General features: G+C 39.1%; 2 protein-coding genes across 8 annotated transcripts; both read left to right on the plus strand.

Moving 5' to 3' along the window:
* The first annotated feature begins 15,084 nt into the window (after positions 1-15,084).
* park7 (parkinson protein 7) lies at positions 15,085-27,259 on the plus strand. 2 transcript variants are annotated; one of them, NM_001104721.1, is made up of 6 exons: positions 15,085-15,241; positions 15,676-15,777; positions 20,734-20,793; positions 22,259-22,328; positions 26,594-26,680; positions 26,995-27,259. In NM_001104721.1, exons 1-6 carry the CDS (start codon positions 15,152-15,154, stop codon positions 27,153-27,155), a joined length of 570 nt encoding a protein of 189 aa, NP_001098191.1. In that variant the 5' UTR covers positions 15,085-15,151; the 3' UTR covers positions 27,156-27,259. The 2 variants fall into 2 exon arrangements, with proteins under 2 accessions (NP_001098191.1, XP_011473046.1); XM_011474744.4 differs by having other exon boundaries at positions 15,125-15,303.
* Positions 27,260-27,602: 343 nt separating this feature from the next.
* Positions 27,603-119,373, plus strand: kcnab2a (potassium voltage-gated channel subfamily A regulatory beta subunit 2a). 6 transcript variants are annotated; one of them, XM_011474830.4, is made up of 16 exons: positions 27,603-27,740; positions 65,532-65,699; positions 72,341-72,382; positions 103,358-103,401; positions 103,661-103,698; positions 104,002-104,081; positions 107,679-107,723; positions 108,182-108,226; positions 108,481-108,524; positions 108,786-108,872; positions 110,490-110,575; positions 110,736-110,856; positions 113,212-113,306; positions 114,282-114,402; positions 116,230-116,318; positions 118,897-119,373. In XM_011474830.4, exons 2-16 carry the CDS (start codon positions 65,623-65,625, stop codon positions 118,984-118,986), a joined length of 1,104 nt encoding a protein of 367 aa, XP_011473132.1. In that variant the 5' UTR covers positions 27,603-27,740; positions 65,532-65,622; the 3' UTR covers positions 118,987-119,373. The 6 variants fall into 6 exon arrangements, with proteins under 6 accessions (XP_011473132.1, XP_011473134.1, XP_011473133.1 ...); XM_011474831.4 differs by lacking the exon at positions 27,603-27,740 and adding an exon at positions 37,451-37,761; XM_011474832.4 differs by lacking the exon at positions 72,341-72,382.
* Positions 119,374-121,896: the final 2,523 nt, after the last annotated feature.

Consider the following 121,896-nt stretch of genomic DNA (forward strand, 5'->3'; position numbering starts at 1 on the left):
AGCGAGCGCACACAATGGCAGGCAGTTAATGACAGTGCAGGGCCTAACCCCTTGTCCCCTGCCTTTCCCTGAGCCTCATTTCCGCGCGGCGGCTGCCATTTCACAGCTGTTAGCCACAGACTCTCTTTGTCATGATTAAGGGCAAATTAATAGATGCCTCCTGGTAATCAGCTTTCATTAGGGCTGTCAAACCGTCAGTGGCATTCGCTCAGTGCTCAGGACTTGGGATGATCACCTCCCATTTGAGAGACAGTGCCGCTGACAGCTGAGAGGCTGCTGTATTTGGTGCAGCTGGTGTGGCTAAAGTGTGGGTAACCAGTGCATTAGCACGCTCCTTCATGGCACAAGTGCTTGTAGTTGGTGCTTTAACAGTTCTTCTCCGTGTGGAGCTGCAAGATGGAGGTCATCGCGGGAATGACATAAAGAGTGGTCTTTCTGCTGGGTGTAATTGGCCCCAGCATGCTGAAAATGGGCTGTGAAATGTAAGGGGGGGTCAAATAATTGATTTTCCTCCAAATGCAGAATCCAGGGCAGGCGTGTTTAGTGAGGAACATACAAGAGCAGTTCAGCCCGGGCTGACTGGCATATCTGTTGAAAGTTCCCAGGGGCAGGGGAAGAGATAACACACACCTGAGACCCCGGAGCAGAGGGACGGCCATGGCGGTGCTACTCAGAGGGCAGCAGCGAGGATTCACATCAAACTTCCTCCCTCACAAGCCTGTATGTGGGGGTGGGGCTCATGCACACACACACATTCGCGCTGAGAATGATGGACAGAGACTATTGTATGTAGAAATACACTCTCCTCTCTCCCTCTGTCCGTCTCCGGTTCTCTTTCTGTCAGCCTCCCACCCTCCGTCTCTCTGCAGCATTTCTGGAATTGATGAAATAAACTCATCAGACTTCCACCAAGTTTGGTATTGTGAGGGAGAGCTGAAGTCATTTCAGTATGTAGATTTCAGACTTAAACCCATAACCGTGTTGCGTGGTGCATGACCACCCCCACCTGCTGGAGAGAGAAGGCTCGGGTGTGCATGATGGGATAGGGATGGCTGTAACAGAGGATACAGCCTGGTCCTGTGAATGTTTACTGATTTCTCAACACTACAGCCTAGGGGAATTAAGACAATAGCCTTAATGCAAATGGTATAATCTAGTGACAAAATGACACTTTATTTGCTGTGCCAAAATGGAGCTGGAATACATGTGTAAGCTAATTGAGAAGAACCAGCCACTTAACCGTCTGCTGTGCTAAAATAGCCTTCATCTTTCATTTGAAGGATTTCTTCATAGGAAAAAAAAAAAAAAGATGAATGAAGATTGTCAAGTTCCGTGATCTCTGTAATTTGATTTTGCCCAAAACACAATGATTACAAAACTTTTGCATTTCTCCCAAAGAGTCACTGCTGTCAAAAATGTAGATGAGCCACCCAAAGCTGGCACGTTGAGCTCATCATAACAGGGCATTTGCGCGATGCGTCGTCACTTCTCTTCAATTTCCTTAAGCATCTTGGTAAATTGCACCAAACAAATTCAAGATCAACTCCAGCGTCAAAAACAATGCACATAAATCCCATTTATTCAACCCATATTGTGCCGCAGAGGGCCCCTGTGTTTGCATGAAGGTAATTACAGTGGGATTTGATGTTGTGGTGTGCCCAGAATTCTCTAGCTTTAGATCAGGCTCAGGGTGCTCCACCCCATTAATACTCCATATGGGGAACCCAGCTGTGATCAGAATTGGACGAGCGGGAGGGGAAATCGATTTCATTTGCAGGATTATTGATGTAACCAAGATGCTGTTTGTATGAAACATAAAGTCTCATTTCAGAGGTTATGGACAAAACTGGATTGAGGGGCTGGCTATTTGTTTTGTTCAGTGAAACATTACAGAAACAAAGAAGTCGGTGCGCATGCTGCTGTACCGTCTGCACCCGCATTGCACCACATTAATACTCTGGAACAATTTTTTTTTCTTCTCTTTTTCATCTTTTCCCAGCCACCTCTCCGCGCTGACACAAACAGCTGCATGCAACAAATACACAACAAGGTGGGGGAAAGAAAGGAAGACTGTGGGAAAATTAATGATTTAGTGCTGCGCAGGAGACAAACACGAGGGTTCAAAGTATCACATATTGTTGGAGTAAGTAGTGACCTGGCATCCAGCCTTTTTTCAGCCTTTGCCAAACTTCCCCCTCCACCTGTTCCCTGCATATTTCGGGGGGGTGGGGGTTTATAAGTCAGGCTGACGTGTTGGCGAGGTGATCAAACATACATTAAAAAAGTATCAGACTTTCCCAGGGTTCAGATGGCCTAACAGCTGGTTCTTTCAACTGGATCTGTCTCTCCTCTAATATTCCTCCTTGTTTCTCCGTCCTCTGTGCCTGGTGGGGACCATTGTGGTTCCTATTCATTCAGCAGCAATGGCTGGAATGATGGCAATCAAGACGGGAACATTTTTGTTGTTTTTTTTTCTGTTGTGTTGCGCTTCACTTCTCAGCTCAGATGAGATTGTCCCATAAAATTGAATATTGCCAAATTAAATTATAGAATAGCACGTATGATAAAAATTAAAAATTAAAAACTGTCAATTTAGCTTAAAGTTATACCATCAAAGGCATTTGTAACAACTGGCTCTGGTCGTCAGTTATCGCGTGGGGGCCTGTGAGGGCGGTCTCCTTCTCCCGCTTCCTCGGCTTGTTCAGAGCAGATGTTCGGGGCGCTCTTGTGTCAGTGATGGGCGATGTAAAGGCAGACTTACACATGTTCATGTCGCCATATCTTTACAACTGAAGAAGGAAGTTATGTCATCGAGCCAGCTGGCTCTAATGTGCACAGCGGCACTGTGTGAAAAATATGGATCAGAGGGGGAGCCAAACTTGAACTTGGCCGACTCACTTAGAAATATTTTTGCTTTGGGTTGGAGGTGTTGAAAGATTGAAGGCACCTGGGGTGGAACTTGTGCAAGTTTGAGCATTCATGCTCATTTTACAGCACTTTACTTTTGTCATTTACACTTGTTGTTGTCTTAAGAAAAAAAAAGAATTAGGATTCAGCTTGCTACTCCTGGAAGTTGTGGTGAATGTGTATTTTGTCAGAGAGAAATCTGAGCCAAGCCGTTTTCACAGGCCGTGTGTGCTGTTTTGATATGGGCCTGTTTGGAGTGAGAGGGGCAAGAGGGCCCCTCTGGGAGAGAGGGCTGAAGCTCTGTTCTGGGGTTTAGGTCTCCATCTAGCCTAATAAAAAACACTTAAGCCAAACAACCCCCTCTTGCTCTCCCAGTGTCTGATCCTGGGAGCTACCTGTAGGCCTTCCACAGAACACATTTAATAACCACCCCCATATGGCCTAGCCTTGCTGGGCAGTGCACAAGCACTAGAGTAGCAGCACACCATTCTGGGAAAGGTTTTCTGCTAACAGACTGTTGCAAAGGGTGCATACGAAGATCCGCTCAAATTAAAAAAATTGTTGTTGGTGTTTTCAACATGTTGTTGCACTTTTCTCATGACGGAACATATGTAAAGAAAATGTAGCTTAAAGAGTGTGTATTCATTCAAATCTACAGACGGTGGGCCACAAGCCTCCTGCCCCGCTCCATTCTGATGCATCCACTTGCAGACGACTAGATCATGTATGTCTTTGTTTTCCTTGTCCGAGCTGGCATCGGACTAAAAACTGTTCAGCTGGATAACTCTGACATTGCTCGCAATTTTTGTTGCATCAGTAATGTTAGGTTGGGCGTGTGAGAGGTTATAAAGCAGGAGAGAGTTTAAACAGATGGATGATGGGATGGGTGTGCCAAAAACTTCTACCCACAACTCAGAGGTGAAAGAACTCCTGCCACTCTGCAGAGAGTCCCAGAAAAGGACCTAAGTGTTTTATTTTATTTTTTTATAACAATAATTAAAAGACCACCGGAAATGCTTTGAAAATAGATCAAAAGATCATCGGAGTGGGGCTATAACCACCACAAGACTCTTCTTCAAACTTTGATTCATTTAACCACACTCAAAACAAAACATGTTCATGTTTGCTTTTCTCTAATTTAAGACATTCTCCCTTCAAGGTGCTTGTTGAGGTGGCTTTTCCTTTCGCCACCATAATCCCTGGTTTCGTTTCCACACAGACTGTGATGTGCATGAGCAGGAACATAATAAAAGAGACTTTTGTTTTTCATAGTGTTAAACCTGGATAAAAAGTGGCATTTTTTTATTTGTTTTGCCTCATGTTTGATTCTTGGTAATGCAGACAATCAACAGGGTAGAGGAGTTAAGTGCATTATAAATTACTGAGAGGGAGCCACCTCGCTCTTGGAGCTCATCCTGATGCTACTGCTGCCACTTTGGGTTATGTGAGGAGGAAAGTACTTTAGCGAAGACCGTGGAGCTGCGCCACAGCGCTCCTTTGCATATCAAATAAACAGCAGAGCACCACGGCTGTGCCAACCCAGACGGCTATGTTGTATGTACTCTCTGTTGCACATGCATGCATATGTTTGTGAAAGAGCCATTGAAGTCTATTGAATATCTCCTGTAATGCAGGTCATGGTGAAACAGTGTCTATGATGAAGTGTTTGCGTGCAGACTTCTGAGGAAGCGTCTCGGATACCGAGCTTCACCTACGACATGTGACATTTTGCATTTGGAGCATCACAGGTGAATCTGGTAATTAAGACAAAGCTACACACAGTGAAGATAATTAGGAATTTTACACAAGTGAGGTTGCATAGTAGCTCTAACTGGTTTTGTGCATTTGAATTCAGGTGTATTTAAATGCTGCATGCCATGTCTGACTGTAAAAAAAGAAATTTTTCCATATTTTCATGCCGAAATCCCTTGTTTATACTTCATTTCTCTGTGTCCCCAATCCACAAAGTAAAGATCCATGACTCTTATTTTCATAACAAAGCTTTCCAGGGTCCAGCGAACAAACTGTTGTATGGGTGTACTATTGATTTCACATTCACACGTCCAGACTTAAAGGGACTATAGGATTGCCCGTGAATCCCAAAATCTCTGTGCTACTCACAGTCTGTCAAGTTGACATCCACTCTCCTCTGTAAACTGGCAAGATTATTCACTCAACAGGATCTCTCTGCCTTTCATCCTGCAAACTACAGGCCAATTCCACCGCTGACAGCCAAGTGATAGCATACAGATGGAAATGAGGGCGAGTGGGGGGAAATGGTGCTGTTTGTCAAACACTGGAAAGAGCTTCTGGGTTCACACACTAGACTCGCACCAGGCTGGGTCTTCTGAACTGACTCAGAGTGAGGTCTGAGTAAAGCAAATCGTCCACTTAACACAACGCATGATGGCTGTGGGCTTCCCTTTATTGCCAATCTTAACTTATAACAAATATGCAGCAATGGAGACAAAATACAATTTTCCCGCTGTTACTGATGTCACTTGTCTGTGAATGTAAATTCTTGGTAAAAATCTGAGAGGAACTAAACTGGTCTTAAAACTTTATAAAAGCAATATCTGCTGTGAAATGTATTTTTCCTTTCCTTGAGCGACAGACTCCTCTCTGCAGTACGCTGAGCTACACAAAGACTGTCATCTCCCTTTTCAATGAAAGCAATGGTATCCGCTTGGAGATGGTCATTGTGCTCTCTGGATCACAATTCACAGTCACTGGAAAGAAACCAATTTGAGCTCCTTTCAAGATAATGCAAATAAATATCAGCCCCGATTTGCCTGTTTTTTTTTCTCTCCCAACTTTTCCTCTTTTCACCACTTATCAGCGAGAAGAGCTTTTCGCTCTTTCTTGAGGGTCGAATGAAAGGTCTCTCTTTTTTTTTCAGAATCAAGGCAGTGGAGAAGCCTGGTCCAGGACTGATTCATGTCGCACACACTGGCGGGATGTTATGCATGGATAATTGATTGTTAAAGCAGCATGGCCACTGTTGGATCTTGATGGTGCTGCCGAAATGTCACCTTACTGATGTTACAGCGGCGCCGATATTAAAAAGACTGCTCTCAAAGACTTCCATCTGAGCGCACTGCTCTCCCACTGTGTCTGGGAGAGACAGCACTGTTTGTCAGGCTTCTATTTCAGTGAGACAGATCTCGCATTTGCAACCTTATCTGCACAGGACAGTGCACCCACTTCCAGAGATGCATTGAAGACTCCCAATCACAGGGATATATCGCTTTCCTTTTAAAGTGAAAATCAAACGTGTGGGAATACTGAGAGAAAAAAAACATAATTGAGAACTCAAATGATTTATTTAAAGGTGGTTTGTCTCCTTCCAGACCCAGAAAAATGACACGCCTCGCGGCAAATACCCCTTTTAATAATAATAAAGAATCCGTCATTTTAATGAGAATCTTTGCATTTAGATTCTAGGAAGTTTCAGTCAAAAACTACTTGAAAACACCTCACATATAATGACCAATAATGTCTGCATTTGTGAGAATTGTAAAAATAATTTTAAAAACTAGTTATTTTTAAAGTTATAGAGTTTACCAGCAGCCCAGATTGGATTTGAAGACTTACAAGACTACACTTGCAGGTTTTATCCTGCTGTGCACAAATGAACTTCTTCAGAGCCTTTCGGCTGCTCCCTTTAGGAGTTGCCACATCCACCTCCATCTCCTCTGCATTCTCCTCACTCACACCAACCACCCTCATGTCCTCCTTCACTTCATCCATGAACCTCCTCTTTGGTTTTCCTCTAGGCCTCTTCCCTCGTATATTCATCATCAGCTTCCTTTCACCAACATAATTACTGTCCCTCCTCTCAACACATTATCTCTTGAACGACTGACATCTGTCTCCCCAATCCTACCCACCCTGGTCACTCCCAAAAAGAACCTCAACATCTTCATCTCTGCTACCTCCAGATCTGCCTCCTGTCTCAGAGTCTCTAAACCAACAATATGGCTGCTCTCTCCACACTCTTACACACCTCTCTTTTCATTTTTGATCTTTGGTCACACATCACACCTGAAACCTTCCTTCACCCCGTCCACCTGCTTGGACACGCCCCTTCACTTATTTCCCACTCTTACCATTCCTCTGAACTTTTGAACCTGAGTAAATAAACTCCTCTTCCTTGTTCACCTCTGCTCCCTGTAACTTCTCCATTTGTGTCCAGACTCTCATTTACACACAGTTACTCCGTCTTGCTGCGGCTGACCTTCATTCCTCCCCTTTTTCCAGAGCAAACCTCCATCTCTCAAGATGTTCTTCTACCTACTCCCTCCTCTCATTACAGATCAAAAAGTCATTTGGAAACATCATTGTGGACAGAGATTTCTGTAACTCCACCTTGAAGTCCTTTTTCACACCGATAGCACACCTCATCTCTGTCTTACAGCTTTCATACATGTTCTAAACAACTCCAATGAACTTCACTGCTACTCCAGGCTTCTTTAAGCTACGTTCACACAAGGAATGTTCAAGAACGTATTAAAAGCAGGTTCTTGAACATGCCTTTAGCCTGTGATGCTCACACTGGACAAGCAGAGAGGGGCTTCTTTTCCTTTTTTTGCTGTTTACTAGCACATCTCCGCCACCTACAGTTGGAAGAGGCTCCTGGCTCCAGGCTTTATCTTTCACAGCTCTTTCCGATATTATAAAAGACTTCAGGTCATTTAGTTTTGGTCGGACAAAAACCACAATTATTAATTTCTGCTCCATAATCAATTTTCATACAGTTGACACTTCTGTGAACCCCTATGTCATTACCAAATCAGTCCACGATTGGTCGAAGTTTGACCTGGTTTAACTTTCAACATGCATTTTATATGAGGAACCCAAAAATGGTCGTAGAAACTTGAGTGGCGATGTGTGAACACGCAAGTTTTGAACCTGGAACCCCAAAATGCACATTTTTGCACATTTACGAAGACTTTTCATTAAGTTGAAGCTTGAAGACGCGTTTCTGAGAGCGTCACACAAACCATTTCTCCTCTCTCTCTATCCTGTCATAGGTTTGTCTTTAGCTCCTTTGGTGCTCCCTTCTCTGTTCTTCTCCAGATAAATCCTCAAAGTAAATATTGCATCTGTGGTTTTCTTAAGTTACATTAAGCTAATGCTAAATAAAACGCAAATAAGGTGGAATTCTCACGACAAGGTTATGTCATGAATTTATGTTTAATTAAATGTTTTTAATTCAGCTGTGAAAAATTGTGGTTACCTGTATTGTATTGTAAATGAATCTAAATACAAGCCATAGAATCTGGGGACTTTCATTAAAAGACTATTTAAGGGGAGGAGAAGACACAGGAAGGAGTCAGCTGGCTTGAGGAGATATTATTTTCACCTGGAAGTTGACTTCTCCACATTAAGAAATTATTTTGTGCTCAATCCATTTTGCATACATATTCTTTAGTAACTTGACTGGTTCTAAGTATTTGCTGTAACATGAAAACATACTGTTGCTCACAAATCTTCACATTTGACCTCAGCTCAACTTCTACTTCTCTTTCCCAGATTAAAAAAGTTTTAAAAATCGAAAAAGATCACTGAACATATGTCCCAAATTAAAAAAGAGAATAAAGAAAATGTTTAACCTTCACTTTTAGGGTTGAATCTCTACCTGTTACTTAAAAAAATCCAGCAGAAATTATAGTTAATGAGCTAAAAATCCAAATTCAACAGCCAAACAATTGCTAATTATGTTGCCATGATGCGTAAATAAATATAAGTTACACCAAAAAAAAAATGTTTATTTAGATTTGCTATAAACAAACAAAGCATGAAAAAAATATATATTTCTCTGTCTTTTTCCTGCAAAAAATATAAAAGCTCATCTATGCGTTTGGCAAAAATAAGAGCAGACATAGGTTAGTTTCTGTATTGAACTCTTGGGGTTTTTTGTTACCTCATCCATCCTGGTCATACTGAAGCAATTTAGAGATCAGAGCTTTTATTATGATTAAGTGTGAATGAGCATGTAAACTTAGCCATGCACTGACAGAAACTGGCCTGTCCTCCATGCTGCCATGTAATTCCTGTTTGGCGTGAAAAAGGTAAAAAGCCCCCAGCCTGAGCTGCAGGAAGACCCAAACTAGACAGGCACAAACTTACTAAACCATTGGGCTGCAGTGGAAAAACTGAAAAATGGAGTATTAATAGACACCATATGTCTGCATACTCTGGAGTCCTCTGCGTGAATTTTATTAGCCAACATACAGAATGGAGCATCTAAAAGACGGGTGTAACGTTGCCTGAGACAGTTACCGTGCGAGGAGCAGGCCTGTAATGTGTGAGAGTCATGGCCCGATCTGTCATGCTGGGGTTTTTAAGAGGAAAAACAGGGCTAGCAGCTGTTTGGTTCACCTGTCCTGTCCTCTACACGGCTCTCCATCAAAGCAGAGGCTACTGTCCGCCTTAGCTCCTCAGCATTGACACATGTAACACTCCTATCTAATGTGACAACATTTACAAGAGCCTCTCTATTTACCACACTTGTACAATTATATGGTGCTCCATTTGTGTAAGCACACTGGATACAGTGGGAAAGATGTCCGTGGAACTTTTACCTGGGCTGGGTTCTGTGGGACGGGGATGAAATGTGCAAAGAAAAATGACAAACCACGATGTGTTAGGCTTTTCTAAGACCATACAAATATGTTAAATGTGTTACAGGGTGTGACTATTCATTTTAACAACGATTCAATTCATATCTATCTTGGTTCATTCTGAACGATTCGATTTTCTGATCTAAAATCAATCCAGGACATCTTCAACCAGTGTGACTCAGAGATAAATACCTGGGTACTGAACAGGTGAAGTTTTTCAGATTCCTTTTGTTTCTAGCAAGATAATCAAAATGTGTAAATTAAAAATGTGTACAAACAAACACACAAGTAAACATGAATTACTGCATTCACATTTTAATTTCATAAAGTTCATCCCATTGTTGTTTTTACACATCAAAATAATCCAAACTGAACATTATTAGAACATTTTACCACACTGTATGGTCACATGTCTTTGCTAAATTCAAATTGTTTCCACACATTGGACTGAAATGATGGACTGATCATTGTTTGCTGCCATCACATATGTGTTGTCTGCTGTCATGCACTTGGTCGTTTTTACGTGATATTAAAATAAACCTGTGCATCAATCCAAATGGTATTTTTCAATATCAATGTAATTGATTTAGTTTGTTTTGAACTGATTGATCAATCAGACAAATCCATCTGGTTGAATTGTAGGAGTTTAAAGCGATTCACTTAATAAGCTGATTAAAATAGTTGTTACACCCCTAGATACTTAAAAGAGGACCTTTTGTCTTGTGCATGTGTATTGGGAAAAAAAAGAAAGTACGACACTGTGCATATGAGATTGAGTTTTATTTAACTGTTCACACATATGTTCCCTTGTTTAAGGGGGAAAAGTTACTACAGCGCTATTTAAGCCTTGGATTATCTGTCTGCGTCCTCTACCGCTTTAGCATCAACATGAATTCACCCACTCAGAGTCTATCACACATTCACAGAGCTCCCTGAGAGAGAGCAGACCTTAGGGAAGCCCTGGCAGGGGAGGGGGCCTCGACAGAGCCGAGCGAGTTGTGGATGCACCCATGGGCATGGCCCTCTCACTCTCTGGCAACCACTTCGTTAGGCAAACAACACTAATCCTCCTTGTGTCTTTATTGCCCTCTGTGCAGAGGAGCAGGCCGGTGCTGAGGATGGGGAGAAGCATCGCTGCAGGGCCAATAACACCAGTGCTCCTGTTTGAAGATAGGCCACACTGTACAGCATTATGACATCTAATAGAGGCAGGCTGAGAGCAAAACAGACTGAAGACAGAGAAGAAAGAGAAAAAGGAGAGTCCTCAAATAAACGCCCCCTCTTTCTCCTGCTCCTCCTCTACCACTTGGGTGGGGGGCACAATTTGAGGATAGGCAGATTATTGCAACCAGAAATGACTGTGAGGCTTTTCTGCTCCATGTTGTTACACATACTCAATAAGCTAAACAACACATTAATGTGCTGCCTTAATTTATAATACAGCCTCTGTGGTTGAAAACGATTTGTCATGGATTGGATTTACAGGAATCTCATTTTGGATATTCCAAAGCATTTAGCACAATTTCTTTAATGAATGCTGGGACGTACTGCACACCCAAAGATGTATTTTTGTTTAGTTTACGTTTTCCTAACTATTTATCATCGCCCACAGAAGTTGATAACTCAAAATTTCACTTGTACCTATCCCCACAAACAGAACTTTTGGATCAAATTCTGAGGACTGATTGCATTGGCTGCTGGTGAAAAGGATTTCCAGTTCATCTGCCGCCATCTTGTGTTGGTGCGCAGCAGCTGCCTGGAGACGCAGGTGCACAGAGTTCAATGTCACCTTTTTTCCCAGATCTCCTCACTGTCTCCCAGCTGTCACCTGAGCGCTTGGCAGCATAAGGTAATGGCATCAAGATGCAATCAAGATTATATGCTTGTCACTCATTTCATGCTCTCGGCAGCTCACAGTATGTGAAACAGACACAAGATAAAGCCTGCAAACAGATGGAAAGATAAACTTCCTCTAAATATTCATCGCTTTTTTAAATGCAGAAATGGGATCCCTGAATGCTGCCTTTAGCTTACTAAAACTGAGAACTGGTAAGACAAAGGTTGCTCCAAAATAGGATAAAATTAAGTAATGCAAAGAGTTAATTTCAAAGAAAAATCTGAAATTTTCATTTCTATGTAGACTCAAACGTTATTTAATGCTTTAGTCAAAATGTTTTGGTGCTCTGGGGATATAAAAAGGGTTTTCCACTGGATATCTCAACTGAACAGAGTCTCAGCTATACGCTACATCCCTATTAGCAGTTTATTTCCATGTTTACACCATTTCAAATTCTTTGCAATAGTAACAGGATTACTTTGTGATAAATGGCAATTTGTGAAATTCCCTTATTTCAGTTTGAGGATTTTATTTTTTCCCCTTCTCCCATCTTATATCCAAAAAAAAAAAAAAAAGGTTTCTACATTCTTGTCTCCCCTGAGGTTTGATTCCAGAAGCCCTTCAGGTTTTTGAGCAGACCTCTGTAAGCAGCCAGATAAAGCCGAGCAGAAAAAGGCCCAATGACTCTGACATCAGGGAGCGGAGGAAAAATAATAATAATAAGACAGAAATCCAATGACAAGCATGAGTTTGGCATATTCCAAAACAAAACATGCAATACTAAAAGATGTGCCATCATTTTTGGATAATTAAACTGATATTGGTTCTTAAACAGAAAGTCTTCAAATCCATAGAGCACATAAAAAAAAAAACTATTCATTTTTTCAGAAAGATTAGTCATTAAATTCATTTTTTAACAGTTAAAAATTTGAAAAACCTTGGGACACAGTGTTCTTATGGAAACAAAACAAAATTCTAATTACACGGAGGCCAGGTTGCTTAAAGAAATGATGTCTGCATGTTGGGTGGACAATGTGTGAGTCAATGCAGTGCAAGGAATAATTTAAAAATTTATTTTGAAACCGCAAGGTTCAGTTCTGGGCCCAAAATTGTTTATCATATAAATGACTTATGTGAAATTTCTTTATTTGATGACACAAACATTTCTGCTTACAAGTGACAATTTACAACAATTGTTACACATACACAACTGGGTCAAACAAAAAACTGGTTTGATATAAATAAACTATCTCTAAATAACTTCTTTGTATTCAGTAGCAATATAATATTTCCCAACTCAAGCACTGATTGATGGTATAAACATAGACATAGAACATGAAACCATGTTTAGGAGTAATGATTGATGATAAAATATGTTGGAAACCTCATATCAAACAGACCAGTTTTAAAATTTCTTGAAGTATTTCCGTCATAAATAAAGCCAAATACATCCTGGCCATAAAATCACTGCATATTTTGTCCTACTTCTTAGTAACAATAAAAAGATTCTGCATTACAGTAACCCAAATAAAACTGTGGACACATCCAGATTCTGAACTAAAAATGTCCAAACATTTGTCAGTTTAAACATTAATACAAAGAAATTATTTTCAATCTTTACACCAAAACTCAAGAAATAATGGTTTAATGGTCATTGGGTATTGTTGATGTCAGAGCCCCATGATGATTTTGATGAATGCCTGGTGATTGAAAATAATGTGATTGATGGCGATTAATAAAGAGCCAGCAATATACTTCTTCATTTTTTATTTTTTTGTGTCAAAAATGAATGAGTATCAAGGAGTAGGCTTCAAAAAATACAGCTTCTGCCTATCTCCTTTTCAAACATGTGGTTTTTATACGTTGTGTCAAATGAAGACTTTTTTATTTTCCCCTCTTGCCTCAAAAGATTTGCATGACTGAACGAGTGATTATTGTTATCAATTAGCCTGGTAATTTATCTGTTATTTTGGAAATAAACTGAACAATAAATAAATAAATAAACAAATAAAAAATACTATGGGCAAAAGTAATAGATCTTAAGAATGTTTAAAAAACAACAAAGCACCAAGTGCCATTAGAGGAACTCATCAACAATGTTAATACTTCAATTACTTAAGATTTAAACCTTAAGATGAAATGAAAAGCTTGTAAACATGAAATTCTGTTTGGCAGTGGCCAGACTGTTTTATTTTCATGATTTATTTATCTGCATCAAAAGTCACAAGTTAATATATTTCCGCGCTTCATGTCCTCGATGGAAACATACTGAGGGGAATTTGTAAATGCACATTAGTGAATTAATGTATGAAAATGAGCTTGAGTGTCTTTGCGGGTCTGGTTGAGTTGATCCCCAAGCTGCATGTTGGTAATCACTGCTGCTTCTTGAATTCACTCACAGGCACGCAATAAACAACTTGCTGCCAGCACCCCCTACGCTTTTGTCTAATCCGCTGTTTTACTGGGCTTTGGTTCTCCTTGCAAATATGACAAACTTCAAAAGTAGGAAACGTAAAGACACAAACTGAAAGATGTGCCGACTTACACTCAAGCAACCAGACATCAAATCTAGCACCTAAACTGGAGTAGGAGTCTGCATGGATGTAACACCTACGACAGGTGTGCAACTAACCAGACCAATGAAATAGAACATGTTCTTGAAGAAAATATTTGTTGGTATGTGTTTGAAGTTAGAATAAAACTTTTGTTTGTAAGATTCAAAGTGGTGATGACTAGAACTTAAGTACGATATTGATCTTCCATTTATTTCACTAACTTCTTTGCTGAATCTGTGGCCAACACTACCATCTGGTGGAAGTACGGTCACATTGCATGCTGTTGAGAAAGGTTTGTTTGCAAGTAGCTTTATTCCCTTTGGCAAAATTCATTTTTTTTTGATACAATGCTTTGATAATGTTTCTTTTTTTAAATAGAAGATTTATTGGTTATGTAAAATGAAATTAATTTAAACCACTGTTTACTATAATTTTGTTGTTTTATCAAGATAAGTGGACATTAACAAAGTTGCAGTCTGCTGCTGTAAAGTTTAAAATGAAGAGTTAAGAGACAGCATAAAATGTGAAAAAAGAACTCTGTTTACTATTACTGTTAATCCAACCAGATGGATCTGTCTGAGACAAGTTGTTAACCCTTGTGCTATCCTATGACCCCACCCTTACATTGGCGCATTCTCCCTACCATGACAAAGGTGGATAAAGGTGGAAAGATTTCATGTAATCCGTGGACACCAGTGAAGATCACAAATCATTGAAGAAAAAAGCTTCAGCACACTGTCTAGTGGGTCTAGATGACCCAACTCCAAATGTTAAAGTGCCTTGGATAGCACAAGGGTTACTCAAATCGGCCTATCCCAATGTTATTATCTTTTTTTCCAAATGAAATGAATCAAGTATAATTGATGCTGAAAAATACTATTTGGATTGGAACATGGTAGGTTTATTTTACTAAAATGTAAAAACGACCAATGCATCTTATCTCTGAGTCACACTGGGTGCATTTTTGGCTAAAGATTCCCTGGATCGATTTTAAATCAGTGAATTAGATCGTTCAAAATAAACCAAAATCGATACGAATCATGTCGTCAAATTATTATGAGATTGATCTGTTAAAATCGCCACAAAACATGGGATCTAGTGAAGGGGGATAAAAGAACGATATCTGGCAACCCAAGTGCAGTCAAGCTCCATGCTTCTCGCTGCGTGAAACAGCACAGGCGTTGCAGCGCATTTTCAGCTGTAAAAGCAAAACTGTTCGAACAGAAATGGCCGGAAAAAGAGCTTTAGTAATTCTGTCTAAAGGCGCAGAGGAGATGGAAACTGTTATTCCTGTGGACGTCATGCGCAGAGCGGGGGTTTGTACTCGTTAGCAGGACTGACGCAGATGCTAGGAGTTGTTGTTAGCAACTTTAATCAAGTTAGTTACAATTTTTACAACGAACTCTGCGAGTTGATTTGTATTATTCGAACATCAACGGCCGTTAATATAAATATGAATTGTCCTAATAATTATAGCTAGGTATGTGGAGGTTATTAAAGCTAAAGTTATATTAATGAATGCTAACATCGTACAGCTGCAGATTGAAAATAAAAAAATAAAAATAAAACTTCTATAAGAATTTCTAGTGAGTCCAAAAAAGGTTGCTTTTCTTTTTGTCTCTTGGTGGTGCTAACTTTAGACGGAATGTCAGGCTAAATGTCAAAGTCCACGGTCACTTTAAGTTTAAGTCGACGCAATTTCATTCCCTTTCAAAATAAGAGTGTCAGTGCATTTCTCTGTTGTTGGTAGATCGCTGTGACTGTAGCGGGTCTGACCGGAAAAGAGCCCGTCCAGTGCAGCAGAAACGTGGTCATCTGTCCCGATACTAGCTTGGAAGAGGCCAGCAAACAGGTGAGTCTCTGCATCTCACATCATCAGGCAAAGTGATGGCAATTGCGACGGATTAAGCAAATAATGGTTCCTAATAGCATTTATAGGTCATATATTCACAGTATTACAGAATAACTAAGATAACTTTTTGTTTTAAAACAAATGTTTTTAGCCAACCCATATCTGTGGAAATGCAGCGTTGTTCACACAACTGATGTAGTGATATTTTAAAAATAAGAAAAATGCAATTCAATAAGGGATATAATCAAAAGTTACATTACAGTGCCATTCATCTTTTTACTATTTGGAAATGAAAAAAGTTTAAAAAATATAATAGTTTTTTTTTTTATTGTGAAAAGATGCATCTGCACCATTTACTGTCAACATTCTGCACATAAAAATATTTATAATCGTGATATAACCCTTGAATTATCCTCAAATATTACTCACGCATATTCACCCTTGGGGTCAATTGGACCCCAGGGATATTTGCCTTCAGAAAATCCTTTACATAAAATTGTTAACCAAGTTTTTGGTGTGTCAGGCACATTGTTTATTTGTTGAATACATAAATAACCCCTTGATAATGAAACAGATCAGTGGGTTGACCTGTTCTCTAGCGCCACCATCAGGCCAAACTTTTAAATGATAATGAATGTATCTTGAAAGGTTTTCAGACAAATCTTCTCCAAATTAACGACAACAGTAATGACCACAAAGTTTGAACCCTATTGGTTTTGGTGATTACATGACCTTTGCTGTAACGCCACCATCAGGTTGAACTTTAGTTAGTCTATCTTGAAAAATGTTCATCCAAATCTTTTCTAATTTGGGTGCACATTCATGACTCTTACAGAATAAAGCATATTGGTTGATGTTGGTGACCCCCTCTACCTTTATGAACATATTTATTTACTTATTTTTGTCTCCTTTTTTGTGGCATATTTGTGGTTAATCACTATAAAGTCTCACTTACCCCTCCTCTCTTGTTATCCGGGCTTGGGACCGGCAGAGTTAAGAGTTTTTATTTTCTTTTTTTAATGTTTTTGTGTGAAACAGAAAATCATAATGAGAACACAAGTGAGATAGTCAGAACATGGAACAGTTCTTTATGTCCAGAGTCGAGCTTTTAGTCTGCACTACTGTACACAGGATGTGCAGAGAGTTTGTGCATGCTCCTTGCAGACATATTTCTTGCTAAGAGTGCGTCCCACCAAACACACAGTCAGCCATGTTGAAGACAAAGTCATTATTCGAGCTCTATGAAAGTGACCTTCAAGTGCTACAGTTCAACATTATATTTATGTAACAGAAAGTATATAACCATCACTTGAAAATATTTTACATGAGATAATAATTTTAGAGGAGAGGCATGTGTAGTTGGAAAGACTTTGATGTGATCGACTCACATTGGCTTCCTCATTTTGGCAGGAGTTCACACCAAACCACGAGAAATATCAAAGTTCTCGTGGGAATAGTTGTTTTCTCCACCCCCCTGTTATGTACCAACTCAAAAGTATCAACTCTGCACCTGAAGGTGTGGGGATGTTAGGTCACACACTAGGGTTGGGCGATGTCCCGTAAATTGGCCGTTGACGATGTTTGCTGTCAACCATCGGGATGGACGATGACATCGCCTGGGGGGGGGTATTTTTACATTTTTCGTTCTTATATAACTGCTATTCGTTATTTTGCTTTTTTCATTTTATTTCCCAACTAATGACTAATCCGCGATGATCCAGTATAAACTGAGGGAAGTGACTTTAACAAAAAAAGTAACAAACAAAGTAGAAAAGAAGTGTAGTCTGCTCCCGCACTTAACTAGCGAAGTGGACCGGCGGAGTGCGGATTTACAGCTTTGTGTTTGATGGGAAGGGGGGGGGGGGGGGGGGGGGGGGGAGGTACATGAGCGGTATATGTGGGAGATTTAAGACTGCGATCCGTCCCGCAGCTCTAGGGGTACAAGCAACCGAAATCAGAACCGGGTCTAAAAGTGTGTGTCTGAGCACAGCTCGGATCGTCAGCACACACACAGCGCTGTGGGGCTGTGTGAGCTCCAAAGCAGAAATGTCGCTCAGTCCTTAGAAAACATTCAAACAATCACGTGGATTTGTGTTTCCAGTCGTGTCCCGACTAAATAAAGGCTGATGTTATTCACAGCATGCAGCGCCACCCAAAGCTAATGTTGTTAGCCCGTGTTAGCATACTGCTAATCCTGGCTCCGTTCAGAAAAAGCACTGACCACACGGATTAAAATTCAAATGATGAGCGAACAGGTGTTTGATAATAACCGTAACATTATTAAAAGCACGTTTAGAAGATCATCTCGTATTTTACCGAGCTGACATGTCAATGTATATAGCCGCTCGGCGCTGTTTAACATTGTTTTGTATTGAATTGTTACATTCAATAAAGTTTGAAAAAAAAAGCCGCTCAGCGGAATTTATATTCTTCCGGTTTCCAAACCCTACTGCGCATGTGCGAATGATTTATTCCGAGCGAAAGTGTGACCTTAGTGAACGTTTTTATATTCTGAAAACATTTTTCTGGGCCCATCTACACGGTTGGATTCTAATCCGACCATTGATCCCCTCAAGATATTTTGTACATGTAACCGCGGTTTATGGTGTTGACTCGCAACGTGGCGGGGGCGTGGCATCACGATGGTGGTCTCTCCATCGGGATGTCAGTCAGCCATCACGATGGACGATGATATCGTCCATCGGCACAACCCTATCACACACAGACAAGTTTTACACAGGTAAAACAGCCTGGGGTCAAATTGACCCCAGAGGAACACCAATGTATGCAATATTTGTTTAGCACATTGAAAAAAAATATCATGATCATTTTATGTTTGATCAGTTGTCCCCATCAAATTAGGAAAAGTCATGAAATATGAAGTAAAAAGAAAAAGGTTAACTATTATTTTTTTAATGACAAACATTGAATTGGGGTCAAATCAACCCCAAGGATAATAGGAGGGTTAAGTATTTAATGAAAGCAAAGCAAAACATGGGATGTTATGAGGGAAACTCTGCGATTAAAAACTGAATAGTCTACTTAATATTCCATTTATGTCATGACATTGTGTGAGGTAATGGTGTGTATAGTAACACTTTTTAAGAAGAGGATTTAGAAATCTAAAGTACACTCTAAATATCACCTTGTTACTTGCAACCTTTTTGGAGAACCACCGGTCTATGAATTGCATTTTCAGTAGATGTTCTTTATTTACATTTATTTGAAGAGCACCAATTTCCATGTAAAACTATCCAAATCGCATTTTTTAAAATGCTAATCCTTCCAGCAATGGCACAAAACTGTATATACAAATGCATGGAAATGCTGAAGGATGCAAGGATGTCTCCTCTGTCATGTGTGCCTTTGCAGGCTCGAACTGCTGCTGTTGCACCTCTCAGTCATTTACTGCTGCGATAAACTGAAGGATGCAATTAGAAGTGCAGTGTCATACCTGCAAGCTTTATTTCTGTTTCTATTTTCAACACACATTGTGTTCTGTCTTTCACAACAGACAGCTTTAGGCTGGTTTGTCTTTTCGGCATAATTATTCCTACAAAGGTGAAGGAAAGAACACATGGACTGGTCTAGAGTGAAATGCGAGGAAGAACACAAAGAAGTCTATCTCGTGGTCAGGACTCGAGTTTTTTTTTCTTACAACTCATGTTCATGAGCAAGTATAGTCAAATCTCAGTTTAATACATTAAAACCCACAAAATTATAATGTGCAATAAAATTAATTTGTTCAGTGGTTAAAATATACACAACCAATGCAATCTTAACAAATGACTAAATGCATTTTAATTACCTAAATAATTGATGCCATCGCTGCTTCATTATGAAAAAATAATTCTGATTTGCAGAAAGAAAAGAGGTTTAAATGTTAGAAATGAACATTGTAATTTATAGGGGTGCAGAGGAATGTGGCACATATTGACATTAAACTGTTAAGACTTATAGGAGTGGCTTGTGTTTAAATATTTAAATCCAAAGATTGATGATTGCATCAATTCTACGGCTGGGCTACTTAATATTAACTTAATAATATAGTTATTTTCACGTCAGGTGATAAAGATATGTCACAATATAATCCAAAAAACTGTTTTTTGTCAAAGTTGAACTCTGTTCATAAGAAAAATGTGTAATCATCAGCAGGTTGTTTAGATTTAATTCCTATCAACAGATGCACTGAAGGAACATGAACAAAGATAAAGTTTTCAAGTTTCAAAAGAGAACATAAATAAAACAGAATGCTGAACTGATTGATCTGTTCCATTTATAAAGAAAACATTCATTCTACAAATAAATTCTAAGGTTTTCAAGTTTTACATAAGAAGCATAAAATTGACAATGGACATCCTGTGAATAAGCTAGGAGCCGGGCCCGAATTTAGGCATGGGCAAGGAATCCCCCCCCAAATGCCAGGAGTCTAGGAAAATGTGCCCCCTATGAGATCGCCACTGACTGTCTTTTTAGAAGAACTTTCCATCCCATAACAGCCTCTGGTCGGCGTTCACAGCTTAGGACACGCCCCCTCCGCGTGCTCACGCTGCTCTCTTCCTCCTATCCGCTCGCTCTACCTGACGGTGTTAAAGGCACCACGACAATCTTAGAACATGATGGTTATTTTAGAAAACCACAGAGAGCCGCTTTTGCCGACCCCTTGCCCCAACCACTAACCCTAAAGCTCTTTTCTGTTTGCTCAGCTGCTGGAAGGAATAAGTTCCAAAAAATGAAAAATTCAGCAACAGTAAAAGCATTAATATTATAAATATGTAAATGAAAAAAAGGGTCACAAGACTACTTGAAATAGGTTCAATTTTGTTGAAATATATGGTTTCCCTTTTATTGTTGAACACTAAGTTATAGTTAAAGTTTAATGTCATATCTGTAATTTGAACTTGTGTAATATTTGACATTCTGGTTGTAATGATGAATATTGTGGATTGTCTTTAGGGTCCCTATGATGTGGTGCTGTTGCCAGGAGGAATGCCGGGGGCCCAAAACTTAGCAGAGGTGATTCATGATTCATGATAACAGTTGGGTTTTTTACATAGTGAAGGTTTGTAGACTATCTTCTATACCAGCATCTTTCAGGTCTAAAAGACCCAAAATGTCTATTGTTAAAATAAAAAGACGGTAAGAAAAAATTGAGTTTCTCTGTTAAGAGGCAATTTCCTTTTATTGTTTTAAATGAATAGATTGTATCCATTTAGGTAAAATATTTGGACATCATTGTATCACCACAGAGTTGGTTGAATCTTTTAGGTATCGATTCGTGTATCGAGATGCATATCGACTCATTTGAGAGGGAAAGCTACACACCCCTATTAAACATGGAGGAAACCAAACTGTACAGTGCTCCTTACATTCACTTCTTATTTTACTACAACAAAGTTTGCGTATCAAAGTACAGCGTTCCCTTGTTTATCACGGGGGTTACATTGTAAAAATAACCTGCGATTGGTAAAATCCACAAAGTACATTTATAGATATTTTAAGGCTGTAGAATCCCTCACTGCACACTTTAACACTTTTCTCAGACAGACATGAACATTTTCAAACCTTTCTCTCTTGTTAAAACTTTCAAAGTTCAAACCTTCACCGAAAATTAGCCATTATTATGGATTGAAAACTCAGATCTGTTGGCAATTGAATATGTATGCAAATGGAATACATGCAATAAAGGAGACGCAGCAGACAAATCAGTGAAATAGTGAGACTGCGACAGGTGAACCACAATATCGTGAAGGGCCACTGTATAACGAACAGTTCTGAAACATGTTATCATTGTTTTAGAGTTCTGTCGTGCAGATCTTTTAAACTTTTATCCAAACTCCCTAGCCACTCCTTGTCTTTTTCTTAGTCTGAATACATTTGTGCCATTGAAGTTGGAAGTTAAATCACGTCATGTTTTGAAACATTTTCTTGAATTTGAATTGACTCAATCCTTGTAATTTCATATTACAAACATCTTTTTAGGAAATTTTAGACATTGTTATGTACTATGTCTTTGGTCATTCAGATTTATTTGCCAGTCTCTGAAATTCCTAAACAGCTGCGTCTTGCCCAGAGCATGATGGGTAAAGGCCTCTATGTGACTATGGAAAGCATTATTGGTAATGTAGATTGGTGGGACTGCAAGAAAATAAACATGGTCAATACAAAAATGCATCAGTATGTTAATAATATATTGCCTGTTCATTATTAATGTATCTAGTCCATCATAGAGCCCATTAGTCTCTCTGTGTTCCAGCGCTGCCGTAGAAATTGTCTTTTAGGATTATAAATTACAAGTAAAAGTAAGCAATAATCTTACATAACTACTGTAGTCAGAAACGGCTCTGAATGCAATGAAACCTGTTATTATTTTAATAGATGTGTTTAAAACACTCCCTGCTTGTTGTTGTGGTGTAGTAAACATAAACCTAGTAGAGTGCGAATGACTCACTGTGCATCTGCTTTCCACCTTCTCCTGCAGTCCCCTGCTGTGAAGGAGGTGTTAAAGGATCAAGATGGTAGAAAAGGCCTGATTGCAGCCATCTGTGCAGGTACTGCTTCAGAAAACAAACCAGTGGTAATTATGTGGGGCTCACCTCTTCATTATTTTTATTATTATAACAATTGCTGTTCCTTTAGGCATACAAGGGATTCAGGTTTAAAAGAAATGTGCAAAATTTAAAAAATAATCAAAGTTTTTATAGTTGCGTTGACAACGGAAGTTGTGTGGCATAAACTAACTTAACAGATTCCAATAGAAAACCTCCAAAATCACAAGTTAAAGTAGAAATTTTGGATAAATGAAGGTGCTTATTTCAACGATTTAAAGACCCACTACAATAAAAATTGTGGTTTTTACGTTTTTAAAATGTCCTTGTGGCATTTTTTGATTATGGAGTAAATAAATAAAGAAAATTAAGCTTAAAATACAAAAAAATGCAGTTTGAAAAAGAGCGTATTTGTTTTTTTCATTCATCTTCTTGACCGTTTATTCCCTTTCGGGGTCACGGGGTTGCCGGAGCCTATCCCGGCCACTTGGGCGTAGGCAAGGGATGCCCTGGACTGGTCGCCAGTCTGTCGCAGGGTGGAATGTCCTCAATCACACATCCATTCGCTCTCACACTCACACCTATGGACAATTTAGAGTTGCCAATCAACCTATGAAGCATGTTTTTGGACACTGGGAGGAAGCCGGAGACCCCGGAGAAAACCCACGCATGCACGGGGAGAACATGCAAACTCCACACAGAAAGGTCCCCCATTGATGTTGTGTTTTTCATGTCCCCCAGCTGGGACTTGAACCGGGGGCCTTCTTGCTGTGATGCAAGAGCGCTAACCACTGCGCCACCGTGCAGCCCTATTAGCGTATTTGTGACACATAAAATACACTGGGCGGGCCACAAACTTCCTGCTCCGCTCCATTCTGATGCATCCACTTTCAGACAAATAGATCCATGCACGTCTTTGTTTTCATCGTCTGAGCTGGAATCTGGCTCAAAACTGTACTGCTGGATAGCTCCAATATCGCCTGTGATTTTCTGTTGCATTGGTGATGTTAGTTTGGGAGTGTGAGATAACAGGAAAGTGTGTAAATGGAGAGCTCTCACTTATGGGAAAAGGAGCAGGGTTTGCTCCATGCCAACGGTCTCACCCGTAAACTCGAAGGTGAATTTCTGATGAACTCCTGTCGCTCTGAAGACGCAATGTTCTAGAAAACGACCCAGGTTTTTTGATTTTGGCTAAAAACTGCATATTTATAAGGGAAAGACCACTGGAAAATGCTTTCACAATAGATCAACAGATGATCAGAGTGAGACTTTAAACATATTCAGAAGGATGTTTGTATGATACTGTGTAAGAAGTCATCACAAGAGCAAATGTAGAGATTTTGGCATTAATCTGCGTAACCACACAAGAGCTAAAGGTATGAAGAGTTTGATGACAAAAGAAAAAAACAGACATTTGATAAATGGCCCTCTGTTACAATTGATGCCAAATAATACAGGAACTGTAAAATAAAGAGGAGATGTTTGTTCAGGAAAATGCATTGAGGCAGTGTGATTCATAGGCTTGGATGGTTGCAAATGGCAGTGGAGCTCTGTGGTGAAGGGGGTATTTTGGAGAGGCAGCCAGTGAACTGTGAAAAGTGCAGCTTTTACAGGGCCTGTTGGGATTGGAAAGTTGACTTGACAATGTTTCAGCACAAGTTTAAAACTCCCCCATGCACCTTTTATTAGGTTTCATGTATGAATGGATAACTGATGATTGTATTGTTGTTGTGTATTATTCTTATTTGATTGCTTGAAATAAACCATTTCAAATCAAATTAAATCAAAATGTCATATTTTAATATGGGTTTGGGTATTTTTTTTTGGTTCATTGGGAACTATTATTAGTCCAAAGAGTTTAAGGAATGCCTCTTACTTGATTGAAATAAATCATACGCCGTCAGATTTCAAAGTTGATTAAAATGTGGTCATTTTCAAATATTTTACATAAAAAACCCTTGTTCCAAAACTACTGAGAAAACTCACAAGTAGTTTGATTTACTTGTTTGCTTGTAGGTTAGGGGTAAAAAAAAAAGATTGAATGATTTAAAAAAAACATCGATCTTTAGCTTTAATTAATTAAATCAATTGAACAATTTTACTTTAAAGTCATTCTTACTTTTTGTGGGGGGTAAAAAAAATCCTTAGTTCATTTTCTATGATAAAAATTATGATTTTTGTTGATGAAACTTCCACTTTTATGAAGTCCACATCCGTGGTTTTTTGAAAGTTGGTTTTCATCATCAAATAAAAATGGGTTTATATAGAGATTTAGGGGAAGAAAATGTATTGAATCAAAATTTGAATCAATTTAGTGTTTTGGCAGCCGTTGATCGTAACAACGTTTAAGTATTATTACATAAGTAACAGCGTTATAAGTTAAGTAACTGAGTAATTTAAATAATTACTTTTATCCCGGCTGCCACGCTGTTTTAGTCACTTCGTATAGATTGTAGTGCGTTACCTTTTAGTTAATTGATTTGGTTTAAACTTTTTTTCTTTCCCTGAGCGTCTTCTGTGTCACGCGACGGGGGTTGTCCTACTCGAGATCACGATTGGAAAGGGATTCAGGTGGGCGGGGGCACACTGAAGCGCTCCAAGATGTGATTGAGCAGCGCAGCCAGCAGGATCAAATCAACAGGACGTGTCAGCATTTTGAGGCTGGAAATATTACGTTTACTTTCTTTAATTAAAACAAGAGGAACAGATGTTTGTCAAATTCATGCTGTGTATCGGAACAAAGACATTTACCGACGTCCATCTGAAGCCATTTAAATTTAATGAACCACTGAGCCTCAAACTTGTATTTTTTCATCTCACAACCCACCGAGTGTGTGCTCCGGTGACAAAGCAGAACCGTTAACCTTATTGCAAAGTACCCTATGTGGTGGAAATCATGCTTCCACTGATCACTGTTGACTCAGACATTCGGAGATCTGAGCAAAGCCGAAGATGTAAAACGTCCATAAAGTAGATTAATGATGAAAGTGCAGCTAAAGACATCATTTCAGGGGATACTTGAAATATGTTAGAAACATTCTCTTTTATTATCATGCAACATTTGGTTTTGCCTTTATGTAAAATTAATATTTAGATTTATAGTTTTCTTGCTGCAGTTTTGAAGTGTGATATTTCTGACTGACAATGTTAACGTTTAGGTTAAGATTTAGATATTGTTATTTTATTGTTATTAATTATTCCTGTTGCTTTCCATTGTTCCCCTCTATTTCTAAAAAGGAAATTATTTTGTTTATTTAAAAAAAATTGGATACCAGTAACTAAAAGAAGTTGATACTTCAAACCTTTATGTTCAGTTTTTGAAGTTAATATCATTGATTTTTCTATATAGCTTTTTGAGTGTTTTTGTGTGATACTTCAAAATTTTCTTTAGAGTTCTATACTTCAATTCCCTCGCTCTCTGATAATTTAACAGAATTTCATTGGTAGAAGTATACCAGGATACAAGAAGTGTCAATTTCACTAAATTATTGAACTTAAGTTATTAGTTGTTTGTTAGCAGCTGAGGAAAAATATATATTTTTTTAGCCATTTTAAATTATTTTTAAAATGTAGTAACTGAGTTACTAACTCAAATACTTTTTGGGTTGATGTAACTAGTAACTATAACTAATTACTTTTTCAAAGTAAGATTCCCAAAGCTGGCCCTAATGAGCAAAGACGGGACAGAGAAAGAATTTTTAGAAGATACGGAAGGGGATAAATCCAGCAAAGCGGATTGAAAAGTCTCCTAAAAATGTCTGAAAACTGCAAAACACTATGCCAAATTATAAACAGTGTTAACTTCTCCATTTTAATAAAAGTTCTATTTTATTCATTTCTCCTTCATTGTACTTGAGCTGTATCTGAATGTCTTCTATGAGACATGGCGTCTTTTGAGTTGGGACTCGTCTCAGGAGTAGTTTGGACTTTCGGTCTGCTGCCCTGAGTGTGAACAGGAAAGCAGCCAAAGCAGCACGATCAATAGTTTTCTATTAACTGTTTTTGTTTGGATGAGCTCACTGCACTGCTTAGACATGGACAAAGTTAATGCGGCAACCCCACCCTTTTTTGTTGCTTTTTTCTTTCAATAAGCTCTTCAATAATAAAATTCTTGCCTTTTCCTGCTTGAAAATTTGAAGGTTTTTAATCCCAGGTTGCTGCATTTTGCTTTTTTTGGGAGGAAACGGAACTCTCTCAATGCTTTTTTAAATATTACTTTTCAGCAGGAAGCTGTCACATGAGACTTGAACAGTTTTGCACTTTTGCAGGCCCTACCGCTCTTTTAGCCCATGGCATTGGCTTCGGCAGCACAGTCACAACGCATCCTGCCATGAAGGAGAAAATGATGGCTGGAGGTAAGAAGTTGGTGATTTCTAATCTGCTGCTGTCATTTCAGCTAAGAAACGTGTAATTGTTTTTAAACAGCAGCAGATGGTGCTGTACTGGCTGCTCCTTTATCTATAGTCTTCCTGCAATGAGAGCACACCACTCAGAGGTTAAAGCAGTTGCAGGAATTTAATAGAACACGCTAGAACTGGGTCAATTGAAATGACAACAGATAATCCGTTCCTGAAGCACGTTGATGGGCAGCATGTGCGATTTCTTAGCTGCTGTTTGAAACTCCTGTATGGTCATTAACCAAATCTTTCTTTTTTTTTTTTTTTTTTAGATCACTATAAATATTCAGAAGCTCGAGTACAGAAGGATGGACATTACATCACCAGCCGTGGACCAGGAACCAGTTTTGAATTTGCCCTGACAATCGTAGAAGAACTTATGGGGGCCGATGTTGCAACTCAAGTCAAGGCTCCTCTTATTTTGAAGGACTAAATGTTTCCACTGTCACCTAAAAAAAGAGGCCTTGCCTCAGTAATAACTATTAAATTCCTTAAACTGTGTTTCACATAAAACAGTAAATATATTTTTCAGCCCAACTAAGATTCTGAGTGTTCTTCCTGTGTCATAGATGCTTACAAATGCTTTCAAAACGGAAATAACACTAAAATGCATTCAAGAGCTTTTCAAGCAGTCAACATGCTCAGCGTATTTCGACAGTTTAATGTTTTTCAAACTAGAAATAAAAGTTGAAAGTGATGGATCTTTGTAGTGTTACTTGTACTGTAGGTCACTGACGTGTTTTCGCATGCCTGCGGCGGTTGTTGAGACCTAAATATAGACGGCATATTGTGTTTTAACGGGGTTACAATTCAGAAGGCGGGAAGCAGAAACCGAATGGATTGACGGTTCAGCTGACCAATCAAATCCCCCAGCTTGGCTGCAGTTGTGGCTCAACCGACGAATGGCACGCGGCCGGTGGGCGGGGCTTTGGAGTCAGCGCATGGTAGCTGTTTCAGAGCAACACAATCCGGAGGGTCTTCATCTCAGTCAAGAAGGAAGAGAAGCGTTTTGACGAAGGTAAGAGCAGTAGGTTTCGGAAATACTTTGGTTATTTGGGGTTTTGTCAACGAGTAATACTCACCCGAGGGGCTTTAAACGGCAAGGATGGTCCCTTAAAAATTTCATTCATTCATTGTGCGCAACGAAATCACATAAATAGCCACTAAAGGTGTGTAGAGTTTAAAATTAGGTAAGATTGTTAAGCTACAGCCGAAACAAGCAGCTGTCTGTTACAACAGTAAGTGTGTGTTTGCCACTAGGACTCATTGTACTCGCCGTGATTAGCCTGCTAAGTGTTCAAATAGGTGAACATCAAGTTCGCTGCAGTTCTTGTATAATGGGTTGAATTCAGCTTTTTTTTTTTTTTTTTTTAAACTGGCCCGGTGGGGGAGCGGTGGCGGCATTACGCGCTCTGATGTGCTGAGACTAAACGCACAAGATTGAGTCCTCACGCCGGGAGATGGCTCTGCAGAGATGGGAGCCGACATGAGACGTCGGTCTGAGGAGCCGTCCGTCCTCAGCAGCCACCGTAGTCAGCCTGAGCCGCAGAAGCTGCGTTGTGGAGCTGATGGGAGTGCGGCAGAGGCCAGCTTCAGTCCATCAGACCGAGCGAGGCATCCCCGCCGCCGCCGCCGCGAGGAAACCAGCTAGAAAAAACCTTCCGCTCTAATATAGGACCATGTTCAAAACGCAAAACTGCTGCCTTTTAAAGAATAAAAAAAAGACTTTTGCCTGCTAAAAAGGACAAGTCAAGATGCTATCTTAGTTGTCTCGTTTTACAATGGGAGGAAATGCAACCCTAGTTTTTACCTAACAGCATTTTCAGAGTGAGAAAGTGCCTGACAGTACTGCCGGACTGCAGGCATTGTTTGCAAAGCATGCAAAAGTCAGAGGTCATGATTAGAGAGCAAGTCAAATGGCTTTTTAACACATCATTATGCAGTCTGACGTTCCCTGTTACACACTTTATTTGCATTTTTTTTAATTGATCAAACTCAAGAAGGCGAACTCGGTGTATTGATTATATGTCTATATATGAATACAAAAAAAAATCAATACCCTTGCCATAAAACGGTCTTCAATATTTCATTTAATGCTGTTGCTGGTATGTAAAAGCAACATCAGCCCATTAAGTGCCTCAGCTAAAGAACCAATATTTGCCTCTCCCTGGAGGACAAATGCTCTTCTGCCTGGACAGTTTCTTGACAGTACTACACAGTCCCAAACATGCAATATTTGATATTTGTATATTTCCTGATAAATAACATTTTGCACTGTTGCACATAGCATGTTAGAATTATTCTGCTTGAGCAGCTGTACAGTAAAGAGCTTGAGGCTTGACTCCCTATTTCTGGATGGGGCAGAGCGGGGTAGGGTAAGGCTGTAGTCTCTGTGACTGAGTCATTGGTTTAGCTAATGATGCAATTAGAATGCTTCACATTGCATCTACTGATTAGACCATAGGGTTCTCCATAGAATGTCACTGCAGTAGTACTTGTACCATTTGGCTTAAAAGGACCTACCGGTATATCTACTCATAAGGAAACGGTCATGCTTTGAGGACAAAACCTACTTTTAAACCTTTATTTTTTCCCCAAATGCGTTTAAAAAGCATTTGAAATGATGTCATACGAATTTTTGAGGATTCCATTGAATCTTGCAAGGGAATTTTGCAAGAATGTAGTTATAAACTAAGGAAAAGGAAACTAAGCTGTTTATTAACATTGTTGAAGCCAAACTATTGGCACGAAACACAGCTCAGCCCTAAAGCAGCAAGATTTTTTTCTTTTTTGGACAAATGTATCCAAATTGTCTCTAAGTTGGAACTAAAAAAAAGTTTTATAATTGTTTAATGTACAATACAAAACATTACCACAGTTCTTGAATAATACATTATAAGGGTCTAACCATTCATTTTAGCGATTTAATTCATTTCATATGTCGTTGCTGGTCCAATTTATAGTCAATAATGGTTCAATTTTAATGATCCAATTCGATCTGATTCACTGACCTAAAATCGATCCAGGACATCTTTAGCCAAAAGTTCAACCAGTGTGACTTGCATACTGAACAGCACAGGTGAAGTTTTCCTTGTATTTTTTTGCAAGATAATCAAATGTAAATCACATATATGTACAAGTAAACAAGAATTTCTGGAAAATCCATTCACATTTTCGTTTCATGAAGTTCAGCCCACTGTTGTTTTTACACATCAAAATAATACAAAGGGAACATGTGTGTTGTCCGCTGTGATGTTTTACGTTATAGTTAAAAACCTACCATGTCCAAATCCAAATGGTATCTGCCAATAACAAGATAATCAATTTATTCCTTTTTGAAATGATATTGTTATTGTATAGTTGGTCGATTCGATTAAATTCGAATAAGAACTTGCTTCAGATAGGAATCGTAGATCGTAGGAATATGAATTGATTCATTGATTAAGTTGATCAATTTTTACACCCCTGATACATTTATTTACTAATTTTAGTTGTGATTTTTCCTCCTCAAAAAAAATTCAGGTTTGATACCCTCTACTTTCATTGAAGACGAAATATAACTATATTTTAAGAGGAAAAAAACTGAAGAATTGAATTATCGTTGGTACTCAAGTCTTTTCCTGAAAACGTAGCTAATACCTCAGCCACAACTGTCCTTATGGGTGGATACAAGTTGTCTGCACTCCAGAAATAGGCCAACCTGTACGGACGTTATAGACTTTTGTGGCCCGCAGGAAATTTCAAGGTAGTAGACGACTTGGTGAGCCTATTGGACGAAAATATTCTTGCACTTCTTTTTTTTTTTTTTTTTTTTGCTAGAGGCATGCTGCGAGTGACACGTTCTGGTGAGTGCCTAAACAACTCGCCAGGGTAAATAAGGGGGAAGCAGGCGTGTCGTACAGAATTGTATTTTTTTTTCCAACCCCATGAACATTGCGCACTGCTCAAGGGGCCTGTTAGTGATGTTCAAGTGATAAGTGTGTGCTGGTTGCGTGTTCCGTGCTTGCAGCCTGACTGTTAGAAATTAGGCAGTTAGAGTGTAGTTTGTGTGGACATCCCATGGGCGTTCTGCAAGCACTTATGTGTCATCTGCACACCCTGTGCTTATGGCGTTTGTGCACAGTCAACAAGAAGTCAATGTTTGCACCTCACTAATGGCTAGAATGCGGCGATAGGGCACCGTACGACAGCATCACCCTTATGTCAAAAGTGGGTGAAACTTACATTATCCTTACAGATACTTCACGATGCATTTACCACATGCACCATCATTGTATGTTCCATTTTCAGGACGTCCATTAAGGTGGCAGCATGAACCACAAGGTAACTGTAAGACACTCCTGCGCTCCCTTTAAGACTCCAGTCTACCGCCATTTATGGCCTCGGTCAACTCCCGTAAAGGTGCATGTAACTAAGACTAAACTATCTTCACTTTATGCTAAGTATAAAGTTGCATTACTGGACTGGTCTAATCTAATGTACTGAAAATTATGCTGAAGATCTGCTTCACTTATATATTTGGTGTTCGGAATAGACATGCTTTTATTATTGGTAAATGTAAGGAAACCCTTGAACAAAAGCTAATATTGTTGCAGTATTACATATATATATATATATATATATATATATATATATATATATATATATATATATACATTTGAAAAGGCGTGCTGAAAAATCTGACATTTTTGCATTTTTTAACTGTAATCTACCAAGTTAGGGGTTTAATGAGAAATGTGTATTTGTCTTGGCTTTGCTGGCTCTCAAGCTGCATATTTTAAAATTTAATGCCCACAAAAAGGATTACCACTCCAACAATTAACCCTTTACAGATTTAAACATATTTTTTCCCTAATATTGCTGTACAAATACAAACGGATGACCTGAGCTCTTATTTTATTTTGCTTCAATAATTAGATTTTGCTGCTTTTTCATTGGAATCTTGGTCACCTCTAATTTAGCTCTCTGTCCTGCATAAATCCCAAAAGGCCAGATTTATTTTAAACTTGTCCTCTGTGGTTCTTCAGACAGAAATGTCAGTCAGAAAATACACACAGTACAAGACGTCCCCTGTAAATAACCAGACAAATATTTCATAGAATAGCTGCATCTTTGTACCACCATTGCAGATTGCCCTATTGTAGCTGTGGGTCTGTTGCATGTAGTTTGAAACAAACTATGACTAGGAAGTAAAAAAAGAGGAAGCAAATTGGCTAGTCCTGCTCATTTTCCGACTATTAGATGTTGATAAGCGGCTTCATGTTCTTACCAAAGCATGATCACAGGCCAAATATTTTTGATGTTTTTCTAAATTGGGCTGGGTTGTTTCCACTTGTAATGCATGAAGTGTTCTCTTATTCTCTTTGGAAGACTACTTGCTGACTCTTTGGTTAGCTAGACATCCCGTTCTCATTCACACTTCAGGTGAGATGCACCAAGGTTAATATTTTCCAAGACCCTCCTTTTCATGTTAACAGGGATTTTCCTGTTTGGTCCAGGTTTGAGTTTACTGAGCAAAGATGGTACGTTCAGGGAAAGTAAAGTGCAGCGATCAGTTCTAGCTATTCCAGTTGAGTAAGTTTATGACTAAGTATTTGCCACACCTCTATATTTTTTTTTCTACAAGTTGTCCCGCTCAAAAGATAAGATAGTTCTGTAATGTTCATTATAGATACACTTCAACAGTGAGAAACTGGATGTAATAAAAACAAAATGCCAAGAAATCACCTTGTAGAATTAGTTTGTATGTTGGTGCAGAAAATAAGTATTTGGTCAATGACAAAAAATGGCTTAAATACTTTGTACTTTTAATTGGCAATGACAAAGGTCAAGCGTTTCTTGTTGGCCAGACATTTGACACACAACTGCTGTTATTTTGGTCCGTTCTCCCATGAAGATCTTCTAAAGGGCTGTAATAATTTGCTGCTGTTGATGAGCTACGGACCACGTTTGCTTGCTATGCCGGCACCCGGGCAGCTGGCTGGCCAGAATGGAAAGGCAGCCAGCCCAGGCCTCCTCAATCTTATGATAGTTGTCTTATTTTCATCAATATAATAATAAAAATATCCCTTACTTTGATTCTTGTTTTTATTTTTCCCCTCTTGAACTAATGTGGGCCACAGAGACACAGTAGTAGTGGCAGAAAGATGTTTTTGCAGCGAGAGACAGAAAACGTCATGAACCCAGACATGGAGACGTAATTACCGATGGTTTTCTAGAACTTCTTCAAATACATAAATCCAATCTAAATAAATCCGATCGAACACAGACAGAAATTTGAATGTATTTGCTATAAATCATGGTTTTATTTATATCCATGTTTTTGAATGACTTATCTTGCGATTTGGTTTGTGTTTATTGGCATAATTTTGATTTAATGGAAACAGTGTTATTGCGAAATTGTATTTTTTTTCCGACTTTTCTAGAATTTTGATTGCGTTTTGTGCATTTGTGTAATGGAAACACAGACTGTTTTCAGTTTCTTATTGAAACAGTCAATAACGCGGGCCCGGGAAAATTGTACAAGCCGTTGAGGGAGAACCATTTGAACATTTGAATCTGCTAACGGGAATTTTGCATTTGTTAACCTTTATTCTCATTTTAATAGTTCTCCTGGTTCATCCATGTTGAGCCCGAAACACACGGGAAAACCTTTTTTCTTTTTTTTAAAGCTTTTAAAAGAATTGCAAAATAAGAAGGAAAAGACCTTTTCAGATGGCATGGATGAAGTCTGCTGCCATTTGCTACCCAAAATCTGTCTGAAGCATCTGCTTTGTCAGTTAATAACTTGCGATAAAGAAAAAATGTCCATTAATTTTAAGAGTCAATCGCCATCTGTGCTTAATTTGGTCCGGATCGAATCCTGCGCTTAGTCTGTATTCAGATTGCCGTCTACTGGAGATTTCTGTTTTGAACTAAAACCTGTAAACAAAACCATGTGACTAAAGATCGCTTCAATCATTGTCCAGAAATTATGAGGGTGGGGCAAAGACCAGGGTCCGCTTGGGTAAATCCAGACTTTAAATTTGTTCCGGATTATCGGGGGAAATGAACTCTGGCTCACTTTAAGCGAACCAAATGTGTCCAGCCTGAATACACCCTAAGGCATTGTACGAATATGTTATCCTGTCCCTTTTGCAGAAAAGCAGCCTCAAAGCATGATGTTTCCACCCCCATGCCTCATGGGAGATATGATGTTGTCGGGATCCAGAATTCTTCTTGTCCAAAACACGGCGAATGGGGTTTATACCAAATAGTTCATTTGGATCTCACTTATAAAATTCAAAAACTACACAATAAGAAGACACCAATCTTTGTGAGGAGATGGTTTTGTCGTTTGTATAATTATTATTTTTGTATCGGTACATAATTAGAACAGATGAGACGTTTTATTATGAAAACAGAAAGCAGTGACAATCGTGTTTTATGCTTGGCTGTAAACCGTGTTATGGGAGGGGGAGCATGACATTTCTAAAGTGCGGCTGGCTTAACTACGATTGAGCAAACAGCCGCCCCTTCTCCGTGGGTAGCGCTCTAGGACCGTGTGCTTCTGGACAACGTTGCTGCCTTAGTGGGCCCAGATCCCCCAGGTGAGAACTGCGGAGCCAGCAGGCATCGTGGCAGGGGTCAGATGGGGCGTCTCCGTTCCTCTCCCGAGGAGGCACGTGGGCGACTCAGGCCTCAATAAATGCTGCTGCGAGGCGGAGTGGTCCTCCGCTGGGGACTTGGCGGGCAGTACAGGTATCGGCTTTCCGATGGCAGAAAGAATTTGCGCTCAGTGTATTTAAACATGCATATGCAGTGACGCATGTATCAGAGAATGTTTGATTGGCCGTTCTGCATGACAATCAAGTCATGTACTTCTCGATGAGGATGACGATACAGTGACGTATTTTAAAAAAATATATTTAAATTTTCTGTTTATTTATCTTTGATGATATACCCACATGTCCTTCGACGTAATGAGAACCCCTGATATACAGTACATGATCTCTGGCAAGCTTTAGCCGAGCTTGGTCAAGTGCAGACTTAAGCAGGTGGACCTTTGGAGCTCTGCATGATTTTAGTCCCAGATTATGTCGTTTGCTACTAATAGTAACTTTTATACTGTTTGTTGACCAGTCCCCCTGTGTAGTTCTAGGCGGGTTCCTCGCCATTCTCAAGATTCTTTGTCCCCCATCAAGTGAGATCTCACATGGAGCTCTAAGGTGGAGGGAGGTTGTCAGAGATCATTTATTTCTTCCCTTTTCTAAATATTGCTCCAACAGTTGATCTCTTCTCACCAAGCTTATAATTTGAAAAAATTGCTATAAAGCAAAAATATCAAAAATCAGGATTAGCAAGAACATGTTATAAATGTAACAGAGCAAGAATGGTGACTCTGACATATGACAATTGAGTAATAGCTGTTTATTTCCCAATAGAAGTCTATGGGATTTTGGCTTCTTGGAACCATTAAGTGCTTCCTATATGAAACGCAAGGGAAGATGCGGTCATCAGTCTAGTCTAGTCTAGTCAGATACAGTCAATTGGGTGAACAGATGTATTTTATACAGAAAACCACTTCAAACAGGTGCTATTAATACAGGTAACAAGCAGAGGGTAGGGCAAAAGAAGTAACAGGTGGACACAATTTTTGCTTGTTTCTAGAAGCTAAACATTCCCATTCTAAACATTATACAAATAATTTTTTTTTTAAAATCATACAAGGGGATTTCTTGGATTTTTTTTTCTGACTGTCATTTGTTGAATGATAATGAACATTAGGACCTGTCTTTTCTAGTAGGTGGGACAACCTGTAGAATCAGTGATTGTTTTTAAAGTGATTTGCTTCTTTGTTGTAACAATCACAAAAAAAGAGGCTTATTACAAGATGAGCCCAGGTGTTCTCCAACTCTATAAATATGTCAGAGCTTAAAATTTGGTTCTTTTTTTAAGTCACTATTTAAATAGTGGAATCATTGGTTCATTTAATGTACTTTCCTTATATGTTATGTTCCTGTCTGATGTGATTTTCCTGTACGCTGCAGAAGCGCTACCTCAAACAACACCGTGGGTTAAGGGGCCTATACCATACAAAATCTAATTTTTGAGCTTTGAGCTCAAGCTGTATTTTGATACGTTTCTGAGTATTCCTCTAAAAACCTGCACTCTGAGCATCAGCTCCTCCCAACCCACGAAAACGAGCGGGTTCTCGTTTCCCCTTTCAGACTAACACACACCCACTATCTCCGCTAAGCTATTGTTGAAAGGCTAAACAATTTAATTTAAATGCAAAATATGCACATCCATCTTTGCAAAAGTTTGGATGTTTGTTTTTGGGGGCAAGATGCAAACACACTGCTGAGGCTGGCCCTAGGATGATGTCATGAAATGGGCGGCACCCACACGGAGCGAAAGCCAGTGCCTCAGAGATCGGGTCGTCTTACTTCCGGGTTGGGAAAGAGCTCAGAAAAATAACTAATATTTAATTAAATTTTAGTTCTTTTATGTGCCAAAGGTAATATATTTTTATATGCATAGATATTGTTTATTATAAAAGGCTTAACAATAGCATGGTATAGGCTCTTTAAGGCTGGTGCAGTATTGCATTGTTCTGGCCACAAAGTAAAAGCAGAACTTTACTGGCAGGTCATATTGGCAGAAATTTTACAAGCTGCCCAGACAAATAATTGGTTTTTTATGCAAATATTACGCTGACACAGTCATGCATCTCTATTAAATAGTTTAATTGGTTGGGTGGATGACGATCTCACCATCACTGCAGCATCATTTTTAGAGCTACCTGGTCAAGTTCCAACGCCTGGCATACAGAGTAAACTCTGTGTATGAAGATTATTAGGTAAACAACTTCTAAATAACATTCAGCGTAACCACGGAGGCACAGTATGGGGACAACGGGTGTGGCCATTTGTGGATTTGCAGGAATAGTACATTTTTAAGGTCCAGTCAAATCAAAAAAAGATTCTTTACTAAATATGTCTTATTTAAACTATTTTTTGAAAAATGATTATGTTGTCAGGTTTTTACTTTTTTTTTTAAATCGGTAACATTAGGTTAAATCTTCATAAGCTTTGAAAGAGTCTCGGTCTTACAGTGTATTGATTTGTGCTAGCTTTACTTGCAAATAAGATCAGCAAGGTAGGGTCAGTTTCTCAGAAGTTTCCACCCTCATGTTTGCCATTAAAATTCAAAGAATCCTGGAGAGAGAAATTGGATTAGGATGTTTAGGACTATATTTCATAACAAATGATTGATTCTTTTAGGGAAATAAACGTCACACTTGACATCTTTGTGTGTATCAAATGTGTTTTATAGCCAAAAGACATTTTGGCATACAAGGTGGTACTTAAAGGATTTTTGGTTGTTAGGCAAGGATCCGTCCGCTTAAACTAATGATACTTTCTGACAAAATTACGCATTCGATTTCTTCATAGATCTTACATGGGTCTTGTTATTCCCTCTTGTCTGAGTTTGAGTGCACTTTGAGCATTGTTCATTAGCTTTGTGGTTAGTTTAATTTTAACAATCTACATTGCCTCGTAATGGAATTCACACATAATGCGCACTTCTGCATTATGTGCTCCACTTTACCCTCCTTTTCTCACTTGTCATTTAGAGGACACTCTTGATTTACTGAAAGTACGCTTACTCAAATGCTGAAAGTGCAACATGAGGTGTGTATGACTAAGAAGAAGAAAGAGGGAGGGGCGTGTCCTTTATCACATTTCCTCTGCTCAGTGACTCCTAAGCCTGCACATTTCTTCTGTCTCTTTTCCCGGTGTTTCTTTTCCCTTCATTTATGTCCTGCCTTTGTCTCTATCGCTTTTGTTCTGTCTCACAATCTCATGTCAGACTTGCGTACTCATCTGGTGCATAATCGTTGTCACACTGGATCTTACATCCTTCGCTCTTGTCTCATTTCTCTTCCCGCTCTCTGTTTTCCTGCTCAGTCCTTTAGATTTCAGCTGCTTCACTCACTGTGTTCTGTTTACCCCCCTATTCCTGCTGACTGCGTCAGGAATCTGCAACAGACTGAGGTGGGTGTTTTAAGACCATCATTGCTAGGTCTGAGGCTGCGTGGTTTCTCTGTTTCCTCTCTCCTCTGCTCAACTCTGTTAGTTTGATTCGAGAAGATCATGCATGTCTGTCTCCAAAGTGGAGCGAGTACCGCACTGTCTGTGAGCAGCAGCGTTTAACATTGTCACACACCGGGCTAGCGACTTAGCACATCTATCTCTCCAGATCTCTCTGACTGTCTGAAAGCTGTCTATGCGGTTGATAGTGCTGCTGCTGCATTGAAAACAGTCTTTGCATACCTTATTATACTGGCAGGAATTTTTCTCTCTTCCTGGGTGCAGGCTTCTGTTAAAACACGAGGATTGATTTTAGCCAGACTGACCTGTCCTGCTGCTGTTCCATCAGTTTAGAGGATGGAACTGGTCTCACAGTGTTGTTGTGGGTTTCTGAAAGGTTGTGACAGTCATCTGCGTCTACCCAAACATGCGGCTGTGTTTGTGTGTCTGTTGGTTTCTATGCCGGGGACTGATTGTTGGAAGCTAGTAACGCTGCACGTACATGCACGAGCACTATTTCTGCTTTGTGCATCTGTGGAGGGGTGTGTTTGCATTTTTTGTGCATGCACACTTGCCTGCCTGTGGGCTCTGGTCCAAGAAGAAAGCACAGGAGACGCATGCTGCAGGGTTTCAGTTTGGTGCAGTAAGCTGTTGAATGCACTGTAACAAGCAGAAAAAGACAGACTCGTGAGCTGGTGTCCTTCCACTGGGCTGGTACAACTATACTGCAGTACACATCAGGGCTTGTCTAGAATGTATGCATTTAATGTTTCGTCTAATAGAATAGTACTTGTTTATATTTTAATAGTCGATGATGAAAGAGACAAGACTGAACATCAGTATTTTGTTGAATTTTTTTCACTTTTTTCTCATTTTGCAATTGTATAAAATGCAGCAGTGATGATGTAAGAATATTTCTAAGACTTTCAAAGCATCGTCAATTCAAAGCACTGTGACATTTAGTGACAAGAAAGAGCTAATTTATCTGTGAATGACAGAAAGGCTTTGATTCAGTGTTGGGCATTTTAGTTGCTAGATAGTAAAAGAAGAAGACAACACCCGTTGATGCGTCAAACATACTGGACCTTTAACTTGCTGATTTCAAAGTGAACAGCTCTGAGGAGTCACTCTTTGAGGAAGAACATTTGAAAGTGCAGATGAGTTCATTTGTAGCTGTTTTTTCTTTTGTTTTTTATGGTATTATTAGGGCTGGGTTGATAAAATCCCTTATTTGATCTGAATCGGTCCAAGCTTAATAGATCAATAACCGATCCATGAAAGTAGAGATTGATCTTTTATGGTCCATGGCCGGAAAAATGTTGGAAAATGGTTTAAAGTACTGTTTTTGCTCAAATCCTCTGGAGAAAAGTGTAATGCTACAGCTCAAACTCCACCTAGTGGCCAAACGGAAACGCTTTTTAGTAGAAGTAGAACATTGATTCTAGAATATGAGCCAGTTTTGAGCCTTTAATGATCTGCACATTTTTGTTGGAGCTTCTCTGTTTGAGCAATCATGTAACACTGTATGGTGTTAACAATCTCATTGGTTTAGTATTTCACTAATACATTTTACAGTTTGTGAAAAACTACGGTACATTCTATTGCTGAATAAAAAAAAACCTCTTTATGTTTAATAATATTCAAATGTCCTTTAATAATTGTTTCACAGAGTATCAAAAATGTTTTAGAAGGGTTTTAGATGAGTAAGAGTCTCCGGTCCCTAATCCCGGCGAATAAGGGGGAACACTGTAAATCTTTATAGTACAGATATTAAGATCTTTACCTTTTAGTTGTATTAAAGCGCGAATATAAATTGGAATCAAAAGATATCAACACGTTGTGGTTCCTAAATCTTAAACCACACATCTTGACATTTTTTGCTCCATAGTAATAGTGGGTTCCCAGGACTTAATGGTGGCTCGATTACCAGTGCTGAAGTAACAAGCACTCATCAAAAGTGACTTGTGAGCATGGATGGTATTGACTAAGACAGAAACACATTATCCAAGAGTCCAGGCAACAGCGTGCTGACAGTTCGTGTGAATTACAGCAACAGAATAGCAGGTGTGAATAATGGTTTAGCACTGACTGTTGTGGTTGACGTGTCTGTGTGACTTATGAGACATCATACTGTTGGTGATGACAGTTATTGAGGTCATGTGGATACTTCTTGCAAACATTTTAAATTGATTTACTTTAAAGAACATGTAATGTTTATGCTCAGACTCCAGACTGCTCCTTTATTTACCAATAGACATCCATAGCCTGCCTGAATGGGGAAAAAAGTCTTGAATTGGACTGTGTGTTTCTTTTGAGGTGACTTCAAAGCAGCTAACGTTTTTCTTGCTGAGCGTGTGACCAAAGGAGTTCTCGTATCCCTTTAAATTCTTCCACACATTAGCTAAGCGTTCAGACAGAACAGATGCCTCTAATGGTTTTGCGGCCATTCTTTGGCTGGTGATGCTCCAAGTACTGTCAGTTTCCTAGCACAAGCAGGTATAACCAGCTGCTGATACTAAAAAATAAAAAAATAAATATTTGTGTACATTGAGAAAATCAGAGGAATCCAAGCTTAGTTTTGTTTATGCCTATTTTTTTTTATTTGATTTGCCATTTGTAATGACATATTACAAGTTCTATTGTTGCTGCAAACAAAAACATAAATAAGAATTTTGGAATTTTGAAGTAGTTGTTTTTTGTCTTTGTTGTGCTGAATGGTGTCGGTCTGTACTGAGCTCAGAGTGCTGGCAGGCCTGACACAAACGTCTCAGACAAGCAGAAGAGAAAGAAAAGTGTTTGCTTGAGAGAAGAAAAACCTTTTAGTTAGCCATTATTAAATTTTGAGATGGACCATTAGGGTTTGGCTTTACAAGACTAACAGGAAAATCAACCATTTTCCTTTTCCTTTTAAATATTTTCATATTTTCTGTAGAATGACAGGGTTTCTATTTATCAGGTACCTTTCCACCTCCATGTCTTGGCTCTCCTACTTTTTTCTTACTCTTAAAGTCCTGCTCCTGCTAGTTAAAGTCCTGAGGCACAAGTAGCTCCACAACTATGATGATTTTACCAGAGTGATATTAGGTATGAAGATAATTTTGATATTATTTGGGGAAAACTTTAGAGTCCTTCCAAATTCCAAAGACAACTTTGGCAATTGAATCGGTTAGATCGAAAGATGATTTTTCAAAATAGAGATATTAAATGTTCTATGGTCTTCAAGGGAAAAGCTATCTGATTATGTGCAAAAAAGTCCCAAGTCTGTTGTAATGTATTGACTGTGATTGACATTTAAAATGCATTAAGTGCAAAATTCCTGGACTTGGGCCTCTCTTGCATGGGTTTTGATTTATCCCATAGATGGCAGCACTAGTTATCCAATATGGCAGCGCCCCTGTTTAATTCAAGAAGGGCCCAAGTCCAGAGACTTTAGTTTGCTAGTCCTCTGAAATGATAAAAGTGAGGTGCTTCATATTATAGCATTGTGAGCTATGAACTGGTGCTAAATCTGGGTAAAGTATTAATCTTTTGGTGTGTCTTGAACTAACCAATTCAATTGCAAACAGATGTTGTGTTTTTGTGTTCATTCATTTAAAAAATCAAATTAATTCTTTGATGGGTTTTTATCTTTAGAGAGGCAAACATAATAGAACCAGAGAGTGTCTGTTAAATATCTGATAACACCACTACGGTTATGAACCTTTTCCTAGAGCTGTTGAACAGCACTTGGGATGGACTTTTTTTCGACTAAGAGCTACTGGAAGCATCATTTGAAACCCAGTTGTGGTAATTGAATTGGTTTAAGTGAATATCACGAACTGCCTGGACTATGCTTCATGCCGGGTGTGTCACTGTCACATGATTTTCTTTTCCGCAACGTGTTTCCAACCAGTCATCATATTGCCACCCATTGGCTGGAGCTCGAATATTGACTGTGCGGACTCCTTAGATTTTGCTCACTTTTAGTACTTTTATCAAATCTTTGTCATAACAGAAAACCAACAATATTCCCAAAGCTGCTGCCCCTATGAGAGCTCCGTAATGTACCGTAAGAGCTACTGTTTCAGAATATTCCTTAGAGTCATTGCTAGTGTGACTGCCACCATTGCATTTTGCCCCTAAGACCAGGGAAGTGCTTGGCTATTAATGCAAGGGTTAGTCTCTTGAATGTTCCTGGGTCATTTTCAGCGGGGGACTGATTTCTTTGAGAAACTACATGACTTCATGTGTTTGTCCTAAACACCAAAGAATATCAAATCACACATAATCATCAGCAAACTGCCCCCGCTGTTCCAATGTCACCTCTTCTTTTGATGGGCAGGACTTGAAGACTTTTAGAACAGCTCATTTCACCTCAGCTCATCCTTGTACTCTGCTTGTGTGATCACTATGTCTGATTGCTCCAAGTTCTGGTCTCTGTTAGAATCACTTAAGGCGCTATAAATATGTTGGTCCACTTTTTCCAGTGAACAGACAAGGTTCCACTGGGCCTTTGTCCAAGAAGCAGCTTTGTGAAGACATAGAATTGTTAATAAATGCAGCACAACACACTTAAAAAATTCCACAGTTGAATGCTGACACAACTAACCATAATTTCTGCTGTACGGCTCCTCTTTTGTCTATTGTATAGAGCAAAATCAGGGCCATGATGTTTGTTTGATGGAGAAATGTCTTCCATTGAAATTAAAAAAAGGTGCAATGAAATCTAGGTTTTAATGTTAAACACTAAAATATTCAACAAACTAAACAACACATTTTCATCATAACCTTTTGTTTGAAATGGTTTGTTTTATATAAGTCCATTGTTTTTATATTTTCCATTAATATTACTGTAATTTTTGAATATAATTTTATATTATTCTCTCTTTTTTCATTTTCAAATAAAAAAATGTTATAGTTTCAAACATTACCTTTTCTATTTCAAATGCATGTTTTAGTTAAATTTTTTCTCACTTTAGACCTAAACATTTTAGTTTCAGGTCATAGTTATTGAAAATAATTAAACAGTTAAAACCAACAGTAAAAAAAAAATCTACATTGGTTTACATTAAACCCAAGAATTTTACCTATACCTTTGTAATCTCAAACGACATTTTTCATTCAAATAAAGAAAAAATATTGCTCTCACTTAGCTCCATAGCACGTGAAGAAAAAAAAACATGGTTTGATGACTAACTTGCAGGAAGAAAAATGCTTTATTTTATTTTTATATTTTTTCATATTACAGATGTGTCTTTATCTAAAAGGAGGTCAAAGGTTTCAATTTAACAATATTAAATGCATTTTGACTGTGGCTCAAATTCTCTTTTGCTGTAGCCCACATAACAGGTTGAAACAGACAGATGGACAACACTGTGGGAGACAGAGTGACAATTTAATAGAGATATAAAGATTCTGCTAGAAGATTTTCAGTGGGTATTTTACACTAAAGGAATGACATCCATTATCACTTGGGCTAAGAATTAGGGCTAGTGTTATTAATAAACTAAAAAAAAAGCAGACACACAAAACTTGAGTGAAAAATGTCATGTATGAATGAAACTGTTCTTACCTATGAAGAATATGACACACATTTTTCACTAAGTGTAACAACAACAAAAACCTTTAGGTTTATATCCAATGGTGCTTTATTTTCATACTGAAGAAATATTAAAGAGAGATGTACCTACAGATTTGGTGTTATTTAATCAGTAATACCTTAGTACTAAGCTGCATTGTTGAATATCCTGCAATAGGAAATTATGCGTTAGCCACCAACTGCCCTTATGGTTAGATATGGGCTGTCTGCCTGTTAAAAAATGGGCAAACCTGTGTGGGGTACGCAGGTGACTCACCCAAAAAAGCATGGTAGTTGACTGCTCGGTGAACCCGTAGGGCGAAAATGTTCATGAAAATGTTTCTATGGGCATACTGCAAGCGACAGGTCACATTAAACGCTTATACAACACGTAAGGGTAAAGTAGATGGGACACTTGTGTGTTGTATGGATTCTTTCCTTTTTTTTTTAACTCCCCTAAATCCCCTGACTGTGCCAGGGGCTTGTGAGTTCTGTTCACGTGATAAGTGCGTGCTCCTTACGCGCAGCTTTACTGTTAGAAATTCTGAACTTGGACCATTGGAGTGTAATTTGGGTGGGCATCCCACAGGCATACTTCTGTATCATGTGCACACCCAGTGCTTGCTCATTCGTGAGTACTTCAGCACCAAACTAATAACTAGAGTGTTGCTTGATAGAAACCGTGTGACAGCATCACATGTATATCATCAGTGTGCAACTTACATTACCCATACGGATACTTTATGATATACTTGCAACATTCGAACCTCAGGTGAACTTCAAGACAAACCTGCGCTCCCCTGAAGATATAGCCTCTCAAATCTATGACCCTCCACAGGTCAGGACAACCCAAAAACTCACACCATCTGTATGAGTCAACCCTCATATGGGTGCATGCGACTGAGGCTTAACATTTCTCTGCACAAACACCTCAGACTTTCATCCAACACACTTACCCATTAAATACGCAAATAGGAAAATCACCAGTGCTGTAACACCAAAGCATGGGTCACTCCCCATATGACCAGTGACTCATATGGAGAAGCTTTACAGAGAATTATCAGTGAGTTTAGCATTTAAAATGTTCCGTTCATTCCAGCAGTACTGAGCAGTTTTAATGGTAACAGAATAGTAACAGCTTGCCTTTAGCTACTACACCCATTCATTATTGCTATTAGCAGGTTTCTATATATTAATAGAAGCTGTTATGCTGAGCTATGAATAACACATTGGTTCACTGTAACACCTGGACATATAGCACTGACACGCCATCAAAACAGGAGCTTTTATGATTAAACACACAGAAAGCCTCTAGTTAAAGAGTGTACCTGCGGTTGCCTGAGGGACATGGTGAAGCGGAATTTCGACTTCAGCATTTATTCTTCATGACATAGACTGTGGGCCAGCCAACGGCATGTATGTGGACCTGAATAAACAACATGATTTTAACCCTTAATGCTTCAGGACGCCTTGTGATAAGCTTTTTTCTGACAGTGCAATTGCTATGTTTTTAGGCAAGGAACATGATGTAGTGCTTTTTTTTTGTGTTAGCTCAAAAAGGTTGGCTGTTCCATCAGATGTCCTAGATACTCATAGCCTTGATGTTCAAGCATACTTATGTAGAATCTTGTATATGGCCAAGGTTTTGCCCTAATTACAGAAAAACGGTCATTGCATTTTGTGTGACCGCCTACATGTTGGCAAATTAAAAGCAACTCCGGTTGTATAAAACACTAGAAAAGGAATCATCAAGCAGTTCTGTTAGTCCATGTTTTCTCCCAAAAACTGTAGCACTCTATAAAATTCAAATACCATGATAGGCGGCCTGCACAATAAATCACAATTTTTTTGTTATCGCAATTTCAAGATGTGCAAATACGCATATTGCAAAAGACAGTTAAATGGTTATCTTAAATGTGCTAAAACAATCTTATGGACGCTTTAAGTATGTAACGAATCAAAGAAATCCATTTATGCATTTGACTTATTGGATGGACCTCTTCACATTGTTGACCAAATGGATGGAGCCCTTTTATGTTAGATGTTCGCCTACTATGTAGACGAGGGTCATTTGGAGGATAGTTTGTTATGTTGACTCTTATTTAAATTAAACTGGTGCAGTGAAATTTATGTTTTTTGGTTGTTTTGCTGTTTGTTAATGCATCGCAAATTATATCTTCATTGCAATGTTGATCACTAATATCACAAATCGCGAGTTTTCCCTCATATCATGCAGCCCTATACTATGGTAACAAATAATAATAATAATATTCCATCTACCACTCTAAGTAAACAGTCGGTTGTTAGAGAAGAACAGATGTCTAAGTGTCCTGAGGTGGTCTGTATGTGTGTGGAACGTGACCTTGGCAAGTCATCTGTGAGTTTGTCAGATATTAACACACGCATGATGTAATATGTGTCATGTATGTCTGAGCTTTTAGTTGCTAAATGCAAGAGCTTCTGCAGCTTCCGATCTCACTGATGATCAAGGGAAAACATATTAGTACAGAATGACACTGTCTCACAGCTGATGGCAATAAGGAAAAACCTAAACCATCTAAGCTGGCATTTAAAAGATGTACAGTATATTTTGAACCTTATGTGAGACATTATGCCAAACCGCCTGGAACATCACATTTGTGTTCCAGAACTCTTAAGGCTGCCACTGTTTTTAAAAGCACAGCATGGAGCCCAGGTGGTCATGATTGCATGTGTTTTGCTCTTGTATTGACACCACTCTGTTTATTAATGAGTTTGTGCTGATATAAGGGATGCTCCAACCAGCATCTTTCATAGACTTTTAGCATAAGAACTTTCTACATACAGTTAAGTCCATTTCACCATTCTTGTTAGTGAGAGTACCAATACATTTTTACGATGACGTATAAGTGTGTTTGGAAATAGTTTTATAGAGTTATTATGCATACCTGCATAGGTTTGTAGTAGGCCTGCACAAAAAACCCCGCAAATTTATTATTATCGCAATATCGCAAAAGTCGGGAAAATTACAATAAATGGTAACCTTAAATGTGCTAAAACAATCTTGAGGCGGCTTGAAGTATTTAACGAATCAAGTAAATCCCATTATGCATTTGACCATTTGGATTAAATCTTTTACATCATTGACCAATCGGATAGAAACCCTTTTATGTCAGATGTTCGCCTCCAATGTAGACTAGGGCCATTTGGAGTGTAATTCAAGTTATGTTGACTCTTATTTAAATTAAACTGTTGCAGTAAAATGGAAATAATGTATTTTGTTGTTTTGCTATTTCATTGTGCATCGCAAGTTATATCATCATCGTAATATATTGATCACTAATATTGCAAATTACGAGTTTTCCCTTTTTTAGTGAAACACCCCAAACACACATTTGCTAAGCAATTAAAGGAAATCTAAGATGAGTTGTATTTGCTATTTTATCATGTTTGTAAATTAGTTAAAGAGAGAATATGATTTAGCTATACTTGCATATCAGAACAACTTCTAAATGCATGTTTTGCTTTAAAGTGTTTTTTTCCCCTCTGTTCTTCATCTCTGTACTTGCAGCTTGAGTTTTTTCCTCTTCACTTATCAATCATTCATAAATACAGTTGCAACTCGTCTGATATCAATTGACTGTTTAGTTTAGCAGAAGTGAAGTTCTTTTTCTTTTTAAGTTGTGACTGTTGGGAAACAAATATTCAGAGTGCTGCCACTTTGTAGTATTTCTCAGACGTTACCACCAGCCGCTACGACTTACACAGCTTATGTAAATTCAGGAAACACATTAACCCTTTTGTTGTGTGTACATTTCAGACAAACAAAACCACCTTAATTTAACCTCAGAGCAACATTCAATATGAACAAAGAACTAGCTGTTGTAGCCAACTTTAGTTTTGGTTTCAGATCTGTAGATCAGTGTTTTTCAACCCTTTTTGAGCCATGGCACACTTTGACCTTGACTAAAATCCTGCGGCACCCCAGCATCCAAAAAAAAAAAAAAAAGGTGAAACTCATAGTTTGTATTGATTTACAGCCCCTCCGCAATCTCACATGCATTTTTGTGATAATTGTGGCAGAAAAAGCTGGAAGTTGCAGCTGTTTTTTCTAAAAGATGGAATAAAAGTTAAGTTAGAAGATTTAAAAACTGTTTGATGTGTGTTCGTTGTGGTTTGAAGACGTTTAACAACAAAGATTCATTGTGCACTGAGACGCTGTCACTTTAAACCAATGCATCATGGGAGCTGTAGTGCAAACAGCCGCCGAACGCAGATAGACTCGCTTCTCTGAGCTTCATGGTTTTGTTCACTTGTTCCACGGTCTGACACCGGATCCTATGGAAAGCTACATCGCTAAAGACGAGCTTTAGCTGGTATTTTTGTTAGAACTGAGCAACTTTATGAGTAGAATCGGAACAAGGAAGTGAAAACTTTAACCACTTCTGATTGGTCAGACTGATGACGTGTGAGTAAGCCTCCGAGAAAGGAGCGGGACTTTTCCGAAAACGTCTTAAGTTACGGCTAAATCGCGGTACCGTCATTCTTATCAAAATATGTCTTTAACATAATCAAATAAACACAAAGAAAAAAGTATTTTATGACCTTTCATATTCCTAACTACTCAGTGTTTTATCAGTGCCTATTTGGATGAACAAAGAGCTGATATCCTGGAGATGGTAAATCTTTTTAGATCAGTTAATGAGGGCAATTTCCCACGGCACACCTGACCATCTCCCACGACACACTAGTGTGCTGCAGCACACTGGTTGAAAAACACTGCAGTAGATGGTTAACCATCTTAGATTATCTTAAACCTTGACAGTTTCCAGGGGGTCTTAAACGTCCTAAATTTATGAAACAATAAATAACACCATAAAAGGATTAAAGAGTTTTCATGTTTTATCTGAGTTATGAAAAAGTCAGTGGACAAAAACTATTTTCAAAAATGCTTTTATTTCCTAAATGAATTTATAAAAATGTATAAAAATGCTAAAAACTATAGACCACCACTTCTGGAATGTTGGTGCCTTTGAATGCCCGGTGTAATAGGAGGCAGCGTAACCAGTTTTTGCTTGATTCTTCAAACTTATAAAAACAAGCATGCTGGTAATTCTCTGTACTTGACAAGGATGAGCAGAAGCCAGGCTGTATAACAGTTCAGGTGGCTGGAGCAGAGCTTGACTTCCTGTGCGATAGCCACATTTACACCATACAGAAGCAAAGCTAAATTGTGTGAAAGTACATATAGCAGTTTGCAATGTTAGTGAAAAAGAACAGAAACGTTTTCAGCATAATTTTTTTCTAGTACACAGAAAACACAAAATGATGCCTTGTTTGAACTAAATGCTTACTTTCTGATTTCTGATAAAGGTATTATCTGAGTTTTAAATATGATGCTTACCATTAATAAAGTGAAAATTGCAGCACAAAATAACAACAAATATAACAAATGGAATATAGCCATCCTTTCAACAGAAACTTACATAAGTTAGGATTTATTAGGGGAAAAACCTAATAAACACTAGCAGCATTCAAGTTACACAATTGGTCAACTACTTTACATTGATATTTTTGTTTCTTTCCTGATTATCTCCTTAAAAATGTTCTGTTCTTGTTCAAGACAGTAAACAAAATTTTGCCAAATACAGATACATTTAGGTCTCAACAGACTAAGCAGATGTAATTTAAATTTTTTTAAATCTTATTTTTGTTTATCAATGAAACCCGGTATACTCCTGACTTTACAAATGGATTTCCTCTGGTATTTCACAGATCATATTTACATTCTTATAGTAAAACTGAAATGTCTAACTTTTAAATTGTAGTCAGAAATAAATATGTTTAGAGTAACATTTTGCTCTGTCCAAATCATGTCAAGAAAGAACTCAGTGTACATAGATTAATTTGTTATTGTTTATGTTGATAAAGATAAAATGACATATACTCTTCCATCACAAAAGCTGGTCAACGGTTGTTTTCTTACACTTAACACAGACGCATACACGCACACACACATGCACACACGTTCCTTTATTTAGGTCTATAGCTCCTCTTGCTTTGGAACGTCCGTGCCCATATGTTATATGTGGTCTCATTGAGCACCAAGCAGGTTGCCTCCCTTTGATCCTCTGCTCTCCAAAAGGTGTTTGTCTTGTGTTCTCTATAGGCTTCCTTCTCCTGGGTTTACTCAGCCTACTCAAAAAGCAGTCATTCATTTCAGTTTTTAAACCCAATCTGATATAAAAGCCACACTTGTGTTTTGTTTTTCTTGCACGTTAGGAGAAGACATTAATCCTAGCAGCATTTAGTGGAAAAAGAATGTCTAATTTGATACGCATTTTTAATACTAAGAGCATATGCAAAATTGTTGTTCACCTTTTGGTTTATCCCTTCAGGAGTCGCCAGAGCAAAACAGCTTTCACTGATTTACAAAGTTGGTTTGGCAGAGATTTTTATGCCAGATGCCCTTCCTGACACCCCTGTATTTTATCGGGCTGGGGACCGGCACATGAGGACCCAGACTTGGACACCGTTCTGGCTACCATTGACTGTAGGAGGAGTTGAAGAAGGCCGCACCTCTACCACTGAGAGTGTGCTCTGGTGAATCTGTCAAACGCTTCGAACGTTCGACCCGAGCCACTTACTTTTATTGAGGCATCTGATTCCTCATTTTATAACTTAATTAACTTGTGCTACAGCAAAAATATGAAAAAATTAGGATTAGCAAGAACAAGTTAATAAAAGGAAAATCAAGTTAAAAAACAGTTATGAAAAAAGAAAATTCATGAAAAAAAATTTTGGATTAGCAAGAAGTTGTTTAAAAAACAGTATCAGCGCAAGAATGGTTATTCTAACAAATAGAATGACTGAGTAATAGCTGTTTATTTCTGAGTAAAAGTCTATGGCACATGTGTCAAACTCAAGGCCCGGGGGCCAAATGTGGCCCTCCATGTCATTTTATGTGGCCCACGAGAGCATGAAAGTTTTTTTTTTTTTTTTTTTTTTAATAAAACTAAAAAATTGATGTGTATTTTTTAATTCTAGGGGGAATCAGACTTGGAATATCGGATTGGGAAACTATACATCAGAACTTAAACACTGTCAAAATAACCTAACCCGTCAGAATCAAATTTAAACAAATGTTTTCTATGCAACTGTTCTTGTCACTTTAAAAAGTTATAGTAAATAAATAATGAGTTATTTAACATTAAGGAGCAGTTACGTTTATTTTTCATTACATTTACATGTTGTATATACAAGTTATATCTGGCCCTTTGAGGACAGCTGCTATGCTGATGTGGCCCTCTGTGAAAATGAGTTTGACACCCCTTCTCTATGGGATTTCGGCTTTTTTGGACCAGCTCGTACTTCCTATTTTGAAAGTGACTTGGGGAACGGTCGCTCAGTCTAATTCTTACTTTCTGTCAAAAGTGGCTGTAGGCAGTAGCGTGAAGGGTCTTGCCTATTGATTGAATATGAGAATTGGACAAAGCAATCCCTCCCCCTTCATGTTCCAAAAAGAAAAACACCTGCTGGCTACAAGAAGCCAAAATTCCATAGACTTCTGTAGGGAAATAAACAGCTATTACTCAGTCATTCTATTAATTAGAATGACCATTCTTGCGCTGATACTGTTTTTTAAACAACTTCTTGCTAATCCAAAATTTTTTTTCATGAATTTTCTTTTTTTTCTTATCACGAGCAGTTCAAGTTATAAACTGACCGGGTCCCTCAGTAAAAGCATGTTGTCCCCACTGACCCCTACCTCGAATGTTTGATTGACAGATTCTCTTGAGCCCGCTTTCAGGGGAATGGGTGTGGATTTCGAACATACTCTCACTCATGATTGGCGACAGTAGAAACATTGACTCAGACCACTCGCACCAATCACTGTCATCTGGCTCCAACATGCAGACATCTTTATTGTGGAAAAATGGCGACTGAATTGGCTTTATTTTGCTTGAGCTGGAAGTAAGGCATTTTCTAAGAATGACGTTACCCAAGATTCATCCAGTACTCTCCTTTCTCAAAAGTCTTGCCCAAGGACCCACACTGGATGAAGCTCATTGTGCCAATGAGAGTCAAACCCTGGTTTCCTGTGTGTCGATCATGCACCTAACCAACTGATATACAATACTTATATTTATTTAAAACAAAAAGACAAAATCAAAAATAACTGAGAATAAGTAATTCTAATAAAAAAACAAAAGAAAAAACAAATGATTGACAAAAATTGCCTAATGTAGTAGCTCCCTGCCTGTTTTCTTATGTAAGATTGTTACTGTCTCAGTTACAGTATGTGTTTGAAGACGGATTGTATTTTTAAGCAGCCTAAATTTCTTTGATTTTTTTTTTTCTTTAGATATACACTGATCTCCTTGTTGTTTTGTGTTGTTATTATGTAAGGTTAAATGAGGCTGCAGTAAATGTCACAGCACTGTAGGCTACATCACTACTAAATTTACTTAATAATAAAGCTATATTTATACATGGCATCATTAGAAGTGACAGAATCATTCCCCTTTACTCTCACAACCTTGTCAGCAGCGGAGATGCCCTGTCCCCCTCTGCCACTTTAAGACACAGATATCACATTGGCTGCCACATCTTTAATTAGCCACCCCTAGATTTGTATTACACTCTTAAATCATTGCAGCACTGACTCCAGATAGGAATAGGAAGAACAATAGAAATACATACATAACCTTTTTGCTTTTTTGCCTTGGTATGTTTGTTTTCCTCAATTTTGTTTTTGCCTCAACCTAAGTCTGTTCAAATGTTGACCAATGCGTTGTACAGGTGAAACAGAAATAAACGAGGTTGTAAAGCATTACTTCAGAGCAGGTCAGTAAAATAAATAAAAGAAAATGTCAAACAACAACCTTTGCTAGGCAAGGGCAGCCGGTTTGGAGAGAGATCAAATTTTCAGAGATAAATTATTGTTGTGGAGCCAGTTCAGAGAAAGCATATCCACCCAATTCAGGGTTCAACTAAGGGATACAGAACAGGAATTCTATTGTGGAACGTACTACCTATGCAATGGCACAAGGTGAATTAGGAGATAAGTAAAAGGTGGCAGTTTCGTCGGTGGCCTTAAATGCAAAAAATTAAATTATACATGTAATGTGAAACTCAACTAGCAGCCAATAAAAAGCACGGCATTCAGGGGTAATGTGTCAGTACATTTTAAGCGAGGTCAGATGCTAGTATAAAGAGCATTGCAGTGGTTCGGTCTAGAACTGATGAGAGCTTGAATGACTTTTTCAAGGACCTTGCAGCCAAGAAACCTATGTTCCCCCTGAAACCTGTTCCCTAAAGTGCAGTTAAGTGTCAAAGAGTACTTCAAGGGTTCTGACAATGGTCATTTAGGAGTAATGATAAAGCATCCAGAGAACATTGGCTCATCCCAAATGTGATGAACTTCAATTCTTGTAATTTAAAAAAAAGAAATTACTGCTGAGCCAATATTTAAAGCCACCAGTGCATTCTGCGACACAGGAAATGGGACATAAATGAGCCATGTCAACGCAAATATAAATTTGAAGATCATTAGCAAATATGTGATTAGCCATGCATTTCTACAAAATCCCACCTTGAGGGGAACAAACTAAATCAAATGAATATTGATCCTAGAACTTAGCTCTTAGGCACACTGTGGATGAAAAAGGAACTGGATTGCAGAACTTCGTACCCATTTTCAGCACAAATGTTCTTGTTCACTTGTCAGTTGCTTGATTTAGCTTTACTTTATACGCCAGATCTACCTGCAACTTACCTTTCTCATCATTCCATTATGTTCTTAGCTGGCTCCTTGTTATCTTTTTACTCTCTGCTGCTGCAGTCTTCATTCATACTGAAGAACTGACCTCTATTGCTCTTTTGAAAAGGCCGGTAGTTAAGGAAAGTAGAGAACTTCTCATGCATGTGCGACACTGTACAAATGAAGAATTAGTTTCCTTTAGCAGAAAAAAACGTTTTTTTAAATGTGCTTTTTCAAAAAACAGTTATGCCATTTCAAATGAGGTCTGCAACGGGATAATGTCTGAAAGTGACGCCTAAGCATTAAACGCCGTTTAAAACAACGGCATTAGTTACCTCTCATTATTTTTTTCGCTAACAGGGTAATCTAACTAATTGTTTTTTGGGTTTACAACACCCTTAATGTTTCTCAATGTTCTATGTGATCCATTCATACGAACCAATTCAATAAACTGTACAAACCAAACACAACATTGGCTGATGGAAACTGGGTGGGTTACAATGATATATGCCATTATAATTGGCCAAGGCGATGTCATCCTTTATGGTAGCCAATCAGGGCTAACATTCATTTAAACACACAACCCAGAACACTTGATCCATACACACAAACAAGCGCCAAACTCACAAACTACTTAATAGATTTAAACACACCTTCAAATGTTTACTTTTGGTGTGAACTAAATATTTAATATTTATTAGTTTGATTTCTTTTGTCATAGAGTTGAATACACTTTATAATATCTTCATTTCCTTTTGTTGCCAAGTTAATACCTTGAGTGCAGGATAAACTATTTTTGTCTGTTAAAATGTAGGAAATATTGAAGCACGTATACATATATATTTTACTAATTTTCATTTAACGGATCAGAAAAATTCAGGTTTGTGCAGTTTGGTAGCAAGTAATTCTAACTGATTACTTTTTAAAGTAATTCCAATACTGATAAGAATCCTGTATTTTAACAGTTGAACTTTCAGTAAAGAACATTAGAAAACATTGGATTGGATTCATCTTTAAAATGTTCACCTTACAGCAGCTCATTTTGTTTCTGACAAATGCTGGAAGAGGCATGCCTGTGCAGTTAGACGAACAGTTTTGTCTGATTACAAATCTTGTTAGAAAATAATCAGATTTGTCCATTTAGAAGAGATTATACCACCCAGCCTTAAGCATCCCAATCCATCCTAGCGGTTTGAATCTGAGTACACGGTAAAAAGATAAGACTGACATTTATCCAACCTAATTCAATCCCATTATCCTACTTCAATTCCAGCAACACTAGGCACTCTTGTGTGAAGAGGTACAGGAGAATACTGCTTACTTCAATCAATTTCAAGCCCAGTTTTGATTAAATTCATTTACGTTTGGCTGGCAGGTAAAAAAAAAATGGCAAAGATGAATGCAGGACAAGAGGAAGAGAGTTTCATATTTCTACTGCAGTGTTCCTCTTTCAGCTCCTTGTTGACTGCAGCACATTGTTTCCCTGCAATGCCAACAAATGCTTTGTTTTAGCTGCACAGGACAGACTTACATTCATCTTTTTACAAAGGGTTAGAGTTAGGGTTATAAAGCTTCTTTATAGTCTGATTTATTAAAAACCTTTAAGTCAAGAGCCAGAAGTAAAAGTTGAGCTAAAAAACACAAAATGCTGATTCATCCTCATGTCAGAGATATGAGTAATGGGAACAAATCTCTCATTCTATAAGATAACCAAGACTTTGACAAAGTATAAATATGTCTAGACTTGATGGGCATTCTTCCTTTTATAAAATATTTGAAACATTGTTTTGGCTTATTTTCCTTTACGTCTTTTTCATTTGAACTAGTTTGTTTCAAGTTGTCTTGTAATCTCTAACTTTACCTCTAGATCTTTTTATTTTTACGTTTATTTTCCAAATGCAGCAGTAAAATGAGGAGCAGTAAAAAGTTACTGTAACATTTTTATCAGCAATTATGAAATTAGCAACTATGTAGGCACAAGGGATCCCTAGTCTGGGTCCCCCTGTGCCAGTCCCCAGCCCAGATGAAATACAGGGTTGTCAGGAAGTGTAGGTGGCGTAAAAGTCTCTGCCAAACCATCTGTGCGAATTAGTGAAAGCTGGTTCTCTGTGGCGACCCCTGAAAAAATATGCCGAAAGGTGAACATTTGTGCTAAATGAAAGCTGGTGTACAGTGTACTTGTACTGAAAAAAGACGTTTTTTCTATAGTGAGACGACGGTCACATATCCCAAAAGGCCACCATATTGCAACCTAAATGCAAGTTTTTCAGCAATATTGGCAGGTGGCTGCATGCCGGCATTTGTAGACAGCAGTTGCATTTACACGCTGCAAAGCGGCCGCTGAGGTTTTCAAAAAAAGTGCAGTGCGGGCAGTCAACGAGGGCTGTTGAGATTGGCCGGGGGACTGGCGATGACCGGGCGACAATCTGGGAATCCCAGCCACCATGAGTCCAAATGGGGAGATGGCATTGATGCTGCACAAAAGTCATCATGGTGTTGATAGCACCACAGCGACTCCCAGACCTGTGTATTGACGAATTGCGGTTGATGCTGAGAAGCATACGAAGAAGACAGAACAATTTGCTTTCTTGGTAGGCATGTTGTCTCAAAAATGAGTAAATCTGTAAAGTGACAAGATTATAATGTGTGTTTATGACCAGTGGTGCAGAATGGCTTGCTTTATAAATACCCCTTGTAGGCCCATGGCAGTTGATATGGACGGCCGTCATCAGGAGACATTTAGACATCGTCCAATCAGCGTTGCTGCAGGCCGGTGCCACCAATTTCGTAATGACGTCATCCCCCCCCTGACTGACCGCTTGACTGTGGCCATGACCTGCATTCGTGACCTCGATATTGATTTTTCAAAAAATCAGGCGATGATAGATATATGTGATCATAGCATAAGCCATTTTGCTGGTAGTGGCTGTCTACAATTATTGGTTCTAATGATGTAGTTTAAAAAATATACATTTGGTTCCTTATTGTTAAGACGGTGTTTTATTATTCAAGTTTAAAATATCTTCATTTAATGAAAAGAAAGCATGTTAGACAATAAAACAAAGATTCGATACTGCAAAAATCCAAAAACCCGACTTCCTTTTGTCAAAGCTTAAAGTTTACCCTGCACAGTTCTTCCAACTCCCCTCTCCATTTGCAAGTAATTGGGGCATTCTGCCCAAATGTATTAAAAATGATTACATTTCATGCACTAACAACTATTACTCACCGTAAAGCAGTGGCTGTGGTGCAGTGATAGAGCAGTCAGCCTCTGATCAGAGTATTGCAGGTTTGGCTCCTGCCCACTCATCTGTCGAAGTGTCATTGGGCAAGACATTGAACCCCACACTGCTCTTGGTGTTTACAGGTTGGCACCAGTCTTAAGGCCCGTACACACCGGGAAGAATATTCGCCAGGCGTTATTCGCCAGCGTTTTTCGCCACGTTTTTTGTGTTCACACCCAGGCGATTTTCGCTGACAATGAGCCGAGCGAACATGCAATTTCATTCCCTGACATTAGATGGCGCTTAATGTAAACAGAAATACTCCTGTACACAAGGTGGCGCTGCGCAACTTTAGGCTTCTTAAAGTCGCTTTTCACTCAGAAGAAGAGAGCAAGTATTTACGCGCTTGTCAGAATAATAAAAAGAAAACATGAATATTTCAAGCACCAGTAGCTCCAACTGGTGCTTGGTTCGGGGATATTTTAGAATGTCCGTCATTATTTCTTCGCGGCAGTGTAGACGCTACTTGGCGTCTATCTTCTTCGCTGGTATGTGTGCTCAGCAAGACAGTTTTGTGTTTGAGCGCCCCCAAGTTGTGTTTTACTGTAACTTCAGAAGCTCCAGACACGTGTGCAAAAGCGGCATTCTCATTGGTCGAATAGATTTCGACGCGACGCGTCGAAAAAAAACAACGAACCCGAGGCGTTTTTATTTTTTGACGCTTTGACGCGTGGCGTTTTTTCGCGTCGGTGTGCACACTCTCATTGGTGCCCTTTGTTTAGTCACGAGGCGTTAAACGTCGGCGAAAATCGCCGGCGAAATTCGTCCCGGTGTGAACGGGCCTTTAGGCAGTGGAGCCGACATCAGTGTGTGAATGTGTATGTATGTGCATGCTTGTGTGCCTGAAAGAGGGGCGTTTTGGGAGAGACATTGTTTAAGATAGTCTGGTAAACTCATGTTGTACTAATAAAAGCCTGATGCTAAACTTATTATGTTTTTGCTCTATTGTTAAAGCCTGACAGGGCAGATTTGAACATGGCACATTGACACTGGCAATTAAAGAAACTAACACAGATAACAAATAATGATAAAGATGAGCATTAAAATAATTAAGATACCAAGGATTATAACTTTAGTTGACAAAGGCCAGAACGAGATATTTACAGCTAAACTTTAATCCATGTGAGACTGCTCATCACAGCCTTTGATGGATCAGGCTTAAAGTTTGACTATAATCTGTCACAAATGTCTGTGTGTGGTACAGCTGCAGCCATTCAAGAGTTTAATGGTTCCTGACAGCACAGCTCTCAGATGCGCTTTTTATGTCTTTTACCCTGGTTGGGGGGATTGGTATTGGAAGTTTGCTGTGTAATTGGGTTATTTATGCAAATTGCTAATGCATCTTTTTCTCACTTGGCAGACATTGACTTGCATCCTTCTGTTATCAAGGGCCCTCTGCTGCTTACATATTCATAAAATCAGTAACTATGATGAGATAGACGTTGCTTAGAACCCCATCTTTATGTGGCTTTGATTCTAAGTATTTTAGGCCATGTGCACATTCCTTTGTGAATCACTGTTGGAGCTTATCCTTAAACGAGTTTACATCAACTTTTTTTCCCCTTTGCCTGACTGGACTCCCATGTAGGATATCCCCGGCAGTTCTCGTCTGTTACCCTGTATCCCTGTTCAGCAGCCATCTGCTCAGATCGGTGTGTGTGTGTGTGTTTTTTTTTTTTTTTTTTTAGCGGCTTACAACACAGTACACAACACGGTGCTATGCTTTCCAGGCCAGCAATGCCTGCCCGCTTGCCTTGCTCACGTAAGCCCTGTCTCAAGAGTGAATTCACTGGCTGGGTGTAGGTGGATTTATGGATGGAAAGGCCAAACAGCAACCTTTTGTGACTCAATTTTGCATTTTGTGTAGAAGGTGCATGAGCTGAAGAGAAGATGTGAAGATGAATGTATGTATGTCATGGTTGCTGTTTTCGCATCATTACTGTATTTTATTTTATGTTTACTTGGAGAAATACATTTTTACCTAAGTGTCTATTTTCAAGTGTTTCTATTTTTGTTTTGTTTTATTTTTTTAAGAAGGCACTAGAGATTAGTGGTTTTGTAATGGGGCAGGACAGCCAAAAGCTTTATTTTGCTAGTTTAGTCTGTTTGAGATCAAATGATTCCATCAAATGCTGTATTGCTTTAACTGCTTCAATGGCTGCAGATCTGCGGTTTTAGTGGCCATCTGCCATTAGGCATCTGATTGTGAACAGGAACTTCTTGAAAGAGAAATTGTGGCTTCATAGATCTATGTTGTTTTTTTTGCATAAACTCACTTTTGAAGAGACACCAGTATTTCTTTGCTTTGCTTGTATGAATGTTTGTGGTAGTGGACACACTCCTCACTATGTAATATTGCTGATGAGTTAAGCATCAAAGTTAGGGCTGCGTGATATCAATAAAACTGATCAATGATCAACATTGCAATGATGAATATAACTTGCCAAATATGAACAAATAGCAAAACAATCAAAAACATCATTTCCATTTCACTGCAACTGTTTAATTTAAATAAGAGCCAACATACCTTCAATTATACTCCAAATGACCCTAGTCTACATAGGGGTCAAACATCATAACATAAAAGGGCTCCATCCAGTTGGTCAACAACATGAAGGGCTCCATCTGATTAATCAAATGCATAAAAGGATTGATTTGATTCGTTAAATACTTCAAGCTGCCATAAGATAGTTTTGGCACATTTAAGGCAACCACTTATTGCAATTTTTGCCATCTTTTGCGGTAAACATATTGCACTGCTTGATATGCGATAACAATACATTTGCGATTTATTGTGCAGGCCTAATCAAGTCCTTGTTAGCACTAAAGACTAACCTTCCATTTCCAAATATAAGGTCAATCAGGAAGAACCGAGTGTAGCTATTTCACCAAAAACCAGTGGAGGGAGGTTGAAGTAGGGAGCAATTTCCCATGGACTCCAATGATTAAGAAAAAAAGACTTTACTTGGAAAAAAAAATATTCAGTTAGTATTGCTATTTTCTTATATTCTTGACAACTGCCACGAATAGAAGGGATTTTAGAAAAACTGCCAATTTGATGAAATCAAATTTATATGTTACACAGGAAAAAAACTTAAAAAAATTAAAGACCAGATATTTGAACATAGTGAAAGAGGGCACTGAGGATAGTAGACGATACAAAAAAAAGGAGATGGGAACATATAATCTACTGTCGTCATCTTTAAAAGGAACAGCTGAAAGATGACAAAGATATGTTAAAAGTTGTTTAAACCTTATAGTTAGACATTGGTAGTAAATGTTCTCCAGGTTCTAGTAGGGGTCCTAAAGTACATGCATTCATCCAGAGCCATCTGGTGCGACCGTGTGGTGCATGCACTTGTTTGAAGAATATGCCAGATTAACTTAAAATAAATCCTGCAACAACAAACACATGATGCCAAAGCTAGAATGGAGCCAAAAAAACAGCACACACCTGTCACATGTTCAATTTGACCAACAGCAACAGGAAAAAGGCGAGCGGTGGACAGCGTGTCAGCTGTGTGACAGCTTATGTAAGTGTAAATATGTCTAACTGCTAACACATTTAAGATGACTTCCAGAGGTGAGAACAGGCAGAACCAAAGTCATTACAGACACAACAGCCACAAACGTCTCAGCATCAGGGCAGCCCTATACAGGAGACTCTAGGCCTCTAGTATTTTTATTTAGCCCTGTACCATTGTTACCGGTAAAAAAAGAAAAAGTATTTTGGGGGGAAAAAACTGTAGACTAAAAATGTTACAAGTCTGCCAAAATTGTTTTGCAATGCCCAAAAATACTGATTTATTTGTTTTTATAGCTATTCATCTTTTAGGCAAGACAGCATTTTTACTGAAACAATTTAATTTTTTATTTGTAACAAGGTCGTTAAGGACAGACTACCAGTACTATGAAAATTAATTTTTTGGTGTTTTTTTTAACATGTTCTTGTAGCATTTTTCTTATGATGGAAAATATATATAAAGAAAATTAAGCTTTAATTGCATTTCTGAGTATTTCTTTATTTAAACCCCGTTGGAAAAAGCTTGTAAATGTGAAGCAGGATCTACAAATGCAAGCCAGAAGCTCCCTGCTCCGCTCCATTCTGATGCATCCACCAATAGACTACTAAATCCACGTGCGTCTTAGTTTTCCTCGTCTGAGCTGGTATCTGGCTCAAAACTGTACGACTGGCTAAAGTTCGGATATTGCTCACCATTTTTGTTGCACCAGTAATATTAGGTTGGGGTTGTGAGGGGCTGTAAGCTAGCAGGAGAGATTGTAACGAAAAGGGATGATAGAAAATAGAGCGAGCTTACTTTGTGCCACAATCTCGCCCAAAACTGCGAAGTGAATTTTTCTAATAAACTGCTGCAGCTCTGCAGAACCTATGTCCTTTTTTGATTTTGGCTAAAAACTTCATAATCATAGTTAATAGACCACTGGTAACGCCTTAAAGTAGACCAGAAGATCGGAGTGGGACTTCAAATTAAACCACTACTTTTTTTAAAACAACTTTTCAAGCCAAACAATACAGAATCTTGACAAATAGTGAATCATGCAGAACTGGAAAGTTGTGAATATTTGACTCAAAATTGAATCTGTTTAATGGTTTGGCAGTGAAACTCATGCTTTTTTTCACATTGTAATTGTGATCTTCTGTTTGCTGCTAACTGTTTAGTTTAAACCTTCTTGTGTGTCAGTTAATGTTGATTAAACTGTTCTTTACCAACATTTTCAGAGGTATGACTTAGGTTCTGCTCTGTGAAAAGTCTGGTTAATCCTTTTGAGCTACTTGCCTTTGTTGCCACAATTTTCTACATCTTTGTAGAATGTTTCACCAAATAGGTGGTTGGAGGTGGTTCAACTACTTCAAACCGCTCATGGTTTCTGAAGATCCAGTACTGTGAAGCCTTCAACTGGAGTACAGCAGTTTGTCTGCTGTAAGTTTGTGACTTTAAGAAGGCAAAACCACAGTTTGGGGGGATAAAATAGGCTTTGGTATCTAAAGAACCTCCATTTAATTTTGTTTTTGTCTCAGTTAAAATCTAAACAGAACTTTTGACAACTTTAGGCATCAAAAGTAAAACTTATACGGTGTGTCTACTTTCCTTAATAAGAATAGTTATTTATACTTATTAAGGCAGCAAATGGCATAAAAATATAATAGTTTGAAGAAAATAGTGATTCTAACTGAAAGGTTTGAAGATGAAAACTTGATCACATCAGATTTAATCTCTAAACTAACTACATTTATGAATACTCTTTAGAAAAAAGGAAACTTGTATTAATTTGATAATTTAGTTGTAAGTGAACAAAAACAATACAATCAAAGCAAATTGGGTTGTTACTGTTTCTTCTGCCTAAAGTGCATCTCCAAAGTTATTTTAAACCTGACAAAAACTTGAACTGAGTGATTGTAGAGATATCTTAAAAATTCACAGTCTATTTATAGACATTGACAGCTTTGGGTATTTGCTCAGTAAAACGTTGACATTATTTTGCCTCCAATCATTTTTGTTACCTTTTAAAAGTAAAATGTGAAGGCTCGCCCCCCTCTCATATTAGCCTTTATGCCCTTTCCTGCTCTATTTGCAGCTTCAGTCAGCATAGTGCACCTTTGCCCATTAGCCCAGTAAATCTGAACTCTCTAAGTTGAGCCGTGCTGTGTTTTTAGTGTACCGCATTGCTGCAGTCAGCACTAGCACCCTCTCCGACTGCAGCTCTCCAAAGAGACCTCTGTGAGTTTGCTGCATTGCTCTACAATCTTCCATGGCCAAATCTGAAACACATGCACATTTTTGTTAAGCAAAAAACTAACTTATGTAATTAAAGTAAAGATGTAGAAAGAAATTCAAACTTTTCCAATTTTAGAATTTATTATCTTTGTGCTCAAATTTAACCCTAAAATTTGTTCTTTTTTTATTCATTTATTTCACTTGCAACCTATGCAAAAAAAAAGTGCTTAAAGAAAGTAAAAACACATTGAGAAATACGTTTGTTGCCCTTTTCTGTTTTAAAAAATAGAGGGAAAAATACATTTATCATTAACCCTAACATAAATGTGTTATTTTTGAAAGTTCAACATTATAGCTTTGTAAAATATTTTTCCACATAATTTACTCAAAACCAGTTGAATTACTTTGGGGCTTTTAAAAAAAAATAAAATTCAGGATATTTCCTATTATGCAAATTATTTGAGTTTGGATTTTATAAAACTAAGTAGAGACTAGGGCTGCACGATATGAGGAAAACTCACGATATGCGATATAATTTGCGGTATATTAACAAATAGCAAAATAACCAAAAACATAATTCCCATTTCATTGGAAAAGTTTAAAAATTATACTCTCTCTCAACGTAGGAGGCAAACATCTAACATAATAGGCCTCCATCCGATTGGTCAGATGCATAAAGGGATTTATTTGATTCGTTAAATGCTAGATATTCCGATAACGATAGATTTGCGGTATATTGTGCAGGCCTAGTAGAGACCCTTAAGAGTTATTGCATAAAGAAAAATTATACCGTTAATCGTACTTGATAGTATTAGAGCATTTTCATTTTTATAAAAAAATGCTTTGGAACAAGTGCAGTAGCAATAGCAAAGACAATCCCCCAGATATCAAGTAAGGCCCGTTCTTTTTAAGCGTTCACCTGTGGACTTAGCGGTCCGTGTCTTCTGCGTCTTGCTCACTATAAAACAGTAAAATACTCCAATGCATTTGATCTTTAGTGAGATTTAAGATTTACACATTTTTCACAGGGTCAAAGCCATATTTAAAACATGCCATTCTTTTTCTCAACTTCCTATGTGAAATATGCGAGCTTTAAATATGTGTTTGAGTTAATATGTTTTATCAAAGAAGAGTCAACATCCTCGGATGAGTCTTCATTTCTTTTTGTTGCCTACTTCCAGTGGATGTATCTGCTGTCGAGATCAAAGACAACATATTGCAAAGAGCCTCGACCTGAACAAAACAGTATCATTTGTTTGAAGAATAACACTTCCAAAAGTCTAAAGAGATGCCATCAATTAAATTGTTCATTTAGTTTTAGCAAGAGTTTGAAATCTTAAAAATTAGTAGTTTGTTACTAAATGATTCAAAATGCACAAAAATAACCCTTGTTAAGTCAATGCAAATTGACCCTGTTTGTTGCTTTGACTAAACACAAGGTAGACTTTGACAGCCTTTAGTATTTTTATGTGTTCAGTCATTTATCCAACCAATATAGATGACTTTCCATGCACCCAAATGCTTTCAGGAACGAGAAATTTAAAAATACATCAGTATATCGGTTTCAAAAACCACCCACCTGGCCAACAATATCCTGTGATTGCTGGTGACAGACGATCCTCAAGGTCTCTGCTGGCAGTATTGTAACTCTACTGTCATGCTTTTTGTCCACCAGGGTCATGCAATCATCATCATCATCATCATCATCATATAATAAGAGGAATGACCTGTGTTCAGTGGAGCCATGATTGAAATGAGTGCTAAATGTGTCAACGGGAGCATGGGACATGCTTTGTGCGGCTGGGAAATTGACGGGAGGTGAATGTCACCTTCAAGTTATCATCGCAATGTCGGTTATGAGCCACGACTTACACGAGTGCAGCGACGGGTGAAATAGAGTAGCGCGAAGTCTCAGCTTATAGCTTTGTCAGTTGCACACAAATGTCAGTCTGTCTTGGTGTATTTTTATTCCCATCGTAAACTAAGCTGAGATGTCAGCGCTGCCGATTGCATCCTTGCCAAAAATATGGGATGGTGATAATAGAAAAAAAGAAGAGTTCTTTGAAATGTGTGTTAATGGACTCCATGTGTGCCTAACCACCCTCCTCATACTCACCATGCTCATTTTTGCTTGCCATGTCTCCAGACATGTTTGAATTGCTCCTCCTCTAGAGTTCCTCTGAACAGTGGATCAGCTGTGGTTTACTGAAGTGAACTCAATCAAGTGGACTGAGCTTTTTACATTTATTAAACTGAATGTTTGTGTTGTCTGTAGTTTATTGTATGACTGTCTTTTAGCATATTCGTTTTTTGATGTTGTTAATTTCAATAGTTTACTTACTGTTTACTTGTTACAGAACTTCACAGAAGTTAAATTGCTTTGACTGCTTATTATGGTGACTTACATCTTCAGTGTGAGGACATGACGCCATCTAGTGGTGCAGAGATGCAAAGCAAAGACAAAAGGAGGCAAAATATTCCCACAAAATCACATTCACAGTATCTTATTTATCAAATAGGTATTGTGGATTTTGTGATGTTCCTCACATAAATGGCCAATTTAATTTTTATTTTTGTCCTTCAGATCTATAAATATAGATATAACGGTAATCTAAAAGTCCTTTCTTTGTGGTGCCTCAAAGAGGCACTGAACTCCCTATTGAATGCATTACTGTAACTTAAAAAGATAAAGGAAATATTAGCTGATATTTTAAAATAAAATTGGCAAATGTCAGTTACTGCTGCAACAAATACGTTCAAATACTAAATTTACTTTGGGTCTTGTATATATGTCTTCCAGGCAAAATTTAGCAATATTTTGCTGCTTATAGCTTCTAAAAATAACATGTTCTGTTCATATCATATGAGAACAGAATGCATTCTTTTGCTTTGAAAAAAAGTTTCACTTCACCTCACCTTTTAATGAAAGAAATGCCTTCATGTGGATATTTCATCATGCAGCAACATGATACGGTTTCCCAGCCTCCTTTGGGCTTTTGCTGTATTCTCATCACAGCATCTCCCTATAAAGCACAATTTAAGTGCAGTCAGGTTCTTTTAGCAGCAGCGTTGTCTTTTCAAAGTGCACCCAGGGAAATTCCCAAATCCTTTTAGCATTTTCCACAAAGCCAATGAGAAGCATTTAGTAGCAGAATAGACATAAAACATTTTGTGCAAAGCTGCTTATTTTTAGATCTCTATTGTAAAGCTGATCCAATGGTATTTTTGTTGTTTGTGGCGTAGTCTTTTTAAACATGCTTTCAAATGATGCAAGCAAAACAAATTCAATTCCGTTTCGATTTTTATGATAGAAGACACTTTCATTCACCTCTTAAGGACACATTTGTAGGATGTCAGCCGTGTGCTTTGAAACCCGGTCGCTCACTCATAAATGTCTTTGCATTTCTTCCCAGAGGCCTTCAGCACTGATTCAGTTCAATCTGTGGTCCCAGTGAAAGAGCACTACCCCCGGCAGGCTGGCCCCACCCCTTCCAACCTGCCTCCATGTATCCTGAATCTACCACTGACTCCCCCGCCCGTCTCTCCCATCGACAGACGGGCTCCCCTGGAATGATTTACAGGTGAGCTGAGACAAACACCTCTGTAGCCGTCATGTATGGGTCTACCGATACCCCTGTTGTTGCACACGTGCCATTTATGGAACTCTGCAAGCTTTTCCTCATCTAAAAGGTGAAATAACTATGGGTCATCACCACCCACTACTGCCCCTAAACTTTATTCATTAATCTGTGTGACAACATGGTCCTTAGAAACTTAAGATTATGCCAGGAACTCAAAAAATAAATAAAAACAGATTAAATAGTTGAGGACTTCTAGTCTGAAAAGATGTTTTGAAATTTCTAAGGATTCTTTTTTTAATAACTCATGAATGGTAAGATTATGGAACAGGGATTATCCTTTCCACAAGTGACCTAATGATCATCGGGTCATGATGACCCGATGATCAAAATACTCTAATTATACATCAGAACTCCCTCACTTCTCCCTAACTACTAAACATATAAATACTGTATATATTGGGGCAAACAGTATTTAGTCAACCCCCAGTTGTGGGTGGCAGTGGCTCAGGAGGTTGAGGGGGTCGTCCAATGATCGAAGGATTCGTGGTTCGATCCCCGCTCCCCCCAGTCAACTGTTTCTGTGTCCTTGAGCAAGACACTTCACCCTTCCTACCTCCAGTGTGGCTCCATTGGTGTGTGAATGCATACGAATGTCCCGTAATGGTCAGAGGGACCGTAGGTGCAAACTGGCAGCCACGCCTCTGACATCACCAAGTATACATTATACATTATATAAGTGCTTTGAGTGTCTGGAAAAGCGTAGATAAATCTAATCCATTATTATTGTGCAAGTTCTATTTAAAAAAAAAGAGAGAATCCTGTAATTTTCATCATAGCTAAACATCAACTATGAGAGACAAAATTAGGAAAAAAATCCACAAAATCACATTTTCTGATTTTTAGATACCGGTAATTTATTCGCAAATCATGGTGGAAAATAAGTATTTGGTCACCTACAAGCAAGCAAGATTTCTGATTCTCACAGACCCGTAACTTCTTCTGTAAGAGGATCCTCTGTCCTCCACTCGTTATACTCGTTATTTGACGCCTGTTTGAACTTGTTATCTATTTAAAAGACAATTGTCCACAACCTCAACAGTCACTCTAAACTCCCCTAAAGCCAAGACCAAAGAGCTGCCTAAGAACACTAAAAACAAAAATGTTGACTTGCACCAGGCTGGGAAAACTGAGTCTGCAATAGTTAAGCAGTTTGGTGTGAAGAAATCAACTTTTGGAGCAATTATTAGGAAATGGAAAACATACAAGACCACTGATGATCTCCCTCAATCTGGGGTTCCCTGCAAGATCTCACCCCATGGGGTCAAAATGATCACAATAACAGTGAGCAGAAATCCCAGAACCACACGGGGGGACCTAATGGATGACCTACAAAGAGCTGTGACCAGAATAATCAAAGACTACCATCAGTAACAGACTAGGCTGCTAGAGACTCAAATCCTGCAGTGCCAGACGTGACCCTCTGCTAAAGCCAGTGCATGTGCAGGCCCGTCTAAAGTTTGCTAGAGAGCATTTGGATGATCCAGATTAAACCAAAAAATAACTTTTTGGTAAGAACTCTACTTGTGTTTGGAGGAGAAGGAATGCTGAGTTGCATCCAAAGAACGCCATAACTAATGTGAAGCACGGGGGTGGAAACATCATGCTTTGGGCTGTTTTTCAGGAATGGGACCAGAATGACTGATCTGTGTAAAGGAAAGAATGAAAGGGGCCGTGTATCATCAGATTTTGAGTGAAAACCTTTCATCAGCAAGGGCATTGATGAAACCTGGGTGGGGTTTTCAGCATGACAATGATCCCAAACACACTGCCCGAGTTATGAAGGAGTGGCTTCGTAAGAAGCATTTCACGGTCCTGGAGCTTCCCTCTACCCCTAAAGTTATCCCTCCAGGGGAAGCAGTATGAAAAAAATAGTGTCTTGAAATTCAAACATTACTAACGCTTAATGACTTCATTCATTCAATAGCCACCGGTCATCTACGTTAACACGTAGCTGTCAGCGCTCGAAAATACATAATACCATTGGTTTTATAAATTTAAAAAGTCGTGCAAAAACTCAATACTTACATTTAAGTGTAAACTTCCGGGCTTCACAACACACCCACGTGAAGAAATGTGACACGGAGGACCACCCTACTGGGGAAGGGATAGCTAGTCCTAAGTCTGTATGGCCCCTCCTCAAAAAACCACTTTCGGACACCACTAAAGCTCAAAATCCCCCAACAACTGGAGCAATAGGGAGTAGTCAGAGGGGTAGGGAAGCAATTCCAATTCAGCCTTGAAGTCACTAAAATAACCCACAAAACTTCCTGGCTCTCTTGCTTCAGGTAAGTTTAGAGTTCATGGCTCCACTTTAGGAGAGAGACTGGTCAAAATGGCTCGTATAGCAGAGGGCAAAATTGAATAACAAGCTACGAGAACAAAATGAAGTATTTCTCTCAGTTTTTACAGAAAACCCTTTAATATTCTCTGTTTTGTTTGGAAAAAAACTGTGAACTAATCTGGCAAAAATTAAACTTCTTTAAAAAGCTGTATATCCTATTACAGCTAGTGTAAATAACACTGGATTTCAGAAAAAGAGCCTCCTAAAGGTCAAATTTAGTGGTGGTAATATGATGATCTTGGGCTGTCTTGCTGCTCAAAGACCTGAAAGACTTGCTGTAATAAATAGAACCGGGAGTTCTGCCGTCTACCAAAAGATCCTGAAGGAGAATATCCTTTATGTGTTTGTGACCTCTAGATGAACTGATCCTTCAGTCCATTTTGACTCTGCATTAAGGAGTACATTCTCCACGGCAGAGATAAAAGTCGAATTTTTGTAAAGTAATTTGATGTTTTTTATTAACAAAATTGTAAGTACAAATAAAAAAAAATGCTAAAAAAAATGCATGTTTGATTATTTTCTGGATACAAGATGATAAAGTATGTAAAGATAGAATGCTCTTACATAACATTTTCATCAATTTTCTTTTCACATATTGCTTTATGTTTACATCATTTCAAATGGATTGAAAAATGCAGATGATATAAACAGCTTTTGCTAGTAAACAAATAAGTGTTTGCATTTTTTTATTCAGTGGGTTATTCCTCACACTGCCTTCATTGTGGCTTTCACAGTGTGATACAGTGCTGAAAGCACACCGGACCCTCGTCTTTTATAGACTGGAGTAACAAAATTATGTCAGTGGATTGGAGAAGATTAGGGCGTGGCGGCTTTATGTGAATTCTCTGAGAGCCTTGTTCCGTAGGGACACTGTAGTAAAGCTGCACATGAGCACTTCTGAATTTTGAAATCTGAGAGCCACTTTTTTTTACACTTAAGTGCAGCTTTGTGCAGTCTAAGACTGAACTGAGAGCAAAAAAATCTTTTTTATTCACATTTCATCGTTTGTTTCATTTATTTTCAGCTTTTTTTAATGCTGCACAACCCTGTTTTTTCCATATCTAAATGGGAACATAGTAAAATAGTAAAGTAGATTTATTTCATCACTTATTTGATAGAGGCAACGCATATTAATGTGCCAGATTATAGCAATTCTGTTGGTCGGCATCTGAAATCTTTCAGCAAATAAAAACCAAAGCATCATTAAATACAGGAACAATAAATCTCAATAAAAGAGGTTTAAAAGGTTATCAGTCTATGGTTTCCAGAACCACTTTGCTATGAGCCACAGTTTGTGGTGAGTTCTAAAAGTTTGTGATGTCAGGTTCTCCCTCATGGATGTTGATGTAAAGCTGCAACGTTGGAAAAATCACTTATACTTAGTTTTTAAATATGAGTCGTTAGTGTCCCCTTCCTCCCTTATCCACTACAGATTGTCTTGTCCAGTGTTTTTTAACCTTTTTCTAAACCAAAGTACATTTTCTTCTTGACAAAAATCAGAAGGCAATCACCAGCAACCGATAAGAAAAAAAAGAGAAACTGTTGTCTGTCTTAGTGACATTCCAGTCCCTTCAGAATCTCACGTGCATTTTTTAATGGTTGTAATAGTTTTATCAGTTTTTCTTTTTTGCTTGGATAACAAATGTAACTAATAAATGTTTTATTTATTATTTGTTGTATTTCAGTTTAGTTTTAGTTAAATGTGCGTTCACCTTAATTCATTTTTTTTCATTTCATTACTTATATTTAAACGTGACTCCAATTTTTTTTAAGGAGTGCTTGACGTCTAAAATTGAATGTCTTTCAAATCAGATATTATTAGAAAGCAGCTGCTTACTTTAAAAAGACAATAGGACCAAATACTGTAATCTCTGTGAATAATTCCTTTATGCTCCAATGCAAACCTTGAAGGAGAACTAAACTGTTTAGCTCTGTTTACATGAAGAATAATTGCAAAATGTTTGATATTTGCATTTTTGGTGCTTCATGACAATTAACAGTAGAATGATTGGCGGGTTCGGTTTTAAGGGGGTCAAACTTTTTCCAAAATGAGAACAAGGTGGGGCAAAACTGCGGTACAGTCATTCTTCTCAAAGTGTCTTGATTAGGAATCAAATGAACACAGAGTTTAAGGTATTTTATTATCTTTCATACTATTCAGGTTGAAACCTGGGCCTGTTTGGATGAACACAGAGCTGAATGTTTTTATACCAGTTGGGTGAAATTGAATAATTTCCCACAGCACACCTGACCATCTATCATAACACACTAGTTTACAGTGACACTGGTTGAAAAACACTGCCTAGCCCATGTCAGTATAGACCAGGGGTAGCCTGGATATGTGGTCAGTCTTTCAACATTTTCTAAATAGGCTAAAAACATAGTAGTAAGAATAAAGAAACTTGAAGACAAGACAAAAGTTGAAAACTATTAGAAAATGTCCGCCTGTAGAGTGAATTCATATGTAAAATTAATCTGGAATCTAGAAGTATTTCTACTGTAAATCTGTGATGTTTAATATCTGAAAACGGACCTAACTGCAGACGTTTTCTATAAGAAGGTAAGCTGACTGTTACAGTCCGAAAGAGTGTGGAAAATGTATGTGGAAATTATTTCAATATTCAACCCAGTTTCCTTTAACGCTAATTTTGTCAATTGTTTGAAGTATTTCAAGCATTTTTCCCCCCTTCTGCGTTAAAATGAAGGGAAATGAAGTTGTACATTGTTCTGTTTTTCTTACAAATCTGTGTTCAAACCATTGACTGTATAGGAGAAGTGGACTGAGCAATTGTGACGTTACTCGTAGAAAATGCCTTTCTTCCGGTTGCAACCAAATGAAGTCAATTCAGTCGCCCTTTTTCTGTGATACATCCGTTGCTTTGTTGGAAGCACACGTCCTCAGTAAGCAGTGATTGGTCTGTGTCAGTCTGAGCCTACATTTCTATGGAAATCACTCTCTCCGATCAGGAATAAGCATGTTAGAAGGCCTTCTACTGAACAGTAATTGGTAAATGGCGTACACTTGTATAGCGCTTTGAAGGCCCCAAGCTCTTTACAGTCACAGTCCTTCACCCATTTACACACACAGACTCAAACACTCTGCGTTAGGTCAGTATTCATACACTCTGCTGCCGAACGCCAACCTACTGTATAACCAGGGTAAGGCGGGGATCAAACCGGAGATCTTCTGATCAGTCGACCGCCCTACCTCTGGGTAACGACCGCCCCATGGCTTAGGAGAATCCGTCAATCAAATGCTTCGAAGGTTCGATGCGAGGCCACCTGCTTTTATTGACTCATCGGATTAGTCGGTGTATAACTTGAATAACTTGAACTACAGCAAAAATGTAATGCAAAAAAAATAAGAGGATCAAGAACATGTTAATAAAAGGTATCAGAGCAAGAATGGCTATTTTTGAGTATTAGCTGTTTATTTCTCAATAGAAGTATGTAGGGTTTCAGCTTTTTGGGACCAGCGGGTACTTCCTGTTTGGAACGCAAAGGGGGAGGGGCCACTCAGTCAGTCCAGTTCTCTTATACCGTCAATGATTGAAACTCTTGCTGCACAAGCTTCAGTTTTGGAGTAAACAAATGTTGATGTGTCTGGATGTAAAGAGATTTTCCTCCTTATTCATAAAGTGTATGTTTGGTGGGAATTATTCTTGAGATAGTTAAAGATATGCTGATGTCAATGCCCGTTGCGCACATTTGTGTTTGTTGGATTGTGTGCTGTCTCTTTAGATTTGTTTCTTTCTTTTTTTTGTGGTTGCAGTTGAAGAAGTCATACCTTGTCTCTACTTTTAAGACACAATTTAACAGAATAACCTATAAATTATTGGTATCATTTATGACACTGTTGTTCAAATTACAGCTGCGATAGAGTTTGAAAGTACCATTTTTTGACGTTTCACTTGGTGAAGAAACATTTCTTTGGGATGCGAGTCATTCTGAATGTGAATTAATTCTGAATGGTTTATTTGGACAAATTTCAGACTTAAATGGCATAAAAAGGTGATCTTGCATCTTAGTCCAGGTGTTATTTTGAACACATTATGAAAATTGTCGAATAATAATAACATAAATAGTACAGATCTTTAGGAAATGTGTCTTCTGATGTTCTTTTTTCGATCACTTCTTGTGAAGTTGTGCTTTGTCTGCTTTTCTTTCACCTCTAACGTATTCTTTCCCATCTTTATTAATTGAAACTGTCTTTTTTCCTCCTTTCCCTTGACATCTTTAGCGCTCGTTATGGGAGCCCCAAACGGCAGCTGCAGTTTTACAGGTACCTGTCTCTCTGTGTGTGGCAGATGCATACGTGCTCAGGAATCATTTCTGTGTTTGTGACCCGTGTTTGTTTGGCGTCTGCATTTTTGGTTTAAGTTGAGCGGGAGCTCTGTTTGTATCCTCGTCCTTTTTGTTTTATTTCACTGCAGTAACCTTGATGTACAGACATGCTGTTCTGTCACTTAAAACCAGGCAACCATTCTGTGCAGCACAGATAACACTTCTCTTCTGCTATTTAGCTGCCAGTGCAGATCCAGTCTAAACCTGATAGGGATGACGGGAGCTTTGGTTACAAGGTTGCTGACAAAAAACCTTTGAATCAACAATAGTTGTTTGTGTTTTTTAGTTACAAGATTTAAGACTTCCAACTTTGCACTTATATATTTAACTCAATAAATTTAAAACAAAATTGATCACATCAAAAACTTTCATTTTTGTTCAGATTTTCTTAATTTTGACTTTTTACAGTTTGTAGCTTTAAGGATCTTTCACTGAAAAAACACACACGCCTGTTTTAGCATTTCTGAAGAGAAATTATTATAAATGATATCGATAAGAACACATTTAGGAAAGGTTGTCATAGTTTATTATCTCAATATTCAACTGATCCAGTATAAAGCACTGACGGGTTTTTCTGGCAATGAACTCAAAATTAAATGAAGACTTTGCTTATTTCTGTTTTTAGTGCAAACCTCTTTGATAACTAAACATCTGTTCTAACTGTATTTTCCTCAAGCAGTCCAGTAGGAGGATAGAATGAATCATGATAAGGTTTACATGGGTAAAGTCACCTTTAATTTGATGCAATCACTCTGTATGGTTTATTGTACTTTGGACACATTTTTGGTACTTTTATTTCAGCTTCATTGTTTCTTTTTTTCATTACAGATAAATTACATATTACAATCATCGACTTGACCGAAAATGACAGATTTTTGGGCTGCACGGCGGCATAGTGGTTAGCACTCTTACTTCACAGTAGGGCAGCTCTGGTTTGAAACCCAGCTGGGACCTTTCTGTGTGGAGTTTGCATGTTCTCCTCATGTTTGTGTGGGTTTTCTCTCCGGGCACTCAGGCTTCCTCCTGTAGTCCAAAAACATTCTTTATTGGTTAAATGATTTAAATTGTCCCTATGTGTGAATGTGTGTCTGTGATGGACTGACAACCCATTCTGGGTGTACCCTGCCTTTGCCCAACAGTAACTGGGATAGGCTCCAGCAGCCCCAGGACCCCAACAGTGATTTAGTGGGTTGGGAGGATGGATGGGTGGTTTAAGGGTGTGACTCTATATTGGTGTGATGTTCTTGTCTTTCTGCTTTGTATCTGATGCTGACATTGACGCTGGACAGCCAGTCGGACATTGATGGTTGTTGGCATTATTAAGACAAACACTGTTGCGTATCGACCCACTTGTTAGTCCAGTGAATTTAACCAACAACCCCTAAGTCAAAGTTTTACATCACTTATCATGAGGTCACTTGTTATAATAATTAATCAAAAGCTGTCCTCTGTGGATTAAAAACATAAAATCTATGTTTTCTTTGTAACACAGACACTCCAGAATATCTGCTAAGGTGGTGTCACCAATGACAATTCTTTTTCATACACGAGACCGTCAACCTCCAATCAAATGATAAACTTTTGTCGGCTTCTTTTTGTTTCCGTCCTATTTTATAATCTATTTGGTCCAAAAGTAAGTTATGCAAGGGATTACTGTAGCTGTTGCTGTTGGTACATCATTTGAGAGAATGTCTTCCAAAACAGTAGGAATGTGGACTTCTGGCTCTCTCATGCTAGTGGAGGTTAGTAATAGTTTCAGTGTTATGCCTGCTAAGTCTCACGGCTGCAAATGTGATAAAGCAGTTTGGAGGCTTTCATATTGCCAGCTAACAGCTTTTCTTTTCTTTTTTCGCTTCAAATCAATTTCTATTCAATTTTTTTTAATTTCAAACACAAATTACATATACACAAGTTTAAAATAGACAGATAAAACAAGACAGTGTGCTTGAAAAGGAGTGGGTTGACGAGACAATTCTTGTATGATCCCACCCCTTTTTACAACACCTGATGATCTGCCTATTTCTCTTTATTCACATTACATTCTGCACAGCACCTATGCAGAAGTGACATTTTTGTTGTTGTACAGTTCCATCAGTGACATCTTGTAGGTCTCACTACAATTACATTCACAGTTGGTGAATGTCATTTTCTTCTTGGTAGTCCTTTTATTTCTTAGTGTGAGCCTTCAGGCCAGACTCATACAAAATTCCTATGCTTAACTTCTGCTGCACACAAGATGTTTTTATAAAGAAGAAAGGTGTGAGAATGTGAAGATCTTTTTTTTTAACCTCTTGGGAATCAGTCCAGTCATGCATTTCATCTGGAATGGATATGGGTTTTAAGTTTTGTGTTTTTAAGCAATTCAAACATTCCTAAAAAGGACATCTCATGTGTTTAGGCGTAAACATGGAAACTCCTGGACCTAATAAAGACTTTACAAAAGTTGTTTTTTTGTCAAATTTGACAATTTTTCCTTTTTTGTTTGTTTCTAGTAAGCTCATTATGATACATTTTGTACTGTGTGCACATGCATATGCATCTATTCTTTTTTTTTGTTTGTTTTTATTTCGTAAATGTGAGTTTGTGCTTTAAATGTACCCAGGATTCATCCACCTCCCCATTGTCTAGCTCTTAGCATTCTTTCCTGTGGAACAACATTAGATGCTTTTAGTGCAAAAGCTTTTGTGAATAATTCAGGCCTGATAATATTTGCTGCGGTTAGCAGAAACACGGCGGGCAGCTAAACGACATAAATGGATTTCTTCCATGTGATCTCATAGAGAGGGAGAGGAGGAGAGGTGTTGGTTGGGATGATAGAGTTTGGTCCAAGCGGTGAGGGGAGGGATGCACTCTCTCATTCACTAATTGGTTTAGACCTTTTTCTAGTAAGACACTCCCAGTTTGGGTGGACCTGCTTTATGACCGTCCACAGTGTCTGTTTATAAGAGCTAACTAGCAACCCACAGCCTTGCTCATGAGCCGACCTCCAAGAAATCAGGTGAGTTTGAGGGCAAAACGTGTGTTTTGAAGCACGCCCAAACTTTTTGATTGCATGTGAATTTTGTATGTGAGAATATATTGTTAGAATTAACTGATGCGACCTGCATGCAGCCTTGCCTGAAGCCTCAGACAGATAAATTCTGCTTTACTGAGATTATTTCTGTTTTACTCCGACATTATGTTGTTGGTCCAAAGGGGGAGGCGTAGAAAAATATTTGTAGTTGATGAAGGAGCCTTTGTCTTGTCGTAATGCTTCTGTATTTTACCTAAGTTCAAATATTTGGGTTTTCCAACCTTAGTGCAAATTTACAATTCACCATTTGTTTGCCACATTTAGAAACTGTTTTATTGGAGGATTTGGTTGGACTTTGAGAATTAGACGCTTTGCTATGAGGCAAAGAAAATGCTGTTCAAGATTTGATTTTATTCTGTGTGGATATTTACACGATCAATACTGTCTGGAGCTGAAGTTGTTTGCCAAGTCAGCAGTACAGTGTAATTTGATGTTCATGATGCATTCTCTTTAGAAAAAAAACACACAAAAATCTAAATATTTTTTCAGTAATTTTGGTATTCATCTCCTGTGAACAACGCAATACCATTATCTTCAGTTAAAGTTTATAATTTTATACATTTATATGTAACGAGAAAAACTAAGAGTGCAGTAGTCTATGCCGCTCATTCTTAATGTGACATTGTACATTACTTTACAATGTTTTAGCATTAATACTTTTAGGATATCATATAGGAACTGGACTCTGAATATGAGATGTACTCATACTACTAAAAAGGGTGAACAAATGAGTACTATGACTTCAGGCTGTAATACTTTAAAAAAAAATTTTGATGGATTGTTTTTTTCTTCCTTAAGCTTGTTGAGCTCTGACAGATCTACACAAAAGGCTGTAAGGGTTCTGCAGTGAAGCTTCACTCACTAATTTTGATAAAGGTGAGAAATGTCTTGTGAAACAGACAGGAACCTGCTCCTTCCAATTTCTAACATTTCTAGTTTGGTGCATTTAGATTGTGTAACTATTTGTTAGGCCAACGTGTTTACTCTGATTTCATCGTAATCACCAAAACTGTAAGCATTAGATGAAGAGCTCCCCTGTGAGAGATTTAAGTAAGACGGGTCCAATATTTACTTTAATTGGCAGCTAAGCTCAATCAGTGGTTCTACAGAACCACTAAACCTTGGCCTTAGGTTAAGAGCCATGATTCAAATTGGGTTTTAACCCTTTCTGACGTCCCAGGCCGCCTGCACTACTGTTTGCACGTCTGTTTTTCAATACTAACCAAATTCTTCCTATTTACAGTATATAGAAACCAAAAAAAGTTAGAGTTCCTGTATCATGCATTACGTCTTTATCAGGGGAAAATTCTTCCATTCAACCAGTAACAGCAAAAACCTTTATAATTCAAACTGTGTGTGTCTTGTAGATTTAATCAGGTGTTCACAGCATATTCATGTCGAAGCACAAGCAATCATCACTCCCTGCAATCAGAAATGACATCAGTTCCCTGGCAATGGGAGTGTTAGTCTGTTTTTTCTTTCTGGCTTTTATTTTATTTCTTTTACTTTTTATGGATGAACTTGGCTTTCTGTATATATTTTATACAGAAAGCCAAGTTCATCCATGAACGTGTGTTTTATTTGGCCCCATTTTAGTTTTGTTAGACTATATAAATGGGAGAGTTTCACAAAGAATTATACGGAGACATTGAACTTCACTTCTACAAGGTTTAAAGTGTTTTTCTTTTACATTTCATATAAATACAGCTAAAAGATTTTCATATTTGGAAAGGAACATGTAAAAAATCATTTTTTAGGTGTTTATTTTGTTGGAATGGACTTATTTTCAGGTAATTTTAGATTGTACTGAGATAAATTAAGTTAAAATGGATCAACAAACAGCACTATGGTGTGTCAATATGTGAAAATATTCTCAGGCTGACTTGTTCCTCTTCAGGATGTCGTAAAACCTTGTGAATCTATGTTAAAGACCCTTCTCTGATGACATTTTTGTTCCTGGCATTTTTTTGGTTTAATTCAAATTGTGAATCAGGAACAGACGAAATATGTTATTTGAAAAATGCTCTGGGGAGGCCACAAGCTCCCTGCTCTGCTTCATTCTGATTCATCCACAAGTAGACAACTAGATCCATGTTCGTCTTTGTTTTCCTCGTGCGAGCTGGCATCGGGCTCAAATCTATACGGCTGGAAAGCTGCGATATCGGTCCCCATTTTTGTTGCACCACTGATGTTAGCTTGGATGTGTGAAGTACTGTAAGCTTACTCTACGCCAAGAGTCCCGCCCACAGCTCAGAGATGAATTTCGAATGAACTCCTGACACTCTGCAGAAACTATGTCCTAAAAAACAACCACAGGATTTTGATTTTGGCTAAAAATGACATCATAATTAAAAGACCGCTGGAAACACTTAAAATAAATCAAAAGACGATAGGACTGAGTCTTTTAAAGTGCTTTAGTCACCTTTTGACTTTGGTGTTGCAGCTTCTGTATGTAATATCTGAGGTTGGAAAATTGTTCTGCTGATTTTTCTCTTTTTTATACTTTATTTAAGGGAGAATTGACAGTAACTAAAGGAATGTGGCCCCTCCTCTCACACGATGCACGTTTGAATGCTTCCTATTTGCAGATGGCATTTGTCCTTTTCTGTCCTGCTCCTTATTTCCAGCAAGTCACCTGGATGCTCCCTATCAGTGTTACCCTGGCAATGTGTACCTGTAATGTGAGGGGAGTGTCAGTATATTATGCAGACTCTGATTACAGGATGCATGGCCGTGTGCTGCTGCAAGCAAGAGAGCATTTCTTTCTTTCTTTTTTTTTTTGGATCAGGTGCTATTTAGAGGTGTCCGTACCCTGGCAACTCTTTGCTTCAACTGTCTCACTACTTTGTTTTCCACTGCACGGGTCTGAGCTAGCGCTACGGAGTTGGGGAAGTATGTTTGCGGGAGGGTATTCCAGCGGGCCCCGGATGCCTTCTGACAAGCGCAGATCCAGTTATTGTCCTCCTGAAAATCTGCAGATCCCCAAACCGCCAGGGCCAGGAAGCGGTGTTCGGAAGAGCAGCAGCAGCGGCAGCGGCAAGATGCTGTCTATGTCATACAGTGAGAGCATCCGAAGCGGCATCAACCGCTACCACTCGGACCAGGGGCTAAATCAGCCCCCAACCCGGCTCACTGACCAAGCTGAGCTGCAGAGACTGCGGGAGCAGAGGATTGCTGCTCAGATTAAGAACATGGAAGACTTCCTGAAGATGAATGGCTTAGCCCTGGAGGAGTGTGTGTCTTTTCAGACAGGCATGAAGTACAGGTAAGAGAGAGGAAGAGCTTTAGGGGGCAACTCAGTATCTGGACCCGGACTTGGGTGAGTGCAGAGAGGCAGCAGGTGAAATTGTATTTGTAATTCAAGAGCCAAGGGTTTAGCCGTCTTCTAAACAGCTCTGTTGTAGCTATATTCTGATTTTTCTTTCTTTTGAACTTGTTGCTTTTTTTTTCTAGAAAGTGATACTTTTTTTATTTTTTTTTTGGCAGGCATTTTGTAAAGTAGTGTTCTGCTCCTTCCATGGTAAAAAACCCACATGCTTTGTTCAGTGCTCTGGTCAGACTGGACTAATGCACAGGTGCTGGAGCCCAGGTTTTATTTTAATCATCTAGGTCGGTGGCATATTTGCCCAGCTACATAGGAAGGACATACTGCTCCATAAGGAGTTATCTGGCCCCTTAAATTTGCAGTAACTGTGTTTTTACCTCTCCCCTTGATCATTTACAACAGTATTTTCCTTAGTAAACTCTGTTTAAGTTCTGACGTGTAAAAAAAAATTTCCTTTATTGCTTTTAATTTAGATAAATGCCATTTTGACTGTTTGCCACTTTCCTGATCATAACTTCAGAGGAAAAATCTGTTTTTTTCTAATAACTTACAGCTTTAAATGTAAAATATAAAGTTGTGCAAATTCTTAATCTTTCTTAATAAGAAAGTAAAAATAATAAATAAAAAAGTATGCAACAAAACTTTTAAAGAGGCTGAAGTTTGTAAATCTTGTGATTGTAGATTGTTATTATAAACATTAGTGTGACATTAGCGCTTGTTTCTCCATTTCTAATGAGCGTGACACACAATACTGAGGAAAACCCAAATTAGAAACCTGCTGCTTCGGCTCTTTGTTGTCCTGAACTGTTGAACTGGCATGGCATGCTTGCTGTCTGTTGTCTTGGCTCGTGTGGCTGGCTGGGCTGATGTTGGTATTGTCAAGACGTTGGATTATTTTCATCAAACACAGGCACAACTGCTGTTGTTTTCACCCGGCCGGTGATATGATAGGAGGCAAAGCTGGCTCCCTTCACCAGCATTGTTGTCATCTGCAGGCACAGTTTCATGTCACCACCTGTACTTACCTTTATAAAGCAGACTCACTGGTCCTTTGCAGGGTTTGTTATGGCTGTGTGAGCCCTTAAAAATAAATGAAAGAATAATGTTGTAGTCACTACTTTTTGTCAGAACTACTTTCGGGATTCTCCATTTATCGTACGTTTCTGTGGTTCTACTGAATGGTATCAATGTTGAATTCAATGGTTAAATATCTGATTTAAAAGTGATTGGTCAAATTCCAGAAGTGACTACTCGCTGTTGTAAACAATTGTAAATGTAATGTTAAAGGACAAAAAAGTTATAACAAGAACCTTTTCAGGGACAAAGATTTTTAAATAATGGATATTGTATTGACTGAATAGCCACAAAGGTATCCAAAATCAAAATGGAAATTTTAAAGTATGAGTTAAAAAATGTATTAAATATAAAATTGGAAACGTTATATAAGGCTTGAAACAAAGAACAACTATTTTCTATTTGTTTATGCCCTGATTCAAAAAGCCAGGCAGCAGTAAGGAGCCAGCTTGATGTCAGAGTGGAGACAGGAAGCTTTGTGTCTCCTGGACTATATAGAGAAGGACTGAGTGGTTATGGCTTTTATAGGGACTTAACACTAATGGAAGAGGTAAAAACATCCATTAAGTCTGTGTCTTTAAGCTACAGCTTCCCTTCTTCCTTTTTTTTTTTTTAAATCCTTTAAAAATTTAAATTTTCCTAAACATACCTCAACATAAGTTTATTTGGAATTTTTGAATGAGTGGCAATCATTGTTTCAGTGGAGTGTCATTATACTTTTAGTCACTAGAGGGCAGAGACGGATCATTTCTTTATTGTTACAAAGCATAAAATATTTTTTTTTTTAGTTATGCTGTTGTCTTGTATATTGTTAAGATTGTTCTTCATTAAAACGTTCCTCAGTAAAGTATTGAAGGAAGCTAAAAGCAGCTTTTTGACTTAAAGACGTATTTTGATTTTTTTTGTTATTACTTGCTGTGGTTTTAATATTGCTTTCCACTACATTGAATTGTTCACAAAAAAAACCAGCTGATAAATAAATTATTTTGTCATTGGCAGTCCTCCCAAAGCTATACGTTTAAGTGCCTTAACCCCAATCCTAAGCATCATTCCAAGCATTACACCTTTATTTTGTCAACAAATTTGTGTTAGTTTGAGTTTTCTCTGGATTTGAAGCCAAGAATAATCAGTTTTATGCTTTACTAGTGGCTTATTGACTCTTGTGCTTTGGAATTTTAGCTATTAACATAAACAAAGAGTGGAATAGGACATTGCTTAAAGTATGTGTTCAATTAAAAGGTTTTCCAAAATTCAAATACATTGTGAAACACTGTTAACACACACACACACACACAGCTGACATATGTTCTTAACCCTTGTGCTATCTTAGATGACCCCACCCTTACTTTGACGTGTTCTCCCTACCATGACAAAGGTGGATAAAGGTGGAAAGATTTCATGTAATCCATGGAAACCAGTGAAGATCACAAATCATTTAAAAAAAAAAAGGTTCAGAGCACTGTCTAGTGGGTCTAGATGACCCAACTCCTAATGTTAAAGTGCCTAGGATAGCATAAGGGTTACAGGAAAAGGAAAAACTTTAAATGACTTTAAAAGAAGTTTGATGATACATTTTGTAACAAACATTTACTTATTCTTTCTTGTAAAAAAAAAAAAAGGCATAAATATTCTTTTTAAACAGATAGAAGTCATGATGTTATCTTATGGTTTCAGAATGAATGGTGCTCTTCATCTCATCTCCACTTGGCGGCACAGATGCTCCAGTTTAGCGGCTGAAGTTAAGCAGAGGTTTTAATGCAAATATCTGCACTGGCACTTGACATAATGCAGTCAGTAAATGCAAGCAGCCTCGTCCACCTCTTTGCAAGTCCTGCAACCTTGAAGTTTTATGTCCAGCAAATGCTCAACTCTTTCTTACATTGGAGGGGAAAAAATTCAAATTAAAAACATGGTATATTGCAGAGTTATAATATTTATTCACAGTTTGTGTTATTTTTTTTGTAAATGCTCATACTTTTCCTTTCTGCCACCTAATATTAAACGTCCAAAAAATGCATTTTGATGATCAAATCTTCTCAGATTTGCTCAGCTTTCAGTATTGTCTCATTCTGCAGCCCTGCAGCGTGTTCTTTTTTATTAGATCTACTGTGACGTTTTGCATCAGGCAATCCCCTACTTAAGCACTAAATTTAGAAACCAAGTCGTATCCACAGCTGCAGCTAGATACAGTTGACTGGGCTGCGCAATTAACCTGTTCACTCAATATTGTTTACCTCAGGCAAAATGCCCGACAAACAAACAACTGTGAGCAGCACACAACTGTCCTGGCTTTACCTCAAAAGCAGGAATTGATGCTCACTAACATGGAGTGATATATCTTTGGTTTCCAGAGGTGGCATCTCCAGTTCCTTTTAGAGCTAACTGTGGCTAGTTTAGTCTGACAGCTTGTCAAAATGTTCTAGTCAGAAACCAAGCGTAGGCACAAGAAGTGGAAATGCCAAGAATTACACAATGCCATTTTGTTATGATTTTTGTAGGTTATTGTATTTAAAGTCCTGTATGCCAGAAACATAACTAAAAAACAATGTGTGGTTTAGCCACAAAGTTTTTGTATCTTTATATTTGAGTTCACTTTACTGTAGAAAATAAAGGAATCTCAAATGAGTCATTTCATATGGAACAGTTCTTGATTTGATGTTTGATGTTTAATACTATTATTCCTCAAGTGCATGTGGTTTGTTTGTATTTTTTTTTTTTAAATATCTTAGTATATCTTAGTCACTTTTAGAGCCTCCCCAGACCTTCACCTAAGGCTGCTTCTTGATGGTGTTCAACATCTCAAGTTTACATCTTCAACATTTGAATTTTCCAACCCAGCTTTTTCAATGAACTCCTGACCATAACTGTCTTACTGCTTGCTCCTCATTCATTGTTGCGACATAAGCTCTTGGTTACAGATTACGCACGTGTTTCATGCTGAATAATATCCACAAACGATTTTTTTTGGACACTTTTATGGGTTGGTTGGTTGGCTGCTGATTAATTCAGAGGGAAACTTGTTTCACATCTGACTGACTTCCAAGAAATGCAGTAAAACTGCTTTTGTAATTCAACAAAGGCAAATTTAAACTCCATTTAGTAATCAACATTTTAGTCCGGCCTCCTTGTGTTGTTGTGTAAAAGCTGTTTCTTTCTTAGCATGTCTGTTAACACGATCCCTTCTGTAATTTGCCAACACGTCTCATGGTGAATCACTTGGATGCATGTTGCAGCATTTTTCTGTTTTTTTCACTTTTGTTTGTGTGTCTGGCTCATTTTTATCATTAGCTGCGTTTTTATTTGGCTAAATTCTGCTCTATGTCTAAAAAGTGTTACTAATGTGTGTACATTTTATATATGCAAAGTAATTACACCTAAAACATTTATTAAATGGACCATAAACCTCCTACGTCACACAAAGCCTGAACTGGTTCAGCCATGTGGAATTACGGTTACTCCATCCAACTCTACGTTCCTCAACGATTGGGAGAAACAAAGTAAAGTAAATTACATCCCTAATAAATCACAAACCTTATCTCTAATAAAATAAAACCAGCTGGTTTTGAACTCAATTCTCTACAGTTGTTATAAATAAAAGTAAAGAGAATCTTCTTTCACTTTCGGCTTCTCCCATCAGGGGTCGCCACAGCGAAACAACCCTCCCACGAGGAAGAGCCGCATGGTTACCTTGGCAATGTTTTACGCCGGATGCCCTTCCTGACGCAACCCTCTCAATTTATCCGGGCTTGGGACCGGCACATCAGCAGAGAAGGGAATAGGGAGCAGCCTGGAATTGAACCCAGGTTTCACAGATGGAAAGCCTCGCAAACCAGCAAATAAAAGTAAAGAGAGTAAAGAGAATAATACACAAAATAACCACTTAAATCCGTAATGCATATCAATTTATATTGGGTGTAAATTTGAATGTTTTCATCTTAGAGTTGATGGGAATTAGTAGGCCTGCACAATAAATCACGAAATATCAAACTGTGCAACACGCATAATCGCAAAAGTTGGCGAAACTTGCAATAAATAGAAACCTTAAATGTGCTTCAACAGTCTTATGGCAGCTTGAAGTATTTAACAAATCATAAAGATATATTTATGCATTTGACCAATCAGATGGACCCCCTTACGCTGTTGACCAATCAGATGGAGCCCTTTCAAGTTTGATGCTTGCCGCTTATGTAGACTAGAATCATCTGGAGTGTAATTTAAGTTATGTTGACTCTTTATTTAAATTAAACTGTTGCAGTGAAATGAAAATTATGTTTTTAGATGTTTTGCTATTTTAGTCATGTATCGTATATCGTCATCGCAATATTGATCATTATCATGGCAAATCGCGAGTTTTCCTTACATCTCTGCAAACATCACTTATTTAATTACTGCAAATTCCATTGCAAACATTACTTGCAAAGAAATTAAACCCATTCGGGACAGAGCTTGTCACAATAACTAACCCTCATCCTTTCTCCTCCTTTCCTCCTTTGGTACACGCAGTACAAAGCTTTTCAGACTTTCCAGACTTCTCTGCCTGAACTCATGTTTTTGTGACAAATGCTAACAGGCAGAGGAGAAGGCCTGCCTTTAAACAGAGCATGTGACAATGCTTGCATTTATTTTGCCATTTTTTAGTTTAGTATTATTCATGTTGTAGTTTGTAGTTTAGGCTACTTTGTTTTTACTTATAATGCTTCTAAATCTGTATATTTATTATAAATTAAGATACAGTTGTTCGTGGAATATTAACAAAACTGTATTTTCATATTAAAATAACAGAATTCTCTTTCTCCTTTTCTTTCTTTTCACGATTACATAAATTACACAAGTGCAGGGGATTCCTGTTTAATAATTTTTTTTTTGATTGTCTCAGTTCTTTTACTCTGTTAGATGTGTCAGAGGGGACAGCTGAGCTGACAGCGCCTCCTGAGCCCTGCTGTCTGCCGGGAATCTGTCATGTTCACTGGAGAGTTAAGAATCGCAGCACTTGCTTCTCACAGATGTGACCTATGTCCATCCTTACTCCTCTATTATTTCCTTAGGAAATCCCATAATCTCTAAAGAATGAGTCGACATTACTTTATATGTTTGTTAATTTAAATCTGAAGGTCTTTTTGAGTTTAATTGTCTCAGATCATCTGGCTTTAAAGTTGTTTAAGAAAATCATTTGTCATTAGAGTGACTGAACAGCCAGCACCCACAAATCTTAAGATCCAGCCTCCAGACGCATTATGCTGCCAGGAAAGCATTATCGCATTTGTCCATCAACACTGTCAGCCTGCCAGACCTCACTTTACTTTGCATTAACTTTCTGAAGCCCCTGTCAACCTCTCAAGCACACTAATGCTCCTCTTTCTCCCCAACCCTAACCACATATCAAATTTGGGCAGGCTTCTATTTTCACGCAACGTTTAAATCCTCATGGAAGCTGTTCAGTAAAACTCAATGAATGGTGTTTAATTAGCTGTGGTCATTGTGTTTGGCCGTACATACATAGCATTACCAGCCAGTGTTTGGCACAAATGGTCCTAGCTGTTACATTTAAACAGAAGAAAGCTGAACTGCACACAGATTGAACATTAGCTTTGAATTTTTTTAAACATATGTATATATATGTACAGTACTGACCAAAGGTTGGGACTCACCCTCTAAGTTTTCTTTATTTTCATGACTATGAAAATTGTAGATTCACACTGAAGGCATCAAAACTATGAATTAACACATGTGGAATTATAACAAAAAAGTGTGAAACTCTCTCTCTCTCTCTCTCTCTCTTTCTCTTTCTTGTGGGGTCACAGGGTTGCTTGAGCTTGTCCAGCTACTATCAGGTGAAGGCACGTCAAGACCATGGACAGTTCACCAGTCCATCTGGCAGACAATCTGAGCTGTATTTATGTTTTCCCCCTTTGTCATTACGTCAACCCCAGAGTCGGTCTCAGCAGCGTGCCTACATCGCCCCCACGAAAACAAACAACAACCGAACTTTTGCAAAGATGGATGTGCATATTGTGTGTAAAAAGAAAATGTTTAGCCTGTCACCACTAGCTCTGTGGAGACAGTGGGTGTGTGTGTGTGTTAGCCTGGGGGTGGTGCTGGTAGAGCAGACTCTTCCTGGAAGGGGCTGTTCCTCACTTATCTACATCACAATGTGAGAACCTGCTCGTTTTAGGAGGGGCTGGTGCTCAGAGCGCAGGTTTTTAGAGGAATACTCAGAGATGCGTGAATGGCTCAAAATACCTCTTTGGGGTTGTTTTCAGTGAGGAAAGAACATTATAAAACACTTGGCTTAAAAGCTTAAAAAAATAATTTTGCATGATGTAGGTCCTTTAAATACTTTTTAGTAAAATTAATAAAAACATTAGATTGTATGTAGTAAAACTTTTGATCAGTTGTGTGTGCCTTGCTGTATTAGATGGAAATATTTTATTTGGCAAATAGGGATCGTTTGATAACTGACTGATTTCCTGAGTCCCACGCTGACCATCTTTTGATCTATTTTTAGGGCGTTCCCAGTTGTCTTTTAGTTACAGTTTTGAACCAGATGCCAGCTCAGACGAGGAAAATGAAGATGTACATGGATCTAGTCGTCTAAAAGTGGATGTATCAGAATGAAATAGAGCAGGGAGCTTCTACGTCACAACCACAACCTTTTTCCAATTACATTTTTTCGTCTGCTTTCGTCCTGATTTCCAATGATTTGACTAAAGAAATACTCAGAAAGGCTACTTTAATATTAATTTTCTTTATAAATGTCCTCCATCTTAAGAAAAATGCCATGGGATCATGTTAAAAACACCAAAAATGCAATTTTAATCAAGTTTATTTAAATCAAGAGTTTGAATTTAACATGGATTTGAAGTTATTTAACATCTGAGTACTAATAAAACTGATATCACTAATGTAAATGTCTTTTTAAAAAATAACATAAAACTTCCTTCAATGACATTCCTCTATATTTGACTAGTTTAAGTTGATAAAATGCAATGTTGAATTAGAAACAGAGCCTGTTGGGTTTTTGTAAGCATCTCTACTGGTCAGAACCCTTTCTTAGGAACTTTTCATGAAAGTTTGTATCTTAAACTGTGCTCCTCAGCTGCAGTATGTTGGCTGTAGTTTGGTGTAGGTCTGTTGTGTGAGTTGAAAATCCTGTGCAACCACAACAGACTCTTGAGGCCTCATTACAGCGTGACGTCACTGACGGCCTGTATGACTCTTTCACAGAGGGCTGCAAAGAGAAGCAGAATCGAACCAATAATATTGATTGTGTGTGTTTGTATGTGTGTGATTTTCTTATGCATCACTGGCAAAGTAGTTGGATTGCCAATAGCCAGTGTGAAAATGTTTTATTGTACGTTAATGGTTTTAAATCTGGATCTTTTGTCCAGTTTGCTGTTTTTTCCTCTTTGTTCCCTCCAAAGAAGAACAGGTTTCTTATTAATTCTATTCTGCCACAGATTTAATCATGTCAACACCCAGATTTAGCTGCAGTTTTAACTTTTTTCACCATTCACATTTGCTAAAGCAAAGGGTTCCATCTGCAGCACTTCTAGTGATGGCGTATCGGAAGATTTTTTTAAAGCTCAGTAAGTGACCAAAAGTCAGATTCCTAATCAAAGTGAGAAGGTGAAGACTCTGACAAATGGGAAAATATTTTATGTGAAATAAAAACTGATTTGTTTAGCACTTCTGAATATCACGACAGGAATTCAAAAGTCTTTAGTTTTTTAATTACTACAAAAATCATTTGAAAAGATCATCCCTTTTTTAGCTCTAGTTGTGTTCTTAATTTGTACACCCAAAATGCAAATGAACTTTCTTTTCAGTGATATGTCTTCGAGGGCTGATTTATCTTGTGGCAATGACTGAATAAACAAGGAATCCTAATGCACACTTTGATGAATGGCCACAAAATAGATTTTAGCTTAGGCCAGTGTTAGCCTGATAAGTATGTATTTAAAAAAACAAAACAATTAAAGTGTCCTAAAGTTTTAAAAGAGTAAGCAGCTTTTCCAAATGATCTTTGATTCTTTGCCCCTAATTGTGCAATGGAACATTTACAATCAATTATACTGAATAAAAAAAAAAGAAAATTAGATGAAAATCAAACCACGATCGTTCTTTCTAAGTTTCCATATGAAAATACACACACAGGTCACTGACTGGATTTATTGGCTCATTCCTCCTTCAGCCATGCTCAGAGATAGGGTAAGTAGTGTTTTTTTTTTCTTTTTTTTTTACAAAGTTTTGACTGTCATAGATAATTAGCTCTCACTTATCTTTAATAATCATCTGCTTTTTATCTCTTCTATTGCTTTAGTGTTGTGTTTTGTGAAAAGCTCGTAGTTAGATTGAGTTGGCAGATGTGAGTTATTGGATCACAGCCAGCGGCAGGCAGGGTTTATTGCATTAGGCATGTTTTTGCAATGTTGTGTTTGCATATTTTTGTAGCAGTTAATGGCTTCTGCTGTCTTTTTTTCTTTTTAATTACGAGGCGATGGTACATGTGGTGTGCTGAAATTTCTGACATTTTCCAGCCCTGATGAACATGCCGTGTTTGTGCGCCGGTTTGCATTTGGTGGTCAAATTTGTCATCTTCACAAAATGCAGTTTGACTGATCCGTTGTTAAACTGCTGAAGTCTGCACACTTTCATCGATGGCTGCAGCTTCAATTAATAAATGTGCAGCATTTATAACATTAACCTATTATCACATGTCTTGGATGTTGGAATAGATAATGTGATTTTAAAGACCTTCTTAAATAATCAATAGAACACAGAATCACTCAATGATTTTTATTTTAGTCTTTTATTTTCTCTTTTACTCAAACTTGGAAAACTCTTAGATTATTGTGAGTGGTGCATGGTGTGGGCTTACTGAACTGCAACTGACTCTTGTGGCCCCTGAAACAGAGCAGAACAAGCAGTGGCATCTCCTTTTCCCAACAGTACCACTCGTCACTAAAGATCAGTTTAGTATTTTGTTTTCACGCTGAACTGCTCTGTAGAAAACGAGAAAAAACTGCAGGGTTGTGTTACCTAAAGATGGTTCTGCTCCTATTTCAAAAGCTGACATATTTGATCATATCACCTAGCAGTTCCTTTAACCGGTCTGTCTTTTCTAATGATCCCTTGGAACACTTTTGACTCACCTTGCTCTCAAAATCAAGACAATAATCTGGTTTCAGTTCAACTTTAGTCCCCTCAGAGTTGTATCTAAGCCCAAGAGACCAAACGGTTGTAAGTCTAAGAATAGTTTGCAGCATCCCTTTTGCTGTACTCCTTTGATGGAGGTTTCTTCTTTTGGTTCTTCTACAACGCCATGCATGCCTGCTCCTAATGGCATCTCTTTTAATTATCTCCAAGGCTCAGCCGCTGGTCCACTCAGATAAGCTTCAGTATTATATTACTAGGAGTGTGCGCACCGTCTATTGTCTCGTCAATTTGCAGCCACTCTGACACTGAGTCCAGCTTCTGTGGTGTTCACTTTCAGCCTCCAATTATTACCATCATATCTTCAGTTTAATTTGTGCTTCCTGATGACCTAAGAGCAGTTTTGTAAGCAGGTCAATTCCTGAGTCGTCATCCTTCAGGATGAGGCTGAAAGGAGCAGAAATGACCCTAAACCCACCAAAGACAAAGAGCGTTGCCTTTGAGTGACAGCTGCTTTGTACCAAGACTGATAAAGTTACATAATAAATATTCGATGGGTAGTTGAATGTGTCCCCTTTTTTTCTGGGGCTGCTGACTGTTACAAAGTCCAGCCCTCAAAGCCCTCATACCTCTCTTTCCTTCTGACGAAATGAACTAAATCAAGCCGGACTGCAGGGCAACAGATGGACAAATATGAGGACAAAAATGTACGCTCCTTTCTTGGGAGAGGTGCTGCACACACAACGCATTTCTATGGCGTGCTCTCACGCTGCTGTGAGTCTCTGAATTTTCCTCCTCATAGCCTCTCTTCATATCCCTCCCACCACATTCACTCACTCCCTCTCTCCCTCTCTTTCCTCTCATCTCTCGCCTTTGTGCTCTATCTGGCTTTTTGCTTAGCACAAGCCAAACAGATGTAAGTTTAATCCAGGCAACAGTCAAAGCTGGGAAGTGAATCTGAGGCTGTCCCTTTTTACCAGCGTGCCACTGTGTTGACAGGATACGCATCAGGCGGGGCAACTGTCAGGAAGGCGAGATGAAATGCTCCTGGAGCTGCACACCGGGCTTTATTTTCTCAATTCCTTTGCTTGGATCTATTAGTTATCACTCTTGAAGGTTGATTGAAGCTTACTTTAAAGGAATCTACAAGACTGTGAGTCTGACTGTTGTAAGGTAGAACAAGCAGGCGAGCATGTCGAGGAATGGAGGAACAATTTAAAAGGACATTCTAACAACTTTATGTTTTTTTTTTGTTTTATCCGTCTCGTTAAAGTGGACTCAGTCTTTGTTTGCTTTGAATTCTGCAGCGACTGCAGGTGTTTCTCCGTCTGGATTTATACACCTGCTGTCCAAGAGAATTGATGGTTCTCTACCCTGACCTGGACTTCCTTTGACAGGATTTTTATTTCATCAGTGATTCATCACTCTTTGCCCCCCCCCCCCCCTTTTTTTTATTGCAGCTTGAACTCGCCACTTATTTAAAAGACTGGGCAGTGATTTCCAACAAAAGCCGCAGTGTTTGGTTTTTAGAGCAACAGCATCTTCTGGACAGAACTGTCTCGTCATTTTGAGAGGATTTGCAGACTTTCCACCGCAGGGAGTATTTCATATCTGATTTACCCGCAGCAGATTTTAATTAAAAGCCTCTCACTCGGACTGTCAGCCGGAAGCCAGGATGCAGGTGTCATTAGTGTGCACAGATCACCGTGGGGGGGTGAGCCGCAACACAGAGGACCGTCTGAACCGGCAGAACGCCAACAGCCCCAGCACAGGCACTCGCAGCAAGTTCAGAGCTGTGGCCATGGTGGCTCGAAGTCTCGGGCAACTCTCTGTTCAGAGTGTGCCCTCCTCCAGCGAGCAAAGTGTCAAGACTGGCATGAAGTATAGGTAGGGATGACTGAAATGTTAAGCTGCCACATTCGAGTCTGACCCTAAAGGAGGCAGATTTTAAATCAGTCTGACGTACAGTTCGCTATCTCGTATACTTGAGATTGATACAGTATTTTAATTTCCCAAAATAAGTGCTCACCAGAAGAGACCTGGCAAGAAACAAATGTGCATCAACCTCATTTTGCTGTGTTTTTTAGATGTCAGCCTAAATTTTATGTCAAAATATGAAACAAAAATTGAATCTCTAAAGACAGCAGTAACTCATGCTGCAGTTTGATAAATGTAGCAGTAAAAACACCCCTGACATGCAAATAAAAACAAACATTACATAAAGCTTACCGCAGGGATGCCGCTGGAGCTTGCAGGCATAGTGTGGTGCAGCAAAGGGTTTTTATCCCTACCCCTTCAGTCAATAACTGTGATATTTACAGTTCAGTTGCTTTCGGTCTGATGTGGTGTTTAAAAAGGCTCCATATTTTATTTACTGGAAGAAACTAAGCCTGTTTGGGTGTTAAATTCAGAAGAACCAAAAGCTGGGAAATGAATATGTTTGAACACAACACATTTCAAGCATCCAGGCTCAAGATTATAACACAAAGCATCAAAATGGAAGGATCCTTTGTGTTACGAAATCATTCAAATTAGTTAGGCCAATGTACTTGAGCTAAAAAAAAAACACTGGGAGATTTAAAAGAAAGAAATATATCTCTAAAGGAAAATGAAAAGCTCTGAGGGTTGAAGAGTTAGCGCTACACTCAGAGGTAAAGCACAAAACCTGCATAGATTCAGCTGTAGAGTAAAATTATTAATATCTGCTGCCTTCTGACTAGAAATGGGGTAAATTGGGTTGGAAACACAAATAATAGAACTTTATTTTATCTAAAAACCATTGCAGCAATGTAACATTTTATGTAGTGTATGAAAGTAGTGAAAATACCTAATTATGTTTTCGTTTTTGCTCAAATACACAACAGTGCATATGAGCACCAAATAGTTGTTTCGGTTGAGTTAGTAATTATGAATTAACGGAATTATTAGGTTATTCAACTTTAAATTCTTCGACGAGTTGTGTATTCAGATGTTTTTATTAGAACTAACTCGCAGAACTTTATGGTTGTTATGTTTTTTTTTTTCATAAACCTGTTAAAACAGACTTGAGTGTGAAAAAAATCTGTAAGTTCAAATGGTGACGTCTGTGCCGCAAATCTGAAGATAACAGAAATGAAAGCTTGGTTTATTGTTGAACCCAAACCAAGAGCTGATTGGAGGAGCCAAGTTACCCGCCTGTGTTGTCTGAACTCACATCGCGATCCTTTGTATCTGATTAGCTAGCGGCATCCTCGTCATGTAGAGGCACACTGTCATTATTGAAGCTAATGATATTGAATGAGAGAAATTATTTTCTGCTTGGGGGCCAGCGGCTGTTTGTGTTCCTTGCTGTTGCAGTGCACTACAAAGTACATAACGGGAAGTGTGTTTTGGAGATCTGGGCTTGTATCTGATGTAAACCGAAGGTAATGCATGCCTTGATGCAGCATGAAGCTCAGAGACTCATGCACTGAGGGCACGACATAGTGTTTTTGGTTTTGTTTTGAAGAGACAGGAATGAAAGGGAAGCAAGGAGAGAGTGAAGGGAAATGGGGAGGGGGGGGGGGTGCTTTGGTTAATGCTGGTGTAACCACTATGCCCAAGAGGAAGAATAGTGGGCTGGAGTGATCTGCGCTCATGTCACAGTGAATCTCTCAAACTCTTGAAGCCTGCAAAGCCTTAAACTTCAGCGTCCATTTCTCTTTTTCCATCCTTGAGCTTCTTTCTTTCTCTGATTAAGAGACTTTTTCAGTTTGTCCTTTTGACAGCTTGAAGAATTCAGTGGTTTTAATAACTGGACCCCCGAAAATCACCACCTATCATGCAAAAACCTTCCTTGATTATCAGCACATCAAAACATTCTCCTGAAATTCAGGCTCCACTGAGTTTGCTTTCAGTTCTCCTTTTTTTATCCCTTCATTGCAGCCTTGAATCAGTGCTGCCTGCATCTTTGAGAACCTGAACGTGTAAGGCAGAGAGTGACCTCTATCCACAAGGCCTGTGAAACCATCAAAGCAAGCATTCTGAGGGCATGGAGGCTTTATTGGGCCGTCTGTTGTTCTGCCTATGACTGATTTGACTGGTTAAAATCGCCGGAGTTGACTGTGAGCCTGCACCTCGTCAAAGGAATGATAAATGCCTCCAGTCGGAACTGAATTAATGATGCTCACAGAGGCTTGTGATTATGTAAAGAAGTGGGGGAATGGAAGGGGGGATTGGGAAACAGTGCAGGTGAGAAGTCACCAGGCTTTTGGTCCAGCGTTAGTTTTCTCGGTCAGCTGAAGCCTGCTGATTTAAAGAGTTTTATTTGCAGAGGTTTAGCAAAACACGCACGGTTATGCTGAGGTAGATAGGAGTATCGTTTTACAGCTGGACTGCCATTTCTGGGCTTTGTGTCGACACAGGAGTCAGAATTCATCTAAAAGTGCTGTGCTGAACAGTTAGGTTTCCTGCATTTCCAGTCAGCATCAGCGACAAAACTCCTCTCTTCTTTGGTGCATTAAGTCAGAGGTGAGTCACTGCTGCTCCCGTGTTGTAACTTTTACACATAACTCGCATGTTGCTCTCTTCTCTTCTCTTCTCTGGAGGTCCAATTTTAAGGTTGACATTGGATTCCAGCCACGGCAGATGGCCACTGGCAGCATCGTGTTAGTGGATGGCATTTAAATCCCACCACTGTGTTGGGCAAAGTTGTCCTGTATCATTATCAGCAACTACGCCGAACAAAAACCCCGTCCCCTACGGTTGTTTTTGTTTAGCCCACTCTGTGGTCACTTGAGAGAACAGATGGCAAAAAGAAGCGAAACGAAAAACTGCGAGCAAACTGACAGGATTGGAAATAGTGAAAGTTTTAATCGTTTCAGCATTAATTAGCTCCATGTGGCCTTTAACATAAAAGCTGTGACTGCACAATCAAAGTGCAGCGAGACGTAGTGAAACTAAGCATTTCCTCCTTTTTTATGATATTATTATTTTTCTGATTGCACAACCAAATCAGCACGCAGAAGCCAGGCTCTGGCAGGGGTGACAAAAGCTGTGGGTGTTGGATTTGGGTTGTCATGAGTGTGGGTGCACGCTGGGACGTTTTTATTGCACTCCGAGGGCTCTCATTGTCGGGGAGGCAGCTTCCCACCGCATTCACTCCCCATTGAAATACAAATCGCCAAAATAGACCACGTTAGCTAATAACAAGGATTCTACGGCTCAGTTTGTTCTATCTAAAGATAAAGACTCAGCCACCTCAGCACCATTCTCCATGTCCTCACAGCATTTACATGCATTCAGAATGGAAAGTGCCGGCAGAAACTTCGGAACCCTTAATTTTAATTTTTCCATGAAAGGAAAGCGCTCTGTAAGGCAGGGGCTGCACAGGAATATGTTGCATTTGTGTCTTTGAGTGTGTCTGAGAAACGTGCTTGTGTTATGTCAAAAGAGAAAAGTAAGGCAGCTGTTCTTTTTTCGCTTCACTGCTAAACTTTAATTAGAGCCTGCATGTGTTTGTGCGTTATTGTGGCGCTGCTCCTCTCTGTCGGTTTTTAGATTCGTAAATGCTCGGAAATATTTCCGGATCGTTTGTTAGATATTTAATTAGTCTTTTATCTATAGTCTCATATTTTAAAAATGTAGAATAGGTGCATTTGCAGTATATACAGTCTTATCTCAGACTTTTAGGAAGCTGCCCTATTAGGCCGTCGCTATTCTGCTGATGGCAGCATGTGTCTGGAAGCCGCATTAAGCAATTTTCTTTTTTCTTTTTGTTGCATGTAGCATTAGTTTCTGCATGACAGACATTTGAACTGCTCGTTACATAATGTGCGCGACACTGATTGAAGAAAAATAAAAGAGAACGGAGAGGGAAAACTGCATTTTAGCAGGAGGCCAGGGCTTCAGCTTACGCAGCATTATGTTTGGTTATGTGCGTGATGAATATTTAACTTGGCATTTTCTATGAAGGTAATGTGACCTGTTTGTTCTCAACTAAAAAAGCCCTCAGACTTAATCAACAAGACCCTTCACCACTGTGTTGTCTTTATTTTGAAGAAACCTCTCATTCAGTGGTTGTTTAGTTTGGGCTGCATTATTTTTTGTTTCACAGAAAAATCTTCTAAAACTTCTCTCAGCTAAGACAGTTTGGCTAATCATCAGAATCAGAATCGCGTTTGTCATGTGCACAGTTTACACTGACACACAAAATGTCGTTCCAGTACAACCCAAACAAGATCAGACATACAACAGAAATATGCACATACAGTTCAAAGTTGACTATTTATTGATAAAATATTAAAAATATTCAAATATGTTTTCCACTATTACTGTATTTTCTTTACATTTTCAGCATAAATGACTCAAAAGGGCATACAATTCACAGCTTAAAGAATTGATACCCACTAAGCAGCTGCAGCAGAACAGAGTGCCAGTCTGCACATTTATTACATTACTTGTATGTCAAAATCAAGTCCCAAAGCACCATTTGTGTGCAGGAAACGTCCTGAAAAAGAACTAGACTATATTCTGAAGTCAGAGGGAAAGAGGTGAAAAATAAAAGTCTAACCTTTAGGCTGACTAAGCATTAACCAATGGCTGTATGACGGAACTAGACGGAGTGAGTGTGATGTCACCCATAGAAAATGGTTTACTTCCGCCTCCAATGAAATTAAGTCAATTCAGGCGCCTTGTTTTTATTTATTTTTTTGCAATACGGACGCCGCCATGTTGAAGCCAGATGACATCAGTAAGCAGTGATTAGTCCGAGTCAGTCAGAGGCCACACCCCTACCCCTTGAAAGCGGGCTGAAAGGAATCTGTCAATCAAACATTTAAATGTTACACTTGGAAACACTGTTATTGAGCCATCTGATTGGTCAGTTTATAACTTGAAATAAAGAACAAAAATATATAATGTAAAACAATTAGGACTTGCAAGAAGAACATAAAAGTAGTAAAGCAATAATGGTGATTCTGACCAAGAGAATTCTGAGGAAAAGCTTTTAATTTCTCTATAGAAGTCTATGGGATTTTGCCGTCTTGGAAACAGTAGGTTTTTCCTATTTGTAATGTGAGGGGGGAGGGGCCACTCAGTCCAGTTCTCATCTATAGTCATTGGTTATAACATATCAATACCATCTATTAAAAAGGACAATTAAAACGTAAAGAAAAAAAGAAAGAAATTTACCATGTTGGAATGGAAACCAAACATTTGCATTTTTAAAAGCTGATAGGTTTCAGTGCAAAGTTATGGGCTAAAGCAGGAGCTCAAGAAGCATCAGCTTTTCTTTTTTCTCTGTTTATTTCATAATTTTTGCTTTAGGTCTCAGTTGTATCATCCCCTTCAATGCTTTTGTCATTTTCTGTGATGATTACAAGATGAGGCATCGTGGCTGCTGATTTGAGCAATTTCCGTTCCACATGGAGAACTGTTTGCAGGAATTTACTTCCACATGGAAAGGCTTTCTTGGAACTTTTTTGGGTTTCGTTCTAAAAACTCCTATTCGTTTTAGAGCTGCAGTGAACGGAAAATGAATTCCTAAAAGCAGAAAGTGGGATGCAGGATGAAGGTGAACTTTCAGATTTATTCAGACCTCTGCTTTTGGAGCAGTTCTGCATTCCTGGAACATATTATTTCTATGCAGCAAGAAGTGCTCCGGTCAAGATTCCTTTCTCTTCTTTGGCTTGCAATTTCTGTATTGATTAAAGCATTCGCAGAAAACGTGTTCTATAAGGAAAAGTGTGAGAGCAGAAATATAGATCTGTGTATTTAGCACAACTTCCTTCAATGTCCCTCTCTGCCTCAAAGGATTTTAAAAATCTAAATCTTTTGAAGCCAAATATTGTAAGAAAATTCACAAAATCTTCTATTTTTGTGTATTTTTTCACTAACTTAAATTAATTCCTCCTTTCATAAAAAAAAAATCATCCAGCATCGTCTCTCCTACAAAGTTTTAGACCCTCATATCTCCTTTCAATACAAGTCCTTTCAAGAAAAAATGCTGCCCAACACCTTAAAACCCCCCAGTTACCCCACCTTCTACCACATCGATTTAACGATTTAAGAGTAAAAAAAATGAACTTCTTAAAGGATTTTGAATCATGAATTGATTTGTAATAAAAGCTCAGCACAGGAGCAGCTGCTTTAGCTTTGAAAAGCTTCTATTTGCTGTTTTTTTACAGTGAAAAGCAAAATATATTTTGTCACCGGGGGCACTAGAAGAGACTTACCACACTAAATGCTTTTTTTTATTTTTTATGATTGAGTTAGACGAAAACAAATTCAGCCTCAGGAAACCTCTGGGTCTTCAATCTGTTAATGCCCAAATAAAAAGCAAAGTTAAACAGCCATCGACAGCTGCCTGGACTGCCTTACTGCCAGTGGCCCAAACTGTCTTTCTGACATCTGAATGTATGAAGCTGTTTACGTCTTGCAAGTAAAATTACAGTTGACGTCTTTTCAGGCTGTTTATAATGGCTTTGGAAGCAAACAGCACATCACAGTCTATATAAGGCTGGAATATTTAAAGCTAAAAAAAATGCAAAAGCAAGATGAATTTTAAACAAAGTAATTTGCTTCAAGCTAAGAACATAGCATGGGTTTTCAGCTGAGGGTATCAGCGCTTAACCAAAAAAAAAAAAAAAAGACAATGATGGCTTTTCCTCAGTCTCTATTGATGCTAAAATGAATGTCTGGAGATTTTATTACTTTCCATTTTTGGTAATTTGTCAAAGAATGGACGATAAACTAAAAACTTGCTTAAGAATATTTTCATAGTTTTAATTGTTCCAAAACATTGCTTATATATGAGAACTGGACTATTACTCACAGAAAATGACTTTCTTCTGGCCCCAGTGAAGTGAAGTCAATTCAAGCGCCATTTTCTCGCAATAATGACGTCGCCATGTTGGAACCAGAAATCAGTAAGCAGTGATTTGTCTGGGTCAGTCTGAGTTAACGTTTCTATGGCAACCCATTCCTGCCTATCAAAGGTGAGTTTGCTGGAAGGCCACACCCCTACATCTTGAAAGCAGGCTCAGGAGCATCTGTGAATCAAATACTTCAAATGTGTGACCTGAGACCACATACTTTTATTGAGGCATCTGATTGGTCAGCTTATAATTTAAATTACTTGCAAAAATGGGATTATGAAAGAGCATGTTCAAAAAGGTAGCAGAGCAAGAATGGTGATTCTGAGCAATAGAATGCAGCTGTTTATTTCTCTTTTCAAAGTCTATGGGATTTTGGCTTCTTGAAGCCAGTGTGCACTTCCTGTTTGGAATGTAAGGTGGGGATAGGCCACTCAGTCCAGTTCTTATTTGCAGACAATATTCCTGAATGTATTTAAATGTTTTTGTAGAACAGCATCGTATACCTTTATGTCTTTAAGTAGATATTTTTATTCCTTATTTAACAGATTTAAGAAAATAGTGCATTAATAATTCCTTCTTTTTTTAAACATTTTTTTATTTTGTCCACCTGCTTTCTTACTGAAGAAAGTTTTTGAATCCCTCTGCAGCTTCAAGTCGTTTCCACACAAAGCAGGATTTCAATATAGCAGATTTCAAATAATAAAAAAACGTTTTTAATTATTCCTTTTTTTGCCCTTGAAGGATTACTTTGTTCATTCTCCTCCATTCAAGAATGGCCCTCAAATATCCATTTGGGGTTTTTATCAGATGAAGGACCTGCTCCTTTTGTCCAAAGTTACAAAAGAAGGTCATTCAGCGGGAGAAAACTGGATTCAACCCTGAGGTGAAAAGCTTTTGGACTTGTAAAAAGCAGACTGGGCTGTCTTTTCATGCCATTGAGGTAACTGGATAATTGGGCCTTCTGTGTTGCATGCTTGGGTTTGACTAAAACAAAAAAGGAGCAGGTAATAAGGATGAAGTCTTTTTTTGCCACAGCTATTGTGTTTACAGTTTCTAATCTCCATATTTCTGATTTTACTTACATTACAGTAGTTTTTAAAAAGCTCTTTGTTTGCTATCTTTTAATCTCTTTCTCCAAATCTTACATCTATCTACACCAAGGACCATCTCTAATGTTAGAATTGAGATGTTTATTATTCCAGTTCACTCTTTAAATACTAATGAGTGTGGGGGGTTTACTGGTTTGTCATCATGTGTGACTGAATTTTGAATATTCTTGCACAACGTTCCAAAACGGTATGTCAATTCTATCTTTTCTTTGGGTTGCAAAGATTTAAAAAAATTTGGTTGACCTGATGTCTATGTGTATCATTTATAGTATTCCCTCTGGCTTTGCCCCTGCCTCTGCACTGGGGTTACTGTCCTGCACCGTTTGTGACTCTGTCATTGAAGGGAGTGTTGAAGGGACTCCTGTCTGATGTCAGCTATGACCGGATGCTGCCTCTTCACAGGGAGGGTCCATGCAGCACAGCTCAGTCTTCACGGCTGATACAGGACAACAGATCAAAATATGATTGAAGTGGGACTTTAAATAAGGATTACAAATTCACCAATATTAGCTAAACCTGAATAAACATTTAAAACTAGTCAGGCTGACCAGCAGGGATGCAACGATGCTACTCTTCAAGATTCGGTTCAAACCTTGACTTTTGGACCATGGTTTTTTTAGATTCAATATACGATTTGTGTATCACAAAACAAAACACAAAAATGCCTTTTTTGATTTGCGAACAGACAAGTAACAACTAAGCAAAACATTTTGGTTGGCTTATGCAAAGCCTTTTGTAATGCAATGAAACAATAAATAATAAATCACAATATGCGTTTGACACTTCAAATGTAAACTGAGTGGTAGGCAGAGTAGGCATGCAACAATACACTTTGTCCACGACATAAGGCAACATAAGGTTCATTTTTAAAACATGAATTATGGCATCGCTAGTGACCAGCTATCCGGTTCTTAGGCACTGCTTCATCTTCAATCTCTTGTCCTTTCCTGTGGTTCAGGTCTGTCTCTTTTAGTGTTTAGTGTTCCAACTTTCTGGCTGCTTCCTGTCCTCTCTTCTGACACAATTATCAGTCTCCCACCTTGTTTTTCATGGGCAGATGTTTCCAGTAAGTGTGTGTAACAGTTCACACTGTCTGATTGAATCCAGACTCATTAAAGATAAAAATCTACCACTTTTGATTGACTGCAGTAGAGGTTGCCATGGCTCGCTGTCCCCCTCGAACTCGTGTAGACTTTGCTAACGAAGCATGTTGCAGTCTTGAACCAGAGCAGTACTGGTTCACATTAGGGTTGTGCCGATGGACGATACCATCGTCCATCATGATGGGTGACTGACCTCACGATGGAGAGACACCATCGTGATGCCACGCTGTGAGTCGACACCATAAACCGCGATTACATGAACAAAATATCTTGATCGCTCAATGGTCGGATTAGAATCCAACCGTGTAAATGGGCCCAGAAAAATGTTTTCAGAATATAACAAACGTTCACATGGGTCACACTTTCGGTCGGAATAAATCATTCGCACATGCGCAGTAGTGTGTGAAATACAGGAAGAGGAAATTAGTTCCGCCGAGCGGCTACATACATAGAAATGGCAGCTCCGTAATATACGAGATGATCTTCTAAACGTGCTTTTATTAATGTAATGGATATTATGAAGCGCCTGTTCGCTCATCATTTTAATTTTAAATCCGTGTGGTCAGTGCTTTTTTTGTTGAAGAACGGAGCCGGAAAGAAGCCCGTGTTAACTTATTAGCAGTATGCTAACACGCGCTAACAACATTAGCTTGGGTGATCATAAATCCATGCGGGAAACGCTGCAATCTGCAGCTTGGCTAAACGTAAATATGTGGGAATAACATCAGCCTTTATTTTGTCGGGACACGACTGGAAAGACAAATCCAGGTGATTGTTTGAACGGTTTCTGAGGACTGAGCGACGTTTCTGCTGAAGCTTACACCGTCAAAGCCGCTGTGTGAGCAGGGGGTCGAGCTCTGCCCCGGACACACACTTTTACCGGGACACCTGGTGTTTGGTAGCTCGTTCACGTAGAGCTGTGGGACGGATCGCAGTCCTAAGTCTCCCACACGTAACAAAGCATCCTCCCTTCCTCAAACAAAGCTGTAAGTCCGTCTTCTCTGCTAGAGACACGGTCGCTCGCTCCACCGGTCCACCCGACTAAGTGCGGGAGGAGCGGACTACTTCTTTTCTAATTTTTTTATTTTTTTATTTGTTAAAGTCACTTCCCTCAGTTTATACTGGATCATCGCAAATGAGTCTTTAGTTGGGAAATAAAATAAATAAAGTAATAAAGTAAACTAACGAATAATAATTATATAATAGCAAAAAATTAACAACCCCCCCCCCTCCCGACGATATCATCGTCCATCCCGATGGTTCACTGCAAACATCGTCAACTGCAAATTTAAGGGACATCGCCCAACCCAAGTTCACATTTGACCTCACTTAGCTCTGATATGTGACCAAACAAAGCCTTTATTGAGTCCTCAGCCATAGATCAGGGGATATACAGTTTGTTCTTTGGAGTAGAATTAGCAAGTCATAGTTCAAACCAGAAAACTATATCTGCTTTTGTTAAAATCGTCAAACTTGATGTTTTGGCTTGAATCTGCTAACTTTGTATTTAAAGAGCAGCACCTGACTGCTGCTTAACCTTTATTGCTAAGGAAGCTGATAATGCTGATAATGTGTTTTTACACATTGCTTCTATTTGTTTTTTTATATATATATATATGTAATGACTGAATGTGAATTTTTCATAAGATAAAATACATGACACAAAACACGTAAACACTTTCAGAAAATCTTTTGAGTTTCATAGTTTTTCTTTTACTATATACGTTTATTTGAGGCTCTTTTGCCCTGCATCTACTTTATAGAAGGACTCATTCATCTAATTTAAAACCATGTTGAGGTTTGTCTTAATATATTTACTACAGTAAGATCTGGAATTAAAATTGCATTTTTTATTGCTTGTGTTTTACATTTTTATACTAACTTTCCTTTTAGTAAAAATATATTGCGTAAAAATCTTGATCCATAATGAAAAAACTTCTACTGGCTTCTACTTCTACTTTCCTGTCTGGTCAGAGGGCTCCCTTTGGTTCCAGTACAGACTGTGAATCAGTGCAGCAGCACCCCGGGGGGCTGTTTCTTTCATGCAATTAAGATGTGGTTGGTTGTTGATTAGCTTTATTGTAACATGATTACAGACCTCACCGACCGAAAACGGATTCAAGCGTTGCCCTTTTCATGAACGGGCAGACCCAAACGACTGACAAATTACACAAGCTAAATTTGGTTTGTTAAAGATAAGTCGATGCAATCGAGACCTTAAATGTTGAATCTTAAAAGGGTACTGGTTATCACTGCAGCGGTTCTTTTGGTGTCATACCCACACGTGCAATCAGAAATCTGTTCATACATTATCAGCGCCCAAACACGCCTCACTCCTTTCAATCCAACTGTTCTATACAGCCAGTCCTAAAAAAAATGGAGATATCCTCCCACATGCTCACTGTGACTCCTGCACATTACATAATCTCTCCATGCACTTTTTTTTAACTTGGCCAGATTATCTCAAGTGAAACGTTGACCAAAAGTGGCACGCTTTATGTTGAATGTCTATGATTTATGTGACATTTGAAGGGTGCTGTGGTTTAGTCACATTTTTTTTTCTAAAACATACAAGTAATCAAATGTTTGAAAAAACAGTTTGCACTGCTGCATTTAAAGTAGAAAGCCTATTTCTTTTTAGAAATCCTCTGCATAAATCAAAGAACCATCCAGAGTCACGACTGACATAGAAGGGTCTGTCTGGGCTTTGATTAGCTGAGAGTCGGCAGCTTTAGAAGCCCGTTGTTGTGACTAGTCAAGCTTCCGAGTTGCTGCAGGGCATTCAGAGGCTGCAGGATCCCGGTGTGCTGTGAGAAACTTTCTCTGGATGCCATGGTGGGCCTGCTTCCTCTTTCTGATTCATTCCTGACATTTTATTGAGCACGCACACACTTATCATCCTCAGCGTCTTCTCCTCACACATCCACTCAGCATATGTCAGTGCTCCAGTAGATGGGGGGGCTCACTTCAAATGCATGCAAAGCCCTGCTCTTCTGCATGACTGTAAGCCTCCACTGCAGTAAAGACCTCAGGGAAAAGAAGGCGAAGCACTAGGAGAATAGTACTTATTTAATTTCTTATTTATTATCATTTTTCATTTTTCTTTTCTGGTTCTTTGTGAAATTCTTTTAAAATAGAAACAAAGCCCAAAATAAGGTAGAGTCTGAATGCAAAAGCACCACCAATCACTGCCATCTGTGTGCTGCATTAATGCAAATTTATTTCTCTTTTTAATCTGACAGAAACCTTGGCAAATCAGGTCTGCGGGTATCCTGTCTTGGATTAGGTAAGATCAAAAGTTTGGTGAAGACCGCATGACAGGAATATATGACCCCTCCAAACTTGAACACTGCCTTTTTTTTACCCAGAGTAAAAAGAGGGTGTAAAATCACTGAAACACTGTTCCTTGAAGACTCACCGCGTCACAGCGCTATGTGCTGCATCACTTTGCGCAGAACATACGATATCACTGCTCACTTACTTATCAGTTCCCACATATGTGCCTGCTTGATCTCTTGACCTCTTCTCCCTGTTATCGCCTGCAGGAACATGGGTGACGTTTGGTGGACAGATAACGGACGAGGTGAGAGCAGATGGATTTTTTCCCCCTGTTATTCACTGCTTGGAAAGGAAGACTGCATGTAACCTGGCCTATTTGCAGTTTCTATAGAAACCTTGTACTTTGATTATCATTTCAATTCAATTCAATTCATACTGCCAATGGGAGCCAAAGGCAACAAAAAAATCTCACAGGAAGCCAGAGCACCTAATTCTGTAAAAACATAAACATAGTAAAAAAAGAAAAAAGGCCCTTACAACTTTATGTTAAAGCTCTCACCTCATTGTGCCCTGCCCCTCTGTTCCTTACCCCCTGTTTTCTCAACAGATGGCAGAGCAGCTGATGACTCTGGCCTATGAAAATGGCATCAATCTGTTTGACACAGCAGAGGTCTACGCTGCTGGGAAGTGAGTATATCCGATCCCGTCGCTCACTTATTGTTGATTTTATTGGTCATGTCCCAAGGGACTATACAGCTACCATTTATAAGGAAATAAACACATTCATCTGTTGATCCTATCAATAATTTTTAAAATCTGTTCAATTTTTTAGTGGATTGTTGATTTCAGTTGGTTTTTCAGCCAGCATAATGCTCTGTGTTGTTTCTGGCGGGGCTCACAGGTTAAGTCAGTGGATCCACGGTGCAGCTGAAGATGCAATCCTTTTCATGTTTCTTAAAACTATGTTATAGAACTCCAGCTGACGTCATAGCGGGCGGAATTTTGATTCATCCTCAGTGGATTTTTCTAAAATCTCATCGTGCTTATTTATGTATGTAATTTATTTATTATTTATGCATTTCCTTCAACAGGACGAAGCCCATTAATAGATGAATTCACGCGCTAAAACATTTTTTTTATTACTCCTGTTGCCGCAATGTTAGCACATCTTCAGTTATATTCAATTGAAATAATGCATTTTAAAAATAAAGGGTTTGAAAAGTTCACACTTCTGAAAATATTATTAGTTAAAAAAAAATGTTTGTGACCTAAATTTCCTCTGAAACCTTAATTTTAGTTAAAGGACGTAAACCTAAATCTATAAAAGACAATTCAAAGATGAATGTTTTTTCTTTTTGCTGTATCTGCGTCACATTTTTAATTCAGTTCATTTACAAAAGGCTAGTCAAGAATGTCTCAGGGTGCTGTAATTACTCATGTTATAAAATCTGTAGTCCCGTTACCCGTCACACACCTGGATGTGTGACATCTGTCCTCCACACATGACCCACGTTGTGACACATGGAGGCATCAGATCCTACTTTTAGTGTCTTTGGTGTAACCCAACCGGGGATTTAAACCCACAATCTTCCCAGGGGGGACTGAACTGGTTGGTTACCACTTTTTAACTTTATATCCTCGACACCGAGCATCAGCGATTGGAAATCGGCACCAAACTCTGGTTTTCAGCAAATATATTATTCCTTTTCTTGCCACTGATGATATTGTAACCCCAGGAAGTAGGGATGCCTCAAACTCATTTAATCCACCTTTTTTGTAAGATACAGATTTGATGTAAAGGATTATCTGTTGGGAGTAGGATCTCAGATTAGTCGCATCAAGTCTGTCTCTAATCCTCCAGAGAACACTCTACCTTTCTCCTGATGTTATGGAGGATGTTTGGGAACACTTCACAGGCAACAGGGGAGAAAATAACTGTCAGTTGCACTGTCCTGCTTTTTCATCTAATACCTTCACAGCTGTTGTCTGACACATGTCAGCCATCCACGAGTCTTTGTTCTTCTGTCAGGAGCAGTAAAACAAGAACAAGGCTGACCTTTGACCCAGACGCGCTACCATCCTTGTCTCTGATCATCACGCTTCCACAAAACAAGCCAGAATTCAATAGAAGGAGACAAATCCGACTGGTGCGCATGTTCCTTTAGCAGCTACAGCTGAGAATCTGTTACGCAGCTATTAATCCAAACAGAAAATATCAGCTTTTATCGCACAGACACGTGTGAGCTGAACAAATCACACGCTTTGCTCATGAGAATGAAGGAGCTTTGATGTGAAGTCCTTCATTCTGCCTTTCGGTTCTTTAATCAGTCACAGGTTGATGCAGTAAGAATCTGTCGGTGACGGTGCAGTCAGCCTCACTGATGCTGATCCCTCTTTGTCAGAGCGATAGTGAAGTCTTAGCTCATGTCATTTAGCAGAAATGTTTATCTTCAGTCACAAAGCCAAAAACTGAGCAGCAGAAAAATATTTATACATCCACATTTTGTTCTTTTGCATACCAATGCAGTGTAGATCATAATTTCTTTGGGTTATTGATAAATCTGCCCCATAATTTCCTGTGCCTCCTAGGAGTATTTGTCAGGAAACACATTAGGTCTTTTTTGCAAGACACCTATCAAAACAACATTTCATTTACCATCCAACCAGTGACAAAACAGCTGCACAACTAAAGAAATATTTGAAGGTCAAACAGCCTTATTCATGCATGGCTAATGTACTGTTGGATCTCAGCTTCTGCCTCCAAGTCACAGCATCAACTTTGCAGCACAGAGACCTAATTAATGGGTGGATAAACAGTCAACCTGCTTAAGGCGTCTTGCACCTTACATTTGGGAACTCAGCTTACCATTTTAAAAGTGGAGCTGCTCATACTATCCCTGTTTTTAGGAGTGAACTTATGCAAGGAGGAAAAAAGAAGGAAAACTGATTTTAAAAAGACAGAGAGAGGAGAGGCTTTCATTTTAGAGATTTTTTTTTTACATTAAAGTTCATTGTAACAGAAATGCAAAAAGACACAGGAAGCACAACTGGCTTGGAGGTTTTGCATGGGGGAAACTGCAGAGGAATACTGCAGTGTCCCTGGTTGTTATAAAGTTACAAGTGTCTTTGAGAAAGTTGAGACCGAAGGGTTTCCCCGTCAGACTGACATCAGCACCAACGCTCAGAACAGTGCTGCCCCGGTTATGCTGTGGCTTTAGTCTTTAGCCACTGGGTAGGAATGTGGCCTCGTCTGAGCTGGCATCTGGATAATGCTGTTCGGCTGGATAACTCCGATATCGCTCGCCATTTTTGTCACACCGCTAATGTTAGGTTGGGGTGGTTGGGGGCTGTAAGCAGATGGAAGATCGTGTAACAAGATGGGTGACGGGAAGTGGGGGAGGACTTGGTTCACGCCAGCGGTCCTGCCCACATCTCAGGGGCAAATTGAACTCCTGTCACTCTGCAGAAACTATGTCCTAGTAAACCACACAGGTATTATGACATTTTGGCTAAAAACAACATAATCATAATTCAAAGACCACTGGGGATGCTTTACACTAGATCAAAAGATGATTAGTCTTTTAAGGATTTAGTCAAAAATAGGAGAAAAAAGTGTAAAATGTGTGTGGCAACCATTTAGAAGGAAAAAAGAAAATATTTGTTCAAATGGGATCGGTCACACACTCTTAGTGTGTGATTGTGAAAAATCTCCACGTCTGTTTGTACAGCAGCATCCAGGCTCTGAGCGTTTCTCTCAGTCAGCATGTGTCAGTCAGATGACGCTCCAGCAGCTGCGGCGAGCTGTGAACTATGATGCTGTTAACCCAGTTTTACCACAGATGCATCGCTGCACCCGAAACCATCTCAAAACAAGCCGCGCTTGCTGCTGTTCTAAGTCTTTCTCATGAAACTGCAACCATGAGGCATCCCGGTATTTCTCAGAGTAAGAGGACCGCAGAGACATTAGACTGACATCTTTCTGCTCAGCCATAATGAGCCCCATGTTGAACATAATGTGGCTCATTAGCACTTCTTGGGCTGCTAATGAGCGACATAGTGGAGGCTTAACAGCACAGCTGGGTCCAGACCCCAATGACTCTGGCTACGCAGCCAATTTAACACCCACCTATACTGAACAGGTGCTCTTTTGCATGAAGCTCCCCTATGCATTAAACAGTGTGTGCAAAGTCAGACTGAAAATCAATGATCAGAGGGACGCCAGAAAATATGTCCCTTGCAGGATACTGTTCCATTTATCTTTCCTTGTGTTCATTTGCTTCACAGGGCGGAGGTGGTGCTCGGAAACATCATAAAAAAGAAAGGATGGAGGTAGGAGACATGCTTCCATTGGGTCAGGGTTGATTTTTTTTTTTTTTTTTTTGATTTCCGCCCCCTTCAGCGTTACTTATCTTCTGTCCTCTCAGTCCTGATGTATATCAGGTGGCTTTGTGTGTTTTGACCTGGAACAGGAAGGTTTTGAACACAATATTAATGTGGGCAGCTGTGTAATGCCCCCTTCAGAGACGCTGAATTATGAATGAACTTTAAGGCCTTGTGTCTTGTGAGTCCAGGATTGACATTTGCTGCTTGAATGCTATATTTTTAATGTCATTCCTCGCATTCGTTCAGCGGTGCCTTCACCCCTGACTGAGATGATCAGGTGATTGCTGAAGAAAATGGCTTCATTCTGAGATAGACTGTAATCAGTTTGGGCTCAGATATCATCATTTTTCTTTTTGAGCCTCTACTGTTTTTCATCCTAACAAATTGTCATTCTTCATTTTTAGACGTTCCAGTTTGGTGATCACAACAAAGCTCTTCTGGGGTGGAAAGTAAGTTTTTTTTGTGTGGCTGCCAAACAGAAAGCAAATCATTTGGTATGTCCCTAGACTTCTGTGATGCTCATGCACCTACTAACAATTTCATAGTTCACCCAAACTGATCAGTCGAGCTCTTTCTGCTGAGCAGAAGCATCTTTTGTGTGTCACAAAGACTGAGATGAAGTTCTGTCTGCACTGATGAGTGAGTGCGGTCAGACTTGAAATTTCTGGTTATTATGCAAATTCTGTGCTTTGGTTTTTTTCAGAGCTGAGACTGAAAGAGGCTTATCCCGAAAACACATTATTGAAGGTAAGGAGCAGCGCAGCATGCTTTGGGATTACATGTTGATGCTGTAACAACAAATAACTCTAATTAGCTGCTTTGGTTCGAGGGAATCAAAGCTGCGTCTTAATGTTTGATCTTCTCTTGAAATTATTAAAGCTGCTAAGAAAACTTTTGGGGACAATAATCCAGAGATTCCCCAGCCCTAATTTTAATTTTGCATTTCAGTATTGTTGCAGCTGTGACGGGATATTACAGCTGCTAACTTGGAGCATTGTTTTGTTATAGGTTTAAAAGCCTCACTAGAAAGACTGCAATTAGACTACGTGGACGTGGTTTTTGCCAACAGACCAGACCCCAACACACCTATGGAAGGTAACCCCTTGACCTGTTTCTGTGTCACCTTGATGTTGTTTTCTTTTTTCATTTCACAATCTTCTTCATATCTGTGACTACTCAACTGTAAGGAGGATGTAGAACTTTATAGTCCCTGTAGCATCTATTTTTAAAGGCTGCATGTTGTCTCCACCTCCACAGTAAGAACAGTGATAGACACTGATGCGGGAGACCTTTAAATGGCACAGGGCTAACCGTGTGTGGGCTTAGCTGGTGGCACAGTATCCATTTGCTGCGCTGGCAGAGGTACTTTTCAGGCTAAAGTTGAATCCAGGGTCACCGTTTGCCCTCGGTTTGATGCTTCGCTGGCTCTCTTGCAGTGTCTCCTTTGGTACAGGAATCCAATCTGTGGAAAAGTCAGTGGGTTTTTCTTTGCTTCTATGCTCTTTGACAGCTAAATGGTGTTTACTTATATAGCGCTTTTTTACCTTGATTTTAAGGACCATAGCACTTTAAAGTCACAGCCCCGTTCAATCAATGGATAGACACACAATCACGCACTGACAGCAGCTCCTATATCTTACATGACGCCAACCTGTAACCACCATGACTGTCTTGCCCAATGGCGCTTCAACACATGGGCAGGCAAAGCAATCTGCATCTGCAGCCGCCTCCAGCTACAAAGCTGGGTTTGTTGCACCGCTGATGTCGGGTTGGGGTTGTAAGTGGGAGAACGTGGAAACAGATGGGTGATGGGAAGTGGGGGTGGGCTTACTGCCACTGTGGACGGCCACAACTCAGAGGAGAATTTCTGATGAACCTCTGCCGCTCGGCAGAATCTATGTCCTAAGAAGCTTTTTCTGATTTTGGCTAAAAATGTCATAATCGTAATTAAAAGACCACTGGGAAGGCTTCTAATAAAGATCAAAATATGAGCCGTTGTTGCTTGGTACACACCTTTTTCTCCTCCATGCTCTTGTTTAGGAAGCCTTATCGTTATCATAACACATGTCTCAAACAGTAAATTTCATTTTAACTGACATCACAGGCGGAAATTACAGCTGGGTGATGTGAGATTTAAACATGATATCAAGCAAGTCAGACATGGCTGTAACTCCCTTATAAAAGATGCTCATCTTCAGAAACAATACCAGCAGAGGAATCTCGTTTACATTCACCCAAAACATTGAAGGTTGGTGGGGAAAAAAGCCTCTCTGACATACTTTGAACCCTCAGTGCTTAAAATACACAAGCTGTCATCCAGGATGTCAACTCACTTTGTGTGCGATTAAAGATTTTAACTGCTACGCGTATGGCTGTCATCTCCTGTTTACTCACGGGATCCCTTTTCATGTAACATGTTGCAGATCAAAAAAAAATAAAGGAAAAAATCTCTACACTGTGACTTCAGACAAGTTCTTATGAAATTTAAACATGAATATCATTCAAGTTGGCCTTGTTAAGATGTCGTCCTCATCAGGAGGCTCTGCTCTCTGATTAACATAATCAGCCTCCCCCTTCTCCCCTCCTCAATGGACGGGGCCGATTTGGCTTGCAAATGATTACAAATATGTCTCTTGTAAGATTAAAGAAAAACCGTATAATGCAGGTTGCAGCTCATGGTTACATGACGGTTTTGTGAATGTGCATTTGCAGAAACGGTTCGAGCAATGACGCATGTGATAAATCAGGGCATGGCCATGTACTGGGGAACGTCCCGCTGGAGCCCAATGGAAATCATGGTGAGAGATAGTGTGTTTCTGCAGAAAATTCTCCATATTTTTAACGCCAGCTTTGGGAAATTCAAGTAATAATGTCGGTTTCATTTTGTAGGGAAACCGTCATGTGACTCTATCCTTTTTAATAAAGCTTGACTGTTTATATTACTTTTTCTTTTTTTAGGAAGCGTATTCAGTGGCGCGGCAGTTCAACCAGATTCCTCCTATCTGTGAGCAAGCAGAGTACCACATGTTTCAGAGGGAGAAGGTGGAGGTGCAGCTCCCTGAGCTCTTCCATAAGATAGGTGAGTGGTGGTGCATGTGTGGCTCCATCTGGGAAACTCATCGCCTTAAGCAGCGATTTAAAAGACTACAGTTTTTTATCTCTCACCTTAATGAAAATCATGTTTTTGGTATATTTAACATGTTCTTGCAGCATTTTTCTCACGATGGACATTACTATATATATATAAAAAAAATTCAGAAACACCTAAATAACAACTACACACTATAAAGCATTAGTTAAGCAATAGCTGAGCATGAATAAACACTTAATAAATTATTTCCAAAGCATCACTCCTACTTTCTTAAGGGTAAGAAAGTAGCTTATATGTGTTGTTATTAATACTTTATTCTTGATTAAAAATAATTACTTTTTTGTGTATATTAAGGACATTTTAAGACTTCATTCATTAACTATTTAACATTTTAAAATTAGCTATTAATTGATTTACAAACCAATTTTTTTAGAGATGATTTTTTTAAGTCCTAAGTTTAATTTTCAGTGTAAGTAAATAATTAATGTCTTCATTTTCCTTATCTAAATGGCATCTGGCTCAAAACTGTAGAGCTGGATAGCTCCGATGTTTCTCACTGTTATTTTTATTTTTTTGCTATGCTAATGTTAGCTTGGGCCTGTGAGGCTGGAAGCTAGCAGGAGAGAGTGTAAACTAAGGGCTGATGGGAAATCAGCCAAGGATAACTTCTGCGCCAGCGGTCCCGCCCACAACTCAGAGGGGGCGGGGGCACACCCAGTAATTAGAAGTAATTGCATATTTTTAATTGAATTGAGATGGTTCTGTAACTGCAGCACATTACACAAAGAGAGTGAAAAGATATAATGATAAATATCATCTGTTGATATTTATAATAGATACCAACACAATACTTAATTTAAAAATTTAAAAATAAACTTAAAAAAACAACATACTTAGCACCAGTAACAGATGGAACTGACCTCATCCATACTGGCTTTCTTTTTTGACCCGTACACCTGTCGGGCTTTATTCAGAGCCCTCCATGTGATAAAGTTACTGCTACACATCTTACCTTCCCGCCGTCGATGACGTTTACAATCGCGACTTTTTCTCGTTGGTTTTACTCAGTCCCATTTTAGTTACATTTTTTTTTTTTTTTTTTTTTTTTTTTTGGGACTAGTGAAACAAGTGTAAAATAACAAAATAAGACAAAAACGAGACTAAACTTGCAAAAAAACAAAAAAACAAAAAAACAAGAGAAAGACAAGTAAATTATATTAAAAAAAAAAAAAAAATTATATAAACACCAGTCCAAAAGGGAGTGAGATTTGAAGTGGATGGACAAGATGCAGAAAACACGTCAGCCTGAGGTCAAACAGAAGTCTAAATGACATTCACCAACGGATATTCTGCCCATGTCAGCTGTGCAATATTTTATTATTTCATAAGGATTTTATTTGTATGATTTTTGATCCGCTGTTGACATGAGGACGCTGTGGTCTTTAATGTATTATTTATTTTACTGGAAAAATGTTTATTAATATCATTATAATTCAAATCTATTTCTGTGTGCTGTATTCCTCTGTTTTGCTCTTTTTTGTTGGGAAGGTAATGGAACATTTACTCAAAGAACCATCTCTAAATAACTAGTTTGTAAATCATTTAACACCTAACTTAAAAATGTTAAGTAGTTAATGAATAAAGTCTTAAACTGTCATTAATAAACACATTATATTAATCATTTTTAATTTAGAATAAAGTATTTTATAACAGCACATATAAGCTATTTTGCTAATGCTTAATCGAGTTGGATTGATGCTCTATAAATGATTAAGTGTTTATTCATGTTTAACCATTGTTTCATAGTGTTTAGTTATTATAAAGTGTTGCCAAAAATTCAGATAAAAAATGCATTTCTTAATATTTATTTACTCAAATTGTCGTGGGTCAGGAGCAGAGGAAAAATGCAGTTGGAAAAAGCGTGCAACTGTGATGTAGAACCTCCAATCGGCAGGCCACAAGCTCCCTGCTCAGCTCCATTCTGATGCATCCACTTACAGAAAACTCGATCCATGTTCTTCTTCCTTGTCCGAGCTTACATCTGGTTCAGAACTGAACGGCTGGATAGCTTCAGTATTGTAAGCTAGCAGCAGAGAGTGTGAAGAAAGGGATGATGGGAAGTGTGGGGAGCCCTATGCTGCGCCAACAGTCCCGTCCAGCATTTAGAGGCAAATTTCTAATAAATGACTGCCGCTCTGCAGAAACTATGTCCAAGAAAACTACCTAGGCTTTTTTAGCTTTTGGCTAAAAACGGCATAACCATAACTAAAAGACCACTGGGAACACTTTTACAATTGATCAAAAGACGATTGGAGTGGGACTTTAAACTTTCTTTGTTTTCAGGTGTGGGGGCCATGACGTGGTCTCCACTGGCCTGTGGGATCATCTCAGGGAAATACGACGGCAGGGTTCCTCCTTTCTCTCGAGCGTCTCTGAAGGTAGACATGTCGCCCCCCCACACACACACACACACTTGATCTCACCTAACTCCAATCGTGTGTGTGCAGCCCCTCATCGTGCTGTACCCCCCCACACACTCACTGGTTGCTGGTCGTTTTCATTGTGCTTTTGTGTCTTTCAGGTTCTGTATCTGTGTACCTGTGTGTTTTCAGTGCCGTGCTGACCCCCTGTCTTCCTCTGCACCAGCACTGCTGTTTGACGCAGTTTGCCAGTCGGTTCCACCGAGAAGCGTTTTAGTGCGCAGAAGAGTTATGGCACGACATCAACCCAGATCTCATTTCTGCAATTAACATTAGCTGAAGCTGAACGATCAAAGTGAATCCTGTCACACGAGAGTCTTGTTTTCTCTCAGCGTGAGGAAGCCAAAAGCAGATTCTAATGATGAAAACAGGAAGCTGTTGTCAGAGTTTAAGTGAGAAAATATTCAGCCCCAGTGGACCTTTCTGCTGGAAAGGGACAGATCTTCCATTAGCTGCGATGCAATTATGTGTTTTGGAAATAAGCAGTACCGTTTGGCATCCAGCGTTCACTCCAAACACCTGACGATGTGCAGTGCTGTGTGTTATTGTGGTGAACTGGCATGATGTCTGTTTGTGGTTTTTGCATCTGTAACTCCCAGTTGGACCCTGTCTGGCTCTTGTGTTGGTGTTGTGCAGTTCTTTCTTGCCGTTTGGCTTCTTGTTGTCTGTGGATGTTTGTGGTTTCAGTCCTTGTCCGATGTGTTGCAAAAGGCTGTTCAGGATGCTGCTTGTTGTCAGACAGACTTCTTGTATTATAATTGTTTTGTTTTTTACTTCACAACATTTTTATAAAAAGAGGCTGGAGCTTTGTTCCCCGTGCTGAACAGGAGACAGAGTCACGTGTTTAAAAACAGGCCCTGGTGACACCGGCGCTGCAGAGCAGCAGTGTGAGCAGGGCTGTGTTTTTGAGCAGGTGTGCTGTGTTTTCGACAGGGCTACCAGTGGTTGAAGGACAAGATCTTGAGCGAGGAGGGCCGGCGTCAGCAGGCGAAGTTGAAAGAGCTGCAGGCAATCGCGGAGCGGCTGGGCTGCACTCTGCCCCAACTCGCCATCGGTACGCAGATACACTCTGCTGCTCTCTCTCTTTCTGTCTGTCTGTCCGTCCGTCCCTCTGGGGTCAGCGGCACGAAAGAATCCTGGAGCGTGAGCAACATCCTAAGCATAACATTACAAAAATGGCTGAAAAAGATTCTGTAAGGTGAGATTCAGTTTGAGCATGAACGCAGGGATTGCTAACAACATGCAGCATATGCAGGCTGGCGGTGTGGACATGAATCCAACAGCTCAGGGCATCCAAACAGCTTCCCAGAAATAAATCTAGTGGGCAACGCGTATTGATTTACTGCAGGGCAGCACAGCAGAAAGGTGCAAACCTTAAAGACAGTCAGCCCTGCGAGGGCCGTTATAGCAGTATACGCCAGCGACGCAGTGAATAAATCTTAAAGCAGATCCAATGTAGATTTTTTTTTTCACCGTCATTGTAAAACTAGTGTCATAAACTAGACTTCCCTGCACTTTAATGGGCAGCATGAGCTCGTCCAGCCTCAAAGACCCGCTCCAAGGAAAACTGGGCTTTTAACTTGTTCTTGTGGCAATTTTCTGATGATGGAGGACGAAGAAAATGAAGCATTTCTTTGTACATTTTTATTGAAATTGTGAACCAGGCACAGATGAAAAAATGAAGTTGGTAAAAGAGCTTTTTTGTTAAGTAGAAAATACGCTGAGCAACTCTAAAGGAAATTTCTGATGAACTCCTGCCGCTATGCAGGAACTGTGTCCTAGAAAACAGTTTTTTTTAATTTAGACTAAAAAGGCCTAATAACATAAGAACATTTTTTTTAAAATAGATTAAAATATTATTGGAGTGGGACTTTGAAGGAGCCGTGATCTGGAATAGGAGCAGCAGGACCATCAGCGCCACTGTGGCGTTACAGAGCTTGAAGCGGCAGGAGAAAAGCTTCCATTCTGGATTTAGACTGCGACTAGAGAGCAGGACGCGGTAATCTTACCTCTGAGAGGTTCTTCTTGTCTGGTGTGTTTCCAGAGTGTTCTCATTATGATGGATGTTTGTGTGGAATCGTAATCCCACTGTTTTTACCTCAACATTCACACTTTATTCCATAATCTGCTTACACCTGTGTTTTTTTCCCCCCGGTTGCATCCAGATGTATAAGATGATGCACAGCACAATGATTACAGCACAGCTCTAAGTGTGCATTTGTTCTCAGTCTGATTTCCAGCCCGTTTCTGAACAACTACGATCACACAACTTCAGTTTTGAGACACAATGTGTTCTCTGTGTCGGCTGCCACACTTGATTTTGAGCAGCGAGCATCCATCGTTAAGCTCTTCTGTCAGCATCATTCTGCAGTGTAGTTACTTCAATAGTGACAGGAACTCTGGCCTTCCATGACAAATGACGCCAGTCGGTTCAACGCAGTGAGGTGAGCAAAAAAGATCCGAGCTGGGGAGGAGGAGCCATTGGAGTTTCATGGCTCGTTGTTGTAAACAGATGAAGAAATGATCCGTGGAGACCTTTCTTCTCCGTGTGGAGGGTGTGTGGGGGGATTAAATGTAACAGTTCAGCCACAAAGTGAATGATTAAAGGTGAGTATGTGACACAGATTTCTATTGGAACCCTCCTGAATCCTATCATGCCTAGTTTTAAATAAGAAGACAGTCAGACGTTTTGGAGTGTTGTGAAATGAAGTTTTGGATCAGCATGTCTGCCAGCACTGTGACTGGAAGGCATCCTCTTTTTAGGTCAAGTTCATCTGATGATTTCTTCTTCTCTCGAGCGTTTTTTTTTTTTGTCACAAAGAGTTCCGTGCTTGTTGTCACTACGGTGGGGGTGTCATTTCTGTTTCCCGCTCTCCTGCAGCGTGGTGTCTACGGAATGAAGGGGTGAGCTCTGTGCTTTTAGGGGCGTCCAACACCGACCAGCTGATGGAGAACATCGGAGCGATACAGGTGAGGCTTCGGAAGGAGCAAGTGAAGAATAAAATGTGTCCCCGGGCGCGTAACAGCCCTGTTCTGCCCCCGAACGCAGCTGTGTAGTTCAGCGCTACATGCTCGGCTGCTTCACTGTCCCACGTTAATAAGGTCAGAGAAGCATCCATCGTCGGGGGGGATTGGAGTCGAGCTCCCGGGCTCTTCTTCCTGTGCTGATAAGACGTGCTCTTTAATGGGCTTCTTGGATGGCTGCTGGTGACGTCCTTTCCTCACATCTTAACTGGTCCCCGCAGTAATCAGCATCTCCACTTTCCACTGTTTGAATTTTCTGTTTTGGGATTTTTCTTTTTGGCTGCACAACAGGTCTGCTTGTTTGATGTTTCCCCTCCAAAATGCTAAGTTCACATTTTTCAAAGGTCTCTGCTGTTTTCTGATATTTTAGAATGGCCACCCTAAAGTAGGCCACAGCCCCCGTCCCTTCCCCCCTCAGAGCAGGTTTTCCGTTTCCTCAGGAATTAAATTAAGATTACTTGTTTCATTCACTGCCTCCATTACTATACCCTTTGTTGCAGTCATTGAAGCATTGATTTCCATTATTATTTTGGGAGCAATAAAAAATAAAATCATTTATACGATGAAAAATAATTAAAAAAAGGCATATAATAAATGTGTATAAATGTTCTGTGAGGGCTGGGTTTAAAAAACAAATATTAATAATAATGGAGATGGATGCAGCTTCACTTTTAAAAACTACACTGCAAAAAGAGGTAGCCTAGAAGAAAATGACTAAAAAGTAGCAAAACGCAGCAAGTCCTTTTTACCTAATAAATTCTATAATGAAATATAAAAATCTAGAAACAAGGAGTTCCACAAAAATGTTTAAAAAGGGAAAAATAAGCTAAAAAAACAACTGACAGAATGACTTCAAATTGGATCTTATACAACCCCAGAATAAGTCCTTATTTTGCTACTTCTATGCAAATGCTTTGTATTTTGGGGGGGTTTTCTGCACCTAATTGTTGTTCATTTTGAATATAGTGACAAAAAAAACGAATTTAATAAGTAGAAATGGTTTATTTTAGAAAAAAACAAGCAAAATGGAAACAGATCTTAGTATAAGTTGGCCTATCTCAATAAATCCTCATGAAATCATGAAAAACTAGCACTTATTCTTAGAAGGTCTACATTATTGTTTCTTAAAAAATATCTCTCGATGTCTTTTGAACTTTTCCTGAATCAAACAAGTTGAGTTTTGAAAACCTGATGAGGTTTACAATGCACCATAAACATCATTATTTTATGGTTTAAGGCTTGGATGTAACAAAGCATTGGGGTGATGAAAATCACATGCTGATGATAACTTACATCGTTTAGAAAAAGAGGTCAGAGGGGCAAAAAATAGCCTAAATGATAATTCTATTCAAACTACGCAAATAAAATCCGCTTTCAGGGAAATATGAAAGTGATGAATATGTTTGCTGAATGATAAAACTGGTGCTTTGAAACACACACACGTTATTTATGGACTGCAGAAGAATGAGTGTTTCTCCCCCACAACAAATGAACTCTGCACAGAAAACCACGCCCACTCCCCCCCCTTTGTTGATGAGCTGCCAAAACATCCTTTCCTCACTTTGTCTTGCCGCTTTAGTCCCGATGAGCGGGCCCGTTATCAAAAACATTCATTACTGCTCTGGAGATGACTGGAGCGCATTGTGACAGACTATTCATCCCCTGTTTGTCAATATGTAGGACTTTTTTCCCACTGCAAATGCCATTTTAACCTGCTACTTCTATTCCTTTATCAGGTTTTCAATTGTTTTTCTTTCCTTCTGTAGCTTTTTTATTTGACATTTTTCCCCGTCCCGCCCTTCTTTACATGATAAAAAGCCAGTTTGCTCTGTAATCGATCAATAACAAATGCGAGACTGAACTAAATGCCCCCCTCTCCCACCCTCAGCATTAGCTGCCTTCTGTTTCCTGATATTTTAGTGCTTCTTATCAGAAAACCTGTTAAAGACCCACTCCTGTGAAAATTCTGCTTTTGGTGTTTTTAACATGATCTTGTAGCAGTTGTCTCAGGATGGAGGACATACATGAACAGCATAGCATTTCTGAGTGCGCCTTTATTCTAATCGTAGTGGATCAGATGGAAAAATGCAGCTGGACAAAGCTTGTAGTTGTTACGTACAAACGACAGTCAGCCGGCCAGAGGCTCCCTGCTCCACTCGATTCCGATGCATCCACTTGAAAACAATTAGATCCATCAATGTCTTTGTTTTTTTCTCGTCAGAGCTGGTATCTGACTCAAATTCATAAAGCTGTGAACAGTCCCAATATTGTTGATAGTATAAACAAAAAGGGAAATGACTCCACCCCAATGGTCCCGCCTACAACTTAAATGTGAATTTCTAATAAACTCCCGCCACTCTGCAGAAACTATGTCTTAGAAATCGACAGGCATAATCATGATTTAAAGACTTCTGGGAAAGCTTTGAAAATAGATCAAAAGACGATGGGAGTGGGACTCTACACCAATAGTGATGTTGACCGCATTCATATGTTTGGAATCTAAATGCATCTGTTGTGTTTGTAGGTTCTTCCCAAGCTGTCGTCGTCCATCACGCACGAGGTGGACAGCATCCTGGGGAACAAACCGTACAGTAAAAAGGACTACCGCTCCTAACGCGCGGCTCGGCGCCGCCCCGCCCGGCCTGCAGCTGCAGGGCCCCACCTTTGCCTGATCCTCTCTTTGCTTGAGCTTTTACTGAGTGAGACCCTGGCGCATGAGTCTGGCCCCACCAAGGCCACGCAGGGCACCTCATTTAGAGTTACAAGGATAAGTTGAGAAAAGGGTGGGGGGGGCAGTAGTCACCTCCACAGAGCGAGGACGGGATAAACAAAGAAAGACGGACAGCAGTAAAAGAGGTTAGGGAAATGCGCTCATACGTAAATCAGTTATACATTCAATCCTGCTGAACATATGTTAAAACCCATAGAGAATAATTAGAAAATCATTTTAAAAAAGTGTTAAAAAAAGAATAAATAAGCACACGCTTGCTTGGCAGCCAGATTTCTATTTTTTGTTTCTCAGTTATTTTCTAAAACGGAATGCAGCTAAAGAGAAGTTCATAGAGTTTGAATAAATGAGAAAATACTGTTGCACATGTACCTTATGCATTCGTTCCTGAGACGCTGGGACAGGCGTCCAGGTTCCTGTGAGAGTCGGTGTTGTCGACATAACCAGCCCAGTCTGGGCTTCAAATATCAGCACTTTAGTACTTACTGTCAGTATCGGGGGTTGGGGGGTAGAGAGGATGGGTCTTAATGTAATCTTATCTCACAGCCATTGCACTATAGAATCACGTCGCCTCCTGACGGTTCCCTCGCTTCGTCCTCCCTCTGCGTTTTCACTGGCAGCGCGTCTCCCGCTTCTCCTGCTGAACCAGGAAGGCGAGAACTCAACAGGAATGGCTGCCCCCTGCTGGCGAGAAAGTCCCCTGCAGTGATGGAGCTTGAGCTCGGGCAAAAAAGCTCTGCCACTGACAGCCGCATTTGAGTTTCCCTGCTTCACTGTGTTCCCCAGTGCGCCGGCCGTCCCCCTGAGGAGCTGCGGTGCAGGGAGTGATCCGTCCTCACCCGAACCCCTCCTTGATCAAGTTTTGTTCAAGAATTTTGCCTTATTTGCAGTTGGATCAGACTGTGCTTCGGGCTTTGGTGTAGAGGAGCAGCGCGGCAGCTCAGGGAATGAAGCCGGCGGTTTCAAGCGTTGTTAGCGGTCAGGAAGTTGTGCTCTGTTGTCTTGTCTCATGTGGGGTGGGGGGTGGGGGTGGGTGGGGGGCAGCATCTCTTAAGCGTGGCTAGAGCCAAAGATATTTGACTTCTTTATCTGTATTCGCTGACACCCTCTGGCATTTTACGACCACTTCCTGCATCATAGAAAGCATCTTGAAGCATGTGCAGCCCAGCTTCTTACACATCTTTGTTATAGACTGTACTCCACACATATTTATATATATAAATATAAATACATATATATATATATCTTGACCTAACCAAGCTCTTTTAGCGGTTAAGAAAAAAGAAAATCCTTCATATGCAGAACGCATAGGACAGCTTTAGGATCGGTAAGGTTTGTTTCAGGCAGCAAGACTGTGATGCCCCCCCTGCATCATTCTTTGTCCTTTGGGTGCTCTCTTACTGTGATTTAAGCACAAGTGGATAGCATGTGGACCATCCTCTCAGCATGGACCTTCTTCACCCAGCCTACAGTACCAATAGGATGCTTCTCAGCGTTCTAACACATGTACGAAAAGTTGATAAACTGATGAAATTAGGATCAGGAGCGGTGGAATCATCAAAAGTGAAGGTCACTGTGCGCGATTTGAGGGGTCCGATGATACTCGTAGGTTACTTTGACAGCAGCAGAATCACTAAAGGTCTGTGCTGCTGCTCCTGTGTGTGTGTGTGTGTGTATTAGACTAAGACCCCCTCTTACCCTGCTGTGTTATTTTTTAATTCCCTGTGTTTTTATGTGCCTGAAAAAAGAATCAAACAAGCTTTGTCTGTGAAGTTCATACTGAGATGCAGGGAGCGGAGAAAAAGTCTGAGATTTGAAGGGAATACAGGAAGTTTACTAAATCTTAAGAAGGGAAACTTCTTATTTTCTGTCTTGCAAGAAAAATAATCTTATCAAGAAAGTGTTTCAACATCACAATTATCTTAGTTTGAGAAAACGTGTTGGTGACTAGATTTTTTTCTTAAAAAAGATTTTTCTTACCCCAACAGCAGATTATTATTATTTTTTTTTTACTTTTTATTTTCTTCTCTTTTTTTTTTGAGAATTTTTTCAGCGTAGGGGGTGGGAAGCTCAGTCGTTCCTGCTGTAAAGTGAAAGGTGACTGAAAGGGCACTTTCTGCTGAGGACGACAGTGAGTTTAGCTCAGACCGCAGCCCGTCAGCTTGATCCTGCAGTAACAGAATCCAAAAGCGGGTTACTCTTGTGTTTCTGAACACAGATCAGAGCTGCACCATTAGCTGGTCTATAGAGCTAACATGCAGACTTAGCAAAAAAAATGAGGATACTTTTTTAACTCTCTCACATTGAAGATGTCTGAGATAAATGTCAAACCACCACAGTGTTAGTCAGAAGCTGCAGCCGGGCTAACCCTTTCTTTAAATGACTGATTTGGACGCTGTTTTTGACCGACAGCATCAGCGCAATCTCCGTCTGAGTTAGACCCCGATTAAAGTACTCAATATAAATTAATGAGCTCTTCTTCCCAGGTTAATTGGTTTCTCTAAAATGTCCCGTGTGAATGAGGTGTGAATGTGAGTGTGTATGGGTGTGTGATTGTGGCTCTGCGACAGACTGGCGACCTGTCCAGGGTGTCCCCCTGCCTTCGCCTACGGGTGGCCGGGATAGGCCCCAGCAGCCCCATGACCCCGAAAGAGACAAAACGGCTTAGAAGATGGATGAATGAATTCTTCTTTGGCATTTTCTCTGACAAACTGCTTCGTTTCGCTGCAGATTGTCGAAAAATGATTTTAGTCTGTCATCTCGTTTTCATTGTCATGTCGGGATAATGACATCTAC

The sequence above is a fragment of the Oryzias latipes genome, chromosome 5 (assembly GCF_053564925.1).
Source record: "Oryzias latipes strain Hd-rR chromosome 5, Olatipes_Hd-rR_3.1".
In the NCBI taxonomy this organism is placed as follows: domain Eukaryota; kingdom Metazoa; phylum Chordata; class Actinopteri; order Beloniformes; family Adrianichthyidae; genus Oryzias; species Oryzias latipes.

Excerpts from the sequence above, each read along its gene's own strand:
- park7 (NM_001104721.1), top strand. The coding sequence starts at position 15,152 with ATGGCCGGAAAAAGAGCTTTAGTAATTCTGTCTAAAGGCGCAGAGGAG. Across the intron at positions 20,794-22,258 it reads GGGCCCAAAACTTAGCAGAG|TCCCCTGCTGTGAAGGAGGT; the intron begins GTGATTCATGAT and ends CTTCTCCTGCAG. Across the intron at positions 22,329-26,593 it reads GATTGCAGCCATCTGTGCAG|GCCCTACCGCTCTTTTAGCC; the intron begins GTACTGCTTCAG and ends GCACTTTTGCAG.
- kcnab2a (XM_011474829.4), top strand. The coding sequence starts at position 75,419 with ATGAGCCGACCTCCAAGAAATCAG. Across the intron at positions 103,699-104,001 it reads GTGGACAGATAACGGACGAG|ATGGCAGAGCAGCTGATGAC; the intron begins GTGAGAGCAGAT and ends TTTTCTCAACAG. Across the intron at positions 107,724-108,181 it reads ATAAAAAAGAAAGGATGGAG|ACGTTCCAGTTTGGTGATCA; the intron begins GTAGGAGACATG and ends CTTCATTTTTAG.